General features: G+C 47.2%; 3 protein-coding genes across 9 annotated transcripts in view; 2 read left to right on the top strand and 1 right to left on the bottom strand.

Annotated features, from left to right (window-relative positions):
* Positions 1–9,280, top strand: part of LKAAEAR1 (LKAAEAR motif containing 1) — an 18,032-nt gene extending 8,752 nt beyond the window's left edge. The window contains exons 4-6 of one of the 2 annotated variants that reach the window (XM_083447728.1): positions 2,962–3,084; positions 4,430–4,466; positions 9,063–9,280. In XM_083447728.1, the coding sequence (XP_083303854.1) occupies positions 2,962–3,084; positions 4,430–4,466; positions 9,063–9,073 (171 nt within the window). In that variant the 3' untranslated portion in view covers positions 9,074–9,280. Of the gene's footprint in view, positions 1–2,961; positions 3,085–4,429; positions 4,619–9,062 lie in introns of those variants that run through there. The other variant, XM_083447727.1, reaches the window with a different exon arrangement.
* Positions 9,281–34,573: 25,293 nt separating this feature from the next.
* RGS19 (regulator of G protein signaling 19) lies at positions 34,574–95,212 on the top strand. Of its 4 annotated transcripts, none has more exons than XM_083447685.1 (6): positions 34,574–34,854; positions 77,498–77,644; positions 79,594–79,733; positions 86,669–86,743; positions 90,951–91,185; positions 92,353–95,212. In XM_083447685.1, exons 2-6 carry the CDS (start codon positions 77,615–77,617, stop codon positions 92,539–92,541), a joined length of 669 nt encoding a protein of 222 aa, XP_083303811.1. In that variant the 5' UTR covers positions 34,574–34,854; positions 77,498–77,614; the 3' UTR covers positions 92,542–95,212. The 4 variants fall into 4 exon arrangements, with proteins under 4 accessions (XP_083303811.1, XP_083303810.1, XP_083303812.1 ...); XM_083447684.1 differs by lacking the exon at positions 34,574–34,854 and adding an exon at positions 59,726–60,075; XM_083447686.1 differs by lacking the exon at positions 34,574–34,854 and adding an exon at positions 64,515–64,910.
* A 9,124-nt stretch (positions 95,213–104,336) lies between these two features.
* On the bottom strand, positions 104,337–127,575 carry TCEA2 (transcription elongation factor A2). 3 transcript variants are annotated; one of them, XM_083447647.1, is made up of 11 exons: positions 127,286–127,459; positions 125,114–125,142; positions 122,884–122,946; positions 121,732–121,837; positions 120,503–120,593; positions 111,754–111,887; positions 111,343–111,399; positions 109,741–109,895; positions 106,473–106,619; positions 105,892–105,963; positions 104,337–104,678 (listed from the first exon to the last, which is right to left on the bottom strand). In XM_083447647.1, exons 2-11 carry the CDS (start codon positions 125,126–125,128, stop codon positions 104,670–104,672), a joined length of 849 nt encoding a protein of 282 aa, XP_083303773.1. In that variant the 5' UTR covers positions 125,129–125,142; positions 127,286–127,459; the 3' UTR covers positions 104,337–104,669. The 3 variants fall into 3 exon arrangements, with proteins under 3 accessions (XP_083303773.1, XP_083303772.1, XP_083303774.1); XM_083447646.1 differs by lacking the exon at positions 125,114–125,142 and having other exon boundaries at positions 127,286–127,575; XM_083447648.1 differs by lacking the exons at positions 125,114–125,142; positions 127,286–127,459 and adding an exon at positions 124,856–124,878.
* Between the last annotated feature and the right edge of the window lie 15,267 nt (positions 127,576–142,842).

Raw genomic sequence — 142,842 nt, 5'->3', positions numbered from 1 at the left:
ACCCTGGGAAAGCTCCATCGAGACCTATTGGAATAACCTGCCAACGCACTATCAATGCCCCTCCAACTTTCCCTGTGTAATCCCCGTGAGAAAGCTAGTTCTGGAAAAGTTGCTTATTTTAGACCAGACTGCCTCCATGGAAGGTATTTTTTCTCTCTCGCTCGCTCACTCTATAATCCCAAACAACATGATGTCATAACTTGGCCCCTGCTGTAACTCTGGGCTTGTTATTTACAGTTCTTGCCATAAAATATGCTATAGTTAGCAAGCTTGGAACAGGACTTTGCAGCCGCTGCTGCTACTGTCAAAACAAAGCCTTTTCTGTCCTTCCAAGACTGGGGCTATTCTGAAACAAAGCATCTCTCTTGGGGGTCTGTAACTGGCAATAAACAACGACCCGCCCTTTGCAGGCTCCCAAAAACCTGGCAACAATCAGCGCAATATGTACACAGAGATGCATCTCCCAAGAAAACCCAGTGGCTTTTCAGGGATTGTGCCTAGGGTGATGGTTAGATTTAGGCAAATGGACGTGACAGGGCTGAGGCCTCGACAGACGAGTGTTTGGGACACTGGAGCCCAATGAAATCAGTTTGGGTTCAAGTTAGCTGTGACGAGGGGCGGAGGAGAAATTTGCATTTAAAGGCAAAGCTCATTTGCACTTTCTGTAGCAATGGGAGCTCAAAAAAACACAGCCATCCTTCAGAATGTGCACTTCTCCAAATTTTGCAATGCTGTCCTCCATCGAAAGAATGTACAGTGGTACCTCGCAAGACGAATGCCTCGGAAGACGAAAAACTCGCAAGACGAAAGAGTTTTTCGTTTTCTGAGCTGCTTCGCAAGACGGATTTCCCTATGGGCTTTAATTTCGTCTTGCGAGGCACCACTGTATCGAAAACTGCACACGCTGGAGTAAAGTATTCAGCAAAGGGCATATATTCATGTAAATCACATTGCAATATGTATTCTATTGCTTAACCCCTGTAAAACTGGCTAAAATTTATAAACTAACATCAAATCTGTGTTGGAGATGTAAGGTATCAGAGGGATCCTTATATCATGTATGGTGGGGATGTGATAAAATTAAGAAATTTTGGGGAAATATACATGAGGAACTGAAAATATGTTTAAAACAACAATAGGTAAGAAGCCGGAAAAAATTCCTTTTAGGAATTGTTGCAAATGACATCCCAAAAGACATGAAGAGAATGTTTTTATATGCAACAGCTGCCGCAAGGTTATTGCTTGCAAAAAATTGGAAATCAGAAGAAGTACCAACATTGAAAGATTGGCAAAATATTTTTTGGGAAATGATTGAATTAGCATAACGGTACATAATGAATTGTGAAAATGTGAATTTACAAATATAATGTATATGTATTGTAATGGTTCTAGGGGTTGCTCGTGTGTAAACCAGTGCCAACACCTGGCTGGGTTGCCTGAGTGAACCTTTCCTGTCCGGACAGCCACTCACCCATGGCTGTCTCAATCGCTGGCAGAATCCGTCAGTGGGCGTTTCTTGAACGTCTTCCAGCATAAAAGTTCTTTGACGCCTAGTCTCCTCCTACTCTCCCTGCGCGGAAGCCTTCTGCGCAGGGAGGGTGTGGGCATCGGAGGACCCGTGCTCTCCCCGCTGGTCCCCGGCGAGGAGTCTTGGAGCCTCCTCTCCGATTCCCCCATCTGCCCCCCTCCTCCACTGGTGCTACGCTGATTTCCTTCCCCAGAAGATGTGCTGCTTCTCTCCCTCCCGGGACGCTCTCCGGAATCCCTCTGGAGCCCTCCCTCTCCTTCTGGCTCCGATGGCAGGTCCCTGACATGTATCAATATGTAAAGATTTCATACATGTATTGCAACATTAATAATAAATAAATTAAGTGCGAAAGAAAGAAAGAAAGAAAGAAAGAAAGAAAGAAAGAAAGAAAGAAAGAAAGAAAGAAAGAAAGCTGCTTTGCAGGGCGAGTTGAACTTCACCCTTTCCTCTCCCAACGCAATCCTGAATTCCGCCACCACCACCAGCACTACTTTAGAGGGAAAGCTCCCGTTGCTACCTAACAGTCAGGGGTCCCCTTTACCTTTACCTTTACCTTGTTAAGATAGAGTTGTACATTTATCCACTCCATGTTTACAGTATCTCCAGGCTTTGTCTTGCACATGGCACCTTAGTATGTTTGTTGTTTGAATGGTTATAAGTCTATCTCTATCTCTGGGACGCGGGTGGCGCTGTGGGTAAAACCTCAGCGCCTAGGACTTGCCGATTGCATGGTCGGCGGTTCGAATACCCGCGGCGGGGTGCGCTCCCGTCGTTCGGTCCCAGCACCTGCCAACCTAGCAGTTCGAAAGCATGTCAAAGTGCAAGTAGATAAATAGGGACCGCTTACCAGCGGGAAGGTAAACGGCGTTTCCGTGCACTGCTCTGGTTCGCCAGAAGTGGCTTAGTCATGGTGGCCACATGACCCGGAAGCTGTACGCTGGCTCCCTCGGCCAGTAAAGCAAGATGAGTGCCACAACCCCAGAGTCGGCCACGACTGGACCTATTGGTCAGGGGTCGCTTTACCTTTACCTTTACCTTTTTAAGATAGAGTTGTACATTTATCCACTCCATGTTTACAGTATCTCCAGGCTTTGTCTTGCACATGGCACCTTAATATGTTTGTTGTTTGAATGGTTACAAGTCTATTTCTATTCTAGCTATTATTCTAGTAAGTTTGGTTTTATACTTATAAGCCAGTTTGTGGTGTTGTTGTTTTGTTGTATTATTATTACTGCCACCACATTTGATACTTTGTGCATATACTTTGAATTAAGAGTACCACCTTGTTTGGAACTCAGGTCTCAGGATTGGGAGAGAGTGCTGTCATTAGAGTAGACAGCACTGGACCAAAGCTGCTTTAGACTGAACCTTTAGACTGGTTCAGTCTAAAGCAGCTTCAGTTCTTCATTCATTTCATTCTCTTTCGACTCCAGGCACAAGAGATCAACTTCCTGATCTCCTTCCAGAGGAATGCTAAAGGTGCTGTGAGGCTCGAGGTCTTCCTCCCACCCAGGAAGAACCTTAGAAAACTAGCAGACTGCATGAACACAGTCCAGGTATGTTGAACACACAAACTGTCTGGCAAATAGTTCCTTCCCATTGACATATCTCTCCATTTCCCGGTTCTGAAAGGGGGGCCCATCAAGAAAGAAGGTCGCTTAGAAATGTGGGGCTGCGCAGTTCCCTCCGCAGACAGCGTGCACATGTCACCGCAGAATATCGAGGAGGCCCGGCCCCCTCCTTTAATTTTTTTTTGGGGGGGGGGTCCTAGACCGCTCGCGGCCACCCCTAGATGGCGCCCCTGATTCATATGGTGGACCGCTTCCTGGGAAGACAAAGTGATGGCCATCATCTTCAGTGGTTCTTTAAAAGCATTCAGCTAGCTCACTGGGGCTGGATCCATTGATAGTTAAGAACATAAAGGGAGCCTGCTGGGTCAGACCACAGCTAATAAATAGCCTTCTCCTCCATGAATTTGCCCAATCCTCCTCTTCCTCTTCGTCCTCCTCCTCCTCCTCTTCCTCTTCCTCCTCCTGCTCCTACTCTTCCTGCTCTTCCTCCTCCTCCTCCTCCTCCTTCTTCTTTTTCGCAAACTTTACTGAACACAGTGGTACCTTGGTTCTCAATCTTTATCCGTTCCGGAAGTCCGTTCCAAAACCAAGGCAATGTAATGCAAAATGGATTAATCCTTTCCAGACTTTTAAAAACAACCCCTAAAACAGCAACTTAACATGAATTTTACTATCTAACGAGACCATTGATCCAAAAAATGAAAGCAATAATCAGTGTACTGTGCTATAAAATAAATGAGACAGTATTGTAGATGACAGAAATTATTATCCACACAGTCATAAAAACAAATTAACCGAAAAGTCCTCTAAAACGAAAATGCAAAATAAAAAGCAAAAACAAAAGCGCCAAACTTAATCCATTCCGGAAGTCCATTTGACTTCTGAAATGTTCAAAAACCAAGGTGCAGCTTCTGATTGGTGCTGGTGCCCCGAAAACAATACCCGACAACTGCATTGGATGTTTGGCTTCCGGAAAACATTCGAAAACCAGAACACTACCTCCGGGATTTCAGCGTTTGAGAACCAAGGCTTTTAAGAACTAAGGTACCACTGTATCTTAAAAACAGTTACCAAATTTATTTGTCTTCCAAGACAAATACATGTACAGATGTGAAGTCTTGCTTGCTGCCCTTCACAAGGCGTCAAAACAAACTTGGAGAATCTTTTACATTACAAATTCAGCTCACAATCCGCAGGGTGGACTTGAGATAATTTCTTAACCGGTGACTGCTTCAACTGAAATGGACACGGGATTGCTTCTGTAACTACTGTTAATAAACTATGCGAACCGAGACCATCTGCACACTGTTTCCTTTGCTTTGCTTTACAGAGAAGCCGTATTGAAGAGATTCTGGAAGATGAAACGGGTGAGGTCTATATCAGAAAGCCTTGAAACCCCACATAGGACAAGGCAGTATAAGGGGAGGAGATTATGGATGGAAGCCAGACAGAGACCAAATCTCTGGACAGCTCCAACTTAGAAAAACTATTGCTGTTCAATAAACTTCATGGATTATTATCCATGACTTAAGACAAAAAACAAAAAAACCTCATAGTTAGGGGTGGACAAATCTGTTTCAGCTCCATGTTATTTTTGCATGTGTTCACCCAAAAGTCTGTTCCATTCCATTTTCTTTCCATTAATCTTCAAGATCTCCAAAGATATCTTGCATTTAAATGTGCATTTTCGGCTGCAATAGGACCTCTCAACAGTTGTGTATAAGGCTGCGTGGTCAAAATGCAATTTTTGAAAACGTGAACTGTTAAAAGTTTGGGGTACTTTTTCAAAGAAACGATCGTGGCTAAACATTCAGGAAGTGCAAACAGCTGGCCAGTAACTTAACTGACAGATCTGCACCATGGTCAGAGAAGTCCTGATCAGCAAAGATGGGATTCTCTCTCCAATTTGCAGCTCTGCATTTCAAATCAAATGCGGGTGGTGCTGTGGGTTAAAGCCTCAGTGCCTAGGGCTTGCCGATCGAAAGGTCGGTGGTTCGAATCCCCGCGGCGGGGTGCGCTCCCGCTGTTCGGTCCCAGCGTCTGCCAACCTAGCAGTTCGAAAGCACCCCTGGGTGCAAGTAGATAAATAGGGACCGCTTACTAGCGGGAAGGTAGACGGCGTTTCCGTGTGTGGCTCTGGCTCGCCAGAGCAGCGATGTCACACTGGCCACGTGACCCGGAAGTGTCTTCGGACAGCGCTGGCCCTTGGCCTCTTTGAGTGAGATGGGTGCACAACCCTAGAGTCTGTCAAGACTGGCCCGTACGGGCAGGGGTACCTTTACCTTTACCTTTATTTCAAATCAATGTGCATGGTGCAGGGCCTAAAGCATCCTTTGCCAATCTAGTGCATGGCTCTGCTTGCTGAGGCTGAAGGGAACTGTCATTCAAAACATCTGGAGGGCACCAAAGTGGCAAAGGTTTGCTAGAGCATTATGCCTGGGATGGGAGATGGCTGTTGGAGGAATGCTGGACCTGAGATTAGTCATCTCTTGTTAGAGACATGCTTTTCAGCTCAAAAACCTTTTGGTACTGAAGACCTATCCTTCAGTGCAGTCCTGTGCACTGAATAGCTGAGCATCAGACTTGCAGAGTTTGCTGTGCTCTGTAGAGACTGAATTCCTTCCATTTAAACCCTGTGCAAAACATGCAATCCTGTGCATGCTTAGCCATGAATGTGGGACTCACAACATCCTCATTCCATTGGTGATGCATGTGAAACCTCGTGAGAAGCAGACACTGGCCCCAATCCCCATCCGTTCCCACCTCCTTGCTTCCTCCTCTGTCAGTTTTGTATTTTCTGCCTCCCCGCCCAGCAACCATATAGCCTGTAACAACTACTAGGCTCTCTCTTCAACCCAAAATAAAGCAGGGGGTCAGCATGCAGTCAGGTGGTCCCTGGTCCATGAGATAGTGCCCCCCCTTCATCTGCAGAGAATGAGGCCTGCGGGAGTCATTGCATGAATGAGATGACTTCATGGGTTTCAAATGCTTAGAACGTGTTCCTATATATGCCTGGTTCTAGGGTTTAACAATACAAAAGTAGATTCTACCAGGCTCATTAAAAAGCATAGGTGAAGGTAAATGGACCCCTGACCGTTAGGTCCAGTCACGGATGACTCTGGGGTTGTGGTGCTCATCTCGCTTTACTGGTCGAGGGAGCCGGCATACAGCTTCCAGGTCGTGTGGCCAGCATGACTAAGCCGCTTCTGGCGAACCAGAGCAGCACACGGAAATGCCGTTTTCCTTCCTGCTGGAGCAGTACAGTGGTACCTCGGGATGCGCATGGGATCCACTCTGGAGCCCTGTTCGCATCCCAAACGGAACACAAGATGTGACAGTGCATCTGTGTTTGCACAGGTCGCGTTTCACCACTTCTGCACATGCACATGATGTCATTTTGAGGGTCTGCGCATGCGCAAGCGGCGAAACCTGGAAGTAACGTGCTCCGTTACTGCCGGGTCACCGCAGAACGCAACCCGAAAATATTTAAGCTGAAGCGTATTAATCCCAAAATATGACTGTACCTATTTATCTACTTGCACTTTGACATGCTTTCAAACTGCTAGGTTGGCATGAGCAGGGACCGAGCCATGGGAGCTCACCCCATCGCATAGGACATGTCTAAACCGCACCGCTTCATAAGATCATAGAATTGTAGAGTTAGCTGTGGTCTAAACCACTGAGCCTCTTGGGCTTGCCAATTAGAAGGTTGGCGGTTCGAATCCCCGCAACCAAATGAGCTCCCGTTGCTCGGTCCCAGCTCCTGCCAACCTAGCAGTTCAAAAGCATGCTAGTGCAAGTAGATAAATAGGTACTGCTGTAGCGGGAAGGTAAACAGCGTTTCCGTGCGCTCTGGCACTTGTCACAGTCCTCCGTGTACCAGAAGCGATTTAGTCCTGCTGGCCACATGACCTAGACAGCTGTCTGTGACAAATGCCGGCTCCCTCGGCCTGAAAGCGAGATGCGCGCCGCAACCCCATAGTCACCTTTGACTGGACTTAACCGTCCAGGGGTCCTTTACCTTTACCATCTACTCCAACCCCATGCAATGCAGAAATCTCAGCTAAAGAATCCCTGAAAGATGGCCCTCCAGTCTCGGTTTTAAAACACATTTTGTGGTCATCGAATCCACAGCAATTACCGTCAGAAAGTCCTTCCTGATGTTTATCCAGAATCTCATTTCTTGTCATTTGCATTTGTTTGTAATTTGTTTTGTGTTGGTTTTATGCACCTGTTTAACTTGCCATGGCTTCCAGGGAAGAATTCTGGGGACTGAAGTTTCTCAAAGTGCCAAGGATTGTTTTTCTTCTTCCCCTACAAGGCTACAGTTCTCAGCGTTCCCAGGGGAGAGGTGCTTTTGCCAAACCATATGAATGGCATAATATATATACCGTATTTTTCGCTCCATAAGACACACTTTTTTCTTCCTAAAATGTAGAGGGAAATGTCTGTGCATCTTATGAAGCAAATGCGTAGTCCCTGGAGCTGAATTGCCTGGGGCAAAAAGATCATGTTTTTTGTTTGCTTGTTTTTTTTGAAAGAGGGAAATGGGTGTTGAAACAAAGCCGCTAATTGGCAAGCGATCAGGAGGGAGATAAGGAACGCTAGCGATAAAGGAGGCTACCTGGGAGGTAAAAGCCCATGGATCCTTAGGATTTTTACATTGGGTCACCCCAAATTCACCATCAGATCACATACCATGTCCATGGCTACAGCCTGCACACAAAAAATCATGCACCCACTGTTGTGTGGGGCCGCAATGGCACAAAAACGTGGTTACAAAGCCCGGAGCCACATGGATCCTCAGGATTTTTGCATTGGGCTACCCCAAACTCACCGTCAAATCACATGTCTGTGGCCACAGCATGAACCACAAAAATCATACATCCACTGTTTCATTCTGAATATTTTTTTTTCTTGTTTTCCTCCTTTAAAAACTAGGTGCGTCTTATGGTCAGGTGAGTCTTATGGAGCGAAAAATACGGTATATATGCCCGAGGGGTCAAGTTCATATATCTTTTGTACAGGGATGGATAGAAAAGGCTACTTCCAAGTCCGTATCAGTTTCAGATGTGTTCATTGTCTATGTCCCTTCCACCTTCCTTTCTGCATTTCGATTATTATTTTTAAAAGTCCACATGAAAATTGGCATTTAAACCGATATTTGGCTATGTATATTTTCGCCACGTATGTGAGGGTATCTCAATGTACCCAACGCATATATTCTTCTGGCATGCACATTTTTTTATCAGTGCTTCTTGGTTCTTTCCTGAGCTGAGGGCATCGCTGCACAATTCGGAGAGGTGCAAAATCCGAAGGAGGTTATGCGAATTGTGAACAGCCCTAAGACCTCCGAGTATGGGGCGGTATATAAATAAAATAAAATAAATAAATATAAATGAGAGAAATAAATAAATATAAGCTCCCTGCCCTCCACACGTGTGTGCATGTTGCATCTGAAACTGACTGGGCCGGCCACTGTGATGGCCCAATAACACTGGGAACTGTTGCGAGGGAGAGATGGAAACTTCACCGCTTTGCGAAACCTCCAGTTCTCGGGAATCTTACGGGAAAGCCATGCAGGACCCAGGGGTGGGGAACCTCAGCCCCCAGAAACTTAATATGAACTCCTTTAACTCTTAAGAATGGCTCTTTGCTGGCCTGGCTAGAGAACCAAGAGGGGTGAGTGTAGGAACGAGCCTACCATACGAAGCTGAAATTTACATTTGTTGCTCTACCCGTTTTGGCCTCTGGTCCTGCCTCACTGCTGGCATGTACCCACCCTACCACCCTGAAGCTTGCCCAGAAGGGAACGTGGCCCTTGGAAAAGGTTCCCCACCCCTGATAAATCAAATCTGCATTGTTAACAGCCAGTGACCAACATGTCCCCTGGTGTGACCTGTCTTATGAAACGGGTTCTCAAGTGCTAAACGCTCTGTGTCTGCTCTCTTTTGCCACTTCAGCGAGATTCTAGGGCAACCGCCCTCCGGAAATAGGTCCCCGTTTCCTTTGCCACAATCAGGGCTCTTGGCGATGAGCGCTTGGCCTTGTGCTGAACCAAGGGGAGTGTAGCTGCTCAGACGTCTGTAGAGCCTCTAAGCTTGAATAGGTCGCTTTTTTGCATATGTAAAGATAGTCACCATGTATATACCCATGTTCCAATAAAGGCAACCGACCCAGACTAGAATTGCTATGTTATTTCTCCTTTGCTCGCTATTCTTTCGGTGGGGTTCGCCAGGGCTGAGCCACAATTCACCATCCCAGTTTGTCCTGACCGCCATGACTCTGATGTACCTAGGAGCATAGTGATGTACCCCAGCCCCCTCTTTGAATGGTCACCTGGCCAGTGTTGAGGTATTGCGCTCACAGAGCCCTGTGTCATGGCCCCATGAACCCTCTGTGTCCCAGAAGACACCCAGGAGAGAAGGTTCCCCAAGTGCAATCGATTATTGTTGCCCAGTACATTTTGGAAACAATAACTTCTTCTTCCTCCTCCTCCTCCTCCTCTTCCACTTTCTCCTCCTCCTCCTCTTCTTCTTCTTCTTCCTCCTCTTCCTCTTCTTCTTCTTCCTCCTCCTCCTCCTCCTCTTCCACTTTCTCCTCCTCCTCCTCTTCTTCTTTTCTTCTTCTTCCTCTTCTTCCTCTTCTTCTTCTTCCTCCTCTTCTTCTTCTTCTTCTTCTTCCTCCTCCTCCTCCTCTTCCACTTTCTCCTCCTCCTCCTCCTCCTCCTCCTTCTTCTTCTTCTTCTTCCTCCTCCTCTTCTTCTTCTTCCTCCTCCTCCTGCTCCACTTCACCCTAAGGTCCCAGGGTAGGTTTCAACATTAAAACACAGTACAGTATTAGAAACAGTTTAAAGCAACCTACAATCACAAAAATGAGGTGGATCCAAAAAATAAACAACTCCCTTCCTCCGAGACAACCCCCTGCAAATACACACACACACACACACACACCATATTGGCCTGACTGTAAGCCGCATCCACAAATAAGCAGCACCTTTAAAATTCAAGGCTTATTTGCGAGGGCAGCCTGCCTCCTGGCACAACCGCCCTGAACGGGGGGTGGCCGGCGCTCGGCGCCCTGCTCCCCAAGCCAGTGCCAGCACTCGGCTCCAAATATAAGCCGTACTTTAACTTTTTGCAGTCAGAATTTGGAAGAAAAAAAAGTGTGGCTTACATTTGGGCCAATACAGTATATATTTTACTGCAGGTCCAGGAATCTCTGGGTTATTTGTGGGACATAGGAATTCATTCATTATTATTATTTTTTCAAAATATAGTCTGGTCCCCCACAAGGTCTGAGTGACAGTGGACCGGCCCCCTGCTGAAAAGGTTTGCTGACCCCTGGTGTAGACAATGCTGAGCTAGATAGACCAATGGTCTGATGCAGCATAAGGCCGCGTCCTGCGTTGCAATGCTTAAAATGTACTGGCAGTGTGGAATAGTTTTAGGGACCGTTCTGATGCTTTGAGCCACCGTGGGGTTTTCTGCGCAGTTTGGACAATGGAAGATCTTATTTCTAAGGGTTGCACTCAGCTAACTGTTCCTTCGAGTAGACACACTGAAATTAATGGCCGTGACTAACTTGCACCCGCTGATTTCAATGGTCCTACTCTGAGTAACAGTTTGTTGTTGTTGATGATGATGATGATGTACCCTACTCATCATCATCTGAGCGGCTTCCACAAACCTTCGCTTTTATCTTAGCAGCAGCTAACACACATTGAATTAAAGGGGGGAAATCAATTCATCGTTTTATTCTCCCCCCTCCAGCCCAATTGCATATGATAAGCCTTGGCAGCATCATGTGTGTTTGTGTCAATAGCATTCAACATAACGCTGAGGCTCAAGAGTCAGGGTGGAGAACCTGGGGCTTTTCCGATGTGGATGGACTACAACTCCCATCATCCCCGTCCACACTTGCTGTGGCTGATGGGAGTTGGAGTCTCTGGATAACCACATATTCCCCATGCTGCTCAGGAGAAAAAAATACTCACTGCTCAGCCCAGTTCCTAAAACACAAGTGGAGCAGCCCCCCTTGGTCTATCATCCCGCTTCTGACTCCGTTTTTCTAACACTGGGTTATATTTTGCTATATTCCAAGATAGAAGCAGGAGGGAGCATAAAATCACACACAGACATGTTTTTATTTATTTGTACCCAGCCAGATGGGCGGGTACAAATAATAAACACTATTATTATTATTATTATTATTATTATTATTATTATTATTAATCATTATTAAATGGCTCCTCCATGCTTTGCTCCTTTTTCCTCAGCCAGGAAAAAGTCCTCTGAAGTACTGTGCTTGGTAATTTAAATGCCGCAGGCCAAATAAAGTCCAGGGCTTATGAAATTGTAGGCAAGCATATTCCACCTTTTTAATACTTTGGCCTTTACAATTTATTACTTTTATTATTAACATGCGCTCCCAGGCTCCTGAATTTCTTGGCAATTAAATTCTGCATCATTGCTTTGAAAATTATGTCTTCTAAATTGGTATTTTTGTGGCGGGGGGGGGGGTACTACGTGCTTTAGGGCATAATCCCATACATGCTTACCTGGGTGTGAGTCCCACTAAACACAGCAGGCCTTACTTCTGAGTAGACATGCCTCTAAGATTGCACCATTATTATGAATAGGAAAGCATTGTTAGGAACTGATTTTGTTGTGTGGCTAACCTGACTGGATTTCTTTTTGTTATATTTTGATAACTCCTTTTTTTAACAGAATTGCTGTTTAATACCTTGCTGTTTAATAAATATCCGGATTTTAAACAACCGACTATAAAATATGATTTATGTATGATTGCCTCACTGTTGTAAGTGGCTTATCCTAGATATTTCGGATTGCTTGTTTGTTGTTGTTTGTTCATCTCTTGTATTATTGTTGTTTCGATGTAAATTGTCGTAAGCACTTCATATGCAAAGATGCTCTACAAATAAACTGGAAGCTGAGTTCAATTACCTGTGGCATCTCTGACTCTTCTTTACTGTCCAGAGCCTTGACTTCGCTCGGACTCGGACTACGCAACCACCTTCAACCTCTCTGAGCAGAGTAGAAAGGGACGCATTGCCTCGGCTCCAAGCTGGGTTTCCATGTGTAAAGTTTTTACACTGATGATACTTTGCACTGGAAGCCAGGATTGAACCATACAATATGGGTGCTCACCTAACCAGCATGGTTAGAGGATGGTTGGAGGAGCATGGTTGGCAGGAGCTGGGACCAAACAAAGGGTATGTTGATATGTTTGAATAGGGTGTGAGCCTGTGACATGGCCCAGGAACTACCGGTAAGTATTTATCACTATTTATCTCTACAAAAGAATGGCCAGGCTCCTCAGGCAATCCAATCAAGTAACCTGCCAGACAGGAAACAAACAAGGATAAGAGAAAAACAATATTGAAATTTCTGTTTTAAGACCACCTTTTCTGTGATGTATCTGAGGGATGGTCTTAGGTTACACCCCTTCTGTGATGTATGTATGATGTTTCTGCGGGTGGTCTTGATCTACAGGAGGGGTATTTCGAAAGTCTTTATAAGCCCTTGCACAGCATTTTTGTGGGTCCTCCTCCTTTCCTGCGGGTGAGGGGAGCACCCTGTTGCAACAGATCAATAAAGATCAGGCTTACTAGCTGCTTTGCTTCTCAATATTCTCTGGTTGGCCTCCGTTATTTTCTCCTACCAATAGGGAACCTATGTAAGGACTCTATATGGGCTCTTGGATACCCCATAAGGGAAAAGGGCATATTTTTATTTACAACGATCACACGGCCCCAGTTGGAGGATTTGTTGCGCCACATCACAATGCTGGATTTGCATAAAGCCAGAGCACAGCCTCCCATTGGAGGATTTGCAGTGCCTCATCAAGAGGGAGGGGGAATGGGAGGAGGGTTGGCAAGTAAATTGAAAAATACAGGAGAGCCATTCTTGCAGTGAAGGACTATCTAGTGGGGTATTATTTCCTTTCAAAGGTATACGTAACAACCCAAGAGGGAAACGGAAATAATGGCAGCCAAGTAGTATCTCAAAGGCTGCAACACTCAGAATGGATCCTTGTTCCCAAAAGAAAAGGTGGCAGCGCAGAGAAGAATACTTGAGACTCAAAAGGAGTGGAAATCAGGAAAGTGAAAAGGATAAAGGTCAGAAGGATGTCAGGGGCAGAAAAAAAGGCTCCTAAGAGCAACATCTCCAAGGCAGCATCATAATTAAGCAGAACTCGCCCCCCTGAAATCAGATTTAAGCAAAACATTGTGTTTGCAAGTGGTGGTCCTCCAGTATAATTGGAAAAATTAAAACTTCAGGGGGATTGCTGCAGTATACAAGCCACACGTGTGATATCAGTTCCTTTAATGTTGTGGTTTTCAAGGGGCATTGCAAGAACCCCTGAGGTCCCTTAGAACAGGCTTCCTCAACCTCAGCCCTCCAGATGTTTTTGGCCTACAACTCCCATGATCCCTAGCTAGCAGGACCAGAGGCCAGGGATGATGGGAATTGTAGTCTCCAAACATCTGGAGGGCAGAGGTTGAGGAAGCCTGCCTTAGAAGATTACCCAGAGTTCCCCAACAAGCAGGAAAGGGAAGCAAACTTTACCCAAAGACAGCTTTCCCCAACGCCTTTGGTTTACAGTGGTGCCTCGCAAGACGAAATTAATTCGTTCCGCGATTTTTTTCATTGTGCGAGTTTTTTCGTCTTGCGAAGCACCACTGCATTTAAACACTGACAACGGCGGGGAGGGGTGGGGAGAAGCAGGACAGCTGCCGCAGCCAGTACCTCAGACTCACCCGCGCGTCGTGGCCACCGCGTGACGCAGCTGCTGGAGGGCGGCGGGGCTCAGGAGCGCGACTCTGGCTGCAACGCTGGCTGCTGGCGGCAATGGCTCTCTGAGGGGAGCGCGCGAGGGCGGTGGGCAGCGGCGCGAGGCAGCCGGAAGGTCGGCCGTCAGCCGGAAGGTGGGAGGGAGCCGGAGGAGCCGTCAGCCGGAAGGTGGGAGGGAGCCGGAGGAGCCGTCAGCCGGAAGGTGGGAGGGAGCCGGAGGAGCGGGGAAGCGAGCGTGCGTGCAGTGACCGTCGCCATGACGGGAGAGGCAGGGCCGTTTCGTCTAGCGAAGCAAGTCCTTAGGAAAATCTGTCTTGCAAAGCACCTCAGAAAACGAAAAACCCTTTCGTCTAGCGAGTTTTTCATCTTCTGAGGCATTCGTCTTGTGGGGTACCACTGTATTTCATGTAAGGAATATGTGTGCCGCTCTTTGTTCAATAACCCCAGGACGACAAATTTTCAATTCGAAAATTTGAGTTTTAATTATTATTATTTTATATTTTTTTAAAAAAATCTTTTCGTACAAGCAATCAAAAGGACAGAATGTGGTAAATAAACATGTACGCGCTTAACAGCTGCTAAATATAACAAGAACCATAGTTGGCATTAAAAGAGACAGAAAGCAGAAGACAAGCTTAGTTTTTCTTACATTTGAACGGGGTATACATTTAATTAATTAATTAATTAATTAATTAATTGTGAGCTTGATGGAACTAAAAAGGAAAAGGATTTAGGGGGGAGATCTAAATGATAACAAAGTAGGTACCAGGTTAACTTTTATTATATGGGAATGTTGATGTTGAATAAGTTTTTTTAGGCTGGCCTAATCCTGCAATGGGACGTGGGTGGCGCTGTGGGTTAAATCACAGAGCCTAGGGCTTGCCCATCAGAAGGTTGACGTTTTGAATTCCCGCGACGGGGTGAGCTCCCCTTGCTTGGTCCCAGCTCCTGCCAACCTAGCAGTTTGAAAGCACATCAAAGTGCAAGTAGATAAATAGGTACCACTCCAGCGGGAAGGTAAACGGCGTTTCCATGCACTGCTTTGGTTCACCAGAAGTGGCTTAGTCATGCTGGCCACATGACCCGGAAGCTGTACGCTGGCTCCCTTGGCCAGTAAAGCGAGATGAATGCCGCAACCCCAGAGTCAGCCACGACTGGACCTAATGGTCAGGGGTCCCTTTACCTAATTACTGCAATGTCAGGGGATGTTTTGCATTCAGGATTATTGACTTAACCCTGCGGCTTCCCTCGTTTTCCTTTGCCGAGAAAAAAAAACCTGCCGCAGGCTTGTGTTAGGAGTCCTGCCAGGGAATTGTATATAACCCATGCTGAGAAACTTCACCTGCGCAGATCCTGAATGAGCTATTAAGGCAATATATTGGGGCGGCTGAGCAGATAAGAGCAATCTCAGCACCTCCTATAGAGATCTGTAGGACAAAGCAGACTGGATCGATGTATTTATCTGAAGGATTTTTACCCTGCTGTTCAGCCAAAAAGGGCTCCCGGGGGGCCTTACAAAGATCGGTAATAAGACAGTTCCTCCTTTCAGGCTTTCAATTTAACAGACATAGCACAAAAGGAATGGGGATGGGGGTGGAGGAGGGTGGAAACAAACTCGTGCATTGGGTCTTACTTATTTATTTGAAAACATTTATAGAACGCTTAACCCTTACCATAGTGATACACAAGTTTAGCAGAATGTAATAAAGCACATAAAAAGCACATCATGAAATACTGTCAACAAATAATGCCAGTGAATAGGCCCATCTCTCTGGAAAAAGAAGCAGATTATTATTTTTTTAATACATGATGAAAGACCACAGTTGTTGGTTCCTGTCTAGTTTCTATGGGGAGCATATTCCACAGGGCAGGTGCTGTGGGCCTGAAACCAAACAGCTACAGAATGAGGCTCTGGCGCATGAGGCAACAGATACTGAGCCTCCAGAGGAGACCGCAGTCTACCTCTAATCCTGGGAGTAGCTCTAGCCATCATTTTGTTCGACAGAGTCTCACTTTCAACTCTACGATTCTATCATTCTCTCTTCTTTGGCGATCCCTCGTAGCCGAGTAAGATTGTCTTCCATAAACACGGTTTTAACAATGAGTCCGTAAGTGACTGTGGAGGCCAATTCTGGATCCACATGTCCTTCCACAGTGGGGACAGAGGTTTCCAGGCGGGAGTTGATAACGGTGCGGATTTGCCAAGCGTGCCTTCCTCTTAGCACGTTTCTCCCTTGCGTCCTGAGTTCGAGTGTCTCCAAAGTCCATGACACCTTTGGTAAAGGCTGGCCTCCAATTGGAGCACTCACAGGCAAGTGTTTCCCAGTTGTTGGTGTTTCTACAGTGGTACCTCTGGTTACGGATTTAATTCATTTCGGGGTGCCGTGCACACACCCAAAAATCCGTAACTAGAGGCGCTGCTTCTGTGCACCCATGCGGTGTGATAGAGCGCTTCTGTGCATGCGTGAGCGGCAAAACCTGGAAGCATACACCTCAGGGTTTGCTGTAGCCGTAACCCAAAGATATTCCGTAACCTGGACGTTACGCAACACGAAGTACCACTGTACAGTGGTACCTTGGGTTACAGACACTTCAGGTTACAGACTCCGCTAACCCAGAAATAGTACCTCGGGTGAAGAACTTTGCTTCAGGATGAGAACAGAAATCATGTGGCGCCAGCAGGAGGCCCCATTAGCTAAAGTGGTACCTCAGGTTAAGAACAGTTTCAGGTTAAGAAGGCACCTCCAGAACAAATTAAATTCTTAACCCGAGGTACCACTGTACTACTTTTTTTTTTAATTTGCCTTGAGACAGTCTTTAAACCTCTTTTGTTGACCACCAACATTACTCTTTCCATTTTTAAGTTCGGAATAGAGTAGTTGCTTTGGAAGACGATCATCAGGCATCCGCACAACATGACCAGTCCAACGAAGCTGATGTTGAAGAATCATTGCTTCGACGCTGGTGATCTTTGCTTCTTCCAGTACACTGATATTAGTTCGCCCGGCTTCCGAATGATGTGTAAAAAAATTTGGAGACACCGTTGATGGAATCTTTCGAGGAGTTGGAGATGGCGTTAATAAGTGGTCCATGTTTCACAAGCATACAGTCAGGTTGTTAGTACAATAGCTTTGGAAACAAGTATTTTAGTTTCCCTGCGAATGTCCCCTGTGCCTGAATTTGTTTTATGTGTGTCCTGTGCTTCTATCCCTAGGAAACACGACTAGGGAGCTTTGGGTGTTTATCAGACTGGGGAGATCCAGGAGCAAGCATGCGGCAAGGTCACAGAGGCAGAGGGGAAAGGTTTGGCATATTTGTGTCATCTTTCAGACGTCGGTTTTGATCTCAATCTTTGGCTGCAGGAGTGAGCGTATGGCTAGCAGGAAATAAACGACATTGTGGGAGGGTGAGACGGCCCCTTCTTGCTTGCTTGAGAGAGAAGGGTCTGTCCTCTGATGTGGGCCCAGGAAATTGAGTTCCCGATTGCTGGAGTTGGGTGGCACCTACTGGATGCACAGAAGAACGCAGCTCAGAAGGAAACGACAAGGAACGGGGAGAAATTAATAAATAATAATAATACGCTCGGCTCGCATTCCCTGCTTTAACTGCTGTGCTGCTTTATGGGGGTTATTTTATTGCGTGCTTTAACTATGGGTGCTTATATTTTGGGTGCTAATTATGGGTGCCTATAAGGGGATGTGGGTGGCGCTGTGGGTTAAACCACAGAGCCTAGGACTTGCCGATCAGAAGGTCGGCGGTTCGAATCCCCGCGACGGGGTGAGCTCCCATTGCTCGGTCCCTGCTCCTGCCAACCTAGCAGTTCGAAAGCACGTCAAGTGCAAGTAGATAAATAGGCACCACTCCGGCGGGAAGGTAAACGGCGTTTCCATGCGCTGCTCTGGTTCGCCAGAAGCGGCTTAGCCATGCTGGCCACATGACCCGGAAGCTGAACGCCAGCTCCCTCAGCCAATAAAGCGAGATGAGCGCCACAACCCCAGAGTCGGCCACGACTGGACCTAATGGTCAGGGGTCCCTTTACCTTATATTTTAATGGTTATGATGGCTTTGATTTCAATGACTACGGAGTTTGACAGCTATGCCCTACCTCCTCTGTCAGAGACAGTATGGTTCTGAGTACCGGTTGTTGCAAACCACAGAGGAAGAGCGTGCTCTTGAACTCAGGGCTTGCTTGCCCCAGGACTGAATGTTCCCACACCAGTCGCATGGCTTGCTGGCCAGCTCTCAGAGACACAACCCTACACACAAACACAAACACACCATCTCTTCCAGAGCAACAGAAGCTAAGAAGGCAGAGAGCCAGATGGGAATTTCAGAACAGCTACAGAAGTCCAAATGCTTTGCTTGCAGAAGTGCTTGGGGAGGGAGTAGATGATGGAAACTGCCTTCTACTGAGTCAGATTGGCTGGTCCATATAGCTCAGTGCTGCCTACACTGACTGGCAGAGGCTCTTCAGGGTTTCAGGCATGCAATCTCTCCCAGTGGAATATACTCGGAGTCGAGAGTGGATTTCATGCTCCTTATTCAGCTCATAGTGGTGAGGAGGAATGGAAGTTCCCCCAGAATGTCTGCTTTATATACATTATTTACACAATGGGCCCCATGTGATTGGCTAATTCCGGGATTCTCCTGTAGGCCAATCAGGTTGCGGATTCGCTTCCACCTGGAGCTGGATTGGGTGGCTCCTGCGGATCAACCATAATGCTGCATTGTTCTAGGACCAATCAGACTGCTGCATTCTGAATCCTATTGTTCTAGAACCAATCAGACTGCTGCATTTTGGATCCTATTGTTCTAGGACCAATCAGACTGCTGCATTTTGGATCCTATTCAACTCAGTACATAACACCCAGCCTTGCCCAGAAACACTGAGGGCTTCTAAGCGCAAAACACCATCAATCTATGGCCCTCCCTGGCGAAGTGGAAACTCAGGCACAGCTCAGGGCCTGACTGAGAGCCAGAGCATAAGCGAAGCTGCTGGATCTGTCTTTTAAAGTCATCCGAGTCTGTGGCCATCCCTGCCTCCAGTGGCAGTGAGTTCCATAGTTTCAACTATACGCTGCCTTTCTTTTCTCTGTCCTGAATCTTCCAGTGCTCAGCTTCCTTGCATTGTCCCTCCTCAATTCGAGTGGGATGAGAAAGGGAGAAAAAACTTATCTGTATCCCTGCCCCCTCCAAGGATTCTGGGAGCTGTAGTTTGTTAAAAAGCTGCTGAGAGCTTTTAGGAGGCTCCTGTTCCCCTCGCACAGGTACATTTCTCAGAGAGAGGGAGGCACGGGTCTTTCGAGAGAAAGATACAGCCTTCCCAGGTATAGGAGAATTGGCTGACAAAACTATTGGGTGAGATGGCCAGGTTAACGTGTTTAATTAGAGAAAAATCATTCCTGACACTTATTAAGGATTGGAAATTTCTTGTGGAGTTTCTGCGCGAAATAGAAAATTAACTTGTCATAGCTGAAGATTGAAAAAAATACTGGTTTATGGAAGATAGAATGATTGGATCTTAATATCATATGTAGCTGCAGGACATAAAGCCGGAAGTCCTGCTATCCTAATTTATCTCTCTCTAATCTTTTCTCTCTCTCCTCTCTCTCTCTTTAGGTTTCCCTTTTTCAAATTATTTTTCTCCTTTCTGCCTTTGTTCTTTTTTTAGACTAATTAGCTGTTTTATATCAGTATATTACATAAATAATAATGATAATTTTTATTTATACCCCGCCCTCCCCGGCCAGAGCCGGGCTCAGGGTGGCTAACACCAATAAAATCACAGTAAAAACATAATGGGAGGGGAACCAATTTAAAATACAGGTTAAAATGCAATTTAAATGCAGCCTCATTTTAAAAGTAGCCCATAGATCAAAACCATAAGGGGAGGGAAACATGAGGGTCAGACTGAGTCCAAACCAAAGGCTAGGCGGAACAGCTCCATCTTGCAGGCCCTGCAGAAAGATGTCAAGTCCCGCAGGGCCCTAGTCTCTTGTGACAGAGCATTCCACCAAGTTGGGGCCAGTACTGAAAAGGCCCTGGCCCTAGTTGAGACCAATCTAACCACCTTGCAACCTGGGACCTCCAAAGTGTTGTCATTTGTGGACCTCCAGGTCCTCCGCGGGGCATACCAGGAGAGGCGGTCCCATAGGGATACATTGCAAATATACCATACTTTGCAATGGGCATGTATGTATAGTGCCTTGGGGGGAGGCATGGCTGGCAAGTTGGAACCCTAAAAAAGAGCACCCCTGCAGGCGAGGAGGACACACTGAAACGTCTTTCGCAAGCCCCAAAGGTCATGCCGCTCTGATAGGCTTAATCTCCTCTATGAATTTATCCGACCTCCTTGTTAGCCTATCTAACCCAGAGGTGATCACTGTATCTTATTCCATCAATCCTGAAAAGGAATCCCTGGTTAAGAACCCCACAGGGCTAATGCAGGACAATTTCAATGGATTCCAGCCCATGACATCTTTGTTTCTCTTGCAAGTCCCAAAGATCTCAGAAACTCCCTCTGCAGTAACTCTTAAACTTTTGTTATAAGAAAAAACTTCTCATTTTCCCTCATGGGGTACGCAAGAGCCCGTATACTAGAGTCCTTATGTAGGTTGTCTATGGGTAGGAGAAAACAACAGGCCAACCAGAGAATATTGAGAAGCAAAGCAGCTAGCAAGCCTGATCTTTATTAATAGACTTTTGAAATTGCCTCCCCTGTAGCTCAAGACCACCCCCCAAAACATCATACATACATCACAGAAAGAGGTGGTCCCCAGCAGAAATTTGAGTGTGTTGCTTCTTTCCTGTCTGCCAGGATACCTGATAATGCCTTATTATCTGATCGCCTTTTCTGGGTAGCCTGGCCATTCCTTGGAGATGGTAAATACTTAGTTCCTGAATCTCTTGCACATATTGATAGTTTGCTCAGTTTAACAGATACTTGCCAGACTGTATTTACAGGGAGGTGTAAGCCCCTACAGTCCAAAGACAATTTGAAAGCTGTCCCCATTTCCTTCCTCCTTGCAGAGAAAGATTTGAGATCAATTTGGGAAAGTCAAAATGGCTTCAAGATGGTTCTCTTGTACCATTTCAGACACGTGGTTTATATCCTTATGTACAGTATGTCTTTGCCTGGTACATTTATGAACCTTTATTCCATATCTTAGACCTTATAATTCTCATAACATTTTCTTGCACCGAGAACTGCTATTCTGTAGTGTTTAATCTTTGCAGAAATTCCTTGTGTTGTATTATCTTTTGGCAACTACAGGAGAGAATAAAGACTAAACATTCAAACTCAGACATTAATTTGCCCTTTGTGGCCGTGACCAGCAATGCTATATGTATGCAAAGGGGGAGGGGACATTACAATATACTGTCAAGTTTGTTCGTTTATTTATTTATTATATTTATAAAATTTGTGTACCACCCTTGATCTGTAGATCTTAAGGCAGGTTCACAGCATAAAAACACAAGATAAAAACAAATGACATATGACTGAAGAGGCAAGCAGTATTTCTATGAAGTGGGTTGCCTCTTCAGCACAAGGAGGATACATCACAGAAACCTTCATCACAGATCTCCAGCAGTTTCTTCTGTCACTTTCCTGGTCGCCTTGGCAACCAGCTTTAAAGCTGTTTCTCCCCAGCCTCTGTTCAGCAACCACTCCTCTAAAGCATTTAAATAATGAACTTATGGCAAGAAAGTTCACTTTTGAACATTTTCTGCCCCACCCTATGTATAGAAAGGGACACAGGTGGTGCTGTGGGTTAAAGCACAGAGCCTAGGACTTGCCGATCAGAAGGTCAGCGGTTTGAATCCCCATGACGGAGTGAGCTCCCGTTGCTCGGTCCCTGCTCCTGCCAACCTAGCAGTTCGAAAGCACGTCAAAGTGCAAGTAGATAAATAGGTACCGCTACGGCGGGAAGGTAAATGGTGTTTCCGTGTGCTGCTCTGGTTCGCCAGAAGCAGCTTAGTCATGCTGGCCACATGACCCAGAAGCTGTACGCCGGCTCCCTCAGCCAATAAAGCAAGATGAGCGCCGCAACCCCAGAGTCGGTCACGACTGGACCTAATGGTCAGGGGTCCCTTTACCTATGTATAAAAGTCCCACCAAGTTCCACAGGACTTACGCCCAGGTGAGTGAGTATAGGATTACAGGCTAAGAGCCTACCCAGAACTGAATCCTATTGAATTCAATGGGGCTAACTCCCAGGTAAGTGGAGTTAGGGGTGCATCCTAAGTGGTTAAAAAAATGACTCCCTCTTTTCTATAGGAATTTTTTAAAAATGCAAATAAAAGGGAGACTTTGTGTCCCTATCTTAAACATTTAGGATCACAGGAACTACCTTATGCTGAGTCAGACCATTGGTCCATCTAGTACTGGCAGCACTGACTGGAAGCAACCCTCCAGATGGGAAATCTCTCCCAATCCTACCTGGAGATGCCAGGAATTGAACCCGATACCTTCTGCATGCAAATGAGATGCTCTGCCATTGAGCTGTGACATTGATATTTGCATTTGCCACTGGAATAATATTCACCAGCAATGCCCACGTAATATTCTGCTTCGTGATGTGCTGGTGTTCCCTGGCGGGATGTCTCGCCGTCTTCAAACTACCGTATTTTTTGCTCTATAGGATGTACTTTTCATAGAATCATAGAGTTGGAAGAGACCACAAGGGCCATCGAGTCCAACCCCTTGCCAAGCAGGAAACACCATCAGAGCACTCCTGACATATGGTTGTCAAGCCTCTGCTTAAAGACCTCCAAAGAAGGAGACTCCACCACACTCCTTGGCAGCAAATTCCACTGTCTAAATAAATAAATAAATAAATAAATAAATAAATAAATAAAGATGTACCCGTATTTTTCGCTCTATAAGATGCACCAGACCACAAGTTTTTGGAGGAGGAAAACAAGAAAAAAAATATTCTGAATCCCAGAAGCAAGAACAGCAAGAGGGATCACTGCGCAGTGAAAGCAGCGATTCCTCTTGCTGTTCTGGCTTCTGGGATAGCTGTGCAGCCTGCATTCGCTCCATAAGACGCACACATTTCCCCTTACTTTTTAGGAGGAAAAAAGTGAGTCTTATAGAGCAAAAAATACGATATATTTTTGCCCAGGCTTGCCTGACCCATAAGAATGGACTCTCTTAGTACTGAATTCCTGCATTTTATAAACTCTGGGTTTTTTAATCTTTAAATATAAAAAAACTGAGTTTATTAAGCAATAATAAACCCTTTAATCAATAGACAACAGCCGCAACATATGAACGGATTGCTTATAGCCGCAGACTTTGTTTGGATAAATATGTTGACATTTGGAATGAGTTTATACAGAATATAGTAGGTTATTTATAATCATATATGTATTAGGACAATAATACTACTTAAATATCTATATAATAATGTTTGGAAGTGTACCTGACTGTACTTAGTGTACTATGTTATACCTTTTTACTTATTATTTTTTACTTTTTTATTTGCACTTTCTCTTTTTTCTCTATAACTAAAATTCTTATAATAAAATATTAATTGAAAAGAAACACTGCTTTATTGTTTTTCTTTTGTAGTTCTACCACCTAGAGTTTTTAATCAGCAGTTTTGAAAGGATCTTAAAAGTAATTACACACAGCTCCTCATACGAAATGAAATGAATGGACCTAAGTTACCCATGTTTATAATTTCAATGGGTCTACTGTGAGTAAGGCTAGCATTGGTACAGCCCAATGAGTGGGGGAACGATTAGACGTCGAGTCCAAAACTCCTTCCCCCCCAAAAAAAAAACATGATTAGCTTGTCCTTAGACTGTACAATCTAAAACGACTGCCAGCTGTTATCTATGTGAAAGGGCTTCTTCTGGGTCAAAAGCTGTAGGATTTGTGACTGGAAGGATAGAACAGTTTAACTCATTCCTACAAAGAGAGAGAAAGCTTTCCAGGATCAGCTTAGCCCTGCAGCCCCTTGCCACCCAGAGATGCCAACTTGAATAAAATATTCAGTATTTTGAATAAATATCACATACAGTGCATCGCTGTCAACGTTTCCCTTTTTTTAAAGGGAAATTCCCTTATTCTGAATAGGATTCCTCGCAAGAAAAGGGAAAGGTTTACAGCTATGATACAGTGGTACCTCGGTTCTCAAACGCCTTGGTACTCAAACAACTTGGAACCCAAACACTGCAAACCCGGAAGTAAGTGTTCCAGTTTGCGAACTTTTTTCAGAAGCCGAACGTGCTCTGTTTTGAGTGTTACACTTCCGTTTTAAGTGTTACATTTTGAGCGTTTTTGCTATTTATTTTACATTTTTGTTTTGGGGGCTCTTTTTTCTTTTGTTTTCATGACTGTGTGGAACCCAGTTCAGCTACCAACTGATTGCGTAACTGCAGTACATTGTTTATTGCTTTCATTTTATGGATCGATGGTCTCGTTAGATAGCAAAATTCACGTGAAATTGCTGTTTTAGGGGTTGTTTTGAAAAGTCTGGAACTTATTAAGCCATTTTGAATTACTTCCTGTGGGAAAGCGCACCTTGGTTTTGGAACGCTTTGGTTTTGGAACAGACTTACGGAACGGATTAAGTTTGAGAACCAAGGTACATTGTATCGCCTCACATGTGCACCATTTGAATGGCAATGCCCATTATCTTGGGGGGGGGGGCAAGATAAAAGAGCACTTGAGCATGCAGGTTTAAGGTATAGAGGAAAAGCAAGTGAGAATAAGCCATATTCTTTCGGAACTGTTGTTGTTGTTGTTTAGTCGTTTAGTTGTGTCCGACTCTTCGTGACCCCCTGGGCCAGACCACGCCAGGCACTCCTGTCTTCCACTGCCTCCCGCAGTTTGGTCAGACTCATGCTGGTAGCTTCGAGAACACTGTCCCACCACCTCATCCTCTGTCATCCCCTTCTCCTTGTGCCCTCCATCTTTCCCAACATCAGGGTCTTTCCCAGGGAGTCTTCTCTTCTCATGAGGTGGCCAAAGTCTTGGAGCCTCAGCTTCAGGATCTGTCCTTCCAGTCAGCATTCAGGGCTGATTTCCTTCAGAATGGATAGTCCATGGGACTTTCAAGAGTCTCCTCCGGCATCAGAATTCAAAAGAATCAATTCTTCGGCAATCAGCCTTCTTTATGGTCCAGCTCTCACTTCCATACATCACTACTGGGAAAATTTCCAAACGAGGTATACTTTTATTGCCCCCCACTTCCCTCCCTCCCTCTCTTACACACACATACACATGAGATTCTTGATATAAAATGTAATTCAAGGTGCAAAATTCGCTCAGCGGTAGAGCAGCTGGTCTGCATGCAAAATATTTTGGGTTCAGTCCCCAAAAACTCCAGGCAAGGAAGGCTTGCAAAAGGCACCCAGAAATTCCTGGAGACCCACTGAGATAGATGGGCCATGGGTCCAACTCAGGCATCCCCAGACTTGGCCCTCCAAATGTTTGGGGACTACAATTCCCATAATCCTTGACCACTGGTCCTGTTAGCTGGGGGTGATGGGAGTTGTAGTCCCAAATCATCTGGAGGGTCGAGTTTGGGGATGCCTGGTCTAACTCATGGGCAGGCAAACTAAGGCCCAGGGGCCGGATCCGGCCCAATCGCCTTCTAAATCCGGCCCGCTGATGGTCCGGGAACCAGCATGTTTTTACATGAGTAGAATGTGTGCTTTTATTTACCGGTAAAAGGCATCTCTAGGTTATTTGTGGGGCATAGGAATTCGTTCATTTTTTATTTGTTTTTCAAAATATAGTCTGGCCCCCAACAAGGTCTGAGGGACAGTTTGCTGACCCTTGGTCTAACTCAATCTCTCTCACCAACAATGAAAACTAGGAAATGAACAGGAAGAGAACCTTCCCACATGATGTGGCACAAAAACCTCACACAAACACTATGGAAAAGAATGAAAGTTCAAGTTCACTACCACCAATCTCTCCCCCCCACACACACACACCCATCTGTCTCTCCTCCTCTCTTCTTCCCCAACCTTTCTTCTTTGGCGATGACGCCCTGTGCCTGGAGGTGGTGGAGCGGCTCAACAAGCCAGAGGTGGAAGTCAGAAGCAGTAAGGAGTTACTGCTGCAGCCAGTGATCATCAGCCGGAATGAGAAAGAAAAAGTCCTAATTGAAGGGTCAATCAACTCTGTGCGAGTCAGCATCGCAGTGAAGCAGGCCGATGAGATTGAGAAGATCCTGTGTCACAAATTTATGCGCTTCATGATGATGAGAGCAGAGAACTCATAACCTAGTAAGAACACGGACTTAACAGTGAGTCCATAAGTGACTGTGGAGGCCAATTCTGGATCCGCACGTCCTTCCACAGTGGGGACATTGGTTTCCGGGCGGGAGTTGATCACGGTGAGGGTTTGCCAAGCGTGCCTTCCTCTTAGCATGTTTCTCCCTTTTGTCCTGAGTTCAAGTGTCTTCAAAGCCCATAACACCTTTGGTAAAGGCTGTTCTCCAATTGGAGCACTCGCAGGCAAGTGTTTCCCAATTGTTGGTGTTTATACTACATTTGCCTTGAGACAGTCTTTAAACCTCTTTTGTTGGCCACCAGCATTACGCTTTCCATTTTTAAGTTCGGAATAGAGTAGTTGCTTTGGAAGACGATCATCAGGCATCCCCCAAAGTTATACTGTCTATAACAATACAGTGGTGCCCCGCAAGAAAATGCCTCGCAAGACGGAAAACCCGCTAGACGAAAGGGTTGTCCGTTTTGGAGGTGCTTCGCAAAACGAATTTGCTATGGGCTTGCTTCGCAAGTCGAAAATGTCTTGTGAGTTCCTGCGATTTTTTTTCACTCCCCACCCCCTTTTTCTAAGGCACTAAGCTGCTAATAGCCTTTTAGCAGCTAATCCGCTAATCCCTTAAGCCTTTAATAGCCACTAAACCGCTAATAGCGCTAATCCGCTAATGGGGTTGCTTCGCAAGACAAAAAAACCGCTAGACGAAGAGACTCGCGGAACTGATTCTTTTCGTCTTGTGAGGCACCACTGTAGTCTTTCACATAGAATATAACTGATGTGTAGAAAGGACTCCCACGAACTGAAAGCAGACTGTATACACTCTTGTAGCCCAAGTAAATCTTTAATAAAAACATTTTTTTTAAAAAAAATAGAAGGCAACTTCCTATGGTTTTCAGAGAGCACAGCTACATCTCCAAACTGTTTTGCATTCATTTGCATTCTACGCTGTTATGATTAAACCCAATGTGTCCCTTAATATTTGTTCTGCATCACTTTCTCCTGGAATCAAAGGCTCGCCTTGTTTTGTATCATGCCATGTTCTCGTCTTAAGATTTTAGATTTTCAAATCCAGTCCAAATGGTAGACTTGCCTCCGACCCACAGACATAATTTTTATTCTGCCTTCGGGATAATTCGCCCTTGTGATAGGTACAGTGGTACCCCGCAAGACGAATGCCTCGCAAGACGAAAAACTCGCTAGACGAAAGGGTTTTCCGTTTTTTGAGTCGTTCCGCAAGACGAATTTCCCTATGGCCTTGCTTCGCAAGACGAAACGTCTTGCGAGTTCTTGCGAGCTTGTTTCCTTTATCTTAAAGCCGCTAAGCCGTTAACAGCCGCTAAGAGCCGTGCTTCACAAGACGAAAAAACCGCAAGACGAAGAGACTCGCGGAACGAATTTCGTCTTGCAAGGCACCACTGTATTCGCGTAGTTGTACACGATCATGCCTTCAATATTGTTAGAACCTGCAACGGTTTCAGAATAAATACTACTCTGTTTCCAATTGGGGCATGTCCCGTGGCTGAAATCTTGTAACTTTTAATGCCATAGATGTTCCATGGGGGGTATGTGTGTGTGTGCTTTCATATCCTCCTACCAGGGCACACAAAAAAACGGGATTTGCATCTTCCAGGGCTGGGCTCCCGTGCGAATCATGTGACGTGTGGAAGATCATGGCCCCAAAAGACAGGCTTGGGGGGAGCACTGTGCGAGATCACGGCTCCCTAAAAAGTTTGTAGTGCGAGATTGTGGTGCCCAAATTGGCCACCGTGCTCTCGTGCGAAAAAACGGGGTGTCCTGATTTTACCAGGGCACTTGGGGGGGGGGGTTTAAATCGTAGCACAACTTTTGCTGCCCCCGCCTAAAGAAAAGTCAGGGCAAAAGTCGAGGTGGGTCCTTAGAAAACTCTCCTCAAATACAGGAACAAAACCCAAACAATATTGCAGACGATTCCTGTTTATCGCAGTCGCTCCTTCCAGATATGACAGTGTGAAAAAAGGTCACTGCCATTGCCTACGACAATTTCTGGATGATAATAATAATAATAATAATAATAATAATAATAAAAAATTCATACAGATAAACTGCATTAACCACATCTGCTGAAAATCTTCCAGAGAATCCCCCCCCCCGGTTATTACATATGTGCAGTAGACAAAGTGGGGGGGGGGGACTAGAGATGGGTGATAAATTTGATTCAGTTCCTATTTAAAGACGAATTTATCCAATTCACACTTTCCTGAGTACCAAAGCACAGCCATTCAATGAAAGTCACACTTACCTGACCTTTGTGGCACATCTCTCCAACCAAACGATTTGACCAAAATGCCATTATTGGGGGAAAGCATGTGTAAAAAGGAATGTACTAGTGAAAACAGCATGCAAAATAAATAAATAAAATAAATGATTCCATGTAAGGAATGGTGTGCATGAGTCAAATCTGAGTACAAAAATGTGCTTATTGGGAGAAAATGACACAAAAATGCTGGAATGTACATGACAGTTGGGTTTAAAACAAAAATGTAAATTGCTGCAGATCTGTAGAAAATTGAATTTGACATTGTGGGGAAAAAATAGAAACTGAGCAGAACAAAATTGACAGTTCCTTCCGTTCCTAAGAAACCCCAAACAACTTACAAATATTCCCCCCCATGATAGAGATTAAACACAGGAAGGGCCACAGACCAGTGATGGAGAATACGCTTTGTGTTCAGAAAGTCTTGTGCTTACTCCCCGGTAGAGATGGAAAAAATTCCATGACTGAAACCACTGACAGTCTCTGCCAATCAGTGTAGACCAGGCATGGCCAAACTCGGCCCTCCAGATGTTTTGGGACTGCAATTCCCATCATCCCTGACCACTGGTCCTGTTACCTAGGGATGATGGGAGTTGTAGTCCCAAAACAGCTGGAGGGCTGAGTTTGGCCATGCCTGGTGTAGACCATGGTTAGCTACCAGACTACAACTCCCATCAGGCCTGACCATTGCCCATGCCGGCTGGGAGGTGATGGGAGCCCAATATGAGAAGGGAACAGGTAAGCCACAACACCTTAAGGCAGGGGTGGGGAATGAGTGCCATTCCAGATGTTGTTCCCATCTGGAATTTGAACCACAATACCTCAAGGACCGCCTCTCCCCATATGAACCGCCCCACACCCTGAGATCATCTTCTGAGGCCCTTCTTCACGTGCCTCCTCCGCAAGAGGTCCGGAGGGTGGCAACATGAGAACAGGGCCTTTTCTGTGGTGGCTCCTTGTCTTTGGGGTACTCTCCCCAGGGAGGCTCACCTGGCGCAATTGTTACATATCTTTAGATGTCAGGCAAAAACATTCCTTTTCCTCCCCCCGCCCCACTGGCCTCTGGCTGATTAAACTACCTATAGAGGGTTTATTGTATCTGTTTGTTACCGCCTCGCATATTTTTGTGTTCATAAACTGCTCTGTGGTCCTCGGATAAAGGGTGGCATAGAAAACAAACAAACAAACAAACAAATAAATAAGATTCAGGTAGGTAGCTGAATTGGTCTGACACAGTCGAAATAAATAAATAAAAATTAAAAAATTGCCCGGTAGCACCTTAGAGACCAACTAAGTTTGTTCTGGGTCGTCAGTGTATCTGAAGAAGTGTGCCTGCACACGAAAGCTTATACCCAGAACAAACTTAGTTGGTCTCTAAGGTGCTACTGGGCAATTTTTTAATTTATTTCAAAATCATCCCCGATCATTGGTCACTCTGGCTGGGCTGATGGAAGCTAGAAATTTAACCACATCTGGATGGCTGTATGTTCCCTGCTCCTGTGCTAACCGTTGCTAAACACAAACAGACAGCATATTGGACAACATCAAACAAAAGTCTCTGCCGCATTCCTTCACTCTGCTGTGTCACAAGCTGCAAACCACAGGTGTTAAGACTGCAGTGTCCTTTACACCTGGGCTGATGGTTTGTTTCCCCCCACCCCAGACAACCAAAGTTTGCTTGGGGTGGGATGAGCAAACTACGAGTCCAAGACTGGAAGACACGGCAAGTTAAGGTTTGGGCCCAGACTACCTGGAAGATACAGGTGTTAAAATCTCCAGATGAGCACCTTTTCTGGGTCTCATCAATATCAGATGCTTGGCTCCCTCTTTTAATCATTCCTCCCAAGTTTACTTAGACAAGCCTTCGGAATTTAAGGTGCAGACGATGTTGAGCATAGGGCTCCTTTCACGGCAAACTGGATTTTCACGTTGGCACTGGAAAAGGCATGCGAGAGACTTTCACATTTTCAACCCTTGAAGGCGAGGAAACGGGAAGGTTTTGGGGAAAATGAAAGCGTTTGCCGAGATCATGCAATTTCTACACCAGTTTTTTCTCTTGATGGATTCCAACTTTTACTTGAGCGTTAAAAAAATTCATGGACGAGAAGGTTCTCAAGGGCTACTGGTCACGACGGGCTATATGTTGTCTCCAGGATCAGAGCTCTATAGTATTCCTCTGGATGTCAGTCGCTTGGGAACAAAGCTATTGCACTCAAATTCTGCTTGTGGGGTGGGAAGCGGGTGGCGCTGTGGGTTAAACCACAGAGCCTAGGACTTGCCAATCAGACGGTTGGTGGTTCGAATCCCCGCGATGCGGTGAGCTCCCGTTGCTCGGTCCCTGCTCCTGCCAACCTAGCAGTTTGAAAGCACGTCAAAGTGCAAGTAGATAAATAGGTACCACTCCGGCGGGAAGGTAAACAGTGTTTCTATGTGCTGCTCTGGTTTGCCAGAAGCGGCTCAGTCTTGCTGGCCCTTTGACCCGGAAGCTGTACACCGGCTCCCTCGGCCAGTAAAGTGAGATGAGCGCCACAACCCCAGTCGGTCACAACTGGACCTAATGGTCAGGGGTCCCTTTATCTTTACCTGCTTGTGGGATTCCCTTTGAGAAAGCTGACTGGCCACGGTGAGACTAGATAGGCCTTTGTTCCAATCCAGCAAGACGCTTCCAATGTTATTATGTGAATGCATTTCATAGAATAGAATAGAATAGAATAGAATCATAGAGTTGGAATAGACCACAAGGGCCATCGAGTCCAACCCCCTGCCAAGCAGGAAACACCATCAGAGCACTCCTGACATATGGTTGTCAAGCCTCTGCTTAAAGACCTCCAAAGAAGGAGACTCCACCACACTCCTTGGCAGCAAATTCCACTGTCGAACAGCTCTTACTGTCAGGAAGTTCTTCCTAATGTTGAGGTGGAATCTTCTTTCTTGTAGTTTGGATCCATTGCTCCGTGTCCGCTTCTCTGGAGCAGCAGAAAACAACCTTTCTCCCTCCTCTATGTGACATCCTTTTATATATTTGAACATGGCTATCATATCACCCCTTCGCCTCTTCTTCATAATGAACTCCACTAATGCTATCCAAGTGGAGGGCAGGCCTATGAACAAACTCTAGTGCTTTAAAGTTCCTAGCAATCTTTTTGCAAGCAGCCCTCGTTTTCCAGGCCTTTTACTCAGGGGTCGGCAAAGCTTTTGTGGCTTGGGCCGGTTCACGGTCCCGCAGACACCGCGGTGGGCTGGAGTGTGCACGCACGCATGAGCAAATGCTATTTCCAGCACGGAGGAGGCGTGCGAAGCTTCCCATTGACTGCAGGAGCTTCCTGCAGACAATGGGAAGCCGGCCAGTGTCACGGAAGCAGTTCCCACTCTGGTCTGCGCCAGTTTAGTACGACACACGGGAGCCAAGTGAGCAGGCGGTGGGGGTCCATGGGATGGTTAAACGTCCCCCACGGGCCGTTTGTGGCCCATGGGCCTTAGGTTGCTGACCCCTGCTTTTACCGCAGGATCATGCGACTTCTCTAGAGCAAGCAGCTCCAGGGATGTAAACGGTTTTAAGTCTTCAAACCCCTTACAGTCCAGGTCTCTTTTAACAAGAACTGACTTAAAAACCAGGGTGCCGCTAACACTGCTTGCGTCTTTTAATTTGGAATTGCTCAAAGCGTACGTTTTGGAAACTGCAGCTGGCTCAGAACTGGGCAGCCTTTTTGTACCTATATTTGAGATCCTATTTTGATTTATGTGGAAAAACTTCAAATTGGCTGTGGGTTTTTTTTTAACATGTTATTCGTTGTTTATGACTACAGTGGTGCCTCGCAAGACGAAAAGAATCCGTTCCGCGAGTCTCTTCGTCTTGCGGTTTTTTTCGTCTTGTGAAGCAAGCCCATTAGCGGCTTAGTGGATTAGCGCTATTAGCGGCTTAGCGGATCAGCTGATAAACAGCTTAGCGGATCAGCTGATAAGCGGCTTAGCGGATCAGCTGATAAGCAGCTTAGCAGATCAGCTGTTAAGCGGCTTAGTGGCTTGGGAAAAAGGGGGGGGGAGAGGAAAAAAACCCCGCAGGAACTCGCAAGACATTTTCGTCTTGCGAAGCAAGCCCATAGCAAATTCGTTTTGCGAAGCACCTCCAAAACGGAAAACCCTTTCATCTAGCGGGTTTTCCGTCTTGCGAGGCATTTGTCTTGCGGGGCACCACTGTACTTTCGTTATGTTGCAGCTATGTATTTTTTTCATGTCCAAAGCCAAGGGTTAGCAATGTGCGGCCCACGGAGACCGTTTTACCGGCCCACAAGCCACCCCCAAGCTGAGCTACCTGCTCGGCAAGTCCCCCACATGCTCCACTAAACCAGCGCAGCAGGGCGACTCGCTGAGTGGCACCGGAAAATGCGTCTGCACACGTGCAGATACCGGAAATCGCTTATTATTATTATGACACAAAAGCAATGATTATGAATCCAGAGCAGCAGCAATTATGATCCTTGGGAGGTGTATTAGCCATCACGTGTGCTATGAAGGGGCCTTGGGAAATGGTGCCACAATTTTTTTTAAAAAAATGTCTTTATTACATTTATATCACACCTTTCCATTTTTATTGCTGCAATAACCCTGAGAGATGGGTCTCAGGCTAAAGGTCATCCACTGAGCATCACAACCAGGGGAGCATTCTAGGATTGCAGTCCTAGTCCAGCACTGTAACCACTAAACCACACTGCCTCTCCTCTGTATGGCAGGGTCTATGGAGTCGGACCTATGGTCCAGCTGACAATGAAGCTGGTTAATAAATAAGTCTTGGCACATATAGCCAATTGCAAATGTTCAAAGCCCAAAACATACCTGGTCGCCTTAATCCTGACACACCAGCCCCGTAAGGCAGGCCAGTATAATTAACCCCTTCCTGCAAGTGGTTGAGGCTGTGTGTGTTTGTATTGAGGCTAAGCAGAATAGTGCCCTGCCTTAAGGCTCCTTAGCAGCTTGTGGCTGCAATGAGATTTGAACTATGGTTGTCATTGACCTGGGAGATTCAAATCCTGGCTCTGCCATTGTGGTGGTGGCCCAAAGGGCCACAATAAATGTGATAATATAGACCCCTGTAAATCCTTGAGTGGGCTTATAATAGAGAAGTTATGGTAGCCTGTTATTTGATGGTTTTGCATGTTGCTGCCCCCCATTGGGGCAGAAATAGCCCTTGGGCCAGTCACTGTCTCTCGGCCTTGCCTACCTCACAGGACTGTTGTGGGATTAACGTGTTAAAAATCCTGCAAGACACATTTGCTGCTTGGAGAAAAGGGTGAGCTATCAATGCAATAACGGCGCTCTCCAGCATTTCCTGGAAGAAACGGCAGCAGATGCGCAGTGACTCACGCATCCACACACCTGGGCGGCAGGTGAGAGGCCTGGGGAGCCACCTATTCGAGTTCCCCTTTCGGACATGACCCACTGGGAGCGTCAGGATGGCTACCACCCTCCTTTCGCGCTAACTATCCAAACGGTGAAGGAAGGGCGCTTTGAACGTGCCCAGAGGCACTCCTGGCCCTCCACACCTGCCCATTCCTTTCGGCTGCGCTCTGCCCCGAATCCGAATGCCAGCCCAAGTTAAACTCCAACAAAAATAACGCTAATAATAATCAAAGCGGTTGAAAGAAAAGCGCGTGGCGAAGGAGCGCGCAAAACGGAGCGCAGCCTGAACTTTCTCACGTGCGGAGCCCCTTAAAAAAACACACACACACACACACCTCAAAACTCCCAACCACCCCCAAAAACACTACTCCGCTCTGCAACTTGCGCCGTCGGCGGATGCAATGCAGATGGCGAGCAGGTTCGATTTTCTTTCTCCCATTTGCAAGCCTCTCTCTCTGCCTGCTGCTTGAGCGGTTCCTTTGCACGGTGCAGCAGCAGGCGCTGGGTTTTGCAACGCATGCATGCACCCGGGAAAAGGTGTGCATGTGCGCATGCATGCGTGTGCATGAGCTGGGGGTGGGGTGGCAACCCCTACTGCCCGGTCCCGGGAAGAGGGAGGTGGGGAGAGAGAGAGAGAGAGAGAGAGAGAGAGAGAGAGAGGAGCGGGAAGGGGGCTGGTTGGTTCGCTCTTGACGCGAGGAAGTGCAAAACAGCAGTTGCTTTAGGAAGTCAATCGCTGGGGCTGGGGGACGCGTGCGCAGTGGAGACCCTGCCAGCCAGTATTTTTTTTCTTCTTCTTCAAAGCTTGCTTTCCAATTCTCTCTTCGCCTCCTTCCCTCCCCCCTCCCTTTCCTCAAAGGGTGTCGATTCTGGAGCTTTAAAATAAGAGGCGAGGAAGAAGCGGCCCGGGGGTGGGGGGGAGGAAGGCAAGCAAAGCAGGAAGGCACGGATGTGCTCCAAGCCGGCGGGGGGAGGCTGCAGGGGCCTCGGATGCACAGAACGTGAGTAACCCCCCTCTCATTTTTTTTGCAAAAATGTATATTCTCTTATCTACGGAAGGACAGACCAGCATCCACTCTCCTGGTCCTCGGCGCGGGTGCAAAAGGGAAGCGATCGGGCCGGGGGTAGGGGGCAAAGGAGGGGGGTGTTTCCTGGGAGGAGGGGAGGGAAAGAGCGGGATCGGAGCAGACCTTGCAAAAGAGAGAGAGAGGAAAAGCCCCTCCGCCCCTCCCCGGTCGTCTTCCTGTCTTTGCATCGCGTTGCAAAAAAGAGAGCGAGAGAGACGAAAAACGGCTTTCCTGAAACTGCCGCGCGGGGAAGCGAGCGAGCCTCTTTCTCTCGCCCTCCCGTCTTCATAAATGCATCAAGTGTGCCACTGGGGGGGGGGCAGGGAAGGAGAGATCCAGTTGCAATGGACTGGGAGGAGATGGGCAGCCGGGGTGGAGGTGGAGGGAAAGAAATAAGCCAACACACACACACAGAGCCCAGCTGCTTCGTGCCTGCAAATTGCTGGACTTGGAGGGAGGCAGGCAAAGCTTGTGGGTTTGGGGTGTGGGGTGGCCGCGTCCCGTTTTGCCAACTGAGCGAGGGTCTCTCTCCACACCCCCTCCTCTGGAGCGGGGGGGGGCGGCACATTGCATTTTTTAAAAAAACCCAAACCCCCGTCCTATGGCCCTTTGCTTTTAAAATGAAAGCCATGTGCGGTGGTTTTGCATACGATTTGAGAGAGGGAGCCTTCCCTATGCGTGGCTTTTGCTCGGAAGGGGATCCGGAATGGGAGTTTGCATCGCTTACCACGCATTCGGTTGCCAGCTCTTGGGGGGTGGGGGTTTCCCTTTTGGAAGGAGCAGCCAGGGCAGAGGGCTGGCGCGCGCCCTCCGGCTTCCTCCTCCGTGACCCGGGGATTTGCCGGGCGTGTCGCGTGGCGATTGATGCCCGTCAGCCCTTGCACGAGTTGCTCGGAGCAAATATAAATTGATGCACATGTATAAATGTGCATTAATTTATAATGTGCGTTCAAGAGGGCTGCTGGGAGCGCCCTCTTGAAGGAGCTTTCCAACGCAACCCTGATTTTTTTTTTAAATGCACATATATATATATATGCATTTTAAAAAAAAATCAGGGTTGCGTTGGAAAGCTCCTTCAAGAGGGCGCTCCCAGCAGCCCGGCTGGGCTGCAGTCCCTTCCTAGCTTGCATGCATGCCTGTCTGCATTGCAAGAGTGTTCCCCCACCCCGCCCGCTCTGCTGCATCCTCGCCCCCCCCCCCCCCCCGACGGTGGAGGGAAGGGAGGCGCAGGGGCTTTCCCATTCCAGAGTCTGCGGTGGGGGTTTCCCCTCCTCCTCCTCTTCCTCCCTGCATATATCCTCTCTTTCCCTCTCTCCAATTCCTCTCCCCCCTCCCACCCTTTTCAGCCCCACCCTGTAGAGCTGGTATCCTCTGCCGGAGCAAGGGAACCCCTTTCTTTTGCACCGGGAGAGACAGCCCGCAGCAGAGATCTCCCCCTTTTCTACAGCAAGGAAATAGGACATGGGGGGTATTCGGGTGTGGGATTTCCCTGTCTTTTAATTCCGGGGCTTCCCAGCGGAGAGGAAACCCGGCCTCGCCTAAGGAAGAGCTGCGTTTTGCCTGGCACCCCCACCGCATTACCTCCGAAAGCCCAGTTTAGTGCTGGCTCTTCTCCGGCATCCATGCTCTCTCTGCATGCAGAAATCCCCGCTGAATCCTTGGCGGAGGCATCCCAAGAAATGGGGGCAGGAGATATTCGTTGGTGATGGACAGCTGCCAGTCAGAATAGACGGGCCACTGGACAGGAGGAGCCAGAGACATCTGCTTCAGTTACAAGGGACGTGTTTTGTTTGTTTTTTAACGGCTGCCTGCTGAAAGTACCGTGGCGATATACATAATTTTGGCCGTGCTGGGATTCGATCTCATGACAGCCCTGTGATGGAGGTCATCCCTAGCTCCCGCGTTGCAGATTTTGGAAAGGGGGAAAAAAAGAAGAAGCAAAGGGTGCGAAAGAACTCAAGGCTAGGGAGGGATCTGAAGCCTGGCTTGGATATTTCTATTCATTTTATTGCTTTTTTATCTGACATGGACCTCCCTTTCCTCATTCAATCCTGTGAGGTAGTTAAGGATGAGAAGCAGTGGCAGACCCAAGCTTACCCATAGAGCTTTGTGACTGTGTCAGGATTCGAACCCAGGTCCTGGTTCAGTTATGCTGCCCTCCTGGCAGAACCCTGAGTTTCCTGCAGAATGTTCAATCTTTGTCAATACCGCCTCCTCTCTGACTTTGGGAGGCAGTGTGGGGTAGTGGTTAGAGTGTCGGACTAGGTCCTGGGAGTCCAGGGTTCGAATCCCCACTTGGTCACGAAACTCGCTGGGTGACCTTGGGAGCCGGTCACTCCTCGTTAGAAACTCAGATATATAAGCTTAAGCGCCAAATGGCTCCTTAAACCAGGGTTATAGTCGCCCAAACAGAACTGGCCTTGTTGCCATTTTGAGGCTGGGCTGCTCAAAATGTCGTAGGTTTCAATGTGAGTTTTGGGTTCCTGGAATTCGTTCTGATTGTGCAGATAAAATATAACGGGTGGAATTCTACAGGGTGTGTTGTTAGTGTGTGAAAACAGTCACGGTTCGAAGACGCCCGGGCACCGTACCTCCAGATGGTGGTGATGTCAGGCACCATTCCTAGCACCCGGGCACCTTCACTTAGTCACAGGTGGCCGATAAGGTAAAGGGACCCCTGACCATTAGGTCCAGTCGTGACCGACTCTTTTCTGGTTTTTATAGCTTCCGGGTCATGTGGCCAGCATGACTAAGCCGCTTCTGGCAAACCAGAGCAGCACATGGAAACGCCGTTTACCTTCCTACCGGAGTGGTACTTATTTATCTACTTGCACTTTGACGTGCTTTTGAACTGCTAGGTTGGCAGGAGCAGGGACCGAGCAACGGGAGCTCACCCCGTCGCAGAGATTCAAACCGCCGACCTTCTGATTGGCAAGTCCTAGGCTCTGTGGTTTAACCCACAGCGCCACCTGCGTCCCGAGTGCAAAATGCGCCTGGCAAATTTTGAAATGCTGAAGTCGCTGCCTCTCAGCCTAACCTACCTCGCAGGCCTGTTGTAGGGATTAAATGAGTAGGGATAGAAGCATGTTTGCCACCATGAACTCCTTGGCAGGAAAACGTGAGGTGCGAATGCAATTAACAACAAATATCTCCAGTTAAAGACGAGGAAACGTCTTTTTCTGCCAGTCAGAGAGGTCAGGCAGACCAGTGGTCTCTGCCTAAGGCCTCCTTCTGTTTTTCTGTAACTTTTTTTTGTTGAATTCAGGAGGAATTGGTGGAAATGGGTGCAGCGTGAACCTCCAAGCGCCTGTGTGAATTGCGATTTGTCTCGTCCAGCGCACTTTGGGGATATCTTAAGCCCAGTGGCTGTACCTTTCGATCTGGATGGGGGGGGGGACTGTTAAGATTGCAAAAACAACCGCGGTGGCTCCCTCCGTTTGTTTTGCTTTCCTGGCTCGGGCGACGCGCAGCTGCGGTTTTGCAAAACGAAGAAACGTCAAAATGGGAAAGATGCGAGAGTCAATTAAAAGATCATTTATAAAACCACAAATTTAGAAAAAGGACTCCCACACTCGCTGCTTGGAGCCTAAGCTGCTCTCAGCTAGCGCCAGCGAAGGAGAAGGCGGTGGCACAATTTGCCAGCCAGGTGGGGGCGGGCAGGTGGTGTCTGCCCCCCAGCAGGGGACCTGAGCGACATGCAGATGTCTCTGTGCATGCCCAGCACCCAAATGTGGAAGGGAACCCCAGAGGGCATGGCAAGACCCCTTGAGAAACAAATACCCATCTAGCCCACCCTCTCAGATTGGCTCCTGTGGGTCTCTCATTCTCCAGACTATCTTCTTCAACATGGCAGCACCCAGATATTTTGTACTGCAGCTCCCAGTAGCATCAGCCAGTTGCACTCCAAAACACCTGGGAGGGGGGTGCGGCAAGTTGGCGAAGGCATCTGCAAACCCTTTTTGCATTTGTATGAATTAAGGCTTTTGGTGTAGCAGAACTTTGGAACTCACTGCCTGTTGATATAAAGGCAGGTGCATTCACCGTACTTTTCTCGGCAGCTGCTACAAATAACAATGATAATAATTTATTATTTGTACCCCGCCCATCTGGCTGGGTTTCCCCAGCCACTCTGGGCGGCTTCCACAAAGACCAAAAATACACTAAGATGTCACACATTAAAAACTTCCCTGAACAGGGGTGCCTTAAGATGTCTTCTAAAAGTCTGGTAGTTGTTGTTCTCTCTGACATCTGGTGGGAGGGCATTCCACAGGGCCGGTGCCACCACTGAGAAGGCCCTCTGCCTGGTTCCCTGTAGCTTTGCTTCTCGCAATGAGGGAACCGCCAGAAGGCCCTCGGCACTGGACCTTGGTGCCTGGGCAGAATGATGGGGGTGGAGACGCTCCTTCAGGTATACTGGGCCGAGGCCGTTTAGGGCTTTAAAGGTCAACACAAACGTTTTTGTGTGCGCATTCTTCTTATTGGTGATTTTATTCGTTTTATCTTTTTTCGCAAACTGCTTTGAGGTTTTGTTTTGTTTTTTGCAATCAAGCAGTCAATCAGTGTTACGAAATAAATAAAAATAAATCGATTATGGGGAGCTGCGTGATGCTGACCCCTTTAGCTAAGTATGGTCCACACTCCACTGGCTGTCAGTGGCTCTGCAGGATTGCAACAGGAGTCTTTCCCCAGCTAACAAAATGAATTTCTACAGGGACAAATGTCAGCTTCTGCACTTAGGCAGGAAGAACCAGCTGCACAAATATAAGATGGGGGACGCCTGGCTTGCTGGTAGTACATGTGAAAAGGATCTAGGGGTCTTGGTGGACCACAAGCTGGACATGAGTCAACAGTATTGATGCATTATTTTGGTAAAGGTAAAGGACCCCTGACAGTTAAGGCCAGTCGCGAACAACTCTGGGGTTGCAGTGCTCCTCTCAATTTACAGGCCGAGGGGCTCGGCGTTTGTCCGCAGACAGCTTCTGGGTCATGTGGCCAGCATGACAGCCGCTTCTGGCGAAACCAGAGCAGCACACAGAAACGCCATTTACCTTCCCGCCAGAGCGGCACCTAATTATCTACTTGCACTTTGACGTGCTTTCGAACTGCTAGGTTGGCAGGAGCAGGAACCGAGCAACGGGAGCTCACCCCGTCACGGGGATTCGAACTGCCAACCTTCTGATCGGCAAGCCCAAGAGGCTCAGTGGTTTAGACCACAGCGCCACCCGCGTCCTGCATTATTTTGAGCGATGAGTTAATTTTGAGAGAGAGAGAGAGATGATTCCCTTCTTTTCTTTTGATAGAAAAGTTGTTTCGGTGCAAGATTGTCTAAAAGTCCCTGCCCCAGAGAGCCTACAATTGAAGACCTGGCTTTGGGGAGCCTAAAGGGAAGGGGATGGAAGAGAGAAGGGTGAATGGGAAAGATATGTATCCTGTTCATTTACACTTACTTAGGCTTCGTTTCTGTAATGCCCTGTACTCATCGCATGCAGCACTGTTTCCATTCTACTGCGGTTCGCCTTCTTTCATAAACAACACTTTTTGTCTCATTTTGTTTGCTGTGGCAAAAGTGCGTAATTCGGATAAGTTACGTTATTCCACTCCATTCATTTGCAACGTGACTGGGAGGCGAACGTGACTGTTTGCTGACTGAAAGCAACTGGGACAACAGCAAATCCTGATCATACTGTCCAGGTGGATTTCTACTCTGGACATGGGACGGGTATGCCAGCTATGGCAGATTGCACCCCTGTTTCCATTCCTGTTTGAATTCTCCAGCATGCTGTCCCTAGTGAGGACTAAGGGGCTGTGCCAAAAGCTTTATAGGAAGAGTGGCTCTTGGGATGTAAGGATGGAGATAGAAACTGAGGACGAGGCCTAGGACCCACGTACCTATGGGACCACCTCTCCTGGTATGCCCCGCGGAGGACCTTAAGGTCCACAAATGACAACACATTGGAGGTCCCAGGTCGCAAGGTGGTTAGATTGGTCTCAACTAGGGCCAGGGCCTTTTCAGTGCTGGCCCCGACTTGGTGGAACGCTCTGTCACAAGACACTAGGGCCCTGCAGGACTTGACATCTCTCTGCAGGGCCTGCAAGACAGAGCTGTTCCGCCTGGCCTTTGGTTTGGACTCAGTCTGACTCTTATGTTTCCCTCCCCTTATGGTTTTGATCTATGGGCTACTTTTAAAATGAGATTGCATTTTAACCTGTATTTTAATTTTTTTCCCCTATTAAGTTTTTATTGTAATTTTACCGGTGTTAGCCACCCTGAGCCCGGCTCTGGCCGGGGAGGACGGGGTATAAAAAAAATTTATTATTATTAGAATTAGAATTAGAATTAAGGATAAGGGGACATGAAGCCAGTGTTGGGGTTCAGTAAGATGTAGGGGTGCAGCCTTTATGTGAGCTACACAAAGGGCTACAGCACAGTGGTTAATGCAACTGGTATTCAGAAACATTGCTGCTTTCATCAATATCATAATCATCATTAATTTAATTTGTTTACCCCCTCCGTCCAAAGATCACTGGGCAGTTCACAACATAAAAGTACAAAAGGAAAAGTACAAAACAGTGGCGTAGTGTGGGGGGTGCAGGGGGGGCCGGCCGCACCGGGCGCAACATCTGGGGGTTAGGGTTAGGGGGCGCAAATCCACGGGTTAGGGGGTGCAAATTACTTGCTTTGCCCCGGGTGCTGACAACCCACGCTACGCCACTGGTACAAAAGGAAAACCCAGGCTAGCTCAGTCTGTAGAGCAAGAGGCTCTTAATCTCAAGGACATAGGTTCGATCCCTGCCCTTGGCAAAAGATTCCCTTCCAAATCTGCAAGTGTGTCTATAAAGCACAAAACACATTGGCGGTTGAATCTTCATACTACACGTAAGTAAAGCCTTGCCTTAATAATAATAATAATAATTTATTATTTATACCCCGCCCATCTGGCTGGGTTTCCCCAGCCACTCTGGGCAGCTTCCAACACAATAAAGCAATGCATCAAAAAGAATTTCATTCATTCAAAGAACGTAAACGTAACCCTTCTGCCCCTGCCAGTGCTCACCCACATTTTCCTATTTCCCCCCCTTAGTTGGGAAAATTGAGGGAGAAAGGCCTGGGGGATGGGGTGGGATCTGCTTTCCCCCTCCCTCCAGTTTCCTGGGCTCACAATTCACAGAGGTGAATTGGCTTCTGCTAGATAAGGACGACTAGCTGAAACCTTGCAGAAATACTGGAAAGCATTTTTCGGTGCAAACGGCGATGGGAGGAAGCGCATTCCCCAAAACGTGCCACAGTGGCTCCTGTCACAGTGGCTGCAGCCTGTAGATGTTGTATGATTGGGGGTGAAGGTGGGTCTTCTCTAGGGAACCGTCAACCTGTCTGGGAAAGAAACAGTTTTCCTTAAGCAGCTCTGCAGAGCCTTCCAAGAGACCTTGGCAGACATCAGGTTGTTTAAGAGGCCGCTGGCAGATTCTGACGTTTGGCTACTCTTCATTTCCCCTCCAGACTCAGTACCGTATCCACACACACCAAAACAGACCAGATCTCCTTGTTTTCCGGACACCTAGGGTTCCTTGAACTCTGCTGGCCAGATGGCATAGGTCTGGAGTTCCCCTTGTGCTTGAAAAATTTACTTTACAGTGGTACCTTGGTTCTCATACTTTATCCATTCCAAAACCAAAGCGTTCCAAAACCAAGCCATGCTTTGAAAAAGTAATGCAAAATGGATTAATCCGTTCCACACTTTTAAAAACAACCCCTAAAACGGCAATTTGACATGAATCTTACTATCTAATGAGACCATTAATCCATAAAATGAAAGCAGTAATCAATGTACTGTACTATAAAATAAATAAAACAGTATTGTAGAGGATAATTTTTTTAAAAAGTCTTACCTGCATTGATGATAGTCATTGTTTGGATGGGGGGGCTTTTATCCATTTCCGCAGTCAGTCAATCGATAAATCAGTAGCTGAACTGGGATCCACACAGTAACAAAAACAAAGTAACTGGAAAAACCTCAAAACAAAAAACGCAAAATAAATAGCAAAAACAAAAGCACCAGGTATAAGCTCCAAATATCACCTCACAACACTGTAATCAGAAAAGGAAGGCTTGAATTACAATTGGGGGGGGGGGTGCAAATTAGCAGCGCAACAGGAAACACAGGGGGACTCAAAACGGAGCACGTTCGGCTTCCCCAAAAAAGTTCGAAAACCGGAACACCTGCTTCCAGTTTTGCAGCGTTCAGGTTCCAAGTTGTTCGTGAACTAAGCTGTTCGAAAACCAAGGTACCACTGTATTTGGTTTTTTGGCATCCGTCTGTCTCGGGAGCGACAGTGGAAGAGCGTGCCTTTGGGGGTGAAGTCCAGCCGTTGCGGAGTTGCAGCGCCTGCTGTGGCTGTAGAGACCGATAGGGGAGAGACATGTTTCGCTGCAGCTGGGGCAGAGGAAGGTGCCTTGCTGGGCCGCTGCAGATGCACCACGGTGTTTCTTTTATATTTATTGCCTTTATATTCCACTTTTATTTTTTCCTCCAAGGAGCACACACGGTTCTGCCTCTCCTCATTTAATCCCCACAACAACCCTGTGAGGTAGGTTAGGCTAAGGGGCAGGAACCGAACCCAAGTCACCCGTTGAGCTTCGTGGCCAAGTGGGTATTTGAACCCAGGTCCCAGTCTGACACTCTAACCGCTATGCCACACTGTCTCACTGCCATGATGTTTGTAACAAGGTCCATCCTCTTCCATATACACCTGTCTGAACACCTGAAGAAGCCTTCCTGGTTGTTCCACAGTTAATTCACTTTCGTATAAATTCTTTGTGATGTGAGGCTTCTAGCATAGTAATTTGAGGTCCAGCTCCAAGGGCCTTCTGGCAGTTCCCTCATTGCGAGAAGTGAAGTTACAGGGGAACCAGGCAGAGGGCCTTCTCGGCAGTGGCACCCTTCAGATGTCAAGGAAATAAACAACTACCTGACTTTTAGAAGACATCTGAAGGCAGCCCTGTTCTGGAAAGTTTTTAATGTTTGATGTTTTATTGTGTTTTTAATATTCTGTTGGGAGCCGCCCAGAGTGGCTGGGGAAACCCAACCAGATGGGCGAGGTATAAATATATTTTATTATTATTATTATTATTATTATTATTATTATTATTATTAAGTAGTGTTCCTATTAAAATCAGACAGGCACATACAATTCTGGTTGTTTGTCACCTGCTGAAAATTTATTTGTTTCGCCAAGCGTTTTTGGAGAATTAATTTGATAGTTTGTCATTTGTTCTGTATTTTATGATCTTATAATTTTTCTCATACATATATAGACACAAATATGTGTGTGTGTGTGTGTGTGTGTGTGTGTGTGTGATCTATCTTAGACGGCTTGCAAAGGATATAAGGAAATATTAGGAGAGCATCCTCTTGTCTGGTCTCCAGGTAGCCTCAAAAAATATAATAAAAATAAAAAAGAGGTTGTGACCAGTGACTTGAAAGGGATTTGCTGTCCCACTCTCAACTCTTTCTGCTGCTTTTCCTTACTTGTGTTCTCAAGGCATTTTCAGGCACATAACTAGGAGATGTCCGAAGGGGTAGTGTATCACAGGGGTAGTGTATCACTGAATGGCACAAAATTTGGGGTCAAGCTGGATTGTGTGGTTTCTCGCCTCCCTTTTTTTCCTCTGGGGTGTTTCGCTGGCAGCTGTTGAAAGCAGAGAGCCCTGGTCAAAACAGAAACGGTCAGCAAGGCAATTTTCACGATTATGCATGTGGAAAACGTGGGGTACATAAAGCACCACAGTTGTGAGAGCCAAAGAGGAAATGTGTGCTGTGCTATTAGGAAGGTGTGGAGCGATGGAGAAAGATAGAAGGTTAGGACGTGTTGAATTTTACAACTTTGAATTTCCAAAAACGAGGCGTGCTAAAAAGTTGTGACATGACCTGGGAATTCAAAAGATACTTTGGTTAAGTTAACATAATTTAGTTTTGCTTGGTAAGTAATGCATTCACTCAAATGTAATGTGCACCTTTTTTTGGCCAAATTACGTCACAAAAATTAGGGTGCGCATTAGATTTGATAGTGCATTTACATTCACCAGCAAAAAAAAAAAAAATGGTTTTGAAAATTGAGGTGCGCATTAGATTCGATGCCACTTTAGATTTGCGTAAATACGGTAAAATGTGTGCAAAGTGGCATAGAAATCATTAGAAATGTTTGCCAAGTACTTGTTAAATTATTAAGCATTGCCTGACATTTTCAGAAGGTAAAATTAAAATTCTTTGTTTTTCCGAAAGCAATTTCTGTGCTTACAGAATCCTAGAATTGGAAAGAGACCATGAGAGTCATCTAGTCCAACCCATTGCAATACAGAAATCTTTTGCCCAGCATGGGACTCGAACCCACAACCAACCCTGAGGTTAAGTGTCTCATGCTCTACCAACTGATGATTATATTAAAATTATTAGATGCCAAACTTTCGGAGCTGGCATCAAATTCTCCCAGCCTCTCCAAGTCCATTGCTGGTGTAGAATTGGGAACAACTTTAAAGAAAATAATAATCTCCAAGCATGTCGATGGAGCATTATTTTTAGCGCTTTGCATAATTTATATTGCATGCTGAATTTAGACTTCTTTCTGGCACGTTAGGGCACCTTGGCAGAAAGCGCATGAGCAACCTTCTCCTTGCAACAGATAAATGCCCTTTGGCTCTCACATCCTTTCCTGTCTCTCAGCAAAGCCTTTCCACTGCACTGCTCAGGAATGCTTTTCAAAAGGGGGGTTAGGAAACACATTCCATTTTCTCTAAGGGAAATGCTGATTAAATAGCTATTGACTCTTCTTAAGCTGTCTTTGATGGAGCTTTAAGTAGTGATTAATAGGTGCTTATCTGCCCCTGCGTTGTCCGAACCTCTATAAATATGCTTTTTGTGCAACAGTACTTGGCCGATGTAAATCTTAAGGCCCGGAAGGATTATAGAGATATAACACTCGAGGGAGCCCTTGTATTCTTTCGTGGAAAAAAACTGGTTTTTGGGTGTTGTGGGAAGGGGACGTATTTATGTGCGTACCCTCCATGCAGCGTAGGAGGTTAGGAACCTCTGTAAGTACAAGAAGAAACCGAAACTGAAAAAAGCAGTTGTGAATAATACAAACAGAAATAAGACCAAAACCCGGCACAGAGGTTAAAACAAGCTGAAAACCATTTTTAGCAGAAGACGGAAGACGTTTTCTCCCTGTCTTATAATAGTCGAGGGCGTCCAATGAAGCTGAATGCTGGGACATTCAGGACAGATAAAAGAAAGGGCTTTGGCCATGCCTTGTTAGACTGTGGAACTCCCTGCCACAGTGATGGCGTTAAAGGCAGATTGGACAAATTCATGGAGGGGAAGGCTACTTTTCAGGTCCACTGTTGGAGGCAGTATGCCTTTGAATACCAACGGCTGAGAATCACCACTAGGAATAGTTCTCTGACACTCATTTAAATCATGATTTAAATCACTAGTCAGTAAGACTTGTTTTATTTATTTTTTTATTTTATTTTTTACAGAAAGAATCATTCTTGCTGGTATAATCTTTATATTCACAACCAGAGGAAGTTTTCATTTTTGGAATAATAAATTTTCAGAGTAGTCTCTACAGTTATATCAAAAATTGTTGATTTAGTTACACTATTAGAAATACATAGATCGATAATTAGGAAATTATTGTGAGGTTTAATAAGCTAACTGTTTATATTTGGACAACTTTTCTGCTGTACTTTATTGGAAGGAGAAAAACAATCATTTCCTTAATCACAATTTAAACAATTTATTTAACTAAAGCGATAACATTGTAGCATACGTATCCATGTTTGTTAACTGATGTGGTTAAACATTTTAAAAAAACAAACAAAACAAAACTTAAGACTGTTTTAGCACACATGAAAAACTTAAAACAAACCCTTATTTCCTGATGGATAGCATTTGGACTATAATGTAACCTAAACAGAAATTATCATTATTCTTCCAACACAGGTATACATACACACAGACATTTCCCACCCTTGGGTTTATGATAAATGTCTCCAAACACCCTCTAATTTTTTGTGTATGTGTGTTCCCCACCCCAGGAGTGTTTTTGCAAGTCTGGGTCCTCTTGCTTTGCTTAAATAGAAAACTATCTTTAGAAAGTTTTTTCCTCCAAAAGCGTTTTATTTTAAAAATCCGCTTTAAATCAAAAATATCCGATTTATTTATTTAAAAATCATTGATTTTTATCCACCCTGCTCAGATCCCTCCTGTATCTGTTTGGTGTCTTCTGGGATGCAGAGAAGGGAAACTCTAATCCAAAACACCCACTGCCTTGCGGGATATCTTCAGGAGAAGAAAAACCCTAAGGAGGAAAGCCTGCATAAATCTGGAATGGAGTCCCTAAGACAGTTGGATGGTGTCTTGTCCACCTCCTTCCAGCGACTCCTGCAGCCAGGCTGGTCCCAAACATCTTGCTCTGCTTTTCTTTGGACCCCGTCAGTGAGGCTGAGGGGGGGCGTCCTGGGGTCTGGGCAGCCCAGGACCTCCCTGCACCCTGCCCAGGCTTGCACCCAGGGTGGTCACTTTTGGGTGCTACTAATGCAGCAGTGGAATTCACCCCTGGAAGCACACTCCGTTGTCTCTCAAGACAGGCAGATGCCGTGAGAACAGGGGTCAGCAACCTTTTTCAGCCATGGGCCGGTCCACTGTCCCTCAGAACTTCTGGGGGACCGGACTATATCTCTGTATAGAGATATACAGTACAGACTGTACCTCTGGTTGCGAACAGGATCCGTTCCGGAGGCCCGTTCGCAACATGAAAAGAGCGCAACCCGCAGCGGCTCGTCTGCGCACGCGCGGGTTGCGATTCAACACTTCTACGCACGCGCACGAGGTCATTTTGCACTTCTGCACATGTGTGAGCGGCGAAACCCAGAAGTAACCCTTTCCGGTACTTCCAGGTCGTTGCGGGACCTAACTTAAAAGAACGTAACATAAAGCGGACATAGCGTGAGGTATGACTGTACAGTGGTACCTCTGTTGCGAACGGGATCCGTTCCAGAGGCCCATTCGCAACATGAGAAGCCCACAACCTGAAGCGCCGTAACATGAGGTATGACTGTATTTTGAAAAAAATAATGAGCAAATTCCTATGCCCCACAGATAACCCAGAGATGCATTTTAAATAAAAGCACACACTCTACTCATGTAAAAACACCAGGCAGGCCCCACAAATAACCCAGAGATGCATTTTAATTAAAAACACACACTCTACTCATGTAAAAACGCCAGGCAGGCCCCACAAATAACCCAGAGATGCATTTTAATTAAAAACACACACTCTACTCATGTAAAAACACCAGGCAGGCCCCATAAATAACCCAGAGATACATTTTAATTAAAAACACACATTCTACTCATGTAAAAACACCAGGCAGGCCCCACAAATAACCCAGATATGCATTTTAATTAAAAAACACACACTCTACTCATGTAAAAACACACTGATTCCGGGACCGTCTGTGGGCCAGATTTAGAAGGAGATTGGGCTGGATTCGGCCCACGGGCCTTAGGTTGCCTACTCCTGTGTGAGAACAACGCAGGTGACTTGATGGCTCAATCCAGCAGTACTTTTCTGATGTTCTGAATTTGGACCTGGACATCCTCCCTGGAGACCCTTTTCCCAAGTTTCCCTGTCAGTGATGTGAGGAGCAGTTGATTGCTAGAGAGAAGATCTCTTCAGCAATGGTGGCCTGTTTGTGGAATCCTAGAATCATAGAGTTGGAAGAGACCACAAGGGCCATCGAGTCCAACCCCCTGCCAAGCAGGAAACACCATCAGAGCACTCCTGACATATGGTTGTCAAGCCTCTGCTTAAAGACCTCCAAAGAAGGAGACTCCACCACACTCCTTGGCCGCAAATTCCACTGTCAAACAGCTCTTACTGTCAGGAAGTTCTTCCTAATGTTTAGGTGGAATCTTCTTTCTTGTAGTTTGGATCCATTGCTCCGTGTCTGCTTCTTTGGAGCAGCAGAAAACAACCTTTCTCCCTCCTCTATGTGACATCCTTTTATATATTTGAACATGGCTATCATATCACCCCTTAACCTCCTCTTCTCCAGGCTAAACATGCCCAGCTCCCTTAGCCGTTCCTCATAAGGCATCGTTTCCAGGCCTTTGACCATTTTGGTTGCCCTCCTCTGGACACGTTCCAGTTTGTCAGTGTCCTTCTTGAACTGTGGTGCCCAGAACTGGACACAGTACTCCAGGTGAGGTCTGACCAGAGCAGAATACAGTGGCACTAGAATGCCCTCTCCAAACTGGCGTTTTAGGTGCCAGGCGAGGGTGTGGTTTTTTTTAAAAAGAGAATTATCCCAGGCATTTTAATGGGTACAGTGGTACCTCGGGTTAAGAACTTGATTCGTTCTGGAGGTCCGTTCTTAACCTGAAACTGTTCTTTAGCTAATGGGGCCTCCTGCTGCTGCCACGCCGCCGGAGCACGATTCCTGTTTTCATCCTGAAGCAAAGTTCTTAGCCTGAGGTACTATTTCTGGGTTAGCGGAGTCTGTAACTTGAAGCATATGTAACCTGAAGCGTCTGTAACCCGAGGTACCACTGTATAGTTATCTGGTGCTTTTTTAGATTCTTTCACCAGATTAACAGTACAGTGGTACCTCGGGATCCGTTCCAGAGCCCTGTTTGCATCCTGAACGCAACGTGTCCACGGGTTGCGTTTTGCCGCTTCCGCGCATGTGCGTGATGTCATTTTAAGCATCAGCGCATGCGCGAGCGGTGAAACCTGGAAGTAACGCGCCCTGTTACTTCCGGATTGCCGCGGAGCGCAACTCGAACGCGCTCAACTCGAAGCACATTCAACCCGAGGTGTGACTGTACAGTCATACCTCTTGTTACGTCCGCTTCATGTTAAGTTTTTTCAGGTTGCATTGCCCGGTGACCCGGAAGGAGTTACTTCTGGGTTTCACCACTCGTGCATGCACAGACGCTCAAAATGACGTCATGCGCAGAAGCGGCAAATCGCAACCAGCACGTGTGCAGGTGCGCCACTGCGGGTTGCGTTCCTTTCATGTTGTGAACGGGCCTCTGGAACGGATCCCATTCGCAACCAGAGGTACCACTGTATACAAAGCAGCCAGCCAGATATTCATAGGAAGCCTTCAAGCAGGACCTGGGGGCAACAGGCCAATTTCCCCATCTGGGACCTCCAGCAATGGCATTTATAATAGGCATGGTGCCTCCAAGAGCAGCATAGCTATTGGTAGCCACGGGGAAGGATACAAATGCCACAGATAAATGGAGAAACAGCCCTGCCAAAGCGCATGTAGAGACTCTGTGAGGAATGGCGTGGCGTTTTCCGATTCCAAAGAGAATTCGGCCATCTTGCGGGCACTTTCTGAGACGCAGAGCAAGACTCCGAGACAGATGGACCTGCACTTCAGAGTGGCTGAAGTGGGAGGGAAAGGAATGCGAGTTCAATCCCAAGGCTTAACCTTATCTCCCCAGAAATTTAGAAACCGCTTTCCATAAACCTGCAAGCAGAAGGCCGTCTTTATGTACATTATTCCATTTCTATCTGCTGTTCCTCCAAGGAGGCTTACGTGTTTCTCCTCGCCGTCTTATTTTCACAGCAGCGCTGCCAGGTAGGCTCGGCTGAGAGTTGATTGTTATAAGAAAAAACTGCTGCTTTATCCCTTATGGGTCATCCAAGAGCCCGTATACCAGAGTCCTTATGTAGGTTCTCTAGGGGCAGGAGAAAATAACAGGCCAACCAGAGAATATTGAGAAGCAAAGCAGCTAGCAAGCCTGATCTTTATTAAACTGTTGCAACAGGGTGCTCACACACACACAAACACACACACCCCGCAGGGAGGGAGGAGAGGAACCCAGAACATTGGTGTGCAAGCTCTTATATAGACTTTTGAAATTGCCTCCCCTGTAGCTCAAGGTAAAGGTAAAGGGACCCCTGACCATAAGGTCCGGTCATGGCCGACTCTGGGGTGGTGGTGCTCATCTCGCTTTATTGGCCGATGGAGCCGGCATACAGCTTCCGGGTCATGTGGCCAGCATGACTAAGTCGCCTCTGGTGTACCAGAGCAGCGCATGGAAATGCCGTTTACCTTCCCGCCAGAGCGGTACCTATTTATCTGCTTGCACTTTGAGGTGCTTTCGAACTGCTAGGTTGGCAGGAGCAGGGACTGAGCAACGGGAGCTCACCCCGTCACAGGGATTCGAACCACGACCTTCTGATCAGCAAGTCCTAGGCTCTGTGGTTTAACCCACAGCGCCACCACCCTCCAAAACATCATACATACATCTCAGAAAGAGGTGGTCCCCAGCAGAAATTTGAGTGTGTTGCTTCTCTCCTGTCTGCCAGGATACCTGATAATGCCTTATCTGATTGCCTTTTCTGGGTAGCCTGGCCATTCCTTGGAGATGGTAAATACTTAGTTCCTGAATCTCTTGCGCATATTGATAGTTTGCTCAGCTTAACAGATACTTGCCAGACTGTATTTACAGGGAGGTGTAAGCCTCTACAGTCCAAAGACAACTAGAAAGCTTTCCCCATTTCCTTCCTCCTTGCAGAGAAAGATTTGAGGTCAATTTGGGAGAGTCAAAATGGCTTCAGGATTGTTCTCCTGTACTATTTCAGACATGTCATTTATATACTTATGTTTGTGTTTGCCTTGTACATATATATATATGAATATATATGAATGAGAAGGGACGCGGGTGGCGCTGTGGGTAAAACCTCAGCGCCTAGGACTGGCCGATCGTCAGGTCGGCGGTTCGAATCCCCGCGGCGGGGTGCGCTCCCGTTGCTCGGTCCCAGCGCCTGCCAACCTAGCAGTTTGAAAGCACCCCCGGGTGCAAGTAGATAAATAGGGACCGCTCAATAGCGGGAAGGTAAACGGCATTCCGTGTGCTGCGCTGGCTCACCAGGTGCAGCTTGTCAGGCTGGCCACGTGACCCAGAAGTGTCCTCGGACAGCGCTCGCCCCTGGCCTCTTAAGCGAGATGGACGCGCCACCCAGAGTCGGACACGACTGGCCCGTACGGGCAGGGGTACCTTTACCTTTATATATGAATGAGAGCTTCATAGCCAAGTGTGGATTTGACCGCCCCCCCCCCCTGGGGTTCCCAGAGCCTATCCTAACTTTTCCAACTTACTAGGTACTAAGTCACTCTGTTACGGTGGCTTCTGTTTCTCATGTGTCTGCTGGACGGGACATTGTTGTTTGGAAGGAAATAGGAGCCATATAAGTAGTCTTTAAAAAGATACATATTTCTGCTTAAATGCAGTGTATTTCCTCTGTAAATTTTACATGGCCCACCTTGCTTGTCAATCACAGGTTTGCCCAGGCTTGTAAACAGCCGCTGGCCCAATGGCAATATCCTCTAAGCATTCATTGATAAAATATATATATAACGTTACAAAAGCGTCTTTCTCTCCCTGCTGCTTTGAAAGTCACAAATGACTATTTGTAGGCAGGCAGCCAATAGCACTTTTTTGTGTTTGTTTTTGTAGGCTCATCCATACCTTGCAGACTTATTTGCAAAGCTGAATTTGCTAAACAGGAAGAACTACCGCTTACAAGGAAACACACAGATGGCGTCTTTGTAAATGCAAACGAATCTCACTGCTAAAAAAAAATGAGCCACTCCCATTACGATTCAGTAGAAAAATAATCAGCTTCCGTTAGTGAAAAGGTGTCATCTTGATTGGTGACAAAACCGGTGGTGTCACCTAGAGCCAGTGTGGCTGGAGCAGGCATTCCCAAACTTCGGCACTCCAGATGTTTTGGACTACAATTCCCATCATCCCTGACACTGGTCCTGTTAGCTAGAGATCATGGGAGTTGTAGGCCAAAACATCTGGAGGGCCGCAGGTTGGGAGTGCCTGGACTAGAGTGTCAGGCTAGGATCTGGGAGGTAAAGGTAAAGGTACCCCTGCCCGTACGGGCCAGTCTTGACAGACTCTAGGGTTGTGCACCCATCTCACTCAAAGAGGCCGGGGGCCAGCGCTGTCCAAAGACACTTCCGGGTCACGTGGCCAGCATGACATCGCTGCTCTGGCGAGCCAGAGCCGCACACGGAAACGCCGTTTACCTTCCCGCTTGTAAGCGGTCCCTATTTATCTACTTGCACTTTGACGTGCTTTTGAACTGCTAGGTTGGCAGGCGCTGGGACCGAACAGTGGGAGCGCACCCCGCCGCGGGGATTCGAACCGCCGACCTTTCGATCGGCAAGCCCTAGGCGCTGAGGCTTTAACCCATAGCGCCACCCGCGTCCCAGGATCTGGGAGACCAGGGTACAAATCCCAACTCAGCCATGACACTCATTGCATGACCCTAGTCCAGTCCCTGCCTCTCAGTCTAACCTACAACACAGGGTTGTCATGTGGATTCCTTGAGGAGGAAAAGAAGAACCATGAATACCAACTTGAACGCCTTGGAGAAATGCAATAAATGATGCAGATTTATCTCAGAATAATAATAATAATATATTTATATCTCGGCCTTCTTGCTGGGCTTCCCCAGCCACTCTGGGCAGCTTCCAACAAAATATTAAAATACAGTAATGCATCAAACATTAAAAGCTTCCCTAAACAGGGCTGCCTTCAGATGTCTTCTAAAAGTCTGTTAGTTGTTCTTTTTGACATCTGGTGGGAGGGCGTTCCACAGGGCAGGTGCCACTACCGGGAAGGCCCTCTGCCTGGTTCCCTGTAACTTAGCTTCTCGGAATGAGGGAACCGCCAGAAGGCCCTCGGCGCTGGACCTCAGTTTTAGGGCAGAACGATGGGGGTGGAGACGCTCCTTCAGGTATACTGGACCGAGGCCATTTAGGGCTTTAAAGGTCAGCACCAACACTTTGAATTGTGCTCGGAAACGTACTGGGAGCCAATGTAGGTCTTTCAATGTGGTCTTGGCGGCTGCTCCCAGTCACCAGTCTAGCTGCCGCATTCTGGATTAGTTGTAGTTTCCGGATCACCTTCAAAGGTAGCCCCATGCAGAGCGCATTGCAGTAGTCCAAGCAGGAGATAACCAGAGCATGCACCGCTCTGGCAAGACAGTCTGCGGGCAGATAGGGTCTCATCCTGCGTAGCAGATGGAGCTGGTAGACAGCTACCCTGGACAGAGTGGGGTTTAACCTAACTAAGCCCTGATCAGAGAAGTCCCATTGAAGTTATTGGAACTGTTATTTTTACTAGTTGCTTGCATTACAGAAATGATGCCATGCAACTTGCAAGTCCTGTCCATTGATTTCAGTTGGTCTACTCTGAGTATCCCTTGAGGAATGGCTAGTGAATCACTTGCAGCCCGTATATATTTTCCTGCGTTATCTCTCTTTTTCCTTCTCTTGAGGAACATTCAGGGGAGCCGGCGGGGCGGGGGGGAGAAAGGGTCAGGGTCGGGGCGAATGGGGGGAATCCCCATTTACACGCGTCCTGCAATGGAACCCTGGTCTGGGTGGCTCCCACGGGGAAGCCACAGAAAGATTGTGGTTAAGTCAAGGGTGCTGTGGACTCAAAAAGGTTGAAAACCACTGGCAGAGCCACCGCCCCCCCATCCCAGATGCAGAGAATGTGGAGCTATGATCTGGCTCAGGGATGTAGGAAGGATTTTGCCTGATGCCATCTCTGTGACCCGCACCGGTTAACCTGCATTGTGCACCCACTGAACCCAGCACACTCTCAAAAGGCAGCCATGCTTTGAGCTGCATTTTTATTTCCATAATTGCGTCCTTAAAGACAATTCCAAACAGGGGAAAGAGCACGGCTTAAAAGGCTTGTTGAAAAAGGAATTTCTTCTGCGTGCGCTAAGAAGGCAACCGAGGCAGCCCCGGTCTTAATATTCCAGGGGAGGGTAATCCGCACATTACCTGCGCAAATGTCACTGCTGCTTCCTGTAGTAAACATTCGTCGTAACAGATTTCTGTATGCAGTTCTTCTTCGCTTCGCTGGCCCACCCTCTGCTTCAAAAGGAAACTGGACCACGATTCTACTGCCGTGTTTCTTTTCCTGAACCTTCCCAACCTAGAGCAGTGGTTCCCAAATTGTTTATGCGCCTTTGGTTTCTTAAACTCCTTCTCAGCGGCCCCTACCCTATAAATAGGTAAAGGATACAGGGAGCCCTGACCATTAGGTCCAGTCGTGGCTGGCTCTGGGGTTGTGGCGCTCATGTCGCTTTACTGGCCAAGGGAGCCGGCGTACAGTTTCCGGGTCATGTGGCCAGCATGACTAAGCCGCTTCTGGCGAACCAGAGCAGCGCACGGAAACGCCGTTTACCTTCCCGCCGGAGCGGTACCTATTTATCTACTTGCACTTTGATGTGCTTTCGAACTGCTAGGTTGGCAGGAGCTGGGACCGAGCAACGGGAGCTCACCCTGTCGTGAGGATTTGAACCACCAACCTTCTGATTGGCAAGTTCTAGGCTCTGTGGTTTAACCCACAGTGCCACCCGCGTCCCTTACCCTATAAATAGCTTTATTCAAAATAGTGGTTTGCACTGCCCACTCAGGAAGATAATGGCACAGTGAAATTCAAGGCAGGAACAATTAATTGCACATTTATTTCAAATCCAATTAAAGCTATTCAGTTTAATGAGTTTGGCAAAACGGATGCTCTTGATGCTGTGATACCAGCTTTTCGAAGGGGCGAAGTGATCTGGAGCTTCTGGGAATTTGTTCAGAAGTAAGCTGAATCCTGGGACGTGGGTGGCACTGTGGCCACAGAGCCTAGGACTTGCCGATCAGAAGGTTGGCGGTTCAAATCCCCGTGATGGGGTGAGCTCCTGTTGCTCGGTCCCTTCTCCTGCCAACCTAGCAGTTCGAAAGCATGTCAAAGTGCAAGTAGATAAATAGGTACCGCTCCAGCGGGAAGGCAAACGGCATTTCCGTGCGCTGCTCTGGTTCGCCAGAAGTGGCTTAGTCATGCTGGCCACATGACCCAGAAGCTGTACTCCGGCTCCCTTGGCTACTAAAGCGAGATGAGCGCCGCAACCCCAGAGTCGGTCACGACTGGACCTAGTGGTCAGGGGTCCCTTTACCCTTTAAGCTGAATGCTCTTGGGCACTCTTAACAGACAACAATAAGATCCACCTTGGCCACATGGGTGATTTAAAAGAGATCTTCAAAATTCTTTTCTCCACAACTGACCCATTTCTGACACCCGCCTTTTCCCCCTGTGGGGCTGGGTTTCTTTCATGTGGTGGTGACTCTCAGATCAAGATGTGAATAAGTGAGCTCTGCGTCAAGGTCTCAGCAGTGTGAAGGTCAGTGAGGTTAGACTGGGCGGTCAGTCAATCGGTCAGTTTGCCACTGGTTCTTCTGCCTCTGTAGAGCAGCTTGATGCATCAACATAACTGGATCGCCTTTCTGTGAACACCTGGGAGAAGAGATGAGCATAATACTGTCTTGTTGGAAGCACATTCCATAGGGCAGGTGCTACCACACCAAAGGCCCAGAGCAGGCATAGACAAACTCCGGCCCTCCAGATGCTTGGGACGACAATTCCCATCATCCCTGACCACTGGTCCTGTCAGCTAGGGATGATGGGAATTGTAGTCCCAAACATCTGGAGGGCCAGAGTTTGCCTATGCCTGCTCCAGTGCATACAACTCTGCTAAGAGCATCTCTCCGGAGGGAATGAAGTGACCAGGCAGGGGTATACATGGTTAGGGATCCATGGAGATAACCGAGGTAAAGGGACCCCTGACCATTAGGTCCAGTTGCGGACAACTCTGGGGTTGCGGCGCTCATCTCACCTTACTGGTCGAGGGAGCTGGCGTACAGCTTCTAGGTCATGTGGCCTGCATGACTAAGCCGCTTCTGGCGAACCAGAGCAGCGCACGGAAACACCATTTACCTTCCTGCTGGAGCGGTACCTATTTATCTATTTGCACTTTGATGTGCTTTCAAACTGCTAGGTTGGCAGGAGCTGGGACCGAACAACGGGAGCTCACCCCGTTGCGGGGATTCGAACCACCGACCTTCCGATCGGCAAGCCCAAGGCTCAGTGGTTTACACCACAGCACTACCCGTGTCCCTAAGGACGCAGCTACACAGCTGCAAAAAAAAGGTTTAAATGTGTTGTAAAGTGCAATATACAAATGTGACACTAGATGGCTACAGTGAGCTATGCAAAATTCAATGTATTTTTCAAAACCTTTTTTTTAAAAAAATGCATTTTTACAGCGTTTTTAATATGCGTGTAGATTCCATCCTAGTCCCATATTGTCCAGAGTTGTCGTAGCTCCTGCCCAGAGAAATATCATGCATGGAGCTGTCTGCAGAACCCAAGTTGGGATATATATCCCTGCTGATGGCAGTATGCAGTGCATGGAAATGGTATGGATTTAAACTGGATTTCAAAGGGGCTTTAGAGACAGCAAAGAAGCCACATAGAAGTTGTGATTTGGAAAGCAGAGAGAAGCCGGTTCTGAAGCAACTTGCATTTTGAAACCCGACCAAAAAAAAGGGGTTGGTTTTTTTATCATGGCAGTCGTTTGACTCCATTAGTCAAGAGTATATTGGAAGGACATAGCTTATTTGGCAATGAGATCTGCGGTGGAAATGTATAATTAGTTAGTGGGTTTCACCTGATTTTCATATTTAATCACAGCCAAGACTCTTTATAAAGCAATTCTCTCAACCTCTTTGCTCCTTCTCCAGCTCAAGGGATTACACCCATTCATAATGGCCCCAAACTGTAAGAGCTCGTATCTTTAGCTAGTGGAAAACATATTCTGCACAGCATCGGCCCATATTTTCTGTGTTTTGTTGGAATGTTGTGGGGGCTGTGTAGCCTTGATCCTATGAAGAAGTGAGTGGGCCCGGTGGGGCTTACTTGAATGAACCTGTTCACAGAATTGCCGTGCAACTGTGTGGGATTGAGGTTAAAATCAGCAACACATTTATAGAAAACTATTTGGTGTAACTTGCTTTTGTTTAAGTACCCTTGCTGTGTCATTTGGCTACGTTGAAATTATTCTTAATTTCATTTATGAATCCCTTCCTTTGAAGCATCTCAATTGATACAATACAATACTATACAATCCAAACCACATACATTGCATATATTAAAAAAAAATAGTTCAAGCAATTAACATATATGAAAAGAATTCATAAAGCAGTTTCAGATACATTCAGATAACAGCTGGGGCATACATAGTGTTTAGTTCATAGCTTTGGAGTTTGTCATTCCCATTCTGAAAAATGAAATCTTGTGCAAGCTGGTGAGTGGTATAATGCAGGCTTGCATTTAGCTACTAGCCTGGTACCCACAGGTAGGCACGCCATGCAGGTAAATGAAAGCCTTCTGGGGGAAAGGGAACTAGACACCTGGAAGGAAACTACTCAAACCTTCATTGGAAGAGAGTTCCAGAGTTTGGGGGCTGCCCAGGAGAAGACCCCTTTCCCCACAGAGGCTAAGCCAGACTTTTTGTTGGATGGAGTCTGTAGGTCAGGCATGTCCAAAGTCCGTTTCGGGGGCCTAATCCGGTCTGCTGGTCGGTTTAATCCGGCCCCTGTGGTGGCAGTTTATTTCCTGGGGTAAAATCCCCCAAAAAACTCAACAACTTCAATCCTAAAAAGAAACTCAACAATTTTGGGGTAAAATGCTAAAAAAAAACTCAACTTCAATCCTAAGAAAAGGTCAGAGGTCAACAGCTGTGGTTGGCCCTTTGGTTGGCCCCCACGGCCCTTCACTTCCATCAAATCTGGCCCTCTTTGAAAAAATTTTGGACACCACCGCTGCAGGTGAACCTCCGCAAGAAGGTTTCAAGAGCTGGAAGGGAGGGCAGGTTCATAATGGGACTACAGATAATTAGGACCCAAGTTGTTTTAGGATTTAGAGATCAGACATAGCGCAGGGATGTCCAACCTGTAGATCACGATCTACTGGTAGATCACCGGGGTGCTTCAGGTAGATGGCGGGATGATAGGAAGTGATCACTGAGAAACAGCTTTGCCCCCCCCCCAAAAAAGCTAAACAACCCTTGGCAAATCTCCCCCCGTTTAGTTGCCACCTTTGGTAGATCACTGTCAGTTTTTTCATATTGGGAGTAGATCACAGTCTCTTGGGAGTTGGACGGGTCTGGACATAGGCAAGGGATGTTTTGCATGCAGAAGGTGTCTGGATTATTCCCAGGCAGGACTGGAAATGTCCCCTCCTTGAAAAACTGGAGAGATGCTACTAGCCTGTGTCAGCAATGCTGAGCCATCTGGGCCAGTGGTCCGACTCCATAAGCAGCTCCCTGTTTCCCTGTGTTCACATCACTTGGCAAGCCGTTTGTCTCATTCTGCACCAGCTACAAGTTCCAGACGTTTCGCCCCAAAGGCAGGCTCCGCATAGAATGCCTCTCAGTCGGCAGATCTGGAAGTTGCATGGTCTGAATGAGAACAGCCTGGTCTCTGTCTTCCTGTGGCACTCAAAGCAGGCATGGCAGCCAACGCTGATAAAATGCCATAAGCTGCCACCTGGGATTCCAAGAGCTCAGCCACATTGCTTAGGCCAGCAGATCCAGATCTTTTGCAACATATTTTTTTTAACCAGCTTTGGCGATTAGGTTAAAGCACCTCCATAATTGCAAAAAAATGCTTATTTTTGCAGTATTTTAAAACCAGTTGGTGATTAGATGGATGCACCTCCATATTTGCAAAAAAATAAATAAAGTGCTTATTTTTTTGCCATATTTTTGCTGAAGAGTTTTGCGGCGCAGCAAGAGAACGTAACACGGAACGCTCTCTCTTTCTCGTTCCAAACCCCGCCGTTCTGTGCCCCCTCCACACTCTTTCTCGTTTTCTCAACCACTTCCTCTCTTCATTCTCTGCACGGCCACCAGCTTTTCCTGTCTCTAGGAAGCCTTCACAAGAGATGGCCGGGGCTTTCCCAAAAAAGGGCTTTAGCGTTGCATTTAGATTATGCCATTTCCTTCGCCACACCCTTTCCTGTGAAGTAAGAAGAGATTCACTTCCCCTCTCCTCCTTTTTTTCCTTTTTGTTCTATCACCCCTCGAGTCTATCTGCCTTTTTCCCCCCCCCCTTCCTTTGTGCAAAATGTGTTGTGTCGTGCCCTGCAAGTAGACCTCAGTCTGCTTGGAGAGACCTCAGGATGGCTAGATGGAATCCTGCCAGCCACGGAACAGGTAAGGGAACCTGTACTAACCTGGAACCTTTTAATCATGCTCTCACGGTTGTCTTCTTCTGACTTTGGGCAAGATAGCCTTTCGCAATGGGGTGGTGTCTCTGCAACTGCCCAGCCCCAGCAGCTTTGGCAAACAGAATCCACTTGTCCACAGTGTCTGGGCTTTTTTTGGTTTTTAACCACCTGCCCACAACTTCATGTGTCAGTTGTCGGAGGGGGGGGAAGAACCAGCTCCCCCCCCCCCCTGTTTGCAAAAGCTTCCTTGCAGGGAGGCAGTTCTTACAAACTGTGGGCAGATAAATGTCTACCTGTCTGCCTCATTTAAGGGCCTTCCTGTCAAAACCATATTCTAAATACTTCAGTGCTATGCTGTAGTTCATTCCCGAATGATTTCCCTTAATGCACATTTGTATTCCGGTGTCTTCATAACTAGGGGAATTTCTGCTTACTCAGAAGCTTGGCGTTTCGGGAATATTTGTGCTCAGAGCTGGAAAAAATATTTCATATCCTATTTTACGCTGGTCCTTGTCTCAATGCTTTCTGCTTGTTCTCTTCCATTTTCCTCTTCATACCCCCCCCCACCTCTTTTTCCTCCCATGCCTTTGTTCTGCTCACTTTACCAGACTTCTTTTTAGCTGCTTCTGCCACCTCCGTTTCTCTCCCCCCGCCGGCTGCCAACCTCCTCTTTCGGGGATCATAAATGCATAGATGTTTAAGTGGATTATCATATTGATGCTTCGGTTCAAGCTTATGCGCCCCATCTCGGTCGGCGCATAGAAATAAGCCCTCTTTGAAGCGCCGCGCTCGTGCCACCGTCGCTCCTCGGAAGACAAAATCGTGTGGGTGCCTCTTTTGTGTGGGGAGCTGTTTGCACGAAGCGGTTCCTGTGCGTGGTGTTACTGCAAACCTTACTCTTTTTGCAGGGGGGCTGTGGCCAAAGATGGCGCTTGAGGCATTTGGGTGTCATTTCACCACAATGCGTTCCTTTGGTGCAATGGCAACCACCCAGTTTGCCATCTCCTTCCTCTGTGTCGGCGCTGAGGTCACCCTGAGAGGTTTTGCACCTCTGCCAGCAGCCGTTGTGGGTGAACTGGGAGACAACCAGTTATGCCATGTTCTCACCAGGAACTTTTGTCCTCTTTCCAGTAACTGGCAACTCTCCCCCCTGCCCATTTCTGCTTTCTAAGCCCATAAACTTCTCCCGGAACATATTCATCCGCTGCTGCTTTTATCCGTTTTATTTAAATATTCATATGACGTTTCACATTTTAGGATTTCAGCTCCAGATTATTTTCATTTCTCTGTTCACGTTAACTCTCTTTCAAGATGGGGTAGTGGCAGAACACATCATACTGTCAGGTTACAATTGTATTTTATTTTATTTTCTGACCAGAATTCGGCTACATAACTTCAATGACCAAGTAGTTTGTTTGTTTTATTATTATTCTGTATTTTGTATTGTGATTTTATGTTGTAACTGCCCTGAGACTCGCAGGTATAGGGCGGTATACAAATTAAAAAATAATAATAGTTCGTGAGTTTCCTGAAGCTATTTTATTCTAATTTTCCCTCTAGCTTAATAGTATATTAAAGGCAGTAAGCGAGTTTCCTTTCCGCTTGGATTAGTCATCGTTTTGTGTTGTGATGTAGAAGCTTCCTTTTCGTTGCCTGCTTTTATTTTATTTTTATTTTAAGGAGACCTGAGGTGGTTACAGGATCTGACAGGAGTCGCCTAGCAGAATGATTCCTACTCACATATCAAAATTTTCCCTAAAATCCCACCATGTGCCGCCGCCCCCCGCTCCCAGATCTACTCCAAGTGGGAAGTTTTTAATGGTGGATGTTTTATTGTGTGTTTTAATATTTTTTGGGGAGCCACACAGAGCGGCTAGGGCAACCCAGTCAGATGGGGGTGGCATATTAAATAATAAAATTATTATTGCTCCCCCAAAAATTGTTGGGGGGGATCCCCACAGCAGATGGGTGTGTGAGGAGAGCGAGGGGAGTTTCACAGCACGGCCAGAAGTCATTCGCAACTTTGTGCCATATACTATAAGCCAGTGACGACCAAACTTGGCCCTCCAGCTGTTTTGGGACTACAACTCCCATCATTCCTAGCTAGCAGGACCAGTGGTCAGGGATAATGGGAGTTGTAGTCCCAAAACAGCTGGAGGGCCAAGTTTGGTCATCACTGCTATAAACACTCCCCTCCCCCCCAAAAAATAAACCCTGGGAAGTATAGTTTGTTCAGGGAAACCCCCCTATTCCCCTTCACAGGACTACAGTTCCCAGAGTCGTTTTATAGTCGACTCCTCTTCAGAAGGGAATGCAGAAAATGGCGGCCTTCCTGGCGCCACTCAGCACCCTGAACAGACGACATTTCCCAGGATTCTCTGGGGGAAGCCATGACGGTTTAATGTGGCATCATCGTGCTTTGAATATATGGTGTGAATGTGGCCTTTGGGCTGGATTCAAACCCTGTGGTTTTCTGTGTGAGAATTAAGCCTCTGGTTTCCAGGCTGTGAAAATATCCCAAGTACATAGTGGGCAAAGATGCCCAGGAAATTAGATGAGAATTAGGCCCGGTCCTGACGTTAGGCCAGAAAAGGTGGCCTACCTCAGCTGGCAGTTTCTTGTGGGGCCAGGGAAGAATGGCAAAAATTGACAATTAGTTAACCAACATGTATTTTTACCACAGGTTTGTGGTAGGAGAGGTGAATGCCATTTGGATATGCCATCGCCAAAATGCCTTGGGTCGTCTCTGGATGTGAGGCAACTTTCCTGGGAATATTTTTGCCCATTGTGGGGCTCAAACCCACGACCCTGAAATTAAGAATCTCATGCTCTACTGACTGAGCAATGTGGGCGTTGTTGTTGTTGTTGTTGTTTTTTTTTTGTGTGTGTGTATATATATATATATATATATATATATATATGAATTTGCAAACTATATATATATATATATATATATAGTTTGCAAATTCATATACTGCTTTAATAGTAAAATGCCAAAGCAGCAAACAATGTCAAATTCTCTTTTTAAAAATAATAATAATTAAAAGACACAAGAACCTATCACTAGGTCACACTCCAGGGAAAGCTTGTGGAAATAAATTGTCAACTTTTTTTTTTGCGCGGCTTTTGGCCTTTCCAGTGGAATATACTGTAGTCGCCGTTCCCCTTGGAATTCCAGTTTTTTTAAACTTAATTTGTGTGGCGTAGGGCTGGCTCCTGGTGACCCCTTTGAACGTCACACTGCCGAATCACCAAGCCACAATTTGGAAACCGGGCGGCAATGACTCTTGAACTGCGCTGTTAAATCTGTTGCGTACGAGTCCAGGTTCCCCAGAACAAAAAGGGGGAGCCGCCCCCTTTTCAAAGCAAAGAGACGGGTCCTTATTTTGTTGTCTTGGGAAATTTCCGCATTTTTAGATTGTTCCTCTTCGCAATTAACACACTCTCTCTCCTTCCTCTTTTTAAAGGGCGTTTTGAGATAAACTGCCCCAGTATTTTAGCTACCCAAAATGAACTTCCTCCTTTGCTCTGCTGCTGGGCAGATCCTCTGCAGATTTTCGTGTGCCCTCGCTAGGCCAGGTCTGCAGAGCTTGCAGTCTGCAAAGCCACATTCAGCCCACTGAAAGTGGATGGTGGCCTTCAGAAAGCCTCCTAGGGAGCAGAATTCGGGACCGACCATTTTTTGTAATCATAATTGTAGAATTGGAAGGGACCTCGAGGGTCCAAACCCCTGCAATGCAGGAATCTCAGGCCCTTCTCCTCCCAGCTATTGCTGTCTCACACTTTCTCCACTCTAAAATCTGGAGATTCTCTGTGCTCCGAAAACCCAAAAAGAATAGCCAAGGCGTGTGACCTTTTTAAGAATGCGGCCAATGGGTTTGAACTAAAGGGACCCGTCTGATAACGGAAATAACTTGCTAGCTGGGTATTTCCCCCCCATTTGTTTGCTTAAGTTGATCCCGAAGAGACAAGCCCTTACTGCTGAGCTTCAAAAGCAGCTTGTCTTTTCGGCATTAGAAGTTGCTTAAAACCACAGTGCCTTGAATTGCAGCCCCAAATACTGGTTGAGCAATGCTGTAAGTTTCAGAGATGGTGTGATTAATCACATCGAAGGGTGTCTCGTACTTTTGTTTGTTTGTGACCACTAATAAATCACTTCTGGAATTACCACTTGGTCAGCAGGACTGGGCGAAACCTTCCCCTGAGATATTCGTAGGCTGCTGCCAGTCAGAATAAACCACCCTTCCTCAACCTCTGGTGTTTTGCACTACAGATCCAAACTAAGCAAGTGTTTTAGACTACAAACACCAGGTATGCTGGCTGGGAGCTGTAATCCAAAATATTTGGAGGGCGCAAGGTTGGGGAAGGCTGGAATAAACCGTATTGGGGGGCAAGATGGGCTAATTGACCTGGGATAAAGCACCAGCTTCGTCTATTTCCATGTTCACGCGGAGCCTCCTTCCTTTGGGATTTCCACTGAAAGCATCTGTCAGTGCATGTTTATTAGGCGTAAGATATCCCGGCAGCTGGGAAGGAAGATTAGCCACCAAAAGAGATCAGCCGTCGCCAACAGACAGCTCCCTCCTCCAGCAAAGAGCTGCTGTGCTTGCTGAGTACAAGTCCGGCGCAGCTTCCTCCTCCTGTGAGCACTGGGGAAGTCAAGGGGCAAGGCAGCCCTGAAGCCTTTCCAGCCTTCCTTCTATGTTGGTAGGGGCAGCATGTGGCCAGGAGTCCTCTGTGTTCAACACAAGCGGATCCAAATTCCTTGCACGCTCAAGCACCGTACCTTGCAGCCTTGCAGCCTGGCTCTCGGAGTTTAGCGTGAGTTACGATATTCTCTGTGTATGTGCATGAATGTAGATATTGGAGTTGTATCTAACGAAGCCCTCCCATTTGCTCCAGGACTTAACATTTGTGCAAGGCAACGTCCCGTCTCCTTCCCATGTGGCCCCCAGATCCTGGGGTTGGGGGCAGAGCAGGAGGGGAAGTTCTGCTGCACAAGCAGAAGTCCTTTTTGCAAACAGGATGACTTTGTTCAATCCATTATTTGTTTCTTATTTGTACAGTGGTACCTCGGGTTAAGAACTTAATTCGTTCTGGAGGTCTGTTCTTAACCTGAAACTGTTCTTAACCTGAGGTACCACTTTAGCTAATGGGGCCCCCACCGCCGCGCGATTTCTGTTCTCATCCTGAAGCAAAGTTATTAACCCGAGGTACTATTTTTGGATTAGCGGAGTCTGTAACCTGAAGCGTCTGTAATCTGAAGCGTCTGTAACCCGAGGTAGCACTGTATTGAATATTTAGAGTTGAGATTAAATAAATTCCTATGTGTATTTTTTTAAAACAACACTCAACTGAAAGCAATGCAGTGAACCTGGCTAGCTTCTTTCACCTCTGTTTGCATTCTGGGAAGGGAGATTGTGCAAATGATCGTGCGAGCCTCATCTCTGACCAACGAAGCCCAGAGTTGCATAGAGAGGCTGCTGAATGACAGGAAGGAGTTGCCCAAATGGTGAAACCAGATGCTCATCAACAAATGTAGAGTTCCCAATCCTGCGTTTGCCTCTAAAGGTGAAGGAAGTGGAATCGTTTTGTGTTGTGTGTGCTTTGAGAGCCAGTGTGGTGTAGTGGTTCAGAGCGGTGGACTTGTAATCTGGTGAACCGGGTTCGATTCCCCGCTCCTCCACATGCAGCTGCTGAGTGACCTTGGGCCAGTCACACTTCTGTGCAGTCTCTCAGCCCCACTCACCTCACAGAGTGTTTGTTGTGGGGGAGGAAGGGAAAGGAGATTGTTAGCCGCTTTGAGACTCCTTCGGGTAGTGATAAAGCGGGATATCAAATCCAAACTCTTCTTCTTCTTCTTCTTAACCCTTCCCCGGCAGCAACTTTCCCCATTTCCCTGGGAAACATGGTCTTGGAGCTCAGCTAGAGTGAGGACCAGCTTCAGACTACCAGTAATGACCGAGGGAATACAGTGGTACCTCGGGTTAAGCACTTAATTCGTTTTGGAGGTCCGTTCTTAACCTGAAGCACCACTTTAGCTAATGGGGCCTCCACTGCGCCGCTGCTGCACGATTTCCGTTCTCATCCTGAAGCAAAGTTCTTAACCCGAGGAGCTATTTCTGGGTTAGCGGAGTCTGTAACCTGAAGCGTCTGTAACCTGAGGCGTCTGTAACCAGAGGTACCACTGTAGTTAATTCCCTGGCCTTCCTGCACACACATATGGGTTCTTCCCTACAAGTGACCAGCCCCTTCCCCCCCCCCCCCTCTCTTCAAAGGCAAACACAGGATTAGTAACCCTGCTCCCATGTTTTATGATGAATCACTAGTTCTGGCCTCGAGTTAGGGATGGGTGTTTTTTATGCACACTTCAGTATATGCATTTCTTTGTACACATTGCTTGTTTAGAGAACTGCATTGCCATATTAAGAGAAGTGCACATTTCAAAGGGATGCCTGTGTTTTGGTTCACACATTGGACAGTGCAGAATAGGTAGAAGAAGAAGAGTAGAAGAGTTTGGATTTGATATCCCGCTTTATCACTTCCCGAAGGAGTCTCAAAGTGGCTAACATTCTCCTTTCCCTTCCTCCCCCACAACAAACACTCTGTGAGGTGAGTGGGGCTGAGAGACTTCAGAGAAGTGTGACTGGCCCAAGGTCACCCAGCAGCTGCATGTGGAGGAGCAGGGAAGCGAACCCGGTTCACCAGATTACGAGTCCACCACTCTTAACCACTACACCACACTGGCTCTCGTAGATTCGCCTTTCAGTGCAAACTGAATCAGATTCTCTACTTCAAATGCACTTTAGAAATTTTGAGTAGGCAGGGCCAGTCTTGTTTTGCAGCAGGACACATCCTGCTTTTCCAACCAAAGCAGCAGCAGCATACATCACTTCTCCAACCGAGGCAAGAACGATGGAGGCTCCCTCCTTCCTAGTTTCTACCTTTCCACAGCGCTCTGTACACTCCATCTTCCCCAATGCCCTCTGCTTCCAGAATGGGTTGGGTAAAGACTTGTGGGGAAGATGGGTGGATGAAGGCTCATGATGGATAGCTCACTCAGTAGAGCACGAGACTCTTAATCTCAGGGCCGTGGGTTCAAGCCCCACGTTGGGCAAAAGATTCCTGCATTGCAGGGAGGTGGACTATAGATGACCCTCCTGGTCCCTTCCAACTCTACAATTCTATGAATTACGGAAGGTTGCATATGTCTGCACTCCTTAACTCTGTAAAGCTTTCTAGGGCCTCCTAGAAAGACGTCCGTCTTTCCAGACATTTATTTTAGGGAAGAGGCTGTCACTCAAGCCATGGTGCACATGCTCTGCATCCAGAAGGCCCTCTGTTCTGTTTCTCCCCTCCCCACCCTGCAATTTTCACTGAACAGAGTCAGAAGTGGCAGATCAGAGCACTGAGTGAGCCCCTAGATCATTTGCGGAGGAAGAGATCAGCAAGTGTATTTTATTTCTGCCTCAACTGCTAGCCCAGGCAGCAAGGCAGTGATGGAGAGGCAGACAGGCAGGCAGTATTAGGTCTCCCTCCCTGTCACGGTCCCAGGACGTCAATCTCCTCTCCAAGCCTGCAATAAATTATCCCCGCCTGTGCCACTGGGTTGCCCATCGATTGGAAAAAGCCAGGACTAGAGAATGAATGACTCTTAAGGGCCATTCTTGCATTTTACGCTTTAGTTCGGGGGTCAGCAAACTTTTTCAGCAGGGGGGTGGTCCACTGTCCCTCATACTTTGTGGAGGGCCGGACTATATTTTTTTGGGGGGGGGGTGAACGAATTCCTATGCCCCATAAGTAACCCAGAGATGCATTTTAAATAAAAGGACACATTCTACTCGTATAAAAACATGCTGATTCCTGGACCATCCACAGGCCGGATTTAGAAGGCGATTGGGCTGCATCCAGCCCCCAGGCCTTATTTTTCCTACCCATACTTTAGTTCACCCGGTTTGCACCACTACACTAAAGCATTTTTTGCTGCCATTTTTTTGTTCAGTGTATACTTTTTGTTCCCGTTTTCTCTTTACCCCCTTTATTTTTCTGTGTTCTCCTCTCTTTCTGCAGCCCATCTGAGTTTCATCCCCCCACCACACTTTTGGGGGGTTGGTGTTTAAATGCTTGGCAGAAAATGGAACTTAAATCCCTGCTGGAGGGGCACACTTTGCAATCACACAGAGACTCTTGAGTTTAGGACAGTGGTGTTCAAACTTTTTTCAATGAAGTGAAGGGCCGTGTCGGCCGACCAAAGTTGTTGAGCTTTTTTCAGGATTTTTACCCCAGGAAATAGACTGCCACAGGGGCCAGATTAGGCCCCCGAAACAGACTTTGGACATGCCTGGTTTAGGAGAATGAGAAAGCCATGTTTATTACAGGAAATGCATTTTGGTTGGGAAAGTTCCCTATGGTGGAGTCGCCTTGAGCTATGCATCTCTTCAGGAGAGACACACAAAGATGTCTCCTCTCCCAAGGTGAGGACGAAAAAGGAGGAGGTAGGAAATGAGGTTAGCAACCCAGGAATATATCGGTCAGTCTTGCACCTGCAGGAAGGTCAACACAGGTTAGGCGAGGAAGGACAAAGGAGGTTCCTCTTTCCCATGCAGATGCATCAGCCTCCAATGCAGTTTCAGCACTTCCTCCATGCAATAGGTTTCTGCAATGCCATTGCGGCATCCTCCCCATCTCCCCTTTTTTCCTCCCTCCAGCCTCCTCTCCCTGTCTTTCTCTCTCAACTCTATTTCCTCCCCCTTGTGTCTTACCCTTGCCTCTTCCTGCCAACAGCACAAAGGGCTTCCACTCCCTCAGCAAACTCTCACGCAGGACAGAATCTCAGGTGGCCTCTTGCCGGTTGCAACAGGCTGGGAAAGCTGTTGGGAAGTCGGAAGGTGCAGAGACATCGTTCAGGGCTTTCTCTTCCCCAGTTTGCTTTCTCGCAGGGCAACACAAGCGCAGGAAATAAGGTTTCACGTAGAAGCTGCAAGCTGTGTCGGCAGAGCCCGTACGCAGCATGACACTAGCTACAAGCTGGGAATGGCTGTTCCAGAGCGTTGTTCCATTTTCCAGGGCTGGAAAAATCCCAGAAAACCCTGTTGCGTCCTGGCAAGGGTTTCCTTGCAGTTGTAACTGGAATGGGCATCGTTGGAATGGAAATGGCAAGATATTCTCCGTAAAGGGTCCTATCGCTGTCTTGGGTGCATTGAGGTTCTTTATTCCACAGCTGTTCCAGGGAGATGATCCCAGACTTTTACAGCTCTGCTAGTTTTTGTTTTTTTCAAATCCCAATCCGATTTCTAATTGCCATCATCTGTTTCTTCGGGTGTGGTCTGGCTAATTCCCCCCCCCCCCCTTTCTCCCAGCTCACATCCTTGTGCTTGCTGAATTGGCCTGGTTTCCGGCTTCTCGCTGTGTGGTGTTAATACATTCTGTGAGGCAAGCACCTGGGATTCATGGGAGCATGTGTCTGGTTTTGATATTAACGTAGCCGCAGAGGGAATCCACAGAGTTTGTCGTCAGCTTGGCAGATGTTAACAGAATTGCATAACAGGATTCCAAGCTAAGCCTTTTTATCCTAACATTTGGTGGCACGGGTATTTTTTCCCTTCATTTATTCTGCGCATTGAAGTTTTCTCATCCAGCTGAGAGCCGTCCCCTGAAACAGCCCTGTTCTCAGAAGCCGATGCCATGAATAGATAAGGTTTACCATAAGGTGCTTGAGTTAGGTGATCTTGACATCCTGTTTGTTTGGGGTCCAAGCGGAAGCGTGTCTTGTTTTTGCCAACAGCCGTTTTGCATTCGTCATTGTAGTTTTATCGAGCACCTTTCAGTGCTTTCACAATGTTATTATCTCATGCGACAGCCCTGTGAGGCGGGGCCAGAATCATTGGCCCATAGTGCAAATTTGGTGAAAGAGACATTTGTCTGATGCCCTGAGCTGCAGGGCCAGGGTGCCTAGAGGAGATGTTTGGTGAGGATACAACAATTTTTTGATGGGGTGGTGGTGGAATTCATATGTATAAACTGAACACCCTAGCCACCAATCATGGGAGCAGTGGAAAAGTTCTTGATACCGCTTTGTGTAACAGTTTATGGAATAAGGAGGGCATTAACACAAAAGCATGTGCTGTCTTTTTTAAAAAGAAAACTTCAGTCATTTATATCACTTTTAAGCAATACTGTATATACAATGGAAAAAGACATGCATATTCCAAATACAATGTTGAAACCAACATTTTTCATAACAATCCAAACACTAAGTTAATGCCATGTACATGAATTCAAGAAGGACACCCTTTTGTCTGTTGCAGTTTATTTATCAATATGCTATAGAAATAAGAAATGAGTTTTGTCCCCCCCTCCCATTCTATACAGTGATTGAATCTTCTTGCATTTTTCATATTTATAGTAATTCTAGAACTTGCATGATTTACACTATAATTGCTTTTCCTCATTTCAAGTTTCACATCGATGAATTAAAGAAAAGAATATGCTTCTTCTGTATTAAAATTAGCATGGCCTAAGAAGTGATCATCCCTATTTTATTTATTTCTTTGTAAATCTAAAACCAGTTTTATCAGCATGTGGTGTCTTTGATGCAGTTTCAGCCCTTGATGCTGCCCTGGGCAGGAAGTTATAACTTTAATAAATCAATAACTTTCAAAAGACAAGGGGAACATCCTGCAGGTGGTGCAAAATGAAAAGAGTGGCTCGATTTTAATAAATGTCAACAGGGGGATTTGGAATTTCTTGGCAAAGGTTTGGTGGGGAGGGAGATGGAATCATAGAATTGTAGAGTTGGAAGGGACCCCGGGGGTGACCCAATCCAACCCTCTGCAGTGCAGGAACTGCAGCTCAGGAACCCCTGGCAGATGGCCACCAAACCTCTGCTTGAAAACCTCCAAGGAAGGAGAGTCCAGCACATTCCGAGGTGCTGGCAAGGCCTGGACAGAACCTTCAAATATGGAGGTGGCGATTGACTTCTGTGCTCTCCCCTCCATGCTGAGGTTGCTGGCAGGATTTTGAGGAAGGAGCAGAACACCAGGCAGGACCCGTGTTTGACGCCCCCAGCCTGTGCTGCATTGTATAAGTAAGAGAGTCTAGACTCAGCTTTGGAGTTTCTGTGTCGCGGTGGCTCTGGCTGCTTTAAGATGGTTTGCATGAAAGGGAGAGGCAGTGACAAGAAGGCTAGCATTGAAACTGGAGGAAAGCAGTTTGTTTCTCTCTCCCGGTCCCATGTGCAAATGCAGTAGAGCTGGGAAATGCTCCACAGTCAGCTGTTCATACCAGGGCCATGGCTCAGTGGCAGGACAGGTCCCTGTCTCTTATAATCTCAAATAGAGTGCCTAGTCACATACCTCCACATGGGCCCTGACTACCTGAAAGATCCAGGTGTTAAAATCTCCAGGTGAGCACCTTCTCTGGGTCTCATCAACGTCAGATGCCCGGCTGGTGGGGACATGAGGGACAGCCAAAACAGGTTGCCCCTATTTTGCAGGTTTCCTTCCTAAGTGAGGATGCGATGGGCTCCCTTTTTTTCCCCTTCCTCCCAGTTTACTGAGACAAGCCTTCGGAATTTAAGGTGCAGATGATGCATAGGGCTCCTTTGTTGTGCCTAACACCAAGAAAACTAGCGCTAATACGCCCAGGAACCTCACCAAAATGCTGGAGAGGGTGCACCTCCACAGGCACATACCTCCACATGTGGTGGGAATGTCCCAAAATCCAACTTTTCTGGACAATAGTCATACGACAAATATGTAAAATAACCAAGCAAGTATTAGAAATCAGCCCAGAAATGGCCCTACTAAACATCTTCCAAGACAAAAATGCCCACTTACACCACAAAGAACTCATAACCCACCTACTCTCAGCAGCCAGAAACATCATAACCAGACACTGGAGAGATCTGTCAGGAATAAGCATGGACCAATGGTACCAAACAGTATGGGAAACAGCCTTACTAGAAAAATTAACCAATAAACTGAAACTAACACGGGGACAAATCCACCAACAGCATACAAATCAATATGGCTAACCTGATCCAAAACACCCACCCACCCCACTCACACACGAAAACAAAGACCACCACAGCCAATCACAAACAAACAACCACACCCTAGGCCAAACCCAACCTCTCTCACTACCAAAGGAACACAAGTGAACAGCAGAGAACCTGCACAAGGAACTCTGACGCAAAACCCCACATATATTAAGTAAAATAGAAACATCACCCCCAACCCCACTCATCTTTCCCCCCTCCACTATTCTTTCCCCCTATTCTTCCTAATGTCTCAACAAATGAAACCAATTTGTAAAAAGAAAAAAAATGTGTTACGTGGAAAAAAAATACGAGAGAGAGACATTGCACATACCTTTGTAAATCAAGAAAATCTTTAATAAAAATATATTGGGGAAAATAGAGTGCCTAGTGTATCCAGCTCGTAAGGTATTAGCTAGCAGGTGCCCCAAGTGAAATGCTGGGGTATATTTTGGTCAGGGTATCAAAGACTCGTAGAGTTGGAAGGGACCCCGAGGGTCATCTAGTCCAACCCCCTGCAATGCAGGAACCACAGCTGAGGAATCCCTGGCAGATGGCCCTCCAACCTCTGCTTAAAAACTTCTGGTGAAGGCGAGTCCACCGCCTTCAGAGGTGGGTAAGACTGAGCTAGAGGGACTAAGACAATGAAAGGTCTGGAAACCAAGCCTTATGAGGAACAGTTGAGGGAGCTGAGAGGAGATAGGATTGCCGTCTTCAGATATCTCAAGGCCTATCCCATGGAGGATGATGGAGCAGGCTGGTTTTCTCCTGCTCCAGAGGCTAGGACTCAAACCAAGGGCTTCAAGTTACAAGAAAGGAGATTCTGATTAAACGACAGGAAGAGATTTCTGACAGTGGAACAATCTTCCTCGGGACGTGGTGGACCTTGGAGGTTTTTTAAACAGAGGTTGTTGGCCATGGGTGCTTTAGCTGAGATTCATGTATTGCAGGGGGTTGGACTAGATGACCCTCAGGATCCCTTCCAACTCTTCGATTCTATGATTTTATGACCATTTGGGGCTAGGGCGAGGAATCTGTCACCTTCCAGAGGTTGCTGGATTCCATCTCCTATCCCATTATGGCCATTCTGGCTGCAGCTGAATAGAGATGGAGTCTAGCCACATCTTGAGTGCTGCACGGTCCCCATTCCCAGCGCTACATCCAGTTTGGAGAACCTCTGGCCCTCCAGGATCTGCTGGACTCTAGCTTCCACCATCCCCAGCCAGCATGGCCAATGGTCAGATATTATGGGAGTTGTAGCCTTGTAGCCCAGGGACATCTGGAGGACCATAGATCTCTCCTCCCCCTCCCCCCCCCCCGATTCAGGGCCTTTCTGTATGCAGCTTGACTTGCCAGGGCATACACACTTCACAGGAAGCTTCGTTGCAGGGGGTTGGACTAGAATCAGTGTTCTCCAACCTTGGGTCTCCAGCTGTTTTTGAACTACAATTCCCATCATCCTTGACCACTGGTCTTGCTAGCGAGGGATGATGGGAGTTGTAGTCCAAAAACAGCTGGAGGCCCAAGGTTGGGGAACACTGGACTAGATGATCTTTGGAGGTCCTTTCCAACTCCACAATTATATGTTTCCTCTAAATCGGACAACTGGTGGACAAGCCCATGTTTCCAGACAAACCTGTTTCTTTCCCACATTGCATTTTTGGACCCGTGCTCAAAAACTTTAGGCATATTTATAAAATACCTCATGCATGAAATGCTCAGCAACCGTGGAGCCTCCATCTGTCAGTATCGCAGGGACAGGGAGGGAGTTAAAGGGACCAACATTGACCCCAGCCTCTTTGGTGGCCGACTGGTTCATCTTGTCTTGTGTGGTGTGCAGCTGCAGCAAGCCACTTAACGTTTTCTCTCTTTATCTTTTTTTTAATTGGCCGTCACAGGGGCTGGCTTGCCCCGCTGCTAACACGGTTCCTAGTCCCACACAGATTCTGCTCCGGCATGCACAATCCAGAGATTGCGCCACTCTCTGTGGCGCAAGGTCATGCGGCGAAGTTGCAGCAGAGGGCATCGGATGTGCAAACGGCCCATGGAACTGCTCGGGTTGCGCGATCGGTGCTTAGGCCCACAGATTTGTGCTCCTGGGAAGGAGGCAGCTGAAATGGCTAGCGAAACATCCCGTCCCAAGTAGTTTTTTGCAATGAATAAAAGGTAAAGGTAAAGGTACCCCTGCCCGTTCGGGCCAGTCTTGCCAGACTCTAGGGTTGTGCGCCCATCTCACTCAAGAGGCCGGGGGCCAGCGCTGTCCGAAGACACTTCCGGGTCACATGGCCAGCGTGACAAGCTGCACCTGGCGAGCCAGCGCAGCACACGGAACGCCGTTTACCTTCCCGCTGGTAAGCGGTCCCTATTTATCTACTTGCACCCGAAGGTGCTTTCGAACTGCTAGGTTGGCAGGCGCTGGGACCGAACGACAGGAGCGCACACCGCCACGGGGATTCGAACCGCCGACCTTTCGATCACCAAGTCCTAGGTGCTGAGGCTTTAACCCACAGCGCCACCCGCGTCCCATTGCAATATTGCAATGAATATTGAGGGCTAAATACCCTTGCTTTCTCTCTCTCTCTCCCTCCCCTTACCCTTTGATGGGAGGTTCTGTATGGAAGACCATCATTGCAACTGCCCCATTTATGTGTGCAGCCGAGAAGTCTATCTTTCTAATCAGCATTGCCCCATTAAGACAGGAATGGGAAACTCCCAGGTTTCCAGATGCCTAAATTTGTAGGAACCTGATTCTGTTACGTAGGCTTTGTGACTTCTCCAAATACCTTCTTGATTATTATTCCAGTTCTGTGTTGGTCTGAATCAGCAAAGAACATGACAGCACTGCTGCTCTTGTTGGGTGCTTAACACCTCTGGAACTTCATGCACCCATTTCTTCATTTTTTAACAAACATATATACACCACCCTAACCTACCTTCCATTGTTGGTGTGGTATACCGTAAACTCTATTGGAGTGGCTTCTGTTAAAATGCTTCGTATCTGAGGCTTTAAGAAACATCTCTCTGTGATGAATTACACACCTGCAGGTCATCAGTTATTTGACGATGAAGAATGTTTGCAGGGGAAAGAGTCCCCTTCCATTGTTGTAAAGCTGTCACACTTTTCAGGTTGTACCAGTGTTGCGCATGAAGGGCCTGGGAGCATTTACCTATCTCTATTAGTGTATGGAAGTGAGAGCTGGACCATAAAGAAGGCTGATCACCGAATAATTGATGCTTTTGAATTATGGTGTTGGAGGAGACTCTTGAGAGTCCCATGGACTGCAAGAAGATCAAACCTATCCATTCTGAAGGAAATCAGCCCTGAGTGCTCACTGGAAGGACAGATCTTGAAGCTGAGGCTCCAGTACTTTGGCCACCTCATGAGAAGAGAAGGCTCCCTGGAAAAGACCCTGATGTTGGGAAAGAGGCGCAAGGAGAAGGGGACGGTGGAGGACAAGATGGTTGGATAGTGTTCTCGAAGCTACCAGGATGAGTTTGACCAAACTGCGGGAGGCAGTGGAAGACAGGAGTGCCTGGCGTGCTCTGGTCCATGGGGTCACAAAGAGTCGGACACAACTAAACAACAACATTAGTGCAATTTGCTTTATCATGGGTCTACCATCAGGTTTTGAGCTTCCCCACTTATGGAGCAGAGGACAGGGATGTGGCTTTATTTCTTTTTGAGCATAGGCCGGCGTGGGAAACTTGTGCACCGAGTTGGCCAATAGCCTTGGCCAACCGCAGTTGCCTTGCCAGGTTCCTGCCCCCTCCCTTCCGCTGCCACTTGGCCAAGGCTGGGCAGAGGCAAGTTGCAGGTTTGATCTCTCCAGGCAGAGCTAGCAAGGACCCTTGTCTGATACCCTGGAGAGCCTCTGCCACTCGGTTTACATCATGCAGAGCTAGGTGGGCCAATGGTCTGTCTCCGTGTAAGGTAACTTGCTACGTTCCTAAGTTCCTCTGCAGAGCATCAGCCACTGAAATGTCCCACCTCACTTTCTTCCAGGAAAGACATGGAGACATGGAGTGTGCCAAGCCAGTCATGGCGCCCTCCTTCCAACCTACAATGTGGGGACCACCACACTCACATGCCCACACTTCTGTAGGACCAAGACTTGGAGGAAAGCTCATCATGTTCGTCCATGGTGAACATGGTCAGCCAGGGATCATGGAGGCACCTGTGGCCTTCCAGGTGTGGTTGGATTGGAACTCCTGTCCGCCCCAACCAGCTTGGCCAAAAGTCAGTTTGGCGTTGGAGTCCAACAACATCTGGAGGTGCCACAGGTTCCATGCCTCTGTGACGAAATGCAGGTGCCTTCTTTGGTAAAAAGGTAAAGGGACCCCTGACCATTAGGTCCAGTCGTGACCGACTCTGGGGTTGCAGCACTCATCTTGCTTTATTGGCCGAGGGAGCCAGCGTACAGCTTCCAGGTCGTGTGGCCAGCATGACTAAGCTGCTTCTGGCAAACCAGAGCAGCGCACGAAAACGCCGTTTACCTTCCCGCCGGAGTGGTACCTATTTATCTACTTGGACTTTGACGTGCTTTCAAACTGCTAGGTTGGCAGGAGCAGGGACTGAGCAACGGGAGCTCACCCCGTCGTGGGGATTCGAACCGCTAACCTTCTGATCGGCTAGTCCTTGGCTCTATGGTTTAACCCACAGCGCCACCCGCATCCCTATGCCTTCTTTGGTACATCGTACCAATCGTAGGTTTAAATTTAAAAGTGAGCTTCTGTGGACAAGTCTGTAAACACCTGAAAGATTAAGCCGTGTGTACCCAGGAACAGCGGCTGGTTGTTGGGGGGCGGGTGATGTTGAGTGTGGATATAGTCCAACTGATGGACCTTTATGGAACCCATATTTGTGATACGACACATAAGCAGAATGTAATAATAATAATACTGTGTTATGTACATTCTTTCCCACCAATTCAGCTAAGGAGACCTATATTCATGAGCAGACATAGTAGGCGTGTGTCATTTACGGATTAGGAAGTAGATTGGGAATTGGAAGCATATCCAAGTGAGGCTGTAGTTTAGCAGTGTGAATAGCATGTTCATTCCAGTGAGCATCTGAATCCATGTTATTGCACACCAGACAACATACTAGCACCTTCTCTTCTCTTCTCTTCTCTTCTCTTCTCTTCTCTTCTTTACATGTGATGAGCAGGATCATCAGTCTCTTTGCTTCAGAGGTTCATTTTTTGTGTTGGTGTTGTGGTTTTAAAATTTAAAAAACCCCAGGCATTAGAGATAAGTTGAGATACTAAAGAACGATAATATGCTACTTCCTTGTCTGGTATGCGAGGTTCAACTCAGCGAAGAAACTGCATTGTGATGACACTGATGGTGTCTTGCCTTTCTCTTCCGACAGGTGCCATCCCATAAACCGCAGGGGCCCTAGGAAGGGCAAGTGTCAACGGGACGTGTGGCCAGCCCTTGGCCAGAAAAAACAGCCACGGTGGGCCAGAACGGCAGAGCAGAACTGCCCATGCCGGCGGTTTATGAAGTGGGGAAGCAGGTGAGCTGCTGGTTTTGTCTTACAGGAAGGTCAGGCTTGGGGTTAATCTGACAACCTTGGGGAGGGCTGCCCTTCTAGAGGTTTCTTTCACCTCTTCGTTGCATCGAAAGGGGGTGAAAACTATTGAAGAGTGAGACATCGCTTCCTGAATTGGTCTCGGGTGACATCAGAACACAGGCAAATCTGATTGGCTATGTAGCACCTTGATGTCATAACTTGATTTGAGTGGGAGCATTCATGCCACTGACTCGGTTTTGGGGGAAATGTTTAGCATGTTGCCTCGTGACGTCATTATTCAGCTAGTACTCCAGAATAGTATAACCAGGGGGAGCGTTTTCTTCTTCCATTTAAAAATATCTGACTTTTGTGAAAGAACAGGAATGGATGCTCAGTATTTTTTATGGCACGTGTACAGGCACCTTCCCAACTTCCTGTGTGGAGTGGGGGGTTGGGGTTGGTGGATGTGGTTTGGAAGGCATGTGTTTTCTACCACTTTCCCTCTGATTGGTGCGGGCTGCGAGTTTGTGGCTCGGTTCAGAGGTGAGAGGCAGCGGATCAAGCTGAGAATCCTGAGTCAGAATGCTGCCCATGACAGCAAACATTAGCTGCAGACAACATTTCATCACAATCGCCAGGTTCGTCGTAGCTCAGGCAGACACATAGTTCCTCTTCTAATCTCCTGTGCTCCCACAAAATTAGAATTCCAGAATACTCGGCACGGAATAAAATTTTGAAAAGCCGCAGAAGGGCTGTCGCCACCTGCATGTTAAAAACTCTTGGCTTCTGCTGACTGAAGGAACACAAAGGTACCTAAGGGATGTGATGTGACTACTGCCACAGATTTATTTATTTTCTCCGATTTGGGCACAACCCGTCATTACCGTAGAAAGGAAAACCCTTTGCCCTCTAATAGCAGTAACATGTGCTCAAACGTGCAGGCAGTCAGCTACAAATTCACCCTCAAAAACATAGGATCAAACAGCGGTTGTGCCACTACGATTGGTAAGTTTAGAAAGCCCCAGAGGTAGAATATAAGTGCTATCATATGAACCATTCTATTCAGCTCTGGTGAAGTTTCGGCAGGAATTTGTTACCACCTAGATTTACAGGAGTCAGACCAATGATTCATCTAGGCTCATACTGCCTATGACAAACAGGCCCTAAGAATACATTTAAAGCAGTATATAAACTTTGAGCCACTTTAAACAGTTGTGGCTTCCTGCAAAGCGCTTTAAACATACGGTGTGAATATGACCTACCGTGTTTTTCGCCCCATAGGGCGCACCTAGTTTTTTTTGGGGGGGGGGATAAAGAAAAAAATTTATTTCCCCCCCAGGTGCGGGGCTGGCGAGGGGGAAGCCCGAGCTTCCCCAGCCCCCAGAACAGCCTGCTATCCGCAAGCCTAGGGAGCCCGGCGGGAAGTCGCGCCGGTCTCCCCAGGCTTGCAGAGAGCTGCGCAAAGCCCGGGAATGCAGGCAGCTCTGCGCAACCCTCGGGAAACCGGCGCAAAGTCACGCTGGTCTCCCAAGGGTTGTGCAGAGCTTCCTGAAGCCTGCATTCGCCGCATAGGACGCACACACATTTCCCGTTCATTTTTGGAGGGGGAAAAGTGCGTCCCATAGGGCGAAAAATACGGTATGTGTCTGTGGGAACGGGACAATTTCTTCTTGCACAGTGGCACTTCCCCTCCTTATCCTGCCTCCATGTTTACCCCACAAATCCCCCCTCCCCAAAACAAAATCAGCTCTGGGGGCTCCCACAACCCTTCCCAGTAGATTAGGGAGTCCGTTCCACCTTTCAACAGCTCTTACTGTCAGAAAGTTCTTCTCGATGTTGAGTCGGAATCTTGTAACTTGAATCTGTCGGTTCGAGCCCTACCCTCTGGAGCAGGAGAAAACAGGCTTGCTCCATGTGACGTCTCACGCTCCTCCTTCTGCTTCCTTCCCTAGTACCCAGAGCCAGAGTACGCGGGGAGACCCCTTCCAATGTCCCAGCATGAGACCTCTCCGACAGTACTGCGACGCGCCAGCAACCACCGACGCAACAACCCCTGCTGCTTCTGCTGGTGCTGCTGCTGCAGCTGCTCGTGGTACGTGGAACAAACTGGGGCGGGTTGGGGGTTGGACGCTGCCTACCTGTGCCTGTGTCATAGGCCCTGGGCCGGTGGAGGCTGGTGCCCACTGAGGTTAAAGGTAAAGGGACCCCTGACCATTAGGTCCAGTCGTGGCCGACTCTGGGGTTGCGGTGCTCATCTCGCTTTATTGGCCGAGGGACCTGGCGTACAGCTTCCGGGTCATGTGGCCAGCAGGACTAATCCACTTCTGGCGAACCAGAGCAGTAAATGGAAACGACGTTTACCTTCCTGCCATAGGCACTTCGATGTGCTTTCGAACTGCTAGGTTGGCAGGAGCAGGGACCAAGCAACAGGAGCTCACCCCGTCGCAGGGATTCGAACCGCTGACCTTCTGATTGGCAAGTCCTAGGCTCTGTGGTTTAACCCACAGCACCACCCACGTCCTGCGTAACCATTGCGATTAGCAGGAGTCTAATCATAGGTGGTGACCAAACAACTGATGGGCAGGGTCAGCTAATTTTGGTTTGAAACTATGGAAGAGGAAGCCGATAGGTTATTATTCGTTAAGGAAAAGGGCGAGGAAGATCGATAACAGTTTATGAAATAATTCATGGCACAGAGAAGGTAGATAGAGAAGTCCTTTTCTCCCTCATAACACTATTCATTTATTTGACTTATTAGTCACTTGCCACCCAACAGATCTTACACTGAAGAACTTACACATAAATACATTCTATAACACAACAGGGGGGGAAATAAACATTTAACATCCCATACAGCATATTTTTAAAAGCTTCTTCAAAGACGGCTTTTAACTGAACCCATCCTATTTTGTCAAGTCATGCAGTGACTTTCTGTTCCAGCAGTGACGCCCCACTGCTTTTAACAACCCAAACACGCAGCAAAAAAGCAAATAATATTTTTTTGCAGCCTTCAGAATGCATTCTTATATTATCGGAAATTATATTTTTCAAACGTCTTGCCTAGCAAACCTGCTTGGATACTTAGAACCGTGTCAATGCAGTCTAATGCAGAGTACTCTCGAAAAGCAAAATACGAAAGGTTAACTCCTCTAGAACGCTAGAACTCGGGGGGATCCAGTGAAGGTGAACGTTGAAAGGTTCAGGAGAGAGGAAAGAAAGTTCTTCATCAAAGTTAAACTATGGAACTCATTGCCACTGCAGAAGGTGGTGATGGCCACCAAGCTGGATGGTCTCTTCTTACAGGCAAGTTTTGGAGGTTCCCTCTCCTTCTGCTGCCTGATGTTCAGCTGCCGCGTTTCGGAGGAGCCATGTGCTTAAGCTTTGTTTATAGCTGGTGGCTAATTGGAGGAGTATTTAACAAAGCCAGTGTAAACACCATCTTGAGCAGATGGTCTGGTATTTGTGCCTCACAGAGTGCGGAGGCCCTCGGAAGCTTCGGATGTTCAGTTTTGTTTGGGTTCGGATACGTGTTTGTGTTTCGGATTTAGGATATACTGCGCGGCTGAATTTTCCCACAATCTGTTCTAGGCAATGCTGCTATTTCCCTAGTCTGCCACTGAGCCCTGTCTCCCGTTTGCGTTGCGCTTGTCGTTCTTGGATTCACATGTGATACAAGGGCCTCATTCCCTTCCGTGCAGTCTTCTGGGGGCCGCACGCCAATAATGGGCAGGGCCAGAAGCAAAAGGGAGGGGTGAGCAAAGCAACGAATGTGAAATTTACCTTTCTGTAGTAAGACATTTGCACACTTCTGTCCCCTGTTCCAGGTGAGCAAGAGGTGTTGTCAGAGTTCAGGGGCACATTCCAGCCAGGTGAAAACACTCGAGGAAGGGTGCATAGCAGGGCTGGTGAAGTGTGTGGCCTGGGGAGAGGAGTGCGGCTTGCAGAAAAGCCCAAGGGCCCAGTAGAAAAGCCTGGAGCATAGGCGTAGCCGGGGGGGCTGCTGCCCTCCGTAGATCAAGTAAATTAATAAAAATACAGTGGTACCCCGCAAGACGAATGCCTCGGAAGACGAAAAACTCGCTAGACGAAAGGGTTTTTCGTTTTCTGAGGTGATTCGCAAGACGGATTTTCCTAAGGTCTTGCTTCGCTAGACGAAACGGCCCTGCCTCTCCTGTCATGGCGACGGTCACTGCACGCACGCACGCTCGCTTCCTCGCTCCTCCGGCTCCCTCCCACCTTCCCGCTGACGGTTAGTGCCTCGCGCCGCTGCCCACCGCCCTCGCGCGCTCCCCTCAGAGAGCCATTGCCGCCAGCGTTACAGCCAGAGTCGCGCTCCTGAGCCCCGCCGCCCTCCAGCAGCCGCGTCGCACGGTGGCCACAAGGCGCGGGTGAGTCCGAGCTACCGGCTGCGGCAGCTGCCCTGCTTCTCCCCGCCCCTCCCCGCCGTTGTCAATGTTTAAATGCAGTGGTGCTTCGCAAGACGAAAAAACTCCCTCAACGAAAGAACTCGCGGAATGAATTAATTTCGTCTTGCGAGGCACCACTGTACCAATCAAGTCACAGATGGCTCAGTTCTGTTCCCCCCCCCCCCCGCCCCAAGGTCCTGCACCCCCTCAGCAAAAATCCTGGCTATACCCATGGCCTGGAGGACTGTATTTGGCCCCCATGCAGTGTAATGCAGCAGGAGGGCGGGATATAAATAAAAATTTATTTATTATTATTATTATTATTAGCTGCATCAACAGAAGTTTAGTGTCCAGATCAAGGGAAGTAATTGTTGTTGTTGTTGTTCTTTAGTCGTTTAGTCGTGTCTGACTCTTCGTGACCCCATGGACCAGAGCACACCAGGCACTCCTGTCTTCCACTGCCTCCTGCAGTTTGGTCAAACTCATGTTAGTAGCTTCAAGAACACTGTCCAACCACTTCATCCTCTGTCTTCCCCTTCTCCTTGTGCCCTCCATCTTTCCCAACATCAGGGTCTTTTGAGGACGAGATGGCTGGACAGTGTTCTCAGAGCTACCAGCATGAGTTTGACCAAACTGCGGGAGGCCATGGAAGACAGGAGGGCCTGGCGTGCTCTGGTCCATGGGGTCACGAAGAGTCGGACACGACTAAACAACAACAACACAGAGAAGACCCTGTCTCCAGCCACCACTGACCACACTCCCATTTTGAGTGGGATGCAGAGAAAGACCTGTTCACCACATCTTAGGCTAGGAACAGAGAACACTTCCTTACACAGAGTTAGACGGTTGGTCCACATAACTCAGAGTTTCCTGCACAGATTGGCAGCCACTCTCCACGGTTTCAGACTGGGAACATTCCAAGCCCTAACTGGAAATACTGGAAATGGAACTTGGGACCTTCTCAGCCATTGCTGCAACAAATCGCTTCGCCTCCAGGCTAAATTATTATTATTTTGATTGATAGATTGAGTTTATATACTGCCCTGTACCCGGAGGTCTCAGGGCAGTTCACATAAAAAATAACAACATACAGTATATAATCAGAATAAAAACAACTCAATAGCACGCACACACCCCAGAAAAGAGCCACATTTTAAAAGGGTATAGGATGTAAAACAGATCAACCAAAGGCCTGGTTAAAAAGGAACTTTTTTTGCCTGGTGCCTAAAGGTGTATAATGAAGGTGCCCGGCAAATTTCCCTGGGGAGAGCATTCCACAGACGGGGAGCCACTGCAGAGAAGGCCCTGTTCACATGTTGCCACTTTTCTGACCTATCGAGGAGGGGGCACACAAAGGAGGGCCTCAGAAGATGATCTCAGGGTCCGGGTAGGTTGATATAGAAAGAGGCAATCCTTGAGGTATTGCGGTTGTGAGCCGTTTAAGGTTTATAGGTCAAAACCACCACTTTGAATTGGGCCTGGGAACTAATTGGTAGCCACTGCAGTCGGACGAGAATCTGCCACTCTGTCTGCCTCTCCCCCAAGTCCCAGCAAGATAAGTCTGCGGTCGCATTTGGACTTAGGGTGGCTTCCTTTGACAGCGGCATATCTTTGTGTTAATTCTTTTCCTGTATAGCTGATGCTCTCAGACTGCCAGCAGAAGGGGGGTGAGAAAAAGATGAAATTTGCACACCGGAACTGCTGTTCCTGTGGGGCTTCGAGCGAAAGTTCTTTTTCTTTTAAAAAAAAGGAAGTTGAAGCAGCTCAGGCCTACAGTCACTTGACTCAGGCACAGAGGAGGCTGCCAACATTGATCTTTTATGTTTGAATCAAGGATGCAAACTTTAATAGGTGAAATGTCTAGAGTGTGATTTTTTATATATAAAAAAAGACTGACTAGAAAGATGCTCAGATTAATCAGGCAGCAGATGTTTTTGTGTGTGCTAAGGGGAATGTAAGTTGAGCTCCTAATGTGCAGTAAAGGTAAAGGGACCCCTGACCATAGGTCCAGTCATGGCCGACTCTGGGGTTGCGGCGCTCATCTCGCTTTATTAGCCGAGGGAGCCGGTGTACAGCTTCCTGGTCATGTGGCCAGCATGACTAAGCTGCTTCTGGCAAACCAGAGCAGCGCACGGAAACACCGTTTACCTTCCCGCCGGAGCGGTACCTATTTATCTACTTGCACTTTGATGTGCTTTCGAACTGCTAGGTTGGCAGGAGCAGGGACCGAGCAACGGGAGCTCACCCCGTTGCGGGGATTCGAACCGTGACCTTCTGATCGGCAAGTCCTAGGCTCTGTGGTTTAACCCACAGCGCCACCCGCGTCCCAACTCAATGCGCATTAACACCTGGCCATTATGCACATTCGCTGAGCCTCATGGAGAAGGTGCACAGAATCTGTCTGTGAAGAGGACATTATGTGCATTTCCTGGTCATTATGCACAATCCCCAACAGGCCTTGGGGAATGTGCATAATATCGGCTGCGTCTTGTACATTGTCTGGGCAATATGCACATTCTCCAGTCACTGCATAAACTCCAAAGAACATACTTCCCCCCCCCTCTATTTCTTGTTCAACCTGTGTTCCCTAGGCTGCTTCTAGCCCACAGCCTAATCTCACATGCCCCACAGCATATCCTCCCCGTGATCAGCCAAGCAGCAGGGGTTGGTCCAGATAATTTTTCATTAACTTCATATCCCATGCTTCTTCCCAAATCGTCCCTTTTTCTGCAGTGCAACCCCACTCTCAGCTGTTCCCTGGTCAGCACAGAGAGAATTGTACTGAGACTTTTCACACTGGAGTTGAGCTTGAGGTGATGCAGAAGAGAGCAGGGCTCATTTTGTAGGTAGAAGAGGGAATTTTGGCAATTGAAAGTTTTCCTGCCCCTGCTTTTGAAAATCCTGCCTTGTACACAGCTGCCCAGGCACGCGAACATCGCAGGGGAACAGCTGAGAGTAGGACTGGACAGCAGGAAAAAGGGCTCTTTCGGAATAAGCCTGGGATATAAATATAATGAAAAATAGGGATCTGGACTGTTGGTCCACCCAGCTCAGTATTGTCCACACTGACTAGCAGCTGCAATCCAAGATTTCAGACACTTCTCTCATCCAACTAACAGAGTCATGGTTCATGCTTGTCTTCCTTTGGCTCTGGGCATCACCTCCAAGCCAACATAGCGGTAAAAAGTTTCACTCCCTGGAGCAGCCTTCAAACTTCTTATATTTGCTAGTGAAACCGTTGCCTGTTTTAACTGTGAGAAAACACTGACCTCTACTTGTCAGCTTTGGTAAAGACGGCTGCATATTTCCTTCCCTAAGTTTCCTATATATAAGCTCTTGAGTCTCAGTCTGCCTCTGATGTGGAGTTTATCCATTCTTTTCTCTCTCTGCTTCACTTTCAAAACACAGCAGCCCTGGCGTGAGCTGCATCTGTGCAGAAGGGTGCAAGGTGATTAACCCTTCCCTCCCTCATCATTTTCCAGCTCAAAACGGACCTCTCCTGGGTGCTTTTACACTTGTTGGGGGGGGGGGAGATAGGGGTGCTCTTGAGCAGGAAAGCTGCAGGAGTGGGAAGGGGTTAAGCAGCTTTTCCCTGTTGGGTTTGGGTTTTGGGGAGGAGGCAATCCATAGAATCAACTCTGATTAACATGTAGTTTGAACTTTACTCATAAGGTAGTGTCAGGGAACTGCCATCGGAGCTAGAAGGAGAGGGAGGGCTCCAGAGGGATTCCAGAGAGTGTTCCGGGAGGGAGAGAAGCAGCACATCTTCTGGGGAAGGAAATCAGCGTAGCACCAGTGGAGGAGGGGGGCAGATGGGGGAATCGGCGAGGTGGCTCCAAGACTCCTCGCCGGGGACCAGCGGGGAGAGCACGGGTCCTCCGATGCCCACACCCTCCCTGCGCAGAAGGCTTCCGCGCAGGGAGAGTAGGCGGAGACTAGGCGTCAAAGAACTTTTATGAAGTTCAAGAAACGCCCACTGACGGATTCTGCCAGCAATTGAGACAGCCACGGGCGAGTGGCTGCCCAGACAGAAAGGGTTCACTCAGGCAACCCACCCAGGTGTGGCGCCGGTTTACGCATGACAACCCCTAGAACCATTACAGGTAGGGTGTCCCTTGTTACGCTGCCATTTCTACGGGGATATACACTCAGTATTTATCACCCCTGCTATGCAAAAATCTCCAAATGAATCCGAACTTCAGTGTCTAAATTCCCTGTTAGAGGACAAGGATCCTGAGATCACGTTAAGGGCAGCCAAATTCTGTGCGATTGCCATAAAATTTAGGGAACAAGCTGTGCTATCATAACGATTACAGTTTTAAATGATAATTTTAGGTTATATGTTAGTGACTAAGTTTTAATTTATATATATTTTTAACTGTTGCTATAGCTGTATTGTCCCTCTTATACCTAATTGCAAATTCAAATGTAACCCTATCGTGTTTTATGACTTCCTTGATATTGTATGTGGGCTGGATCTGGTCTGTGACCGAAATAATAAAATTCATTCATAAGGTAGGGTGGTGGGGAGCATGAGCATATGCTTGAAGCTTCTCCATAACTTCATTCTTGATGCTGTACACACCCTGACCTATTTGCAATCTTTTCATTTTGATACTAGGAATGAAGATCGTGAGCGGGCGTGGAGGGCATCGCGAGACACCAAACTGGAGCCCATTCCAAACTGTGAAGCCTGGTGAGTTCACTCTTTGCCATGGTGGCAGCTCTTGTGCACTCAGAATTTTCACCATCAACCTGTCCATAGCGAGCCATGCTGAGGTATTGCCAGGACAACGGGCAGGGCCTTTTTGGTGGTGGCACCCTCAACGAAACAATTTACTCCCCAGATAGGCAAGTTCAACAGGTCTGTCTTTCGGCTTGTTTGTTTTTCTGGAGATACGAAAGAACCATCGTTCCCTGGCAAACGTTTGGGGAGTTAACTTTAGTTTTCTGAGATTCCACCGAGGTCCTGTTGTTCTTTTCTGGTTTTTATAGGGCTTTTAATGGCTGTGGCACTGTTCGCTGGTTTTTAGTGACTGGTTTTTATCTGTTGTTAGGTTTCCTCCGGGCTCCTTTGGAGCCATGGGGAGTGGAGGTAAATCTCATCACAAAAGGTGCATGACCCAGCTAAAGTGATGATGTGCCTTCCAAGTTTGGTCACTTTCCATGGGAGAGTTAAGTACACTGACATCATAGAACCGTAGACTTGGAAGGGACCATGAGGGTCATCTAGTCCAACCCCCTGAGATGCAGGAATCTTCCTGCCCAACATGAGGCTTGAACTCACACATGCTCTTAACGACTGAGCTATCGTGCATGGGCTGAAAGTGGGTTTTTGTTTTTGTTTTGTTTTTAATTTTTATTATTTTAAAAAATAGATTACAAAGTCCAAAACATTATAAACTCCAAAAATAGATTACAAAGTCCAAAACATTATGAAGTCCAAAACAAAGCAGAACAAACAAAGCAAAACAAAAAAAACAAAGATTAAAAAACAATAATCAACACCTACAAAGAAAACCATAGGTAAAGGCAAAGGGACCCCTGACCATTAGGTCTAGTTGTGACTAACTCTGGGGTTGCGACGCTCATCTCGCTTTATTGGCCGAGGGAGCCAGCGTACAGCTTCCGGGTCATGTGGCCAGCAGGACTAAGCCGCTTCTGGCGAACCAGAGCAGTGCACGGAAACGCCGTTTACTTTCCCGCTGGAGTGGTACCTATTTGTTTACTTGCACTTTGATGTGCTTTTGAACTGCTAGGTTGGCAGGAGCAGGGACCGAGCAACGGGAGCTCACCCCGTCGCAGGGATTTGAACCGCCGACCTTCTGATCAACAAGTCCTAGGCTCTGTGGTTTAACCCACAGCGCCACCCGTGTCCCTCTAAGAAAACCATATCATCATACTAATCATTACATACATATACACATACTGACTTCTTTCATTTGTTCTGAGACCTCATAGTTTTTAATCTTTCTGTATTGTTGTGTCTAGTGTAGATTACCTCTATCTTTATACCTCTTGCACCATTTTTCAATTTCTTTAACCCTGCAAAGCTTCATTCATTACATACCGATATACTTACTCCAGAACAATGTTTTTCCATATATTCTTTAACACAATCCCATTCTTTTACTAATTTTTGGTCCGATTGTCCCCTTAAGAATGCTGTGAATCTTGCCATATATAGATTCACAAAAGTTGATTTGCCATTCTTTTATTGATGGGATTTCCCCCCGAAAGTGGGTTTTTAAAGTGCTTGACTTGGCCCTCTGTGTGCAAAGGAACATAGGAAGGTGCCTCACTCAGGCCCCCAATTTATCCATCTAGCTCAATATTGTCTACACATATTGGAAGCAACTGTCCCTGCCTGGAGACCCCTGCATTCAAAGCTGATCCTGTACTGCTGAGCTACAGCCTTTCCCCAAATAAATTGGTATTAGCTTAGAACACAGCCTTCCCCAATGTGGTGCTGGTTCCCCAGTGGTGACAGCTGGGACTGGTGTGAGCTGTACTTGCAAACATCTGGAGGGCTCTATGTTAGGGAAGACAAACTTCTTTTTTATTACAGACTTTATTGAATCTTTTTAGGACAATTGCCAAGCATCAAGCTAAAGCACAACTGCATGTATAGATGTTAAGTCTTGTATGCAGACTTAATTTTTTAATAATAATAATCAAGAGTTCTACATTCTATGTTGTTGTTTTTTTAAAAAAAGCATGTTTCTAGTCCTTAATAAGCTCAAAGGTGGGTGCATGATGAAATCTCAGAAACCAAAAAGCAACGTCTGGAGTCAGAGGGTGGGATAGGGCCAGAGTTCAGCTGGCCAGAGAGGGTGAGGTTTCTAGATCCTTTGTTCTTTCCATTTTAATTTTCAAGACCTTGTCATGCAGTTAAAATAGGAATCCAGTAAGAAGTATGAAAGTCATAAAGAGAGAGAGGAAAGAAGCACAGGAGACATGGGTGGTGTGTGTGTGTGGAATATCTCTGCACCTTTTGCACCCCTGGTCCATTTTGCCAAGGGTTTCCCAAACTTGGGTCTCCAGCTGTTGTTGGACTACAACTCCCATCATCCCTAGCGAGCAGGGCCAGTTGTCAGGGATGATGGGAGTTGTAGTCTAAAAACAGCTGGAGACCCATGTTTGGGAAACCCTGATAGTATAATAATAATAATAATAATAATAATAATAATAATAATAATATACTAATTTATTATTTATAACCCGCCCATCTGGCTGAGTTTCCCCAGTCACTCTGGGCGGCTCCAAATTGAGTGTTAAAAACAATACAGCATTAAATATTAAAAACTTCCCTAAAGAGGGCTGCCTTAAGATGTCTTTTAAAGATAGGACATCTGCTTATTTCCTTCACATCTGAAGGGAGGGTGTTCCACAGGGTGGGTGCCACTACCGAGAAGGCCCTCTGTCTGGTTCCCCATAACCTCACTTCTCGCAATGAGGGAACCACCAGAAGGCCCTCGGCGCTGGATCTCAGTGTCCGGGCTGAATGATGGGGGTGGAGATGCTCCTTCATGTATACAGGACCGAGGCCGTTTAGGGCTTTAAAGGTCAGCACCAACACTTCGAATTGTGCTCAGAAATGTACTGGGAGGCAATTCAGATCTTTCAGGACCGGTGTTATGTGGTCCCGGCAGCCGCCCCCAGTCACCAGTCTAGCTGCCGCATTCTGGATTAGTTGCAGTTTCCGGGTCACCTTCAAAGGTAGCCCCACGTGGAGCTCATTGCAGTAGTCCAAGTGGGAGATAACTAGAGCATGCACCACTCTGGCGAGACAGTCTGCGGGCAGGGAGGGTCTCAGGCTTCGTGCCAGATGGAGCTGGTAGACAACCGCCCTGGACACGGAATTGACCTGCGCCTCCATGGACAGCTGTGAGTCCAAAATGACTCCCAGTCTGCGCACCTGGTCCTTCAGGGGCGCAAAGTTACTCCATTTAGGACCAGGGAAGTGGCAGGAGAGGCTGTGTGAGCCTATTTACAAGCAGTTTATTCGGCGTACATCAGGACAAAAGGAAACATTTCTGATCTCCTTCATGTCCAAAGCAAGACAGCTAAAGCATAAGCTATACACAAACGGAAGTTCCCAGCAAGCTGGGTGGAACAGAATAACCCAACAGTTCTCTCCCCAACCCATTATATTCCCTCAGCAACCCTGTGAGGTAGGCTAGGCTGGGAGTGAGTGAGTGAGTGGCCCAAGAACACCCAGCAAGCTTCATGGCCGAGTGGGGAACTGAACCCTGGCCTCCCAGGCCCTAGTCGAGCGCTTTAACCACTGCTCCACACTGCCTGTCAGCAGTCTCAGAAAGGGTAAAGGGGACCCCTGACCATTAGGTCCAGTCGTGGCCAACTCTGGGGTTGCAGCGCTCATCTCGCTTTATTGGCCAAGGGAGCTTCCAGGTCATGTGGCCAGCATGACTAAGCCGCTTCTGGCGAACACGGAAACGCCATTTACCTTCCTGCTGCAGAGGTACCTATTTATCTACTTGCACTTTGACGTGCTTATGAACTGCCAGGTTGTCAGGAGCTGGGACTGAGCAATGGGAGCTCACCCCGTCGCGAGGATTCGAACCGCCGACCTTCTGATCGGCAAGCCCTAGGCTCTGTGGTTTAACCCCCAGTGCCACCCGCAGTCTCAGTACCTGGCTCCATATTGTAGGCCAGGGTTCTAGGCAGGGGGCCTTTCCTACCTACCTGGAGATGATAGAGATTCAGCCTGGGACCTGCTGCATGCAAAACTGAATCTCTCCCCCTGAGCAAGCACACTGGGGGAGACTCTTGAGAGCAGGCCGAGGGGACTGAAATAACTCCTTTTCTCCCCCATCTTGTTCCCTGCGGCTCCTCCTGCGCTGCCTTTGCCTCTGCCTGGGGCGGGGGGGCTGCCCCTTCAGCGCCAAGCCAACGACTGAGGAAGTCAAGGGCTGGTCCCAGTCTTTCGACAAGTTGATGAAGAACCCAGCCGGCAGGAACGTGTTCCGGGAATTCTTACGGACTGAGTACAGCGAGGAGAACATGCTCTTCTGGCTGGCCTGCGAGGAACTCAAAAGCGAGTGCAACAAGCACGCCATCGACGAGAAGGCTCGGATGATCTATGAAGATTACATCTCCATCCTTTCGCCCAAGGAGGTACCTGTCCGTTTGCAGCTAGAATTGTAGACTTGGAAGGGGCCCCGTCCCAAGGGTCAGCTAGTCCCACCCCCTACAGTGCAGGAATCTCTGCTAGATCATACATGACAGATAGCTACCCAACCTTTGCTTAAAAAGAAGAGGAGAAGAAGAGTTTGGATTTGATATCCCGCCTTTCACTCCCTTTAAGGAGTCTCAAAGCGGCTCACATTCTCCTTTCCCTTCCTCCCCCACAACAAACACTCTGTGAGGTGAGTGGGGCTGAGAGACTTCAGAGAAGTGTGACTGGCCCAAGGTCACCCAGCAGCTGCATGTGGAGGAGCGGGGAAGCGAACCCGGTTCCCCAGATTACCAGTCTACCGCTCTCAACCACTACACCACACTGGCTCTCAAAAACTGTTATTTGATAATGTACTTTATTATCCCAGCTCCTTCCCTCCCTCCCTCCCCCTGGCTGATGTGTCCATTTCCCCTGTAGTCCCCAGTAGGGCTGGATGATGTATCGATAGTTCATCCAAAATCGGTTTGAAGTCCACATCGTGATAACAGTTTCGTAATATTTGACATGGCGATATTTCGCGAATCATGTGTGTGTGCTGTGTAAAAAAACCGCGATATGGGGAGAAACGGCTATCCCTTTTCTCGTGATTCCTGCCGCCCCTGTTGCTCTGCAATACAAAATAACAGCCGTAACAATTTGTTAAAGATAAGTAAAAATGTGTCGCTTACAGACCCCTAAGTAGAAGCAGTTTCCGGGACATTACCCTGTTTGCTTCCTTATTGCAGACATTGTGAAAAATCAGTACAGTCATACCTCGGGTTAAAGTCGCTTCAGGTTGAGCGTTTTCAGGTTGCTCTCTGCGACAACCCGGAAGTAACGGAATGGGTTACTTCCAGGTTTCACCGCTCACGTATGCGCAGATGCTCAAAATGACATCACGCGCATGTGCAGAAGTGCCGAATCGTGACCCGCAGATGCGGGTTGTGTTCTACTCGGGATGCAAACAGGGCTCTGGAACAGATCCCGTTCACTTCCAGAGGTAGCACTGTATATCGCAATGTTTAGCTGGTGAAAACCAGACATCGCTCAGCCCTTCTCCCCAGCAGATTCGCTTTCCATCTTTGCCCTAAAAGGTGTGTTGCTTCTCTCGCCCACCTGTCCCTCAGGTCAGCCTGGACTCCCGCGTCCGCGAAGGCATCAACCGCAAGATGCAGGAGCCGTCCTCGCACACCTTCGACGATGCACAGCTACAGATCTACACGCTCATGCATAGAGACTCCTATCCCCGTTTTCTGAACTCGGCCGTATACAAAGCACTGCTCCAGAGCGTCTCCCGGTCATCCTCGGAGTCCTAATCCCCTTCCACCACCACCATCACTGGGGAAGGTGGGGAGAGAAGCAAATTACGAAGTGACGGTTCTCCTTTCATATGGCAGGTGTTAACTTTGGGGGTTTTTTAAATATATATATATATGGACCTCCCACTTGGTCTTACAGAACCAAGGGACCTGAAATGGCATTCTGGGCCAAATCCTGTAAAACCGCCTCAGTTCTGAACAACAAGCTGCTGGTCCAACTTACTAGGAAGTTCGCTCCGTGCAAACCTGCCCCATCTTCTTCTGCCAGAAAGGTGACACCTGCCATCACGTGAACCTCAAAACTCAGGCCTCTGCTTTTACTACTGAATCCGTGTTGGCAAGCTAGCTGACCACGCAGAAGAACTAAAAGTACGGAAGGAATCGGCCAACTGGTGCAGGGAGGGGTGGGGGTTGGGAGGGGGCAAGAGAATCCTGGGCAACATGGCGAAAGAAAAGAAAAAGGCCAAAATCCACATCTTCTGAATATTGTTCTTCCTGTCTTTTTTCTGTTTTGTTTGGTTTTCCCTGTTTAAAAAAAAAAAAAAGAGCTGTTTCCGTGGCAGATCTCAAATGGTTCTGGTGGAAGCTTCAGTCAGACCGATATGGGTGTAGCATAAGAATATTCTGAATTGCACAGGTGTAGGCGGTGGTTTTTGGCCAGAGAAGAGTCCCGTGCAACTCAAAGGCTTTCTCTATCCCCCCACGTTGCATTTATTCCAGCTGGGGCCAGACCTCAGGCAGGCTTCTGTCATCTCAGTGATGTGGGGAAACCGAGCAGGGCTTGACCTCGGAGCTCATGGAGGGGGGATAGGTAGGGTTGTTGAGGAGTTCCACTGAAAGCAGACCTCCCTGGTGCAAATCATGGTTTTGCTATTTCCAGAAGCAACCCGCAAGTAAACTCCCAAATTTCCTGAGATCCCAGAAGTGTACAGGAGGCTTCCATGTGTTAGCAGCACAGGGGAATTCATAGTACAATGACATGTTTGTCCTACAGAGATTCAGGAGGCCTTTGGTGGTGGAGATGCTTTTAGGAGCACATCAGATCCTGGGAGGTGTGAGGCTCTGGAACTGAGACCTGGTTTTCGAAAGGTGAAGGAAATGATTGGCAGGTGGAAAACGGGGGTTCCACCTTGGATGGAGCAGACTTGGTTGGAGAAGGAAACCTTTCTGCTGGGCCACAGCACTCCGTGGCATAGCAGTCATGCCAAGATGAGGCCTTGAGCCTCTGAAGGCTGTTGCTTTCATGTGAGCTTCCTAGAAGCATCTGGTTAAGCATGGAGGAAGCAGAAAGCTAGAACAGATGGACCATTGGTTTCATCCAGCTGGTCTGTCCTCACTGTACATGCTAGAGCAGAAGGGAGTAGCTCAGTCGTGTCTTTTGGAGGAAGACAGAGCATCTCCTCTCTCCAGCAATTCAACAGCAGAAGTAGGCAGAGTGAGTGAGATAGGACTATGGGATATGGGATGGGGTGGCCCGTCTCAGAGGCTGGGTTGCTTAGCAACAACCTATAAGGAAGCCTAAGGGTCAAGGGTGTCACACACACCTCTCAGATAGGGCTGTGGTTCCTTTTAATCAGAATTGCAGAGTTGGGAGGGACCTTGAGGACCATCTAGTCCAACCCCCTGCAATGCAAGAACCTCAACTAAAGCAACTAGGGCAGGTGGCCATCCAGCCACTGCTTAAAGACTCCCAGAAGGAGTCCATTCCACTGTTGAACAGCTGTTGCCGTCAGAAAGTTCTTCCTCCTGTTTAGTCAAAATCTCCTTGTAACTTGAAGCCGTTGGTTCGGGTCCTGTCCTCATAGGAGCAGGAGAAAACCAGCTTTCTCCATCTTCCATGCGGCAGCTCATTAGATATTTGAAGATGGCCATCATATCTCCTTGCAGTCTCCTCTTGAGGAGAGAGGCGTCCCACCAGATTTGGTTTCTCCCATCCTACCGTTGCAGTAACGGGAGAAGCTGTATACACAAAGAGGTAGAGACGCTTCCTTGGTAGAAACTCCTTGCAGGGAGTGAGATGGCTGCCCTTCTTGTTCTGTTCATGCAGTGTTTCCAAAAGCGAAACCCTCACCTGAACTATGCCAGGTCCTAGTGGGCATCTGCCTGGGGCAATGCCACTTTCTGGACTCTTCCTCCCACTAGATGTGCAGCTGGTTTTGTGTCTTCTTCCATCAAAGATGGGACACCCTCCTTTGGTTCTTCTTTCCCCCCCCCCTTCCATGATCTCAAAAGCTTCTATTGTTTGATGCTGGGTGCCAAAATTGGAGCTTATGTCGCAAACCGCAGCCTGTTTGCCACGGCCTCTTCCAAAAGATGGGTGTGGGTGCCTGTCGAAATCATGCTTTCATCAAGCCACAATATGCAATGATGTTGAGGCCTCTGTGTCACCGCCACCCCACACCGATGTTGGAGAGCCAGTAAGACTTGAGCTCCTTCTCAACTGTCTTTTATTTGCAGTTCTCTCGTTTCCGCCTGGTAACACCTGCACTTTGTGAAACTGGCCTTGGAGAGTCTTAAAAGGAGCAATTGGGTTTCCTTTTCCCCTCTTTCCACGCAACACTCAGAGGGCACACGTTCGCATCATGGCGGGCTTCACACACACAACAAACCCTTTTTTGACCTGTGGAACTCTTTTCCACCAGAAGTAATAAAGGCCAATTGTGTCAAATGAGGATGATTATTTTTTTACATGTGTGAGAATTGCAGCAAGTGGCCTCCATTAATTAAAACAGTGTGAATAGGCTGAGTGTCCTTAATTCTGCAAAGAAAGGAAATGGCACTTAGCGAGAGAGTACTGTCGCTCTGTTAGGATACATCTTTCCTGATTCAGACTGGACAGATCAGTTCTGACTCTTGCATTGATATAGACGTAGTGACAACAAAATCTCTTGAGTAGCAGTTCTTACATACTGGTGTGTTTGTGGAATTCAGAAGTTTGCAGAAATGCAAAAAAAAAAGGAAAAGAAATGAGGGACAACTCCAAAACAGCTCAAGGAGGGCTGAGTATGCTCGATTGGACTGGAATGCTGTCTGTTGTAGGGTGGGGAACTGAAAATAGAGTGAATGCAATTGAATATCCAGGAAGGAAGCATGGCTGGGTAGCTGGAACACTTAAGACGGAAGGATTCCACACTGCAACATTTAATGCATATATTTTTGGCAGATTCCTCTTGCACAGCATAATTACGAGTTGCTTTGTCTTCTACTCACAACAACCCTGTGATGTAGATCGTTCTTATTCCCATTTCATAAATTGAAAACTCAAAACAGCGCGGCAAGTGCCTCATCAGCACCCAACTCTCTTAATGAGCGGCAAGAGTCGAGGTGCTTCTATGAGTCTTGTCCCTTTGGGTTAAGGAATATGGCTAGTGTTTGTGCTGTGCATTGAGTGGGAAAGCCAAGAGGCAAACTTGTGTCACAGTAACTATACAGGAAAATAAAATTCCCCTGTGGGTGATGTTGGTTCAATATCTAGAGAATTTACTTTGGCAGGCATCTGCCAGATCCATGCAAAAAGATTTTATGGCCTACCTGCCACACTGAACAGGCAACAAATTTGGGGTTATGTTCCATGTTCTGGGGTGGCTGTACGTTATGCTGCTTTGAACATGGAGGTGGTGATTATCTGAGTGCTCCACCAAGGAACGAAGACACAACCACACACACACACTTTGCTTCTTAATGCTGTATTGTGGTTCCCTAAAAGCAGCAGAAATGCATCTGAGTTCCAGCACTTTTCTGACCAAAGCTTTTCCTGCAAACGTGGATCAGGTACGAGGTCTGTGGATATAAAGGATCTGGTTCGTGTATGAGAGAGAGAAATGTTTGGGGGAATGGTCAAGAGACCACCCTGCTAATTGTTCTTACTGGACAGATGTTGGGATGGGCAGATCAAAAGCTGGAGGAGAAAGGGTCAATTTAAAAAGAAGCATAGCACTCTAATGTAGTGCTAGACTATCCAGTTCTCAGGATGGAGAGCAGGTTTGCCACAGGAAGTCTCCCTATGTGGTTTCTCCAATATTAATGATGGGTGTTATTCACTGGGGTGAATGGGCACTTTTCATAAAACAATCAGTCAATGGTATTCAGGCAGGACATGGTCTACAATCTGCCAATGTTTTACAACAAGTTCCAACTCCCCTTTCTTCTTGGACTCCCAAAATGTAAAGTTACTACAGTGGTACCTTGGGTTGAGTGCTTAATTCGTTCCGGAGGTCCGTACTTAACCTGAAGCTGTTCTTAACCTGAAGCACCACTTTAGCTAATGAGGCCTGCTGCTGCTGCCGCACCGCCAGAGCACGATTTCTGCTCTCAACCTGAAGCAAAGTTCTTAACCTGAAGCACTATTTCTGGGTTAGCGGAGTCTGTAACCTGAAGCGTATGTACCCTGAGGTACCACTGTATATGAAACCCAATGAAATCTTCAGTTCTTAGTGAGGGTGGACACTTTCACATTTAGTATGTTGTTTAACAACTTTTCATAAGCCTACCCTGGCTTTTAAAGGTAAAGGGACCCCTGACCATTAGGTCCAGTCGTGACTGGCTTGGGTTGTGGCGCTCATCTCGCTTTATTGGCCGAGGGAGCCGGCGTACAGCTTCCAGGTCATGTGGCCAGTATGACGAAGCTGCTTCTGGCGAACCAGAGCAGCGCACGGAAACGCCGTTTACCTTCCCACCAGAGTGGTACCTATTTATCTACTTGCACTTGAACGTGCTTTCAAACTGCTAGGTTGGCAGGAGCAGGGACTGAGCAACGGCAGCTCACCCCATCACGGGGATACGAACCGCCGACCTTCTGATCAGCAAGTCCTAGGCTCTGGTTTAACCCACAGCGCCACCTGCGTCCCACCTTGACTTTTAGAGGAAAACAAAACAGAATTCTTAATTTGAAGATTCGCAATATAAGAAATGTTGCTCATCTGAGAGCCACCCTTCCTCCACCCTATAGTATTTGACACCAGAAGTCTGTCTGGATTGCCTGACGCTGAGAGTACGAATCTGATTTATGACAGCAAGTATCAGAAGACCCTAGGCCACACTCAAAGGAATGGTAAATGCAATGCAAATGACAGTGTGAAAGAACAGACAGAGGAAGTCTAAGTACTGTTTTAAATGTACCTTCTCAGACACAAGCATTTTGGGAACTTCGGTGTTCACTCAAGTATTGAGGAACGGCTAAGGGAGCTGGGCCTGTTTAGCCTGGAGAAGAGGAGGTTAAGGGGTGATATGATAGCCATGTTCAAATATATAAAAGGATGTCATATAGAGGAGGGAGAAAGGTTGTTTTCTGCTGCTCCAGAGAAGCGGACACGGAGCAATGGATCCAAACTACAAGAAAGAAGATTCCACCTAAACATTAGGAAGAACTTCCTGACAGTAAGAGCTGTTTGACAGTGGAATTTGCTGCCAAGGAGTGTGGTGGAGTCTCCTTCTTTGGAGGTCTTTAAGCAGAGGCTTGACAACCATATGTCAGGAGTGCTCTGATGGTGTTTCCTGCTTGGCAGGGGGTTGGACTCGATGGCCCTTGTGGTCTCTTCCAACTCTATGATTGGGTGAATGGGTAAATTATTCCAGCTGTGATCTGGGAAAGTTAGGTAATCTATGCATGTAACTGAGCCCTGTCAGTTCTGACTGGGCGCTTAACAAGGTCTTCCTCCTGGGATATTCATTTGGGTTTAAGAGACATTTATAGATAGCCTTCATCCCAAAGGACCCCCAGGTGAACATACAAGATGAAACAGTCTGCAGTGGTACCTTGGTTCTCAAATTTAATCTGTTCCGGAAGCCCATTCCAAAACCAAGGTGCGCTATCCCATAGAAAGTAATGCAAAACGGATTAATCCATTCCAGACTTTTAAAAACAACCCCTAAAACAGCAATTTAACATGAATTTTACTATCTAACGAGACCATAAAATGAAAGCAATAATGTACAGTTCTGTAAAATAAATAAGACAGTATTGTAGATGATGAAAATTATCACCCACACAGTCACAAGAACAAATTAACAGGGGAAAAGCCTCAAAATGCAAAATAGCAAAAACAAAAGCGCCAAACTTAATCCATTCCGGAAGTCTGTTTGACTTCCGAAATGTTCAAAAACCAAGGCGCAGCTTCTGATTGGTGCAGGCGCCCTGGAAACAATAGCCAACAGCCACATCGGACGTTCAGTTTCCGAAAAACATTTAAAAACCGGAACACACAATTCTTATGTTTTTTGCATTTGGGAACTAAGGCGTTTGAAAACCAAGGTACGACTGTACAGTCATACCTCGGGTTACAGAAACTTCAGGCTGTGTTTTTTCAGGTTACAAACTGCCGAAACCCGGAAGTACCAGAACGGGATACTTCCAGGTTTCAGTGGTCGCGCAGAAGCACTAAATCACAACCCGCGCATGCGCAGACGCACGGCTGTGGGTTGCGAATGTGCATCGCACACGGATCATGTTCGCGACCCGAGCGTCCACTGTACTTAAAACATCACATTAAGCAGGTAAAGGGGTTCAAGCACCCAAATATTCATGCCCATTCACAGACCTTCAAATGCACATGTGAAAATCTCTCCAAGTTGCCAGCGAACTGGGGGCAGCCTCTTTTGTGGAGTTTCACCAACGGGAGGGTCTGCTGCAGAAAAAGCCCTATTGTATGACAGACCTGGCTGCAGCATCAGGTGCAGCTACCAATGGAAGCAGAGCAACAAGGCCCAGCCTGGCAAGTACAGTGGTGCCTCGCAAGATGAAAAGAATCCGTTCCGTGAGTCTCTTCGTCTTGCGGTTTTTTTCGTCTTGCAAAGCAAGCCCATTAGCGGATTAGCGCTATTAGTGCTATTAGCGGTTTAGCGGCTATTAAAGGCTTAAGGGATTAGCGGATTAGCTGTTAAAAGGCTATTAGCGTCTTAAATCAGCTGATAAGCGGCTTAGATCAGCTGTTCAGCGGCTTAGCGAACAGCTGTTAAGCGGCTTAGGGGCTTGGGAAAAAGGCTGGGAGGGGGGGAAAAACCCCAGGAATCGCAAGACATTTTCGTCTTGCGAAGCAAGCCCATAGCAAATTCGTTTTGCAAAGCACCTCCAAAATGGAAAACCCTTTCGTCTAGCAGGTTTTCCGTCTTGCGAGGCATTCGTCTTGCGGGGCACCACTGTAATGGAGAGTAGCTCCCAGTGAGTTCTTTGGTCCTGACTCCCAATTTAAAAGGCAGCACCTTGAAGCAAATAGTGAGATCTGGCAGATAGCTACAACTGAGAGAACCTTCCTCTCTCAGAGGAAACGACTTCCAATTTAATTGTTTAGTCGTGTCCGCCTCTTCGTGACCCCATGGACCAGAGCACGCCAGGCACTCCTGTCTTCCACTGCCTCCCGCAGTTTGGTCAAACTCATGCCGGTAGCTTCCAGAACACTGTCCAACTTAATACCCTTCAGCATTTCTCCAATGTGGCACAAAGGGTGGGAGAATATGATGAATATTTGGGATGTGGGGGATGTTTATCAAATGCATGGTACACAAAGCAGATTGACGATTCTGTCCAGAGCACTAGAACTCTGGGTATCCCAATGGATTTTACTGGGAGTGGATTCGAGGCAGACCAACATACTGCTCACAAAGCAATATGGAATTTATGTAGATTTATCACCAGGGTTCATCTAGTCCAAAGGTGGCACTGTGGGTTAAACCACAGAGCCTAGGACTTGCCGATCAGAAGGTCGGCGGTTCGAATCCCCGTGACGGGGTGAGCTCCCGTTGCTCGGTCCCTGCTCCTGCCAACCTAGCAGTTCGAAAGCACGTCAAAGTGCAAGTAGATAAACAGGTACCACTCTGGCGGGAAGGTAAACGGTGTTTCCTTGCGCTGCTTTGGTTCGCCAGAAGCAGCTTTGTCATGCTGGCCACATGACCCGGAAGCTGTACACCGGCTCCCTTGGCCAATAAAGCGAGATGAGTGCCGCAACCCCAGAGTCGGCCACGACTGGACCTAATGGTCAGGGGTCCCTTTACCTTAACCTTCATCAAGTCCAACCCCCTTAAATACTGGAATCTTTACTCCAATGTGGGCCTCGAACCCACAACCCTGAGATTAAAAGTCTCGTGCTCTACCAACTAAGCTGTCCTAGCAGTAGATTACTGCCCCTGTCTTAGATAAATCTGTTTGGTTTTTATAAAGAAAATGCATGGAGGACAGCTAAGCTACCTAGCCATGCTGATGAAGTGGAATCTCCACATTTTCAGGCAGCATCAACCCCAACAGCAGTTTGTGGGTCATGTTGGTTTGCAAATTTCCTAGAAGCACCTTGGGTGGCAACTCTTGGAAATTGGTTGCTTGGCTATGCATGGAGCCTTGGTTTCTAGTCTCATTGAAATATACTCAGAGTTGAGAGTGGATTTCATGCTCTTTATTCATCTCATAGTGGTGAGGAGGAATGAAGGTTCCCCCAAAATATCTGCTTTATATACATTATTTACACAATGGGCTGCACGGGATTTGCTAATTCCTGGATTCTCCTGTAGGCCAATCAGGTTGTGGATTCACTTCCACCTGGAGCTGAATTGGGTGGCTCCTGTGGACCAATCATACTACTGCATTGCTCTAGGACCAATCAGACTGCTGCATTTTGGATCCTATTGTTCTAGGACCAGTCAGACTGCTGTAACTCAGTATATAACAACCATGTTCTCGTGCAACTTTCAATTGCTGTAATTTATCTGCAAGGGGATTTTCTGTACAGTGTGCCCATGATTCAATGCATAGAGAATCCTGTTTGGGGGGCGGGGAGTAGGACTATGACCTTCAGATTCCCCTATCTCTTTTTACGCTTCAGCTTGCCATGAAGATGAGAGCAGGAGAGCTGCGGTCCATCAAAATGATTCCTTTATATCTGCATTTTAAAATTGCAGCACCGTTTCCCTAAAATCAATGATCAGGAAATGCTATTTTGCAGTGGATCTTATATTGCACTCATTTTGGATTATTTTTTGGGGGGGAGGGAGCCCCCCCCCCGAAGAAAATCCTTACTCTATGGATGCCATGGAAACAGCAGCGAGTATCAAACTGAATGCACAACAGTTGTTTTTCCATATCAAGCAACTCCAGTAGGAATAGAAATACGTTGGGGGAAGGAGAGGAAAATATGTTTATTTTTGCAAAACATAAAAGGTGGAGCTTGGAAGCGGATTGGCAGGCTGGCTGCAATATTTGCCATATTTAGTCTGTTCTCCAACTGGCAAAGGTACAAAACAGCTACGGAATCCCAACACACACCAGAGGCTTGACGTGGCAGGCTGCCTTTTCAGATCATGTCAAATCCTTTCTGTGTATCTGACCCATCCCTCTACCAAAAAAACCTTCATTTTTTTATTTTAAGTCTCTCCCACCCGAACCAATTGCGGCAGTGAGTTCCTGGTGTCTTTAAGTGAAGGTGCTTTAGAAGGAAAGGACAACAATGAACATTTATTTTATTTTAACAGCCTTTGTGGTTCCACTGCTTGGAAAGGGAGAATGCTCACATCCATGGATATTCCAAGATCCTCCTGTGCCGGCAGGCTAGAGAGATGCTACGAAACCAGTTCAAGGAAGCAAAAGCGCCTGGCTGTTGTACGTGGCTTTCCCTTTCGCCTGCTGGATGGCTATTTTATTTTTTAAAAAACACCAAAAACAAAGGCAACCAATGGGGTTTTGCTCTCACCTCTGCCCTCTTTAGAAGGAAATCCTGCTGGACCTAAATCTGCAAATTATGCATAGTCATTTGGCCCTGTGGCACTGATTTCTAAAGACGGCCTTTGATGTTATAATAGTAATAATTTATTATTTATACCCTGCGAAACTGGCTGGGTTTTCCCAGCCACTCTGGGCGGCTTCCAACAGAATATTAAAATACAATAACCTATTAAACATTAAAAGCTTCCCTAAACAGGGCTGCTTTCAGATGTCTTCTAAAAGTCAGATAGTTGTTTATTTCCTTGACATCTGATGGGAGGGCGTTCCACAGGGCGGGCGCCACTACCGAGAAGGCCCTCTGCCTGGTTCCCTGTAACTTTGCTTCTCACAGTGAGGGAACCGCCAGAAGGCCCTCGGCGCTGGACCTCAGTATCCGGGCAGAATGATGGAGGTGGAGACGCTCCTTCAGATATACTAGACCGAGGCCGTTTAGAGATTTAAAGGTCAGCACCAACACTTTGAATTGTGCTCGGAAACGTCCTGGGAGCCAGTGTAGGTCTTTCAAGACCTGTGTTATGTGGTCTTGGTGGCTGCTCCCAGTCCCCAGTCTAGCTGCCGCATTCTGGATTAGCTGTAGTTTCCGGGTTTTAGAATTGTTACCTGGGTGCAGTGCATGAAGAGCCTCATCTTTCTGTTAGGAATTTTGATTACAGTGGTACCTCTGGATGCAAACGGGATCCATTCCAGAGCCCCGTTCGCATCCTGAAGCGAACGCAACCTGCATCATTTTGAGCGCCTGTGCATGCGCGAGCAGCGAAACCCGGAAGTAACGTGTTCTATTACTTCCGGGTCGCTGCAGAGCGTAACCTGAAAACGCTCAACCTGAAGCATATGTAACCCGAGGTATGACTGTACTTTGTTCCTTCGCAACTGTACATGGAACATACCAAAAAAGCGGATGGGGGAGAGAAGGCAGATGCAGCGAAGGGCAGGAGATGCAAGCCAATCTTACCTTTGCCAAAAGCTGTGTGGTCTCCCTGCACTTCTCTGCATTTTCTTGCTCACAGTTGCTGCCCTACCCTGCCTGGGAGTGATGGTGCAAAGTCCTGATTCAAAAGCCTCTCCTGGGATTGAAGTGGGTGCTAAAAGCCCAAGCCAGCCATGGCCTTCCCCCCTCCTGAAATGCCTTGAGCGCAAAACCTTCCCCTAGCCAGAGAATCACTGGGCCTTTCCCCCAGTGGCTGTTGCATGCCCAACCTCACGTACGCCAGCAGATTCTTCTTTTCTTAGCCCTTCCGCGTTTGCATCTGCTGGCCAGGTCGTTTGCTCCATTCTGCAGCGAGCTTGCTCTCCTTTCTGACATGCACCCAGGGGCCGGCACACACCCCCCACACCCCCTCAGACACCCCCATAAGAGCCCAACTGGGAGATGGGCCCCCCTCTCCCCAGATCTTCCTGTGTGGGTGGCTGGCAGAGGGCAAGAGGGTCTCTGCTGCTCAGAGGCCAGCCATGTTGCTACCCGCTAAGGAAGGCGAGGGAATCTCGAGGCAGAGTTCTCAGCACCCCTGGCAAATGTCAATTCCCAGATTTCTTTGCAAGGAGGAGCTATGACTATTATAAATGTGTAGTGGGGATAAACCCTAAAAGGTTCGGTGCGCGGCATAAAACGGACAACCAGGAAGTTTGAGGGCGAAGCATGAGAACGAAGCCTGACTTTATCCCCTTTCCGGTGCCAAGCGCTTCCTAAGGGAGGTAGTCCTCATGAGGTTCTTATTCGGTGTGCTTTGTTGCTCTGAATCCATCCCCCTCACACAGCTTTCCTTTGCAAAACCTCTTCTGAGGCGTCTTGCCATACAGCCTGGTTCCGGATCTGCTTTGAAACTGGTTTCAATGTCACCCCCACCCCAAAAGGAACTCCTTATGGGTTGTGGTCTGGCAAGCGTGCGGAGGTGTCTCGAATAAGAATTGCCCATAGAATTTTATTCCATAGACATAAGCTTCGGTTGCAGTGGCTGCTAATTTGGCTTCCCTTCTCCTGCCTCTGTGCTAACAGAGGGAGGCAGACATTCGTTTCAGCTTTCGAGAGAGGGCACAAGAAAGGAAAGTCGGAAGAAGCTATCGTACGCTCAAGACGAGACACCTGGCCAAATTTCTTTTTTAAAAAACCAAAACCAAAAAAAAAATGTTTAATACTGTTCCAGACCCTCACAAAATACTGATTCAGGATGGGAAACTCCAAAGGTGGTCAAGTCCACACGAATTCTCCATCTGGCCCCCTCCCTCCCAGCCTCCAACCCCGGCTACTGCTCTTTCCAGAGGTGTGCAGGCAGCCGGGACCTCCTCTCCCTGGATGATGTACAGAGCACAAAGTAAACTCGGCGACAAAAACAGTACAAAAGTTGCTGGCGGTGTTGGGGGGAATGTATGGCAGAGATCCGGCCCAGCGTTGGCGGCTGCAACTGATGTCCTGGTCCGGGATGTCTCAGCAGAACTGCAAGAAGTTGGTAGGATTGGAAAGAGTCAGCCAAGATGCCTCTGATTTTACCCCAAAACACAGAAGCAGCAGAGAGGGCTCTCTGCAGAATGACCGGAATTGATTTTCTTGCTGCTGCGCAATATTGGCAAGGAAGGGAAGGAACTTGGGAGGACAGAGAGGGCTGAAAGGGCAGGGAGAATGGCTTGAGAGTTGTGGTTTTTTAAATTGAAAAAAGTCACACTCTGCCTACTGGAATCCCATCGCAGCCATTATATGTCATGGACTATAAACCTTTTAGGCTGCCTGCCGAGGTCAGACTGAACACAGTACTTCTGTCTGCCAATGTGATGCCTTCCATATGTTGGACTACAACTCCCATCATCCCTGAGCACTGGCCATGCTGACTGGGGCTGATGGGAGTTAACAGTCCATCAATGTCTGCAGGGCAATGCATTGGCTAGCCCTGCTGTAGACAGAGAGAGAGGCAGAGAGTCCTCAATTAAAGATAACAAAAAGACCGAGCCACAGGAGCTCCATTAAAAGTGGTCTCAATATGAACATTACTGAAAATACAAGCTGGGGTCACTGCGTAGCAGCAAACACGGGCCAATGTGTAAACAATAATCCAATTCAGATGATAAAGTGCGTGTGAACTATAAAACAATTATCCAAACAGCGCGGGACAAGATCTATATGATCTATGCATATTCGCCAAGTGTCTGAAGGAGTACAATGCAACACTGGAGAGCTCATCCTACGTTGTTCAGGGAATTGTTTTATTCTTCACACGTGCCATTTCATCCAGATAAGAGGTTGGTGGAAGACGCCACAATGCAGGCCCTTAAAGGTAAAGGTAAAGGGACCCCTGACCATTAGGTCCAGTCGTGGCCGACTCTGGGGTTGCGGCGCTCATCTCGCTTTATTGGCCGAGGAAGCTGGCGTACAGCTTCCAGGTCATGTGCCAGCATGACTAAGCCGCTTCTGGCGAACCAGAGCAGCGCACAGAAACGCCGTTTACCTTCCCGCAGGAGTGGTACCTATTTATCTACTTGTACTTTGACGTGCTTTTGAACTGCTAGGTTGGCAGGAGCAGGGACCGAGCAACAGGAGCTCACCCTGTCGCAAGGATTCGAACCGCCGACCTTCTGATCGGCAAGTCCTAGGCTCTGTGGTTTAACCCACAGCGCCACCTTAGGTCAAATAAATAAAGGGAGTCAGGCATGCTTACCTTCCAGCGGTTCCCACACTCATTGCACACAACAAAAGTGGTCATTGGCTCGTCTGAACTGCGGGTTTGCACCTGTGTTGAAGGAAGGAAACACCTGAGGGTGAGTGAGACCTGTACCGCTGGTCTCCAAGGCTTGCCCTGTAGCAATCTTTCCACATTGCCTCCCATCATCTGCACTTGCTTGTTTGCCCGCCATTCGTTTTGGAACTGAAAACTGGTGCTCTAGCCAGCAGCAGCTCCACAAAAACTTGTTCTGAGGATTTTGGGAAGGGGTGAGAAGGCTTCCCCGCTATTGGCCTTAGCAAAGCTACCAATTACAACCCGTCCTGATGTTGCCACAGATGGAAGAAAACCCAAAAATCCCCTTTCACTTCCATCAGTAGAAGTGGACAGCTGTATTGTCCTTTCCGTCAACTGGCCTGGTACAAATCTGGGCTCAATCCTGACGGAACTGATCCTTCCACGGAGAAGCTGAAGACCCTCACCTTTCAGTGGGTTTCATGAAATGAGGGGATGTTCAGGACCTCAAGAAGCAAACCAGCAGGTCTTTCAGGGTGACCTGTGCACACCTGGAGTCTCACCTGAGTGTAAGTGCAGTTCTTTTTCTTGCACTTCCCACAGGTGAAGAGGTCGGTCTGGGTCCCTCCCGTCTTGGCCATCTGATGCTCCCGGATGGCCTCCTTCGTCATGGCTTTCCGGATTTCTTTCAGCTCGTTGCTGGCCATTTCCTTTCAGGGAAATAAGATAAGGGCACCCGCTCAGTTTGGCTTTCTCTCTCTCTCTCTTTTTAAAAAGAATACTACTTTCTTTAGAATTCAACAATAACAAAGGGGAAAAGCACAATAATTGCTACATCAATTCATTACAATTAACCAATTTTAACAATCTATAAATAGTAATAGAAAAATTACACAACATCACTTTTAACTTACTGAAGTTTTCATATTACACTTTTATCTCTTTATCTCTCCCTTAACAAATCAAAAAGAGAAAGACCAAGAAAGGAGGCACACAAAAAAGAAGAGGAAGAAGGGGGGGAAGGGGGGAGGAAAAAACAAAACCAAATAAACACATTTGACTTCCGATTACACTCATTGTGTTATTATTTCTACTATTTTTTCACACACAGTTCCAAATTATTGTATTGCTTTCTTTGTTTTCATCAGCTATCAAAAAACATTATATTTGTTGTTTTACAATGATCATTCTATTGCTGCCAGGAAGTATTTGTTATTGTAATGTTTTTCCAGATACTCTTTAAAGGTTTTCCATTCTTTCTGAACTTTCTGTTTTGGATAACCTCTAATTCTCCCTGTGCTCAGTTTGGCTTTCTCAATTTGCACACTAGCGAGCTGCGTTTCCGCTAAACGTGTTCAAAGACACTGTATAATGAACTTTTGTCCCACACGGTCATCAGAAACCGTGGAGCAAATGAGCTCCCCCCCCCCCCCCGAAAGAGCTATGATCTTAACCTTTTTGGTTCCACGGTGCAGCAGGAAGAGGGGGAGACTGAGAGGGGGAAAGCGGCAGATTTAAACAACAACAGAAGCTTGAATAAAACAGTTTGGAAGACACTGGCGGTGATGGGAAGAGGCAGATTAAAACAAGGTTGACCACAAACTTGACATGAGCCAACAGTGTGATGCGGCAGCTAAAAAAGCCAATGCAATTCTGGGCTGCATCAATAGGAGTATAGCATCTAGATCAAGGGAAGTAATAGTACCACTGTATTCTGCTCTGGTCAGACCTCACCTGGAGTACTGTGTCCAGTTCTGGGCACCACAGTTCAAGGACACTGACAAACTGGAACGTGTCCAGAGGAGGGCAACCAAAATGGTCAAAGGCCTGGAAACGATGCCTTATGAGGAACGGCTAAGGGAGCTGGGCATGTTTAGCCTGGAGAAGAGGAGGTTAAGGGGTGATATGATAGCCATGTTCAAATATATAAAAGGATGTCACATAGAGGAGGGAGAAAGGTTGTTTTCTGCTGCTCCAGAGAAGCGGACACGGAGGAATGGATCCAAACTACAAGAAAGAAGATTCCACCTAAACATTAGGAAGAACTTCCTGACAGTAAGAGCTGTTCGACAGTGGAATTTGCTGCCAAGGAGTATGGTGGAGTCTCCTTCTTTGGAGGTCTTTAAGCAGAGGCTTGACAACCATATGTCAGGAGTGCTCTGATGGTGTTTCCTGCTTGGCAGGGGGTTGGACTCGATGGCCCTTGTGGTCTCTTCCAACTCTACGATTCTATGATTCTAAGGTTTGAGTACGGCACAAGGGGGATTGGGAAAGGCTCTGCTGCGTTCGATTCTGCGTTGTTACCATCACTGCAATTTCTCCTTGTTAAAATTGTTTAAGATGCACACACACAACCAATCAGTGTCTCTCCTTCCCTGCTTTACTCAAGCTTCTACTGCTGTTTAAAACCACTTTTCCTCTCAGTGGGGCAATGGTCACACACAGAGACCGCTCTTCCTTGCCACCAAGGCCTTCCCTTAAACCCCCTCCCCACACTTACGGCAGACATGAGTTTCCTCCTTCCTGTCCCTTCCTCTGTCCCCTGCCTACCTTTAGAAATGGACAATGAAAACGGAATGATGCTGGACCCGGGCAAATATAGTATAGAGGCAACCCAAGGAGAATAAAATACAGAGCGAGAAATTCAGTGTGCTGCTACAAACGTCCCATCAGTACAGCATCTCTGCTTGCCTCATGGAGACATCTCCTCTCATCCCTCTGCGTGTGGCTTTGGGGTTCTCCCACCCACCCCAGAGCCAATGGGGGGCACAATGGGGGGGGGAGGAAGGCGGAAAGTCCGGCTGAGCTAGCAGAAGTTCTTGCAAGGGCTTCCACTAATAATAATAATAAATTTTATTTATACCCCGCCCTCCCCAGCCAAGACTGGGCTCATGGCAGCTAACACCTGGTATAAAAACAAATTGATTGAAATGCAACTTAAAAACAAGATTAAAATACAATATTAAAACATTAAAATATTACAATACAGTGGTGCCTCGCAAGACGAAAAGAATCCGTTCCGCGAGTCTCTTCGTCTTGCGGTTTTTTCGTCTTGCGAAGCAAGCCCATTAGCGGATTAGCACTATTAGCAGTTTAAGGGCTATTAACGACTCTTAAAGGCTTAAGGAATTAGCGGATTAGCTGCTAAAAGGCTATTAGCAGCTTAGCGCTTTAGAAAAAGGGGTTGGGGAGCGGGGAAAAAACTCAAAAATCGCAAGACATTTTCGTCTTGCGAAGCAAGCCCATAGGGAAATTCGTCTTGCGAAGCGCCTCTGAAAACGGAAAACCCTTTCATCTTGCAGGTTTTCCGTCTTGCGAGGCATTCGTCTTGCGGGGCACCACTGTACAGCCTCATTTCAATGGAAACTCAAATCAAAAACTTTTGGGGGGATAAAAACGTCAAGTCTTCACCAAGGCTAACTTTCCAGACTGGTCCTACATGGGCCAGAAAAAAGCCAGGGAAGTCCCCAAATAGGAGTTCCATCACAGGAGGGGAAAGGAAAGAAGAAGAGGGGGAGGGAATCAAATTGATTCCAAGCCAAAGGCCAGGCCCGAGTCTCTAATTTTGAGTCCACACCTTAAAATACATACTTTATCCTTTTAAGGTTTTCTCCTGAAGATGCATGTCAGAGCTGTCCCAAAGCATTTGACCCCTCTGCAAACGTCCCCCCCCCCGTTTTTTAATTTTAACCCTACACTGGATGTTCTTCCTTATCGACAGCAGCCGTTTAGAATTTTGGTAACAGAACTACATCTTTGTAAGATCAGGCCATTTAGTAGACTGGAGCAAGTCTCTCTGGGTTTTTCAGACTATGCAACCGTCCATCTCACCTCTGAGGTCATCACTGCAATTTGCTCTGCAGTAATCACTCCACACAAGACATTCTTTCGGAGGTCAGGGTTCTTGGAGTCCTTGAGGTTGGAGATACGGCTCCTGACCCGGTTCTTGTACTTCAAGTCTGTGTTCTTGACATCTTGGTATATAAGTTCAAAAGCCATTAAGGAGCACCACCGTCAGGTTGCCTTTGCCCCAGCGCCAAACATGCTAGCCTGACAGTCTAAACCATGGGTAGGGAATCTAAGGCCCGGGGACTGGATCTGGCCCAATCGCCTTCTCAATCCAGCCCGTGGATGGTCCAGCAACCAGTGAGTTTTTACATGAGTAGAATGTGTGCTTTTATTTAAAATGCATCTCTGGGTTATTTGTGGGGCATAGGAATTCGTTCATTTCCCCCCCTTTAAAATATAGTCCGGCCCCCTACAAGGTCTGAGGGACAGTGAACCGCCCCCCTGCTGAAAAAGTTTGCTGACCCCTGGTCTAAACCAAGGTTTGGGTATCATGGAGAACTCCTAGGACCCTGTGGGTGGAAGAGATCACCTTGGAAGCCCCTCGGCCAGGCACCTTCAAAGATTAAGAGGAGGAAGACTGCCAAGTGACCATGAAGCCTTCATTCCCTGCTCCTCAGGTTTCCTAGCCCACATTCTCCTCTCTGGGAGCTCTCTCAGCACCTTTACTACAACACCCTTCATAGGACAATAGAGAACCCATAGCCCAGGGGCTGGGAACAGGATCCAGCCTGCAGCTCAGATCCTTATGTCCCCTAACCCCCAAGGGCCAAATTTGACTACCCATCTGCCAATCGGCTGATATTACAATGGTGGCAGGCAACACAGCGCTTTGGAGGCCCGGCAATCAGCTGATTGTTACTTGAAAGAGCCGTGCACACCTCTTTGCAAGCCCCTTACTAAGAGCCCTGCACTGCCTTGTGAAGTCCCAACAATCAGCTGACAGTCTGTGCCTCGGAGGGAAGGTGTGTGATGCTTCTGCAGCGCCACCAACCAGCTGATCATCAAGACTTCGGAAGCACTGAACTTGGGATCGTCTGGTCTGGGATCTGAACTTGGGATCTGCAGCACTTCCAGAGCCCCAGCCCAGGCAGCTTTTGATCTGCCCACATGACACCAGGTGATTGGCAGGTGGGTGTGGCTTGATCAAAATGGCTTGGTGGGCCAAATAATAATAATAATAATAATAATAATAACAATAATAAATTATTATTATAATTATTAATAATAATTATTATTATTATTATTATTATTATTATTATTATTATTATTATTATTACATTGTAGATGACCGGCCTCTCGAGTTAAGCTCTCCTGCTGAACCTATTCTTATCTCTGGCTCCCAGAGTGTCCGGCTTGTGGTGCTCCACTACTGTTCTGTTGTCCTGCCATTTTCTTAAAAGCGAGGGATTCTTGGTAACCTCAAAAACTACATTTCCCAGGATTCTTTGGGAGGAGGCCCTACTAAACTGCTTTTAAGTGTGTCATGGCATAGAGAAAGTTTAAAGTGTGATGTTTGGGAGTCTGCCTTTGAAATATCGGCTGCCCTACACCTCCTTTCCGATGCTACAAACAAAGCAAGGATATATTCTTCAATCTGGCCTGCAAGCTGCTCGCAGTCGGCACCAATGGTCACATAGTCATCTGTGAAGAAACAAGAAAACCGAAAGGTAGCCGAGACTACATTCCCTAAGCTAGCCATTGCCTTCACACTTCGGCACCAGGTTCCCGCTGCACTGAAGCAGAGACTCACATTTCATGCAGTGTGCCCATCAGCACCATTTGTCTACATACAAAGTTATGGGGATGGACTAGAAGGCCTCTGCGGGTCCCTTCCAATTCTATGATTCTGTGAAAGCTCAGAATTTACTAGTGCTTGCTATGAACACCAGCAAACACGGGCTGTTTTGAAAAGGGCACAGATTCAGGAATGCAAGGAAGACGGCGCTGATGGAAAGGAGAAGAGGTGAGGGAAAGACTCGCTCCTTTGCTTCTTACTGTCCGTCTGCAGAGCGGAGGTCAGCATTTCTCTGCATTTGTTGCGCACCGTATCGCACGTGACAGGCACTGGTGGGAAGGTGGTGATCTTGGGCGTGGTGGGGGTCTTCGGTGGGTCCTGCCTTTTGGCGGAGCTGGAAGAGAAATGAAGCTGGTCAAAATTTCTCTGCTCATTTTGCAGAAGTCAAATCGTGAAAGTCTAGGAGGAAGGTGGGCTTGCAGCTATAAAATAATAATAATAATAATAATAATAATAATAATAATAATAATAATAATAATTTATTTATACCACCACCCCATCTGGCTGGGTTTCCCCAGCCACTCTGCGCGGCTTCCAACAGAATACAGTGGTGCCCCGCAAGACGAATGCCTCGCAAGACGGAAAACCCGCTAGACGAAAGGGTTTTCCGTTTTGGAGGTGCTTCGCAAAACGAATTTGCTATGGGCTTGCTTCGCAAGACGAAAATGTCTTGCGATTCCTGGGGGTTTTTTCCCCCTCCCAGCCTTTTTCCCAAGCCCCTAAGCCACTTAACAGCTGTTCGCTAAGCCGCTTATCAGCTGATCTAAGCCGCTAATAGCCTTTTAGCAGCTAATCCGCTAATCCCTTAAGCCTTTAATAGCCGCTAATAGCCTTTTAGCAACTAATCCGCTAATCCCTTAAGCCTTTAATAGCCGCTAATAGCCGCTAAACCGCTAATAGCGCTAATAGCGCTAATCCGCTAATGGGCTTGCTTCGCAAGATGAAAAAAACCGCAAGACAAAGAGACTCGCGGAACAGATTCTTTTCGTCTTGTGAGGCACCACTGTATTAAAATACAATAGTCTATTAAACATTAAAAGCTTCCCTAAACAGGGCTACCTTCAGATGTCTTCTGAAAGTCTGGTAGTTGTTTTTCTCTTTGACATTTGGTGGGAGGGTGTTCCACAGGGCGGGTGCCACCACTGAGAAGGCCCTCTGCCTGGTTCCCTGTAACTTGGCTTCTCGCAGCGAGTGAACTGCCAGAAGGCCCTCAGCGGTGGACCTCAATGACCATGCTGAACCATGGGGGTGGAGACGCTCCTTCAGGTATACTGGACCGAGGCCAACTCCCATCATCCCTGACCACTGGTAGTGTTGGCTAGGGACAATGGGAGTTGTAGTCCCAAAACTGCTGGAGGGTCGAGTTTGCCTATGCCTGCTCTTGTCAGTTGCGTTTCCTTTCAAAGGAGGGCAGGGTAAAGGTAAAAGGTAAAGGACCCCTGTACAGTTAAGCCCAGTCAAAGGCGACTATGGGGTTGCGCCGCTCATCTCGCTTACAGGTCGAGGGACCCGGCTTTTGTCCAGGGACAGCTTTTTCCAGTTCATGTGGCCAGCAAGACTAAACCGCTTCTGGTGCAACAGAACACCGTGATGGAAACCAGAGCACACAGAAACGCCTTTTTACCTTCCCGCCGCAGCGGTACCTATTTATCTACTTGCACTGGAGTGCTAGGTTGGCAGGAGCTGGGACAGAGCAACAGGGATTCGAACCGCCAACCTTCTGATCAGCAAGCCAAGAGGCTCAGTGGTTTATACCACAGCGCCACCTGCGTCCCAGTTGGAGGGGGGGGCTTTGAGTGAGAATTCAAACTAGCCTTTGACGTCCTTGAACCATCCAACTGATTTGGATTGCATCTCCCTGACCGGGACTGATGGGAGTTAGAGCACTGGTTTGGCAAAGGCTGATTTTGAGTTCCATAAATCAGTTCACACAAGCTTCGAACAATCCAAAACCTTGAAAAACCAGTGCAAATAGATGTAGAGCTTCTTAGCTGTTAAGCTTTTGTCCGCATCCACTGGTCAAACAACTGCCGAGTTCCTTTATAGTTGTGATGTCCATTCTAGCCTCTTAATTTGTGCTGCACTAACTTGTACTTCCAGACACAGCACAAAGGTAGCCTTATTATAGCACAATATTACAAGGTAGCCAACACCCCACATTTCTGGAACTGGAACCAGTTCAGAACGTGCACAGCCTTTCCTGATTCAGACACTGCAGAAAAATACTCCTGATGGCATCTCACCTCAAATCTCCTAATAATTGCTATCAATGATTTCATCTAGATCAGGGGTGAGGAATCTTTCCCCCTAGAGCTTACACGCAATTGAGCATTTTCAATCATGAACAGGTGTTCTGGAAACAGTGTGAAGCAGATTTCTAAAAATAATTTTATTATTTATATAACATCCATCTTGACTGGGTTGCCCCAGCCACTCTGGGCAGCTCCCAACAATAAATCTCTCTCTCTCTCTCTCTCACACACACACACAGTTTTTTAAGAAGAGCATGGGTGGCCATGTGGGGAAGGGGGTACCCCAGGGCTAGGGATGGGATTGCTGAGTTTCTGTACCCTCTTCAAACTATTCCCAGGAATTCTTGGGGGATGGCCAGGTTCATGGCATGCTGCTAAAATGACAAGGGGCTCAGAGGTCCCCTCCAGCCAACTGTATGGCTTGCACCGAAGCTTTCTGTGGACAAACAGAACAGCTTTCGAGCTGCGCAATAGAACATCACCTTCCCCATGCAGTTCCTCCTGTTCCCTTAAATTTGATCTGGAGAATCCAGAGACCCCCATGGAGCAATTTTGGGGGTGCACGGGGGGAACTGTAAGAGGGAAAGAGGAAAGCGAGTTCCTGTTGCACGAGCAAAAATTTGCTTGTGCAACACTGGATTCTGCCCTATGGGTATATCTGCACTACAGATTTTTAAGTGACTTAATGAGCATTACTTTTTCCCAGGGAGTCCTGGGAAGTGGAGCACTGAGCAGGTCTACGGAGGGGATTGCAGAGTCCTCTGCATGCTCAGCAAACCAACTCCCAGTATGAAATCAAAGCAGTCTCCTTGGCAGGTATGCTCTGCAATTCCCTCACCCCCTTCTGCTATAGCCGTTTTTGCTTTGTTTCATTCCCACAGAAAGCAGGAACGTGAGCAAAGGTCCGCATCCATTTATCCCTCTTGCAAACCATGTCAAGAGCTTCCAATCTGGGGACCCCCTCCCACACTTTCACAGCACCTGGGATGAGTTTTAGAACACCCCCGATATGCTTATTTCCTTGTGGCATCAACATTAGCTCCCATCCCATGAGACTTGGAAGGGATCCTAAGGGTCATTCAGTCCAAACCACTGCAATGCAGGAAAATGCAAGTTATCCCTTACAGGGATCAAAACTGCAACCTTGACATTACCAGCACCATGTTCTAACCAACTGAGCTACCCAGTTGCATTAATCTTCCCATTCATTGGGTGTCGTATAGTTCCACCTTTGGCAGTGAAATGAGAGCAACAGGTTCTGTCTCTGAAATCTCCCCATAGGTTTCGGTCTCCCGTCTGAAACTGCAGAGAGCTGATGTCAGTTAGTGTAGTGTATATCTGGCTTGCAGGCTAGATATAGCCTTCGGAGGGTTCCCACTGGCCCGCAGTTTATCCTCATTCCCCCCACCTTGAACGCCCCCCCCCGCACCGTTTCCTGCTGGTTGCAGAGGGATTTCTCTCCCTCCCCCTCCCCAACACAGAAATGCGGCAAATTGCAGGCGCAAAGGCCTAATCCTGATTAACTGTGTGGAGGTTTTGACTCCTTAGCCCCCTGGAATTTGCACTGCGATGAGAGACAAACTCTAGAGCTCATCCTTGCAGGGCTTGCTACCACCACCGATCAGTGGTGGCAGAAGCCTTGCTTGTTGCTTAGAAAGCCGCATCTTTACCTGTACCATACCTGCCGTCACATGTCAGGTGTGGGCCAGGTGGACGTGGTTTGGGCAATAAAAGCTTTACAAATTTAACCCTGCCGGGCCTAATTTGGCCTGTGGGCAAGGCTTCCCACTGCTGCTGTAGAGGGTAATGTCTCTATACAGAGGCCTCTAGTAACTTCAGTCATGAGGGCAACCTGCTGCCATAGGCGACACCACTGAAATACGATGCATCAGAACTGGGCAAACTAAGCTCTTTGACAGCACTTTCTTCCCAGTGAATGGGTAATTTAGAGGAACAACCAACATACTGTGACTAGTGGACTGCCATCTCTAGAAACCAGTCACAGCATCAACCCTCTGCAATAATCTCTCAATACATACTTTAGAAAAGCCATCTGTTGGATATCTCGCACAAACCTAAAAAAACACAATTTGTTATAGAGACCTGTTTGGATACTTGAGAGAGTTATCCTTCTCTGTTTGTTGACTAGCAGTTTTAAAAGATGGCACTTTTACAATATATCGATGGTATTCTGACCTATATTTGCAGTGTTTCCAATTTTATTCACGGTATCTTCCGATTTCCGTAAACTGCTTAGGAATGTTTGCCGGAAATGTTAAGAAATATGTAACTTTCTAAATAAAATGCGCAGGGGACATCACTACAATCTCCCCGTGTGCAAAAAAAGCCTCCGCTTTCTCCGATGTCCCACTGTAATCTCTCTGTAATCCATGGCCCCATGCTGAGATAACAAAGCTATACAGATATTGTTTCGATGGCTGAACCACAATCCATGTGCTTTGAAAGCAATTGCCGAGCAGCTGTAAGGAAAGGCTGCAACAAATCTCCCAATGGGAATGTCAGGTCCCAGATTACGGCCACCCAAAAGCAGCAATTTTCACATCGCTTTCCCTGGAGCCATTCCAATAGCTTGGCTGGAACCTATAAATGCTTATTACAACATCTTGCCACCTTCTGCTAACTTAAGTCAGCACTGCTGTTTGAATGTCCATAAAATGATATGCTCAAGGAAGCTGCACATGAATGGCTGTCACTGGATTTGGGCAACTGTAGGACTGGTACTCCAGCTCCTAGCGTGAAACCTTTTGTTGCTTCCCAAGGACAGCCGGCCTACTCATAAAGCCAGCGTTCCAAGCTGGTCAGAAGAACGCTGCTGCATTGAAAGCCTGTGTAGTTTGGTTGGACCATCCATAATGATCTGGGCAGGATGCAGAATTGATCTGCCAACATCGCAAACAGTTAAAAAGGTCTCACTACACTTTTCTTTATGCCAAGACACAGTGGACGGGTGTGGCTCTTCAACCAGTTTATTTGCTAGTCGGTCAGGGCTTGATCAGACCAGCGAATGACCCTGGGTTTTCCCACCCACCTTTTATGTTGGCCTTCCTCTACCACTGCTCAATTGAGCTGCTCTATAGGTCTCTGCGAAATTAAAAGACAGCTGCTTCTTGGGAGAAAAGCAATGACAAACCTAGACAGCATCTTAAAAAGCAGAGACACCACCTTGCCAACAAAGGTCCGTATAGTTAAAGCTATGGTTTTCCCAGTAGTGATGAATGGAAGTGAGAGCTGGACCAAAAAGAAGGCTGGTCCCCAAAGAATTGATGCTTTTGAATTCTGGTGCTGGAGGAGACTCTTGAGAGTCCCATGGACTGCAAGAAGATCAAACCTCTCCATTCTGAAGGAAATCAGCCCTGAGTGCTCCCTGGAAGGACAGATCCTGAAGCTGAGGCTCCAATACTTTGGCCACCTCATGAGAAGAGAAGACTCCCTGGAAAAGACCCTGATGTTGGGAAAGATTGAGGGCACAAGGAGAAGGGGATGACAGAGGACGAGATGGCTGGACAGTGTTCTCGAAGCTACCAGCATGAGTTTGACCAAAGTGCGGGTGGCAGTGGAAGACAGGAGTGCCTGGCGTGCTCTGGTCCATGGGGTCACAAAGAGTCGGACACGACTAAACAACAACAACAAATAGGTATCTAATTTCCACTTCCTCTCCACCAGGGCTGGGCGTTTCGGCTTTTCAACATTGTGCTTATCATCAGCCAAACATCACGATATAGTGACACATCGCGATGTTGAAAAGCCAAGGGAGGAACAAGCTGCGTCAGCCCCAGAGCCTGTGAGGCGCCAGGGTGTAACCACCTCAACTCCATCAGTAGGAGTGGCGGCAGTTTCACCTCCAGGCGCTGGCAGCGGAGGGGCTTGGGAGCGACGGTGGTTTCACCAGCGCCATTGCACTCTGGCCCTCAAACCAGTGCAATACATCACCCAGGCCTACTCTCCATTTATGGCACCCTGATCCTCATTTGATTGGAAGGTGGCAGCTATACAGAGTAGCAGATGGAGCTTTCAGCCCCATAGTTCGATCACAGCCAACAGAAACAATGTCTCTCCCCCCCCCCCCCCGATTTTACAGTGTGCAAGTTTTAAACAAACATTTCCTAACACTTCAATGCACATGGGAATCAGCATTCACTGGCATTCAGAGGAGGTGTTGTTTTTAATTAAAATAATTGGGACAGAGGAAAACTCAAAACACACAGCTGCATTTTGTCTCAAGAAAGCCCAGTGACACTATTCCCCTGAAGAAGTCAAGTAAGTAAAGGCTTAAGCCTGAATGATAGGTGCAAGTACTGAGAGTGCTGCTACCCTACAGACCACCATAGGAACATAGTTCAATGAGGCTAGTTCAGTGAAGTGGCTGCCCCTATGGTTCTGACCATTTCAACCTCACCAACACAAATCGGAAAAGGAAGGGTTACTTACACTGAGATAGTTGGGCATGCTCAAACCTCATGAGAGTCATGTCCTTCTACACCTGATGTCCACCAGTACGAACCTAGCCTAGACAGCCTCTGCATATTTCCCAACCTGACAAACTAGGAAATGGAGCAAAATAATGGAAAATCTCAACTTCTTTCCTTCCTGGTTAAACAAAATTAAGGTTCTGCCCCCTGCCACTGTGGAGTAAAGTCTTTAAGCTATAAAATCAGTGTCAGGTAAAGGGTCAAAATCCAGAGAGGTTTACAGAAGGCACCCAATGAGGAAGCAACCGCCAGCAGCTCTGAAGGCCGCACGTCTTGTGTACAGGAAGAAACACACCACCCCTTACTGCAAAAGAGTCGCTTGAGAATGGGCCTCATATAGAGGGCTGGTCATATCCGAACCCTGGCTATTTAGGGCTGTGTGCTGGATTCGAATGAGGCCAGAGTCAAATCAGGCATAGGTGTCCGTCCTTAGGTGCTGGAAAAGTCATGTAAAGACAGCCACAATTTCCACAGGTCAGGTTGGATTGGCCCAGAGTGATCTGTGGTTGGCAGGGGAGAAGACCTCAGGCAGGAGGAACAGGCAGGCTGGACACAAAGCCACCTGAAAAAGTCCAGGACCTACACTGGTTAAGGTGGGCCCAGCACCACAGCTCTCCTTCCTACCTGACATGACCCCATCCCCACCTATGCAAGGTTCAATAGTTGTTGGCTGGAGGCATAGATCCTGTGGGGTTCAAGTGCTGCTTAGCAAGAGGCTTTCCTGTGGGAAAGCAGCTTATGAACCAGCAGCACCACACAGAATTGGATCCTCCCGCTTAACAGCTGTTAAGGGTAGGATCTGATCCTCCCCAGATCCAGTCCTGTACAGAGCCATGCGCCACCAATCTTTTAAAAGGTTTCTTATGGGATTAAAAACCCATAGTCCTGTCCCCACCTCTGAATTGCTTGGGGATGATTCTAGGGTGGGGGGCTCCTGGGGCGGGGCAAATCACCCTGATCCAGGGGCCACAGGCAGATTGCTATTAACAGTCTGGAGAAGAATGGTATCAACATAACCTGGAGCTGAGAAGTTGCAGAATTGTTGCATGGCATACACTTTCTATTTAAATAGAATTTTGTCCCATTGTTCTGCTGCAGCTGAGGGAAAAAGGACAACTTCTCTTTTGGTGTCAAAACTAAGTGGAAAGCGACAATGGGAAAGAGTCTTGTGGCACCTTAAAGACTTAACAAATATTCATTCATATTTTAATTTTATAATATACAGTGGTGCCTCGCAAGACGAAAAGAATCCGTTCCGCGAGTCTTTTCGTCTTGCAGTTTCTTCGTCTTGTGAAGCAAGCCCATTAGCGGATTAGCGCTATTGACAGTTTAAGGGCTATTAAAGCCTATTAAAGGCTTAAGGGATTAGCGGTTTTGCTGCTAAAATGCTTTTAGCAGCTTAGCGCTTCAGAAAAAGGGGTTTTGGAGTGGGGGAAAAACTCAAAAATTTTCATCAATTTTCGTCTTGCAAAGCAAGCCCATAGGGAAATTCGTCTTGCGAAGCGCCTCTGCAAACGGAAAACCCTTTCGTCTTGCGGGTTTTCCGTCTTGCGAGGCATTCGTCTTGCGGGGCACCACTGTATATATTATACGCACACATCTGCTGAAGTGAATTGTAGTCCATGAAAGCTCATGCCATAATAAAATTTCTTAGACTTTACAGTGCCAAAAAGCATTCTGTTGCTTAAGCTGCAGCAGCCTATCACAGCCACACCTCTGGGTAAGTGTACTTGGGGGAGGGAGGAGAGTACAGGTTAATACGTGGGGGAGGGGGGCAGAACCCAAACACAAAATAAATCAACAAAAACGGAAGTGATGTTTTTATTAATAAAGGATGAGCATGAGAGAGAATAAAGGAGGAATGAAGGTGAATCAAATAATAAACAATGGTAATCAAAATAAACTCACAAAAGCCACTCTGTTTTGTAGACATTTATTTTTTTTCCATTTACAATTATAGCATTTTTAAAAAACCACACAACATGATACCACACTGATAGTTCTATCTGCAACCACTATTTTCTATTCCTCACCATCATAAATTAAGGGCAGCCTTAATTTGACTATACCAAGATCAAAAAGTTTCCCATTCCAACAGGCAAAGTAAAGAAATCAAAATTAATACCAAAAATGGAAGAACGTTAGGGGCGGGAAGAGGAATACGATGTGCAAAAGTGCCACCTCTGGCTAACGGGAAACATTATTACCTTTGGTCTCTCGAGTCGCCACTCTCCTTTGAGGAGGAAGTTGGCAAGGAGGAATTCTTTTTCTTCTCGTCACTTTTATCCTCTGAGGCATCTGAATGCGGGGCAATGGCAAAGGAAGCAAGAAGTAGAAAAAGTTAAATCAAGAGGAACTGCAATCTTCTCTGCATGGCAGATGCCCAAGGCTGCCTGGCGTTTGATCACCCTTAAGTGAGCTTCTCTAGTGGCCCGGCCCTATAAAGTTCTAAAGCAACTGTTTCTAGGACAGTGTGACTACTTGATGTGGCCACGAATTGGATCGCCCTTCCCCTTCTGCTCCAGGACCAGTCATCTGTCACATGACCCTGCTACACAAAGCAGCCGCTAAGACCTCAGCTCCCATGTTTCCTCACGAGATGCCACACTCAGAAAACAGCTTTAAATTTTAGGAGCAGGGCAAATGCTGTGACTCAGCTTACACACTCAACTAGCACAATTATGTTCTACAGTGGTGCCCCGCAAGACGAATGCCTCGCAAGACGGAAAACCCGCTTAGACTTAAGGGTTTTCCGTTTTGGAGGTGCTTCGCAAAACGAATTTGCTATGGGCTTGCTTCGCAAGACGGAAATGTCTTGCGAGTTCCTGCGGGGTTTTTTTCTCCCCCCCTCCCTTTTCCCCAAGCCGCTAAGCCACTTATCAGCTGATCCGCTAAGCCGCTTATCAGCTGATCCGCTAAGCCGCTTATCAGCTGATCCGCTAAGCCGCTTATCAGCTGATCCGCTAAGCCGCTTATCAGCTGATCCGCCAAGCCGCTTATCAGCTGATCCGCTAAGGCCGCTAATAGCGCTAAGCCGCTAATAGCGCTAATCTGCTAATGGGCTTGCTTCGCAAGACGGAAAAAACCGCAAGACGAAGAGACTCGCGGAACGGATTCTTTTCGTCTTGCGAGGCACCACTGTATCAGCTTTCGGACTGCTTTGTGCGGGAACAAAGGTAGTTTTGTCACTAAAGCAGGCAGAGGGAGCCCCAATCCCTACCTACATGCTCATTTCAGCAACCAATGAGCCTTTGAGAATCAACCATGGGTAGAAGCAAAAAAAGGAGATAGAGGAGCGGGCTGTTGCTCCCCCCCCCCCGGCAGCTGATTGACCACTAATGGCCACAGATAACTGGGGTAGACAAATCCTTGCTCCAGTCTAGGAGGGCTTATCTTACGTTCTTGAGAATCTATCCAAACATGCTTAGTCCCTCACCAAGGAGTTTCTTCCAGGCCTTGATAAGCGATTTGGCAAGTGCGATCACATCTTCGTCTGTGCTTTGCTTCCGGAGTGCATTCACAGACATCCCAATGCGAGTGGACTGCAGATCGTGAAGGAAGAAATCACCAGGTCATCATATGACCAGCTAGACAGAAATCTCCACAACAAGGAAACCAGTGCCCAAACAAGTCAAAGCAGCAATAATGAAAGGCTAAGACCAAATCTCAGACACGCCGCACTAGCTTTACTCCATGAAACAGTAATTGTAATGCTGTGTGCTTTATAACCCTTTTAGCATTCATCACATTCTCCCCTCCCCTCCTTACCGCATAGGACCTTGATTTTGTCCTCCACGGCTCTGGGACATCAAGGACTTCTTACAACTAGAGACAGGACACTGTGCGGCATAGTCCAAACACTAGAGCCCAGAGAGTCATGCAAAGGAACTGATAAGCAGCAGGGTCGGGACAAAAGAAAATAAGCACTCTTTCGTGCAATTTCTAGTTCAGTTAAGGAATTCATGGCCACAGGATGAAAACTAGGAGATGGAACTTTTTTTCTGTTTGGCTCAGGAAAAAAAGGGAAGTCTAGTATTGGCTTCTAGGCATAGCAGACACCGTGGGTGGATTAGATGGGCCTGGTCTGATCCACAAAGGCAGGTTGTATTATCAGTTCGGCTACCAAACACAGAGATTGCCACCTTTTTTTTGGCCCAAGGGATGCAGTCACCAGTAGCCAACCATCCAGGGGTATCATGTCAGAGCCTCCCGCTCCTCCTCAGCTGACCTTTGTTGAGCAACGGGGTGTGTGTGTGTGTGTCACGGTCTCCTCCTAACTCATTAAATCCAATGTCTAGGTAGGGAGCAGCTGAGCACCTTGCCAACTACATTTTTTTCCCCTTTTTGTTGTATCTACCCAAATTGGGAGAGGATCTTGGGGGGGGGGGGGGGACCATATTAGGCCCCTGGGTCACACACCTGGAGATGGGAGTGCTTGAACTTGGGATCTTCTGCCTGCTCTACCACTGAGCTATGGTATTCCAATATGTGACCGTGCAGCTTACATAAAACAGACTAGCAGGTGTAGAGGGAGAATTCACGCTGGCAGAAGGGTAAAAGACAAATGGTATCCATCCGCATGAATTACCTGCAGCAAATCCAGAGTTATTGGCATACTTTTCAGCTCCTTCAGCAAATCCATTGCCCCTTCCTGGAAGGAAAAGGAAATCAACAAATTAACAGAAACTGACAAGCGAATTAAGTCCACATTGCTTCTATGTGATCATCAGAAAACAGGCACAGCAAATTAAGAATGGAATTCCTCAAACAAGGTCAGTTGCGTCTCAAATCCTTTCTCGAAAAGAAAGATCCCCAGCCGAACCAGCAATTTTTGTTGCAGATGACCGCAGCTGTAAACTGTGTAACATTTCACAAATCAAGATAGATTCCAACTTTTTCCACTGTGAGGGGATTTTCACTCTGGCATAGATCAGTATGTGGCTGAAAATGCAGCCATTGCAGTGTAGGAGAAAAGCATGTTTGAGATATTCATTACATGTATATAATTTAGAAAATATTTCTGCACCAGTAAAACAAGCTGGAGTTTCCAAAGCCAAAGACCTTTGCATCTGTCTGGATGAGGAGAGAATCACCAATGCCAGCCAAATGGAAGGCTGGATCCACAAAAAGGGCAGGGTGGGGGTTCACAAATACCAAACAAAACAGACTTCATGAGCTGGCGGGGCTGCAGGGAATTAAAAAAAAAAAGCCCTCAAATGATTTATAGAAATTTAGAAAATGAAGTTAAATAAAACCAGAGATTTTAAATGATCTTTAATAAAGCAGTGGCACCTGGTACCCTTGAATCTGTTCCTCCGCCTCTCAATTGATGAAGGAATCTGCACAGGCTGATTTTTTTGCAGTGCTAACCAGACACACATCAGCCTGGAATCTATCAAGACTGGTCAGCAGCTCCTCTGCCTGTTCCATCAGACAGGGACTGACTTGCTCAGTTCAAAGAGTAAATATTCTGGACTCCTAGAAAAAGGAAGCTCTCTAGTGACCAACTGCAAAGGCAGAGAAAGAGGCCTAACCCGACAGACTCACTGCCTTTTGATCTCTTACTCTCCATAAAGAGGGTCTGTTTCATCTCTGAAAGGGATGCAATCGCCAGAACAATCTGACAAGGAAAGAGGCCATGGACAGCTCAATCTGAGCAAAGCTGCAAGGCCCAGGAACTACAGCAATATCCAGAATAAACAATCTGCTCTTTAACAAAGCTCAGTCCCTTTTCAGCTTTCTGAAAATCCATTCGAGCCAGGCCTCCCAGAAAAAACACAGGGAGGGCCAATTTCTGCTTTCACTGAAGGGTTTTTAATCGTTTCTTTGAATAGCAGTATGGCCAAGATAACAGTAATATCCAAGAATTGGCTTTATCCATTCACCATGGGCCATTCTAACCCCACATAAGGCAATCCAAAAGGCAAAGGCTTTTTTTGGCCACAGAAATTAGGCCAGTGAAAGATATATTGGAGCTCATATGCTTTTTTAAGCATCTTTGTGAAATACAACACGTATTGCAAGAAAATGAAAACTTATTGTGATTGTTTGTATTTAATAGTTTAAAACGTTTATTTTGTACACTGCCCTTGAATCAAGCCTGATGAAGAGTGGTATATGAAAATTATTTAAATAAACCAAGCCAAACAAAAACAACTCAGTCTGATTGCTACCAAGCCAGCAGGAGGACTCTCTGCTGTTCTCAAGGAGGCAGGAAAGACTGGGAACAATTAGTGCTGGAACAGTATGCATTCCTTGTATAAAGCAGTTGTCTGGGAGGAGAAAAAAATCTGCATTCTGCTCTCTGCATGGAAAGGAAGGAAATTCTAAAAAGTGGGGCACCCAGAGGAATAGGACAAGAGAAAATGGGGTGTCCTGTCCACTTTTAGTTCTGGGTCCTGGCTTCAATACTTTCCTGCCCAGCCCGCCACTTGTTACCTTGAGGGTCTATGGCCCTCAACCGAAAAAAGGCTCCACAACCCTAGTCTGGCTGTTTTAAGAAAAAGCTAGCGCACATTTGAAGCACCCATACTCTCCGCCAAATCTATACTGCTACTCACGTTTCTTCTCTCATTCACAAATGACTGCCAACTGTACAAATCAACCAACTTTGGAATGAGCAGTGCTGTCCAATCAATCCCACAGCCTGGAGTCTAGACACCCAGATGTAGCCCCTTACATCTAGAAACAGCTCTTTGCCAAACCTGCTAAAAAGTATGCCTTATTACTTGAAGAATGGGTTCATGTGGAAAACAACTGCTGAGAACAGAGAAATGCTGGTGTCCAGACATGGGCATGTATGGATTAAGGTAACTTACCTCAGGCAGCTCCATCTGCCATTTCTCATCTATGAAGACGTACAGGTCTTATTTCAGAAAGTGCATCATATGCACGAATCTTTTTCAGTCTGTACCTGAAAGTCAGTCTCTGCTTCAAGGCATGAATTAAAGGGCTGAAAGAGATCTGTGTGTTCTTTCTCTCTTTACAAGCAGGATTGTGCACTACAAGGTGAAGAAGCGGGATTGCAAAGGTGATGAGAGCAGACGCAGCAGCCCTCACTCTGTATGTACTGCTTTAAATCAACAGGAGGAGTCATAGCTGTCAACGTTTCCCTTTTTTAAAGGAAAATTCCCTTATTCCGAATAGGATTCCTCGCAAGAAAAGGGAAAAGTTGACAGCTATGGAAGGAGCCTGTGGCCCCTTGACATGTTGTAAGACTACAGTTCGCATCTGCCCAACCAGCACAGTCAGTGGCCAGGGATGATGGGAGTTGTAGTCCAAGTAGTGCATAGGGGCCTCAGGCACTCTCCCAACATCAGGAACCTTGAAAAGAGAAAGGGAGTGGGAATTTTCTAGGCGGAGCTTACAGCTGAGCAGAGCTGTACCACTTCAGTTGTGGGAGTGGGGGGGAGCTCACCTCAGTGAAAGCTCACCTATAAAAACACCCTCCGCTTAAAACTTACACATAAGCAAATCCTAGCCCTGGCTATACAAATTAATTAATGTACCGGTAGAGTGTTCCATCTCAGGAGCCACCCCCCCCACACACGCCTGAAGTGGTACAGCCCACACTGCCTGAGCTCTCTCTCTTAGCCTGACCTACCCCGCAGGGTTCTAGTTACAGGTAGGAAGCCGTGTTGGTCTGCCGTAGTTGAAACAAAATAAAATTTGAAAAAACTATTTTTTTTAAAAAAAAAAATCTTCCAGTAGCACCATAGAGACCAACTAAGTTAGTTATTGGTATGAGCTGTCGTGTGCATGTATCTGAAAAAGTGTGCATGCACATGAAAGATCATACCAATTACTAACTTAGTTGGACACGGGTGGCACTGTGCGTTAAACCACAGAGCCTAGAACTTGCCAATCAGAAGGTCGGCAGTTCGAATCCCCACAATGGGATGAGCTCCCGTTGCTCAGTCCCAGCTCCTGCCATCCTAACAGTTCGAAAGCCCGTCAAAGTGCAAATAGATAAATAGGTACCACTCCGGTGGGAAGGTAAACGGCATTTCCGTGCGCTGCTCCGGTTCTCCAGAAGTGGCTTAGTCATGCTGGCCACATGACCCGGAAGCTGTACGCCGGCTCCCTCGGCCAATAAAGCGAGATGAGCGCCGCAACCCCAGAGTAGGTCACGACTGGACCTAATGGTCAGGGGTCCCTTTACCTTTTTTAAGTTATTGAATGTATGACCAACTAACTTAGTTGGTCTCTATGGTGCTACTGGAAGGATTTTGTTTTGTTTTTGTTTCGACTACCTTGCAGGGTTATCGCAAGGAGGAAAAGTTGCACAACAGCCAAGGATGGGCAGGATACAAATGTAATAGGCCTGCATAAAATGAAATGAGCATATGCAAATGAGCACTGCACAGGCCCTTATCGAGGAAGAGAAGGGCAACCCTTTCCAACCAAGGGAGGGGCGTGGCGAAAAGCAGCATGCAAAGCAGTAGGCGGGCGCGAGGGCCGCGTGGGCGGAGCCAACTGCCGAGGAGCGCGAGGAGCGGTGGGCGGAGCCTTCTGTACCTGAAGAGGGGCAAACGGAGATGCGGGCTTCGGTCGGCGGGGCGGAGCTAAAGACTGGGAAGAAGAAAGCGAGGGAGCGTCGGGGAGGCGAGATGGGCGGGGCCACGTCTCCGAGGGGTGGGCGGGGCTAACTCCCTCAGGGCGGCGAGGGGAACGTTGTGGGCGGGGTTAAAAAGCTGAAGGATGGGAATGCAGAGCGCGGAGGGACTGGTGGGCGGGGCCAATCCTTCCCGAGACGCGGGCGGACGGTCGCCATGGAGACCAAGGGGGGGGGACGCTCCCTGGTCAAAACGGAAAAACGGAGGGGGGAGGGAAGAGAGACGTTACCTGAGGAAGCTGAGGCGAAAGGCGGGGCTTTTTTGAAAAAGGCAACGGGAGCGCGCGCGCGCGCGACCCACCGAGGGGCGGGGCCACGACGCTGTGTGAGTGTTTGGGGGAAATCTTTCAGTCAGCGGCAGAAGAGGCTCACTCACCGCGTTTTTCTTGGCGACCATCTTGTCCAGCCGCTTGGCGATACGCACGACCTCCTCCTCCCCGCCCATGGCCGCCGGCTGCTCGGCTCGCCTAGGGCGCGTCGCGATGCGGCTGAGGGAGCCGTGCCGCAGTCCGGCGGGCCGCGGTGAGGAGCCGACGAGCTCGCACGCCGCCGCCTGATTCCGCCGTGCGCGCCGGCCCGAGGCACGACGGGAGACGTAGTCTCGTCGCGCCCCACGGGCCGCTTCAAGAGCGTGGTTCGGCGCGGGCCGGCTGCACTACCGCTCCCAGAAGCCAGCGCGCGCGGCACTGTTTTGGTCCGCGAAGCATTGTGGGAGGTGTAGTTGGGCTCTGGGCGGTCCCCCGTGGTCGGCGGCTGAGAGGAGGACTACAAGCCCCATCAAGCGCCTCGGCACAGCGGGTTGTGCGAGGCTGAGGGGAATACTAGATAGCAATATTTCGGGCGAAGACGACGACGGCGCTGCTGTGTTTAATTTATGTTGTGTGGCTTTCTACCATATGTTATAGCGCAACCAATAAAATTATTATTTATTTAACAAAAAGGGGGAAAGAAGAAGCACGGGGGGAGGGGTATGGGACCGAAGCGTCCGTGAGGAGATAAAAACGTGAAACTCAGCCCACAAAAGAAAACACGAAAAGGCATGAAAGAAAAGCACGGATATAAAAGAATAGGGCTCAGGAAAAGGTGCTCGAGGGCAGCTCAACCTGACGGGGTTTTTTATTTCGCTTCGTAAAATGTAGATACCGCTTGTAAGACTACAAATTAGGTGGCAATGCCTTAATCATGTGCATGTATTACAAGCCACTAGGAAATCTCCCATCTTTATCAAGGGGAATACTAACCTCTTCTATAACTGTAATAGATAAGCGTTGTATTTCTAATAATCTCAAGAACCCATTTCCCTTTGGCATCCTGCTACCACCCTTACTGTCTGTATGCTCATATATATATATATCTTTTTTGTGAACTGCCCTAAGACCTGGGTATAGGGCGGTATATAAATTCAATTATTATTATTAATAATATGATTAGTAAAAACCCATTAAGACATTCAGAAAATTAAAATCAGCAGTATGTCAAGAAGGCATATATCCCCCATTCTCAGGCATTCCGGTTATGGGGGGGATCATAAATAGGCCCTGCTGTGTGGCCTGATCCAGGAAACTTCTTCCTAGGGATGAAAAGCATTCTGAGCACTCGGGAAATTCAACGCATTGTGAAGACTGATATGGAAGAGGGGGGAATGTCTTCTTCACCTTCTTCTTCGCTACAATATATCCATTTGTTTCCAATTGTCAATGTCAAAAGGGACTAAAAATCTATAAAATTCATAGAAAATCAACATGCCAATTTGCTCAATTTCTCTAGGACTCCATGACACCTCCCCTGTCCTCCATAATCCCTCAAGCAAGGTGTCAAGACCCTAATCCTGTCAAATCACTCTGCCAAGCCTTTCCTCTGGGCAATGCCAGGTGGCAGACTATGCATACATCGACCATTGTCTTCTCATCACCGGTACTCAGGATGTGCTTATCTGCGCATATCTCCAGCTCTGCATATTCCCCCCTCCCTCCTCCATATGTTAAATCTGTGTAACCCAACCTCTTCTTAATGTATTCATGATGTAATCTGTGTAACCCAACCTCTTCTTAATGTATTCATGATGTAACTGGAATGTATTTTGCACTGTATTCTGGGACATGGAGGGAAGTTTCAAAAGTTCATGTCACCCCTTTCTCGCTGTTCAATCTCGCCTTGAACCTGTTGCGCAATAAACTTGGATCTTCTGCAGTTTGCTCCTGTCTCCGGCTGAGCTCATTTTCCTCCGCAGGGGCCCGCGGACTTAGTCCGACGAGCTGGGTGGCAGAGCAGCCTCGGACCCAGATTTTACCGTAGCAAGACACAACAACAGTGAGGTGTTTCAGGGTTGCATGTTGCCAGCCAGAGCCGGGTCTTACTCCCGGTGAAGCTGTGTTGGAAGATGAGCCCTTTTGAGAGGCACCGGAGGAGCCAACCAGATGCCCGTAAGGAGCCCACAGCGCTATTCCACGCTTGCGGATCCCAGCAAGTGGTGTTCAGGTGGAATACAGGGCCGGCCCACCCATGAGGCGAAGTGAGGCAACTGCCTCAGGCGGCAGGATCACCAGGACAGCGGATTGTCATGTCAATCTTTCTTCCCCTCTCGTTCCTGATGTTGGTCTTCCCTCCCCCCCCTTCTTCCCAGGCGGGGGGAGGGGTGCCATTTTGGGGTCTGCCTCAAGTGCCCAGATGCATTGGGCCGGCCCTGAGGTAGAATGTACCCATTGTGGCTGGTAGCCATAATAATAATAAAATTTATTTATGCCCTGTCCTCCCCGGCCAGAGCCAGGCTCAGGGTGGCTAACACCAATAAAATCACAGTAAAAACAATGGGGGGGGCAATTTAAAATACAGGTTAAAATGCAGCCTCATTTTAAAAGTAGCCGATAGATCAAGACCATAACGGGAGGGAAACATGAGGGTCAGACTGAGTCCACACCAAAGGCCAGGTGGAACAGCAATCGCCCCATCCATGAATTTGTCTAATCCTCTTTAAAGCCATCCAAGCTAGTGGCTATCACGCATCCTGAATCTTTCAACGTTCGGCTCCTTGTATTAGGCAAGAAGGGAAAAATACCTTTGTCAAGTTCTCTACATCACGTTTTTCTTGAATAACCTAATGGGACGTTTATTCCCCTACCAAATATGTCAGAAACTGACAAGGGCAGTTTTGGGGAACATTTTGCTACCACAAGCCAAATCCCAATATGTCTTGGAATAACAAAATGTCCTAAAACCATGTGCGTTGTATCAAAAGATGGGCACTTCTCTGCTTCCTTGGGGCATTTAATTTTTTATTTTTATTTTTTGCAAAACCAGATGACTCGTGGGAGAAGAAGGATAATAATCATTTATGGGATATTTTTGCCTCCCACACATTTTGTTTACAGTAAAAAAACCACATGGTAAGAGGCTAAAATTTGGGGACATTGTCCACCACTGTGATGGTTTCAGTTTGTTACAGGGAAGCAGACAATATTACCCTTTTGATATCCTGTTGACGTGACCTGGGGGGGGGGGGCGGAGTGGCGGGCTAAAGAGTCAGCAAACTAAAGAGAGGGTCATGGCTGATTTCTGTTTAAATCCAGAGCTGCCTCTATGGGAGAAGCAAGGCCCTCTTTGAGTGTTAATGCTGTGAGTCTCTCCATCGTAAGCTCAGGTTGTGTATGTGTGTGAATAAACCATATATCATAAAGACACCCCAATCTCCTGGTTAAGCATGCCTGGAAGCCCTGGAATATCGCACTGCTCAGAGATTGGGGTGACGTGCACAATATGTTCCCTGACAGCCTTACCTTTTAGACAGCCCTGTACCCTTAAACAAGTCTCTCGTCTTTTTTCACAGTGCACACTTTGTATTTGGAAATGGTGGCAGGAAAAATCAGCCCTATTTATGTATCTCCCCAGTGATTCCCAGTGTGCATCACCCTGCCATCTACAATAGGGATAAGGAAGAAAAGTTTAGGCCATGGAAGAAGATGATGCTATATTGAATTTCTTTCGTGGAACTAGACCCATCACTAACGACCAACTTAAACTAACTTGAGCAGAAATCAGAACAAATTGGTTACGGCACAATCAGATGCTTAACTTAATAAACCAGGAATTTGTTGAAAGTACTTCATACCATAACCAATTTTGAAATCCTGGTTTGCAACACAGGAAAAGGTGCCAAGGGATTAGTGTCTACAATTTATGCAGCATTGTCAGATGTCCCCCGCCTACTCTTAAAATAACCTGGGAGGCAGATATCAGGATAGAGAGATTGGTTAAGAGCTGGAATACTGTTTGGGACACAGTCTCAGTATATGTTAAAGAAAATTTCTTGAAAGCCACCCACAGTTATCTCACATGTTCCAGAATGTTAGTCCTATTAGCTGCAGGGGTTGTTGGTCTACAGCAGCAAGCAGGAGCCTGTGGTCCACCAGATGTTGCTGTACTACATATCCCATCATCCCTGACTATAGACCATGCTGGCTGGGGCTGATGGAAGTTAAAGTCTCTGAAGGGCCACAGGTTCCCCATAGACTTATGGGAGACATAGATCCACCTTTTATGGGAACGTGAATTTGTTGCTTGGTTTTGGGAAATCATTAATTATGAAATTTTAATGATATTACATGAAAAATGTGTCTGGTGCCACAGTTGATGTTCTTGAACATATTTGATGAGGGCAATGCAAGTATTCAAATGAAATAACTGACCTTTAGCTATGGTTTTAGCTGCCTCTCTCACCGAAGCTCATCACTGGAAAACAGGATTCACTCTCCGTGGAAGATAGCAGTGCCTGAGAAAATAACTGAAGGTCAGGATAAACCAAACTCATTTTATACAGTTTGGTATCCTTTGAAACTATACATCTCAATAAGCTTTTACAAAATAGCCTTTTACATGCTGCAGTCAAATCTGACAGAGCTTTTGTTATTTGTCTCACCTGATGGAAATCTTTTGGTGGACTCCCTATGATTTTGTCCTTATTCACTAATGATTTTGTAGATATACAGAAGTGTGGCACTTGTTCACTTGCTGGCATAATGTGCTTTGGACCCTGTGGAAGTGGGGAAAGCAGAAAAAAATGATGAGCAGTGCCTATCCTTGCCTGGGCCTCACATATATTGTGTTTACTTGAGTTCTATATGTTTCCTATTTTGTTTATTACATCAAATCAATGTTATTGAAACAAACAGGGATGCTTGTTTGTGTTAGCAGCCAGAAATTAGTGCATATACATTATTAGGCATTTGCAGACATCTCAAGTTCTTGCACTTCTCAGTCCCATAAGCAATCTCCTGCCAATAAGGGTAGGGATGGAAAAATGTGCCGATTTTGGTTCCAGTTTCTCATTTTTCCAATCTTAAATTCAGTTCACCCCATTTCAGCATCAGTTTCTAATTTTAAAAAACCACATGAAAATCAGCATGCATTTTCATAGCTATTTTCCTTAATACAATGCATTTTTGTACATTCCTTTTCCCATTATACTTTTTTCTTCTTCGTAGCTTTCCCTAATGTATGCACTGTTGTGCAAATTTATTGGTTCGTGGACTCCATAACAAAATTCCTAGAGGTGTGAATTTTGAAGGTTTGCTGCATTTTGGATTTATATATTGAGCTGGACAGAGTGAATTGGGTGTGTTAATATTAAAATGTAAACTGAAATGAATTTCTCTCCCATTCCTAAATTTATACCACACACTCATCAGTTTACACCCCCACCAGTCAAGCAAAGCTGAAGGAGTTCTAGTGTATCTACAATGTGCTAACTGAACAGTAGCATCTCTAAGACAGTTCAGCACCAAGGTTGCAATCCTAAACCTGTTTTCTAAGGAATAAGTCCCACTGAACTCAGCAGAACTGGCTTCTCAATGAACATACTTAGGCTTGCCATGTTAAATCTTAGGTGTATAATCAAAGAAATAAAACTGTCAATTTTCCTGATTCGCTCCAAGAGCAACAGTACTTAAGAAGTCTCTGCAGGTGGCAATGTCGAGCTTTATGATGAGCATTTGGGTACAGTCAATTGGTGTGGTCACTTTTGATCTTGCAGGAGAAGCTTTTCTCATACTCCACTTTTCAATTTCAGTCTTGCAATATATTGGCCTTGCAGAACAAACAGTTGTGGCGGTTGGGGATTAGCTATGCTCCTGTTTGCCCCTGTCCTTAATCAGGAAAAGAAAAAAAATCTGGTTATATGCCTCTTCTAAGCGGTGCCTTTTTGCTATAGATAAATAAATAAAAATCACAAGATGCTGGTACTCATGTAAAAGTGGCATCCAGGTGTTGTGGGTGCCAGCACAAAATGGCTGCCATGGGCAGCCCCCAAAGCAAAGTGCTGTTGCTTCATACTGTCTCTCTCACACACACAAAGTCCTGCTTCTAGTACAGAAAAGGCAGTGTTTAGTTTTCATAGGAAATTGATTACCGTATTTTTTGCACCATAACACTCACTTTTTTCCTCCTAAAAAGTAAGGGGAAATGTCTGTGCGTGTGATGGAGGGAATGCCTACGGGTGGCATGCCTACGGATTTTCCTCCTCTAAAAACTATGTGCGTGTTATGGTCGGGTGCGTGTTATAGAGCGAAAAATACGGTACTTGCCATGCCCCTGCTTGCTTCCCCTATGGGCCTCCCCATGCATAAACTGAAGGCAGAAACTGAAGCATAAGGGTATTGGGAATTGGAATCCTCTAGCATGTTTCTCCTTCTCAGTGCATCTGCGATGAAAGTGAGTGTGGCCCTTGTGGATGGAATAATGGGATGCAGAAGCAGAGCAAACGAGGCCTGTGTGCAAGGCAGCAATCCTTGCAGAGAGCAGAACATGAATCAGGCAAGAACACCACAGTCCCTGGGATCAGGTACTGAGTCGCTGAATAAGGTACATCCCCAGCAACCGGCAAAACAGGTCACCAGCAGAACATTCAGCCGGTGTGGGCTTTTCAGAGGCAGGAAGTTTATGTAGGGCTTCTGGCCAATCTGGAAGCCGGGCTTGGAAGCCAATCAGGGTTTCGAAAAATGCACAGAAGGCAAAAAGACAAAAGAGATGAGACTCTGCTCCTTGTCCAACTGGCTAAGGATTCTGGGCTCTGTCTGCAGGACTGGTGGCCAGATCAGGACAGCTCCTATGAGCAAATCTGTCCCCCCACCCTCCGACACTTCTTCTAGACAGAGAACAGAAAATGATGGCTATGTGGTCACATCAATATATGTTCTCCCGGCATCAGCCAGAATCGTGGTATGGGGTGATGAGAGTTTCCTCCCCAGTTTTGACCACGTAATATGTGGATTTCAAGATACATCAGTTTTTTAAAGAATAGAATTAAAGGTCAGCCTTGAAACCTTAGCTACATACATTCTCATTAGAGGATGTGTGTGCGCACACGGGCATGAGATTCTTCCAGGGATCCCAGAACAATGAGCTTCAGTGTAGTACGGATTAGGCAATGGTCCAGACCAGAATCTGGAAACAGTACAGTACTTGGCAACGTTCCACCCCATGGCAAAATCCAGGCTCTATAGAAAGCCATACTTTAGAGAACGGGGAGCCAAAGGCCTCTAAGCAAGAGAGCAGATTGAGAATAGGTGTGAGCTGATTGGGTTCAAGACACTTCACAGCCACTCCACAGAAGCCCTTGTCTACACAAAGGATGTTCTGCTGCCGCAGGGGCTGTAAAATGTGCTTTGTATCATCTGAGCTCCAACATGGCTTGTAACCACAGACCCTGCCTGGGATGTTTCCCACATTCCAGGGTGCTCATTCACTCTGAGGACTTACGATCCACACTCCATCTTTTAGAAATGTGGACTTTAATCTGAGTAGATAATTGCAACCCCCTCACTGAAGCTCACTGCTTTTAGGGTTTGGGGGGTTTTTTTCTCCCCCATGTGCCATGTCTAGTGTGGGGTTAAGAGTATATAGTAAGGGGCCCCTCATTTAAAACTTGTTCACTAAGAGTAAACTACACTCCTGTATATATGTACCAGGGATAACTAGTGGTGTGCCAAAAGCTGTCCTCTAGTTTCTCAAAACTCTTCTTCCGCCGGATAATAGGCTTCTGTTTTTTCTGATGTGCAAAGTCTCTCTTAAATCACAAGGCTACCCCTGCCCAGAGTTAGAAAATGTAGGGAAATAAGAAAAAATGCCCAAGCAAAGTCAAACTCATTGAAGTCCCATTCATTGCATTGGGAGCAACTGCTCAGTTGAAACCAAATACTTTTATTTATTGTAAAATTGGTATACTGTAATGCTTTTCCCTTTTGTAAATAACTATCAAAGCAGTTCACATAAAAAGCCAACAGGCTCCACATTTCCATGCTGGCCTGTAAATTCATTGTGAATTTCTCCTAATATATCCATCTTTGTATGCAATTTTGCCTAAGTTTCTGTCATATAATGCTTTTTAATGCACCTAGTATATGCATTTCAGGACATGCTATTTGGCTGGAGACCTGAACTGCAAAATTCTGAGAAATGCAGATTTCGAAGGATGGTTGTGTTTTGATACACGCGTATTGTTTCAAAAAAATGACCAGTTGAGTAGGTCTGCCTATAAATGCCAACTCAGTCAAACATCTCCCCCATTCCCTAGCCTGATCCAGTCAAGATTCTAGTTGAAGGCAGGATATAAATCCACTAAATAAATAAACAAAGGCTGCTCAATAGCTAACTGGCAACCACTATTTAGCTCTTTTAGCACTGCTGTTATATGTGTGTTATAGGAATCTCTGCAAAGTCAGCCAGACCACCGCATTCTGCACTCCCTGAAGCTTCCAAGCGAGTAGTAAGGGCAGCTCCTGATAAAGAATGTTGCAGTAATCCAGTCTGGAGGAGAAAGCCACCAATAGCTCTGCCTCCATGGTTGGAGGTAGTAATGCTTCTTAATATCACTTGCTGGAAACCACTGGAGGCAGTGGCGTAGCGTGGGTTGTCAGCACCCGGGGCAAGGCAAGTAATTTGCGCCCCCTAGCCCGTGGAGCCAGATAGGGGCAGAGAGCTGCGAGTGCGAGCGCCCCCCCCCCCCGATGTTGCACCCGGTGCGGCCGGCACCCCCTGCACCCCCCACGCTACGCCACTGACTGGAGGGGAGAGTGCTCTTGTGCTTGGATCCTGCTTGTGTGTTTCCCACAGGTATCTAGTTGACCACTGTGAGAACAGGATTCTGGACTAGATGGGCAACCGCCTGATTCAACAGGCTCTTCCTATGTTCTTACATTCCAAAGAAGCTTGCATCAATAAATATTGCTTCACTTTTGCTAAGTTGTGCCCATAAGATTTAAAGCAGTTGTTTAAGACTTAGACCGCTGTAACCAATCCTGGTCTTCTCTTGGATATTTTGAGATTTATGTATGCTGCTGCGGCTTGCCAATGGTTACTTGCTATGCACTATTTTAATAGCTTAATTTTTTTTGTGTTGAGCATTCTTAGGAAATGTTTTGTGCTTTTAATTTTGAGCGTTGCCTGGGGCATCTTGCATAAAAATGTAAAAAACAAAAACAAAAAACCCCATGTAAGCAAAACATTAAAATGTTAATGCACAGTAAATAATTTATCTGCTCTTGGGGATGATAAAAAGACATTGGAATGTTGAATGCAACACTTTTGCATGTGTCTTGATGCCATCAACTTTGAGGATCAAGAGTCTAGGCAGCTAGAAACCAGGAGCTGCCTGCAGTTACTCAATGAGGGATAGGAACTTGCTGCATCTTCCAAGGTGTAGCTGCCCCCACACCCAACAAATCTTTAAGGAGCACCTAGTTAAGCTATGAAATTGGCTCCTACAAGCCGTAGCTATGACCTCCAACTTAAAGGTAAAGGGACCTCTGACCATTAGGTCCAGTCGCGGACGACTCTGGGGTTGCGGCACTCATCTCGCTTTATTGGCCAAGGGAGCTGGCAAACAGCTTCCGGGTTATGTGGCCAGCATGACTAAGCTGCTTCTGGCGAACCAGAGCAGCGGACGGAAACACCATTTACCTTCCCGCCGGAGCAGTACCTATTTATCTACTTGCACGTCATGCTTTCAAACTGCTAGGTTGGCAGGAGCAGGGACTGAGCAACGGGAGCTCACCCCAACAATGGGGATTCGAACCGCCAACTTTCTGATCAGCAAGTCCTAGGCTTTGTGGTTTAACCCACAGCGCCACCCGTGTCCCTTACCCACAGATGGCTTTAAATGGGGGTTAGAAAGATTCATGGAAGATAAGGCTATTAGTGACTGCTAACCATGGTGGCTGTGTTCTCCCTCCTCTGTCAAAGAAACCATGGTTCTGAATACCAACTGCTGGGAATCACAAATGGGAAGAGTGCTGTTGCACACATAACCTGGTTGTGGGCTTCCCAGAGGCATCTAGTAGATTCCTGTGAGAACAGGATGTTGGACTAAATGGGATTCTGGGCTTTTCTTAGGTTCTTATGACGTAGTTCTGATACTTTGAACAAACTCTTGGTCTAAGCCCTAGCTAAGCTGTGCCTCAAAATTAATATTGCATCGTATATATAAGGTATTACAAGTGTTCAAAGGTTTTTTCATAATGATCTCAGCAATCTTTACAACAGCCCTGTGCAGTATGACCATATTCTTTCCCGCAAATTGCAGATGGAAGGCTGAGAGACAATGGCTGGACTTCATAGCTGGGGGAGGGGGAGGTATGGGCTAGAGATCTCCCAGCTCGTAGTCTTGCCCCCTCCATGCTGCCAGATTCCCCCCAAACGGTCCTTCCTTCTGACCTTCAGCACAGAATGACTTCCCAGGCTAGGGAGAGTCAGCTTCACCCAGGACTGTCTGGAAGGTTCAGCAACATTTGGATGCCCTCAACCATGAATCAGCTGCCGTGGCGTCGTCCGGCTCTGCCCCCTGAATACAGAAGGTCCCTGCCAGCAAATCTGGGTGGAGGCGGAGGGAGAGGAAACCCCACCTCCACAAAAGCTGACCTGTTGCAGGAGGAGCAGCTATTTCCAGGAAGATGAGAGAGAGGTTCCCGCTCATTTGGCAGGAAGGACCTTTTGGCTTCTATCAAACCTGGCAGCCTATGTGTGCATGGGAAAGAGCTAGAGCTAGAACATGTTACTTTATTCATTTGTTTATAGCCCACCTCTTCCTCCAAGGAGCTTAAAGTGGTGTGCATGGTTTCCCGCTCCCCATTTTATCCTCACACCAACTCTGCGAGGTAGGTTAGGCTGAGAGGCAGTAACTGGCCCAGGCTCACCCAGTGAGCAACATGGTCTAGTGGTGAAGAAGAAGAAGAAGAAGAAGAAGAAGAAGAGTTTGGATTTGATATCCCGCCTTTCACTCCCTTTCAGGAGTCTCAAAGCGGCTAACATTCTCCTTTCCCTTCCTCCCCCACAACGAGCACTCTGTGAGGTGAGTGGGGCTGAGAGACTTCAAAGAAGTGTGACTGGCCCAAGGTCACCCAGCAGCTGCTTGTGGAGGAGCGGAGAAGCGAACCCGGTTCCCCAGATTACGAGACTACCGCTCTTAACCACTACACCACACTGGCTCTAGTGGCAATTTGAATCCTGGTCTCCCAGGTCATAGTCAAACACCACTACACCACATTAGCTCTTTAGGACTGATGTATAGGTCAGACCGAGAGACGCGGGTAGCGCTGTGGGTTAAACCAATCAGAAGGTCGGCGGTTCGAATCCCCGAGACGGGATGAGCTCCCGTTGCTCAGTCCCTGCTCCTGCCAACCTAACAGTTCGAAAGCACGTCAAAGTGCAAGTAGATAAATAGGTACCACTCCGGTGGGGAGAAAAACGGCATTTCCGTGTGCTGCTCTGGTTTGCCAGAAGCGGCTTAGTCCTGCTGGCCACATGACCCGGAAACTGTACGCCGGCTCCCTTGGCTAATAAAGCGAGATGAGCACCGCAACCCCAGAGTCAGCCACGACTGGACCTTTATAGCCCAGACCACGTTAGGGTCCCTCCCCAGTGTCAGTATTTTCTGGGAGATATTCGAGGACAGTGGTTACTAGCCATGATAGTAACCAGGGTCAGAGGCAGTAATGCTTCAGAATACCAGTTGCTGGAAACCACAGGATTGGTCTTGTGGTCTGGCCCAGCTTGCATTTCCCAAAAGCAACTGGTTGGCCACTGTGACGACAGGATGCTGGATTGGATGGACCATCGACCTGCTCTGCTCTGGTCAGACCTCACCTGGAGTACTGTGTCCAGTTCTGGGCACCACAGTTCAAGAAGGACCCTGACAAACTGGAACGTGTCCAGAGGAGGGCAACCAAAATGGTCAAAGGCCTGGAAACGATGCCTTATGAGGAACGGCTAAGGGAGCTGGGCATGTTTAGCCTGGAGAAGAGGAGGTTAAGGGGTGATATGATAGCCATGTTCAAATATATAAAAGGATGTCACATAGAGGAGGGAGAAAGGTTGTTTTCTGCTGCTCCAGAGAAGCGGACACGGAGCAATGGATCCAAACTACAAGAAAGAAGATTCCACCTAAACATTAGGAAGAACTTCCTGACAGTAAGAGCTGTTCGACGGTGGAATTTGCTGCCAAGGAGTGTGGTGGAGTCTCCTTCTTTGGAGGTCTTTAAGCAGAGGCTTGACAACCATGTCAGGAGTGCTCTGATGGTGTTTCCTGCTTGGCAGGGGGTTGGACTCAATGGCCCTTGTGGTCTCTTCCAACTCTATGATTCTATGATTCTATGACCTGATCCAGCAGGAATTTCTTATGTTGCTGGAAATTAAGGTTTTGCACAATTGGGTTAAAGTCTAATGCAACAAATTAACTTTTTTTAAAAAAGACTTTTTGCTGTTTGTAAAGTAACAGGGAAATGCACAAGGAATTATTAACAGGAAGATGTGTAAACACCCCACCAATAAATCAGAACGTTTCATTGTCATATAACTGCCCCATAATCAAATCAGAACAAATGCTCAGTGAAGACTGGGCATAGTCTAACTACTGTGTAAGCTTTGTGCAAGTAAACCAGGATGAATGATGAATAAACATCATCTGGAAGAGCCCTTAGATCACAGGAAGATGTCTAGTTCAGTTTTGTCTAAACAGGCCTTCCTCAGCTTGGTATCCCTCAAATGTTTTGAATTAAAGCTGTGTTTACAGTCCTGTTTACTGTGCACACACTGCATTTTCGGCGCTCAGTTTTCAATCTGTGTTCACATAGCATTGTCCGAAATGGGTATGCGTCCTGTACTTTGCTATAAAATACTACCCTTCAATGCATTGTGTCTCAAAGCAACTTCACACAAATTGGAGTCCTTAAGCCTTTCTTAATTCAGCTTTAGCTAAGGTGTGAACACTTCTGTATAGGGTAAAGACGTTCCTGTGGCAAAGCATGGGGTTGGTTGCCCTGGGCACAAAAATGTTACCAGAGCAAAATTTCAACACCCGGTGCTGCCTCAATACAGCTGCATGCTTCCGTTGCTGGGCTCCTTTGAAAATGACCTCTCCATGCAAACCGGAAAGTGACTTCTCCAGACAATGGAACAACTCTTTTCTTCTTACCTCTGCAGCTGCAATCTCCTGGGTGACGTGAATGCCATTAGGATGTTGAATGTGCAGGCATACTCCATTTGATTCCCTCTCTCCCATCCCTGGGTGCTGGCAACCCATGTTATGCCACTGAAGACATTCTAGCACTAGGGGGGAAAGCTCACTGTCCTCTAAGGGGGTGATGTAAAAAAAACACCTCTACATCTCCCATTAGCCCCAGTCAGCACACAGCTCTGGGCTGCTTCCACACTTGGCCACAACTACCAAACTTAGGAGGGCCCATAGCTTAGTGGTAGAGCACATGCATTGCATGCAGATGGACCCAGGTTCAATTTCCAGATAAGGCTGCGAAAACCAGCTGTCTGAGACCCTAGAGAGCTGCTGCTGCTGGTTAATGTAGACCAGAGTGCTGGTGGCAAGTGGCAGGGAGGGACGGTATATAAAAGGAGAAATCCCTGGCTGCCAAGATCCAGGTTTGGGGCAAGTACTTTTTGCTTAGAGAAACCATGGGGCTGTCTGCAGTTGCTCAATAAGGGAAATCAGTTTGCAACGCCGTTAACCAAGAAATTCACAGGAGTTTGGTGTTGCAATTTTCCTGTGGTTTTCCCACACCACCTCCAGTCATGTGATGAAATTTGGGGTGTTATCTTGGTATACTTTTCTTTCCTGTAATCTAGAAAAACATGGTGATATATTGATCAAAACGCCCCAGTTCCATAATGCAACGGCTACTGCAATGTAAAAGGAATATCAGAAATAGGAACAGAAGCATCATCATCATCATCATTTATTTATACCCCGCCCATCTGGCTGGGTTTCCCCACTAGCATTATAAGCAGTAAAGCTAACACATTAAGCCTGAATGCACCCTCAGTTTCTCATTTTTCCAGACTGAAGTCCTGTTCTCCACATTTCTAGATTGGTTTGCAATTTTTGAAAAATATCATGAAAATTCATGAGCATTTTACAGTAGTGCTAATTTCTCCTAACGTGCATATTTTACTGTGGAATTTTACCTGATATTCACAGTTTTGCAAAGCAATTGTGGTTTTTTGCATGTTAATATCACTAATATATGCACTCATATGCACACTTAATACCCCAGTAATATGCAAATTTGTAGACGTTACTTGGTAGGAGTACTGCACTGCAAAATTCAGAGCAGTGCGAATTTTGAAGGGTTGCTGTGTTTTGGAAGGTATGAATCAGATAAATTTGCCTTGAAGTGCAAACGGAATGAAATTTATCCGCCAGCCCCTACTCTTTTGGTGAAGTGGGTGGGTTGCAAACTTGTGGCCCATAGCAGAGGGCTGTACATGCGCAAAACATCTCCCCAGCTATTATTTTGTGCAGAGCTGACGTCTTCCTTTTGCCTAGCTGCACCCGTAGAAAGTGCGGGTCGTGCCATTGCTATTTGTGTTCCTCATCGCTTGTGCCCCTCCCTTCCCCTCCCCGCAGGCTTTCTCTTCTCTCTCCGTTTGGCGTCCTTGACCCAGAGAAGCCCGGCGTTCATATACTTCCCTTTGGGCCTCTGCCGAAACCCTCCTTGCATTGGCGCCACTGCAAAGCTGGCTGTGGGAAGGTGGGGGCTCCTGAACTCTCACAAAGGGCTTTCCCATTTAATGCTTCCTATACCACACACACACACACACACACACACACACACACACTTCCCAGAGACATCAGCAAAGCAGGAACAGAGAAGTGGGAAGCGGGCAGTCAGTGTAGTCTCAGATTCGTCTAAGCCCTTGGCTTTCAGGTTTTCGAGACTGTGAACATGGGAGACTTTCTTATTTACCTGTGTACATATATCGGGACGCGGGTGGTGCTGTGGGTTAAACCACAAAGCCTAGGGCTTGCCGATCAGAAGGTCAGCGGATGAAATCCCCCGCGATGGGGTGAGCTCCTGTTGCTTGGTCCCTGCTCCTGCCAACCTAGCAGTTCGAAAGCACGTCAAAGTGCAAGTAGATAAATAGGTACCACTCCAGTGGGAAGGTAAACGGCATTTCCATGTGCTGCTCTGGTTTTGCCAGAAGCGGCTTAGTCATGCTGGCCACATGACCCAGAAGCTGTCTGCAGACAAATACCAGCTCCCTTGGCCTGTAAAGCGAGATGAGCGCCACAACCCCAGAGTCGGCCACGACTGGACCTAATGGTCAGGGGTCCCTTTACCTTTACTTTACATATATCTACTTTACATTTTGGAAGATGGCTTAGCTGTCTCTCCATCCTTTTGTCTGTATTTGGACACTTATTAAGATATCTTCGCCAAGCCCAACACAAGGGTTCCTGTGGTGGAGCAAGCGGTCTTCATCAGTTTCTAGATGCCAGGCATCACCTGACTAGCAAAAGCCTTCTTCTGCAATGGCAATGGGGCTTTCCTCCCCTCTTCTGCCCCTGACCACCCCCACCCCCCACCAAATTGGCTCTGAGACATCTTTGGGAACTAATGCTATTCTAGGCTGCATCCACAGAAATGTAGCACCCAG

This window comes from Podarcis tiliguerta (genome assembly GCF_965153285.1).
Source record: "Podarcis tiliguerta genome assembly, chromosome: 6".
Lineage (NCBI taxonomy): Eukaryota > Metazoa > Chordata > Lepidosauria > Squamata > Lacertidae > Podarcis > Podarcis tiliguerta.
Note: the sequence above shows the minus strand (reverse complement) of the source record. Positions and strands in the feature narration are given on the sequence as shown.

What these genes read in the sequence shown, in the direction of transcription:
- RGS19 (XM_083447685.1), top strand. Translation starts at nt 77,615, where the DNA reads ATGCCGGCGGTTTATGAAGTGGGGAAGCAG. An exon ending in TTTATGAAGTGGGGAAGCAG is followed by an intron (nt 77,645 to 79,593) that starts GTGAGCTGCTGG and finishes TTCCTTCCCTAG; the next exon opens with TACCCAGAGCCAGAGTACGC. An exon ending in CCATCCTTTCGCCCAAGGAG is followed by an intron (nt 91,186 to 92,352) that starts GTACCTGTCCGT and finishes CCTGTCCCTCAG; the next exon opens with GTCAGCCTGGACTCCCGCGT.
- TCEA2 (XM_083447646.1), bottom strand. Translation starts at nt 127,354, where the DNA reads ATGGGCGGGGAGGAGGAGGTCGTGCGTATCGCCAAGCGGCTGGACAAG. An exon ending in TGCAGGCCAGATTGAAGAAT is followed by an intron (nt 109,896 to 111,342) that starts ATATCCTTGCTT and finishes TGGCTTTTGAAC; the next exon opens with TTATATACCAAGATGTCAAG. An exon ending in AGAACTGCACTTACACTCAG is followed by an intron (nt 105,964 to 106,472) that starts GTGAGACTCCAG and finishes CCTTCAACACAG; the next exon opens with GTGCAAACCCGCAGTTCAGA.